At 40.9% G+C, this 144,179-nt stretch overlaps 1 protein-coding gene across 1 annotated transcript; it reads right to left on the minus strand.

Annotated features, from left to right (window-relative positions):
* Window positions 1-36,367: 36,367 nt before the first annotated feature.
* LCLAT1 (lysocardiolipin acyltransferase 1) lies at window positions 36,368-111,957 on the minus strand. Its single transcript, XM_009958001.2, has 5 exons — window positions 111,789-111,957; window positions 108,260-108,458; window positions 95,633-95,779; window positions 86,864-86,980; window positions 36,368-36,876 (listed from the first exon to the last, which is right to left on the minus strand). The coding sequence occupies exons 1-5, from the start codon at window positions 111,951-111,953 to the stop codon at window positions 36,368-36,370; spliced, it is 1,137 nt and encodes a 378-aa protein (XP_009956303.1). The 5' UTR covers window positions 111,954-111,957.
* Between the last annotated feature and the right edge of the window lie 32,222 nt (window positions 111,958-144,179).

Raw genomic sequence — 144,179 nt, forward strand, 5'->3', positions numbered from 1 at the left:
GTATTGTATCCACCCCTCCCTCACCTCTGCTTATTTGTTTTGTCTGGCTGATGCTGAGGGATTGGTCTGTAATGATTGCTCCCAGCTCAGCGCAGGGAGAAATGCAGTGACAAGCTGGGAAGCACAGCTGTGGAGTGAGCCTTCTCCACCAGCCTCAGATTTCACAGCCTAAAACCACTTCCCTTTATTTCTGAGGGACACAAACTACACCTCCATCCAAGAAGCAGGAAGGTGCTTTGTTTACTAGCAGTGTGTGTGATCTGCAAGACCTAAACACAGTCATTAATCTATAGAGCTGCTAATGTGTCTTGGATTTCTTGGGCTTTTTTCCCTCCAAACTAGATCCCTCATAGTCTAGATCTAAGAGGTGACAGGAGATGTGGAAAGAAATTGAAGTTGTCAAGTTGTCTCATTTTTACTGAAGGGCAAGAAGAACAGGTAAAAGAAAATAACATCTGTGAGTGCCAGATTTTTCCTTTTCAGATACCTTATTTTTCTCTTAGGCACTGGCACAAAATCTTCTCTTTTCATTATTGTATAGAAAAAAAACAAGGGAATTTTTTTTTTCCTCCATTGGAAAAAAATAAACAGTTTCAAGATTCTAAGGCAAAAAAGTAATCAGTAATGGCCAGCACAATGTTGCACTGCTGTGCTCCTCAGAAATCAAAGTTAGAAGATGAATCAGACACCTGACCCTAAGGCCACAGATGTCTTTGGTTTCCACTGAGGTACCTTGGGCAAAGCCTTCCACACCAGGCTGAAGGTGTTAGGAAGCCAGAGGGAGAGCAATGTGCTGTGGTGAACTTGGATGTGCTCTTCTGGGCTCTGCCCACAGACACAGGGTGCATGACCTCAGGAAAACCATGCTGAGATCCTGGTCTGTCAGAAACCCTGAGCCTTAGCGATACCAGCTGAAGCCAACAGCAGTGGTCAGGCTTTGCATCAGACTGTTCATTGCAGCTTCCTCTCTGCACCAGGTACAGCATGAATACCTGGGTTTCTGCAAGCAGTGAAGGAAGGGGCTTGAAAGTTAAATTAGGTCTGCTTATACAACACTGTGAGCCTCCAGGGAAAGGGCAGACAAAATTTCGTACTAAGCATTATGGCTTCTGTATCATCTACTATTTGAGTTCTCATTAAGGGCAGCACAGGGAAATTTTGGACTTTTAAATGGCCTTTGTAACACTCGGCATTTCAAACTGCTCATTCGGGTGTTGGCTCTGGCCTGTGGAGGAGTAGACATAATGTCTTCGTCCCAAAAGGAGGCATCAAAAACTCACTCTGAACTTTGATGGGGCAAGAGGACATCCCATGGTGTGGCTGGAATAAAGAAAGAGGACCCAAAGAGTATGAAGTTGGGCATGTACGGGCTAGGAATGAGCCTGTGTACAGAGAAGCAAAGGCAGCACTTTCTGTGCCACCACCAGAGATTGCCCAGTGCAAGCACTGACCCCTCCAGCAAGCGCCTGCACCAAAGGTGCCCTCAGAGATGCTCTGGGGAAGTTTCTGTGTCTTGCTGCCCTGAAACAAAACCATGGAGACCTGGGAAGGTCTGTATTGCACTTCACACCAAACAAGCAGAAGGGAGCTAAGAGATCTCTGTGTACTCCCACATGCTGACCTGGGTCACCTTATCCATGGGAAAGTGTGTTTCCTGCAGGCTCTGACTCTGCTCCCGGTGCTGGCAGGGCTAACCTTATGGTGGACTTACAAACTCCATCTCCCTCCAGGCACTAACAGACAACTTACCTGACAACTTTATGCTAACAAATGCTGGGAAACAGCATTTTTGGCTCAGCTCTTTAAGCAGGCAACAGATCCAACTATCCTATTTAATGTTCACTTAATGTGAACAAGTTCTAGGAAAGGCAGACATCTGCAATCACTCATCTCTGCTGCTGAGATGTGACAGCATGACATTGCAGGCATCTCCTCATAGACGACAGACTGTGTTTATAGTCAAACTCAGTGTATGGGATAGAGGAATCCTGTTTCTATTAAACTGCATTTGTAAAAATAATTTCTGGGGTTTTACCCTGGTGTAATTTCACTTTGAGGTCCTATTACCTCCTCCCTGAGGCTGGGGGAGCGTTGTGCTGTTGGGCACTAGTCATGTCAAAGAGGCAATGGGCTGAGCAAATAGCTTTGCTTTGCTGAGCTGGAAGTGCCAAACTGAGGAAGGCAATGGCCAGAAGCTGTTTGCAAAGCTGCTGAAAGGTTCTGGAAACTATGTGGCATCTGTGCAGAGCCATCAAGGCTGCACTCCCGGGATGTGCCCTCCGTGCTGCCGGGCCGGCTGTGGACTGGCACACATTCCCGCTGACCTACATTAGAGGGATTCATGAGTCACACATTAGAAAAAAATAATTTCTCTAATGAACAGACTGCTATAACTGAGATGGAGATTTTGTGTGAGATGCTAAGCAAGAGCCTTTCAATATAATAATGTACTTCTAACATAGCATTAACAAAAAATGACTGACATTAGGCTTTTAGTCAAATATTTGTGTCTTTCAAGGTACTTTATGGATGAATTCATTCTGTTTCTCAGGTGGGAAAAGAGGCACAAGAAGAGTTAGTTCCTGCTCTAGTCACACAGTAAGTTAATAGCAGAGCAAGCAAGATAAAAATGCAGGCCGGATTTCCAAAACTCGCTTTTACTTTTGACTGAACGAAGGGAGAGCTTTTAGAAGGGCCTGAGGCTCAAGTGTAACTGGTGGCAGAAAGTCAGGGGTAGAAATTTTTAGGTCAGGAACAGATTGTTTCTCTTTTTTGACAAGGTATGCTCTGATTAGGTGAAGACTTCATTAATCCAGGGATGTGCCATGTCATGTATAATACAGGAGTTTCAGACAGATGGAGCACTATGTTCTCTGATGTGCAGATCTGAAGTGGTGAGGTCTGGATGGGGATAATGATAGCTACCTGGGTTATGGTGGGATGCATTCTGGGGTGGTTCAGAGGGGCACACAGGCAGAAGAATTGGTTTGGCGACATGTAGGGTCAGAGAAGTCATCGTGGTATCCTCTTACCAAGCTGTTGGAATGCTGCTCAATGTCAGGGTTTTATGAATTCAAACAAATGTTTACCAGCTACTTTTGGTGATCTTCCTGCACCTATCCTTTGGAGAAACAGGCAGGCTCCAAACTGTCTTCCTGCAAAAATAATGAAGGCATGCAAAGCTTTGAGAAGTTGGAGTTTGCTGGGCTGAAGTATTCGAACAAACTTTTTTTCCTCTGTAAAACTGACAGATCAGATAAGAACTTCTGAGAGACAGCTCAGCTATAAGCCCCCCATGCTGCTGATATGGAGATACTTCCCTGAGACTAAGCTCTTCTTAATTTGTCATTTAAGATGTGTTTTTTAACTGCTTAATTATTAGGGAAAGACTTTATCTCATTTACAATATATTTATGCCTCTCAAAACTGTTTGTCCTGTTCTCACCTCTCGAAATTTTAAACACAGAAACTTCACCGGAGAAGTTTATTTAAATAAGGGATTGTTTGCCCATCTCCAGGTCGGGGCTGGCATGTGGAGCAGAAGAGCCTCCCGCAGTTTCAGACGTGAGCTGCAGATGGCAGAATTGAACTGCAGACTCGTTTCGAGACCAGCGCTCATTTGCTTTCCAAACCAGCGAACCAAATACTCTCAACCAAGAGACCAAGGTACAGGCAGCATCTTGCAGGTGAGACTTGTGATGAAACGCGAGCACATGCTTTGGAGATGTTAAACTCCTATTGCAAAATAGATTCTTTTTCTCTACAAACACAGAGGCTCGCAGCTGATGTCAGTAGTGCTGGGGTTGCTCTGAGGGTGCTGTGCCCACCTTCTTCCACCCACAGAATAGAAAAACGTACAGAGAAAAGCGCTGAAGATGATCAACGTTTTGGGGCAGCTTCTGGCTGAGGAATCATTAAATAGATTAGGATATCTTAGCCTGGAAAAGGGATGCCTACATTGACAGTAGAGATCAGGTGCATAAGAAAGTGTGTTCATTGCCTCTGTAATACAAGACCCAGGAGCAGCAAATAAACCATTTGCTGGTGTGATCAAACAGGCAGAATGAGGTATTGCTTTACACAGGTTGGAAATGTTAGGGCTCCTCTCTGTGGGGCACTGGGGCTGCCAAACCCTTGTGGCACTTTGAAAAGCAATCGGACAACTTCATGGGAAAGGAATCAATAGAAGGGTACCATGCTCAAAGGCATCCACTCCCATTCATAAGGAATTCAGTCCCTATCATTATACTCTTGCCAAAGTGTGTGCTGTTGGAGGCAGGAGACTATGCTAATGGCCCTTGCAGCTGGCCTGATATAGCACTTTCTGTGTCCTTGACCCGAGGACCCAGGTCAGGGGATGCCATGGAGTGCTCAGCTTTCACTTCCAAAAGACCTTTTCCAGGAAAAAACTTGAGAATGTGGCCCAGCTACATTCCACGAGCTCTGAGGCGAGCAGATCCAAAAACATATTAAAAAAAAAAAATCTTTTGACTGTTCAGTCAGTTTTGAAGGGGAGAAGGTGAAACTGAGTCCTGGGTCTGGGTTTCCAGAGGCATGGGATGGCAGCGTTGCCCTGTCTCCTCAAGCCTCTCCATTTGCAGTTAACTAGAGCCAGTGGGGAAAGGCAAGGTGAGCCCCTGGCGTCAGGACTGCCGTTCTTTAGAGCATCACTGCTTGGTAGGCAGAGTTTGGGCCTGTTTCTCACCTACAGCTCATGCATAGGCCAAGGCCAGGCCCTTGCTATTTGGAGTGTCACCTCTCTTCCACAGTCTGTGAGGGAGCAGGCTGCTCTTCTCTCTGCTGTGAGCAATGCATTTTTGGTGGGAGGATGTTGTGTGTGCCTGTGCCCTACCCTTGGCCCTCTGAGTGCAGAGCAAGGCTGGAGCAAGCAAACCCTTGGTTCAGTGTGGCTTTTCTACCAAGAGGTCTGGTTATAGGATCTGGATCTATGTGATGATGAGGGGGAACAGGAGCAGGAGGAAAAGAGGAATCAGACCAACCTGGTGACCTGCACCACCACACAGGTGCCTCTGGAGTTACAACATCTGAGTTAGCGCTTTTCTCAAAACCAATTTTCCCCTTGAGGAAAACCAACTCTTTTCCTATTTTAATTAGGCTTAATTGGCAACATGGGAACAGCCCTAATTTGTAGGCATTTCCTGGCAGTGCTAGGTTTAGCGCTGCTTAAATAGCAGTCAGTGCTCTGCTGTCAGCGTGGTGGGGGTGATGGCAGCAGCAGCTGTTAAAGCTGATAGAGAAGGAATAGCAGGATCTCGGTGCTACATTCTGTCTGGGAATGCTGATGCCCTGGTGTTAACAAATGGGTAATATGAAATGCTGATCAGAGATTGCTCAGCTCCATTGGCACCTCGGCATCAGTCAAACAACATTTTATGCTGTTTCTGTTGACTTGATATTTGTGGGTTTTATCATGCTGGCTGATCAGGTTTGACAAGGGGTCTCGGTGTTCCTGCCTGCAGACAAATTCCCAGTGTTATAAGGTTACCAGCTCTGATATCCCTTAATACTGGCCAGGCACAAATAGGAGTAAAAAATTGTTCAAAGTTTCAGCTAAAACACATAGAGAGATGACACCTGATCACCATGTGCCTACACAATGCTGCTGGTAGCAGCAGGGCATGGCTCAGCACCTGAAACACCTGGAGGATGTACTTTAGATTTGTGAGGACATTCAGTGATGGGGACCCCTCTGGGCAGAGGCAAGGTGGTATCCACTCATTGGAAATTAACTCAAATGCATCAACTTGAGCTAAGGATGAGTCTGAAGATCTGAGAGAGGGGAAGATAGACCCAGCCTCTACATCCTTTATTGGTGTATCCATAGCACCCTGTGAGGTAATTGAGATGCAGTAAAAATGCTGTGATGTCCAGTGGCAAGAGTGCCATTACAAGGGAAATGGAGCATGTGCTAATGTGAGATCATTTGCAAGATCATTTGGATGCCTTTTTTTTTTTTTTTTTGACTGGCCAATGAAAGGGACTATTAAGGTGGAAACCACTTCTGTTTTCTAGTTAATAACTATAGGAAAAAGAATAGCCATGCATGTTTCTGATCTCTTGCACTTGGTAAAGTTATGCTGGCAAATAAGCTATTCCTCACGTTTTGTAGCTAAACAAAGAAAAATCACCTAGTTACTGACCAGCCAGAAAGCAGAACAGGCCTGAGCTTCGTTTATGCTGTGCCCTGGCTTGCTGCTGTGGCAGGCAACAGAGCAGAAGGGACCCACCTGAACACTGGCCTTGGCTTTCCACACTGGAAAAGGGTCAGCCTGGCCCAGTGCGGCATCCGTGCAAACGCTGATCAATGCAGGCAAAGATGCTGGGATTTTTCCTTCAGCAGCATGCACTGGCCTGTCTCCAGATCTGCGGTAATCTCCGTGTTCAGTGCCTGATTTCCGCTTATCCTAAATTTGCTCAAATCCTGGGTGTAATCCTTTGTTGGGGTGGGGGAGTGTAATTCTATTTATTGAACTACTTTTCCATAATTGCATTTGCCTACAGCTAGCTCTCTAATCTGCCTTTTCCCAAATCTCACACAATCATGCTGGAATCCGTTTACAGCCACATATGCAGGGAGGGGGCCTGAGGAGGCAGCTGGGCACACGTGTGTCTGTACGTGTGTGTGCACAAGCAATTATATGGAGCTACCACGGGCCAGAGTTGTCTGTTCTGATTCAAAAGAGGCCGAGCAAATGGCTTTCTCTGCTATTTGTTCATACCTACCTCCCAGGGTGATGTTAACTGGCAGGGTAAGAGGTAAAGCAAGGGCAGGAGATGGTTGTGACCTGGGCTGTCCTGTCCTGATCCATCACAGCACCGGCAGGACCCACTTGCAGGAGCTTGCTGCACCTCCAGGCAAGGCTGCAGCTGTTTTGCTTCATCGCTTTCAGCAGGGAGGTCTCGTGGCCATGAGGTCCAGCTGTAGCTTGGGAGTCACTCTCCCTTGCTCTGCCTGCATATCTGACAGCCTTCTGCCTCTGCCCCGCATGTGGGGCCCAGAGGTGCTCTGCTGCAGGAGCCAGCTGGGTGCTGCAGGCTGGTGAGCATCCCACTCCCAGTTTAGCAGTGCTGCAGGCAGGGAAGCCAACCCAGGAAAGCTCCCCAGGGTTTCTTTTCCCTGGGAGGTCTCTCATCTATTCCTGGAGCAACCCCAAAGATATTTTGCATAGGAGCACACAGCCCTTGACCGTGCAGTTTCCTTTGGATTATGATGTTGATCAAAGATCACTGCAGAGCTCTGCTGGTCCCCCTCTCTGTGCCTCCCACAGTGACTGTTTCTTCCATCCTGAAGAGATCCGCCCCTGCTCTTCCCCTCTATCTGCAGCCCCATCAGTCCAAGAGCAAACACACCAGAAAGCTTCATATGAACTTGCTTGCAAGAACAATATCCTGCAGGGATGGGGCTTTGGCTAGGTGCTAGTATATGTTTGGCTTCACAGTTATTTTTTAATTAGGAGCATTACAATGAGCAGCCTGCCAACACCAAAGAATTGGATCGCAAACTTCATTTAGGAGAAAAAAAAAAAAAAAAACAGAAAAAAAAATCCAGCATTTTTGGAAATAAATATTTCCTCTTGTGATTTTGAAGTGCTTCCTTAAATTGCATTTTTAACTGCATTAGAAAACAAAGTCAGAATCAATGCAAAGTAAGCTGGATGATGCTGCAAAGTTTTCAGAGTTTCTCTAGATGGTGAATTTGGAATGGAATTTACATGGAAAATTCAGGAACAGACAAATTTTGGATACCTGCAATATTCTCTGGGGACTCATCTTCCCATGCTTTGCTCAACTCTTCTTCAAGGCTGAGAGACACAGAGTGCAGAGTGAGCAGCTGCCATAAGGAGCTGGAGAAGTGCTCTGTTTTGAAGGGGTTTGGGGGTGTCAGAAATTTTACTAGCTCACAGGCATCCAAACCATGAAATTATCATCATAATAGAGCAAAGCATGGCTGTGAGAGGCTGAAGGCTTTGAGGGCCAGGTGGGCGCTGGGGAAAGATCCCCTGGTCCTGCTTTGCGGAGTCACTCTTTCTGGCTGTCAGAAGGGAGAAGCTCACCTTCACAGCCTGGCTCTCCCGCATCACCTGAGCCCGTTCACCTTAAACTCCCTCCTGGCCTGCAAGTACAGAGGCAAAAAGGATGGGCAAGGTTTTCAGCAGGCATGCTCTCAACCCCACATGACTGTCATGAGTTGTATTGCATGGCTTCATACCTACTACATGCTAAGCTACACATTACCCCTTTTTCAGCAAAGGGAGCTGAACTACACACCCATACATTGCAAAAACTCCTACTCCTCCCTGTCATGATTTGGTTGCTAATGCAATCTAAATAGTAAATAGTATTTTATGCAGCTTTCACTTGATGAAGAGGCTCTAACAACCTTTGCCCTGAAACATGCTGGAGTGTTTTTGAACAGCATAGTGAAAACACTCTGAAGAACAAGGCAGTGGAAGAGCTGGTATTACAAATGCCCTGAGAGTCAGCTAGCTTAACTTCTTTATTGATCTTCCCTGAAAACAAAGCGTTATAACAGAGAGGTTAAGGGAAACATAATAACCGCGCGAGACTTTCAACATGTCAAAGCTGAGATTACAGTTTTAGGGAAGACATCTCAATGGAAGCACAGTGCCAAACTCCCCAGGGTTTCCCAGAGGGTTAGCTGCCAGGTGTTTGTTACCATACACTAAACCCGTTCTTTTTGGCATTGAATCAGAGGGAGGCCAAAGTCCTGCTCCCGCTTGTCTCTGCAGGATGGGGCACATCAGGCAGCAATTAAAGCAGGATTGGGGAGGTGCATGTGGGTGCCAGACAGGGTAGTCAGGGCTAGACTTCAGCTCTGGGCAGCTCTTGGGAGTTTTGGTCCTTTGGCAAGACAGGTTAGCATCACCCCTTCACATTAACTTCGGTCTATGCTGGACAAGGACTAGTTTCCTATTTGGCATCTGTTTCCAAATCTAAACCTTAAAATTCTTAAGAAAATTGCCCGTTGTGCTTTGCTGAGATACCAAACTGTGTCAGTCCTAGGTCAGAGGTGCGTGCCACTGCCCAGGGAAAGCAGGCAAGCGTGGAACCCAGCGGACATGCTTTTCTGCTGCTGCTTGTCCTCTGCCGCTGGATCCTCAAGGCTTTGCCAAGGGAAGACGTGGCATCTCTTTGTTCCAGAGAAGCTAGAGGGAGTGATGGGAAACACTTGGTCTGAATCAAATCGGTACTGACTCAGACCTGCCCCTACCATCAAACTGAGCCTTTCATTACGCATGTTGTGCTCTTCTGGCCTCCAGCCAGGACTGGAACAGCGTTTCTGAAACACCATAAACACGTGCAATGAGATTTCTAATGCATGGCTGTATGAAGCTATGTGGGTGATTTGGATAAGGGTTTTAGCTGCTTGTTTGACTCCACTCAGCGAATGTGTGAAAAACAGGTGATGAGTCACCTGTGCAAGCAAGCTGGCCTCCCCTCTCCGGTGCAGAAGATCACAGGAACCCCATTCTCCCACTTCTTTCGTGCTGCCGTTTCTAAATGCAGGAACCAAACAGCAGCATTTGTAGGCTGTCGGTACTACTTACTTGGTTTCAAACACAGCTTAAAGGCGCTTTTTTTTTTCCTCATGGAGGCTTTACCTTTTCTCTTATGATGATCTTCATTCCCAACAGCCATGACCTGAGCTAACAGTGGCAGGAGAACATGCTGCATCCCTTTTGGAATTGCACAGCTGCAGCTATGCATGTTTGAATGTTTAGTACCTAGGGAATGAGAAATGTCAATATTACCATATAGTTTTCCTTGGGTAATATCAAAATCCTCCAGCTGTCAGGTTAATTTAAAGCCAAAAAAGAAATCAAGTTTAATCACAATTTTGTGATCTTTTTTGCCTCTCACAGGAAAAGATCCCCTGGCTACACTAAAGATATTAGATATTTCAAAGACATTGATTTGTTAGAGAAAAACTTGCATTCCTTGATCTGAACATCTCCTTGAGCAAGGGAGGAGGGGTTGTCCCAGGCTCAGGAGCCAGGATCTGCTTGAAATATATAAATTTTAAGTTTCTAATTTAGACCAGTTTCTGTTTCGGTGCCATCCTTTCACTCTGGTGTGAGCCAAACAAAAAACTGCTTTGGTTTACTGGTGGTCTTCAGACAAGCTAATGAGCACCCTTGGGAAACGCACCTTCTGAAATCACATCCGAGCCATCCCAGCTCCTGTAGGCGGTGACCCAGCATAGAGCAGCACCTGCCTTGGGGTGCTGGAGCCCCTCCAGAGGCACCATCACCCATCATTCCCATCACGGCTTCTCCTTTGCAACTGGTCTGGAGCCCTTGGGAACGAGCCCCAGGAAAGGGCTTTCCATTCCCCATTCCCATTTGAAGGAGAGGGAGGGTAGAGGAATGAGGGGGTCTGAAACAGGGAAGGGGGAGAAGATGCTTGCCAGGAGAACAGCCAGAAGAAATTACAAGGAGCTAAGAGATTTAGAGGTCCAAAGACCCCAACCATCATTAGCAAGAGGAATCCAGCACATCACTGCTCAGCAGAGGCAGGACTATGAGTCTGCAGCGTGGAGGGCGAGGGAATGGAAAGGACTGGAGAGGACATTGATTTTCTTAAAGGAAAAAGTGAGCAAGAATGACCTCAATGGAAAAATATTTGTGCTCTCTCTCTTTCTGTCTCACGGACAAATATAGCCCTACACGTTATGCAAAGGCAGTGTTCAAGCATGCTTGGAATGAACAACTTGGGAGGCAAATTGCTGCCACTTGTCCTCACCCTTGTTTTTGGCTTTTATTTCCTCTTTTCCCTTTGTCTTCTCCCCTGCAGCATCGCCCATCCGCTACAGCTGCCACAAAGCCACCTCAGAGGGAGGCCCTGCCTCTAGAGGAGGGGGATGGTGGTCGGGGGGCAGCTGCCAGCAACTGCAATGAGACTAAGCACTGGTCTTCACAAAATTACCTGAGAGGAAAGATGGATTGAACCAGGGTTGTGCAGGTTAAAGAAGCGAGAAATGTTTGGGTTGAATATTAGAAAAATCTTTCCAGCAGTAAGGAAATGCTGGACTAGTCTGCCTGGAGATCTTGCCAACACCTATACTGGGGTGTCTTTAGGAACCAGTTCAGCAATATCTGTCCAGAAAGGCACAGACACCAGACCCCCTGACAGACTCGTTGCTCAGCAGCACACTAGATGAATTTCTTGCTGCCCTTTTTCTGTGAAATTTCTTTCTCTTTCACTATGAACATTACAGCACATTTTTGTTTGGAGTCAAAAGGCTGCCAAGTGCCTTTAGCTGTTTTGATTGTCTCCTGTTACCCCAGCCCCAGCTGCATTTCCTGGAGGCTGCGGCTCCAGTGGACCTGCTTTGCTTCAGTGGCTTCACAGCTACTTGTCCTCAGTTTGCTCCTCTGCAGGAGCCAGCTCGGAGGGGCTGGAGGGGCCCTGCGACCCCGCTGCCCCGCAGCTGGTGTCAACCCCAGCTCGCACCAACGTGCCATGGGGAGAGCAGCAGAGGAAACGCCCGGGGGACATTTCTGAGCAAGGCTCCCATCCTGTGGTTATCCCTGCTTGTGTTTCACTTGCAGTGTTGAAAATTTCAGCCTCCCGGTGAAACATGGAATTGCTCAGAAAAAATCCAAATGCAGAGCTGAGTGTCTGCACCCCCATGGTTGCTCCAGGGGAAGGGGAAGACCAGGCTCGGGTACAAAGAAGAAATCCTGCCTTGCATGGCCAGCAGTAATCAAAACCTTCCCTGTCATCCTCCTCTAGGACTGATAGAAACAGTTCCCAAGCCTTGGAGCCAGCTCTGCAACCAGACCTGGGGCTAAGCGAAACAGGGCAGGACTCTTCCTCACCCTCCCAGCACGGGCCCTGGGTGGAAATAATTTTTGCAGCCCAAGGTCTCCCAGGACAGGGTGGCAGGGCTGGGAAGATCCAGAAACAAGTTACCTGCAGAAGAAACCATTGGGCCAGTCTTTGTCACCCAAAATGGCTGCATCCATGTTTTACATTTCTGTATCACTTGCCTTGGCCAGGAGGCCACAGCTGCTGCCTGTGCTCGTTTCTGGCAGCTCCCCTCTAGCACTCGCCATACCTCTCAAGGCAATTTGGCTCCACTCCCTGGCACTCCTACAGGCTGTGACCATTGGGGCAGGGCCCGTCCTTGGGCTGCATGGACACCCAACACCTATCGTGCCAGGGGCATCGTTGCCTCATCCTCTTACCCAACAAGAAATAAGTAATAGTAGCAACATCAATAGCAATAGCAATAGCCATAGCAATAGTAATGCTTCCCTTCTAGATGCCAGAATAATCCCCATGTTGTATTTATGAGAAAAAAATTAAGAATTCAAATGTCTTCCTCAAACCCAAGTGGTGAGACAGCTGGAAACTGGCACAGATACCCTCCTTCCTACCCCTCAACTAAGCCACTATGTAGTCAGACAACACCCGCAGAGCTGTCTCTAGGATGTGTTGCCCCCCTCTCAAGAGGAAAACAGGAAGAAGCAGAGCAAAAGGAGCTGTAGACACCCCCGTGGGCAACACTGTGTCCAGCAAGGATGGTGAGGGCTCATGGTCTGGGCAGTGCAAAGGCAAGAACAGCCTCATTTCCCACAGTCAAGGTTGCTGCCTGCCATTACCCCAGGGTTGCTTTTCCCTCTTTTCTTAGACAAGTGTGACACTGACAGCGTGGAAGAGGTCTTTCCTCCACAAAGCTAGCTGTGTCTGATTTCCAGGAAATCAATCAAATGGGATGAAACTAAAGCAAACAAATCGATCTGTAAACAGAGAGACTTTTCTCAGTCTTTCATAATCAAAAAAATAAAAGTAACAATTGCCTTCCCTAAAAAATAACAACAAATGTCATCTGCCAGCACTGTTATTTTCGCTCCCAGTGGGGAGGCAGTCTGGTGCTGCTCCCAGATTTTCTGTGAATGGGCTGGGAAGCAAAGCAATTAGGCAGAAAAGAATAAACCATTCATCCAAACACAACAGCCAGAGAAGAGCGGTTGTAAACAAGTCCAGCTTTCTTACCTCCTTGCTGCCGTTTGGAATTGAGTGGTTTTGTAAGAGGTGGCAAAGCTGTGAGTGGTGGGATGTGCGGTTCGCACAATCCTCCTCCTCTTGCCGGGGCAGAACCCCCAGGGCAAGTTTAGTGCCTGTTAAGAAGTGTGAGGATAAGCCGGTATTTGCCCACCTAAGGGGTCATTTGTGCTTGCAAAATACTAAAAATTAAAACAAAAATTATAAAATTCCCCAAGGTTCATACAGAGTTTTTGTACTTGTGGTCTGCAAGAAGAGTCAGTCTGGTACTGGTGGCTGGGGTCAAGCCAGTTTGTAAACCACCCTAGGTTTCCTGTCCTTGCTGGTGCAATGCCTGTGCTACCTTAGCACTGTTAAGGCAGAGGCTAAGCTCTTCCTTGTGATGACTCTGGGATTGGTAAAATACACCTTCACCCTGGCTTTGATCACAAATGTGCCCCAAACACAGTAGTTGCAGTGGGACCATGGTGGGAGGCAGAGGAGAAGTGAAGGGGGCCCTAGCCAAGAGCCAAACCCTTCCTGGTGGCTTCATGTCAGGGACCTGCCCAAGCACTGGTGGCCAGGGCTGCATCCTTCCTTGCTCCCACTGCTTGGCAGGAGGAGGGAGAGACCTGCTGCTGCCGGGCGCACGCAGGTTTGGGCAGAGCAGTGCTGTTCGGGCACCAGGGCTGCACCTCCAAAGGGTTCATACGCACCAGTACGACTTCCCAAGGGACAACAAATCTGTTCTCTACCACATAGTTTCCAGTCATTTGAGGCTTTTGATGGAAAAGCTGCATTTTTCTCAGAAATGGAAAAAAGAAAAAAAAAAAAAAAGATGTTTCTTGAGAAGTCAGGTTTCAGCCAAAAATATTACACCAGGGAGAAAATGCCAAGCAGCCCAACTACCCCTACTTGAGCCATACAGCCTTGAGCCTGGGGCACATGTGTAAGGTGGAGGGGAGATACCGCTGCAGATGCATCCCCTCAAAAAAATAACTTGACCAAATAGTATAAGACAGGATGAGAAGGAAATCATAAATGCAATTTGTTGATGTTCTAAAGGAGAGAGAATGAATTTAAAGCAAAAGAAGAGAAAGGGAGAGGATCTCCACCCATGAGCTATTGGGAGGAGAGGTGACGGGCATGGGACAAGAGGAGGAAGAGTCGTGCGATCCAAATGGCCACCTGTATGATACTGAAGAGGCTTTTTAAAAGCCTGCCACAGCCTCTTCTAGGCACGTGCCTTAGGAGACAGCAATAATTTTGTTCAGTTTGGCACATTCACAGCACCTGACAAGCAGGCATCTAGAAAGGTTCTTTTGATTATTGCTACATAAACTGTGAACACAGGCTTCACAAGAGGAAATTTCTGTGATGATAATCCTCGAAAAATATCAGAAAAGGATATGCCAGAAGGGTCTGCTTCAGAGCAGAGTTAACCGTTTGATCACTGGGGCTGACTGCCCCTCTGACATCAGGTCTCAGGAACTGGCACCCAAGTGGCTTGGGAAAAAGCACCACCAGTTTGATGTGCTCATTTTCCAGGTTCTATGCAATTTATTGGCAAATAAATAAGGACTTCGTTGAAGCTTTTTTTTTTTTTTTCTTTGAGCAAAACCAATATAAAACATGGCTTTGTGTGGAAAGCATGAAGCCAAACAGTGATGGATACCTTTTTGCTACCATGGATCATGTGGAAGAGCTGTTTGGAGACTGCTGTCTCTAAATAACACCCCATGTGTTTGAGAAGTGATGTATACAGCCATTCAATCTGTCTCTGGGATGACAAAAACCTTCAGATAAATCTCCTTACAGATTTCTTCATCTGCATCTCCTGGACCTGATGACGTGAAAGCTGGAATACAAATCTCTTCTGGCACTTTTAAAACACTTTGTTGCAGAGTTGGCAGTGCCATATTGATGAAATCTAACAGCAACATTTTTATTTATTATTTATTATTTAATTTATTTATCATGATCAGCACCTCTTAGATTTTGGAGTTACCGGGACATGCATGGATTTCCTTGCTGAGCCAGGGGACTTCTTCCCCTTTATACTTCGCAACTCTCCCAAACCACTCAAGGCAGTGTCTGTTCATGAATGGTTGCACAATTCACCGAGTTCCCAGTCTTCCCATCCCATATAGCTCAAAAAGATTCAGGCACAAATCTATGTGCAGGAGGCCCTTATCTCCAGCTCCATCCTTCTCTGAGCAAGGGCAACTGACTGACTAAGGTGGTCCTGGCCTCACCCAGGATGCCATATCCCTCTGTGCTACCCTGGTAATGCAGATTCTGGTCCATTAAGGGCTTGCTGCCCCTTCCTTCTTCCAGGCTGTCTCGGAGACAGTTGCTTCTCTCCTTGGGCCATGCATACCATCACCAGAAGCGTTTCACCATCTTCCATTGATGTACATGGAACAAGCAAAGGGCCAAGCAGGAGGAAATGGATAGTCCAGTAGAACTGGAAGGGCTTGCTGAACAATTTTAATTCTCCAGCTCTAATTCAGCATCCCCTGCTTTGAATTGTTGTTCTATATTCCCAAATGATACTCTAGCTGATGTACACCACAGGGGTGCAGATCATTGGAGTCCCATCATGAATTCAGAAAAGAGGCCAGAGAAAAGTTCCCCATGTCAGTCTGAGATTGTCTTTCCTACCTTTACTGGGACAAGCTAATGAACTGGAGTAGGGCCCTAGGCCACTATCCTCCAAGCACGTGTGCTGATGTGGCTGCTTTGCACTCTGTGGCTTGCAGGAGCTGCCTCCATGCATCCTGCAGAAGAGCAGGCTGAACAGAGCTGTTCGGAAGGCCAAGAATTTTGCACTAATTGAATTAATGTCTCCCATTAAGGTCATTAGCTATTAAAGTGCTAATTTTCTTCCTGAGCCTGAGGGACAGATTTTCCAAAGCAAGATACCAAGGAGAAGATTGATGCAAAGTAGGGCTTCTTATGAGCTACCTCTAGCATGTTACCTGGGTCCTCACTGCTAGTTCATTGAGACATGTGCTCTGAGATCTGTAGATCCTGACCATCTGGCCATCAGCCACAACCATCACTGTAAGATCTTCTTCTGCTTCAATACAAAGAAACACACCCTTAAGCAAGAAGAATGTTGCAGACTTTCACCGTTTCACATTGTGTGCAGAGATTCAATGCGATTGTGAACAAGGATTTGATCTTGCCATACTGCAGATGACCCATGAAACAGCTAATGGGTCAGTCAGCTCTGCAGATAGCTGATCTGCAAATAAATCAGGCCTGCAGCTTTCCCTATAGCACTGAGTGATATGTGATGCTGTGAAAAAATCAGACCTGTTTACAGCTGCCCCGTGCACAAAAATATTGTACCTTTGACAAGATTAATGCAAAAATCACGAGGGATAGCTTGAGACAAAAATCACTTAAAGGCATCTTGTCTCCTCGAGTCTATATTACTCAAAGTAGTTACAATAAATACAAGATTAAGTACTATCAAACCTCTAAAAATGAGCTGTATCTCTTAGTGCCCCTAAGCAAGACAGTGCCTCGGATCAGAGCTCTTGGAAGAGATAATCTCTGCCTCTTCCCCTCTGTGCACACACAAAACAACATTCTCATCATTCTGATGTCACAGCATGTCCAACAGATGAAAAAAACCAACTAAAACAACCCCAAATCTCGCAGACACATCAAAGGAGCGCAGCCAGTGGAGGAAACAAGCACACATCTTACATCAGCCTGCATCAGGTTGCTATGCAACCAGGAAAACCACACGTGTTGCCATGACGATGTCACTTCATCATCATTCAGTGCACAGCTCAAACGAGTGCAGCAAGTCCTCGGTGTGCACATGCCTGGAGAGAAAAACGTGGGATTAAGCAAGAGCGTCACAGCAGTCATGGACAGGGGTTTCTGCTATCACAGCTTATCACTGGGGCCAAGCACACAGGGCTGCTGGGAAGCCCTTAACCTTTTCCTCTTAACACTTTGTGGTTCAGTGTTTTCCCCTGGTGTTTCCCAAATGATCCTCTGTCTGATATCTATGACCACAGCCACAGACAGCATACAGATGGGCAACCTGTTCTGTGGCAGCATCCTCCTCCCCTCACTGCTCCTGGGGAACAGGAGCAGCCAGAAGAAGCTTGCAAGGGAGAGTAAATACTTGGGAAGAGAGGGAGCTGCTTGTGTGTTGCTGGCAGCACACGCTGCTTCACAAGCTCTCGCAGCAGTAGTATGACTACTACTATGTTTGATGCTCGTGATGAGTAGCACCAAAACCAATAAGGTGACAATACTAAAGACCAATAACAGCCAACTGGAATGCTACATAATGCCGCGTTAACCCAGGAAGGATGAGCAAGCTGGAGCTTCTGTAGGTAACCTTAACTTGTCATCACTGCCTAGATCCTGCAGTGCTGAGCTTTTCAGAAATGGGAAGAGTAGAAAAGGCTTTGACTGGAAAGGGGGCATGTTATTAACCAGGCCTCAATATCGAGCCCAGTGGGCCGTGAAACCCCGAATCAGCAACTATATTGCAGCACTTGGGCAGGGATGCTAGTGGATACAATCTCTGCCCCTCTATGGAAAATAACCACTGTGACAAGCAACCACCTTTACTACCCTCCTCCACGCTCAGCTTTCGCCACATGAATTACTGCTCATTTGCAAAAAAAGAGAGCCAGCTGCCAGTGCCTCAAGCACTCCAACTTATGGAAAGGTTTTAGAGAAGAAAATCCTGCCAGGCAGGTGCAGTAGCTAGTTCTGACTCTAAACACACTGGAGGGATCACAACTGGTTTGTGACCATGATGCAGATGAAATGGCATATGATCTCAAGTCATCAGATGAGTTATTCACAGTTGATGTTGGACCATCCCTGAGAGATGAAAAATAACGGGGCAGAGGGAGAAGTCCTAGATGAAGACACAGCTGGAGAGGAGGATCTGAAACAAGTCACTCTGAGGAGCTGATCAAAAACAGTTTTCCGGGCTAATGTGACAGAAGAAAGGGCAGGTGGTGTTGAACACTACAGGAAGGATACCTGCACCCTGGGATGCGAGCGAGAAGGTCAGCCCTGCGGCTGCGGTGGTCGGGCTGGCACAGTCTGACGGTTCCTCTCTCTGCAATGTCCGTCACCCCACTAGGGTTGGTGGATTGATCTCAAGGCTGACTTTTCTGGTTTGAGCAACAAGAAGCCACTTTCTTCCCTCTTCTTGGATGAAAACTACACCACCTCAGTGAGACAGGACAAGGTCTAGGACAAGGTCTAGGCACTGCTGCAAGACCAATAACCAGAAACCAGACATGAAGGAGCTTCCTGTGAACTCAGGTGTGAAGTCTGCCTGAGTTTCTCCAGAAACCTTGCCAGTCTCCTGACTGCCCACTCCAGCTGCCTCTAGGCCTGCTGCCTGTGCCTGGGACCAACTTGTCAAATTCAGTGGGAATCATTACAGGGGCTTTTGGGCCAAGTTGGGACAACAGCAGCCACATTTCATTCTCTGAATACTCAGTATCTGCTCCTGGGCTGTATTCAGGGTTGAAAAGCTGAAGCGCTGAAAGCTGGACCAGTACATGGGATGCTCTGAATGCTGGTGCTGCTCATTGCTGCTCTTATCCTGGAGCAAGCTGTACTGGCAATGAAATATCAATTCCAGCTGTTGCTCTCTTGGGATGTATTTTGCCTGTGTACCCAGCAAAACACTTGTTCTTCTTTTGCCTTTCTGTTTGGTTTCATTTTTTTTTTTTTAATTTAAGGTTGCAACGCCTGCCTATGTGGTAAACACATCCATAGGAACAATATTAAGGAAATGGAAAAATTCAGATCATTTGCCAGTCTGTTCATGCTTGGAGCAGCACCCAGGGTTTGGATTTAAAAATAACCTTTACATTTCATTTAACAACTGCTATCAAAATCCTATCTGAATCCTAATGCATTTTTTTTTCTTCCTGCTTTCCACATCCATCTAGTCTGAGGGAGGGATGACAAAATATTGTCATTACGTGTCCTTCACATCTCCATACGGCTCTTTGTAATTTAGCTGGTATTTGATTCAGCCTTTTGAAAGAGTAAATCGTAACACCGCACATTCATGCAGCTCCTTTCTTAGCGAAGGAAAGGAAAATTGCTGGCATCACACAAAAGCTTCTGTGTTTTGCTTTGCATGTATATTTTCCCCTTTGTGCTCTGTGGCTTTTCAAAACTACGAGACTCGCCCAACTAACACAAATCTATTTTCTTTCTGTTTTCTTCTTCTTCTTCCCTTTTTCTGGAGTGATGCTGGTTTTTGTATTTCCATCAGACATCCCCTGGGCCAATTGCAAGGGGAGGCAGGTGTTTGTGCCTCATCCGTGCTCCAAATATCAAGCCCTACTTTTGACCCAAGTGCACTTATTCTATGGAGCCATGGCTGTGGTACCCCTGCCTTTTTCCATAGGAAAAGGTGATGCGAGGAAAGATGTGGGGAAAAGCCCCTCTTCTTTCAAGTCTAGCACTTAGATCATGGTTACATTAGGGCAACACAGGCTTTAACTGGCAAAAGCCTGCAGGATGGTCCTTACAGCAATTTTATCTCATTTCTTGTTTCATAGTCACGATAGATGGAAAAATAGTTAATGGACCTAAGGAAGGATTGCTAGGTTTCTACATCAGGCAGGGTAAAAGCTGGTCAGAGCAAAGGTCTGTGCATCCCATTACCTGCAAAGTGGCTAATTAAGAGGAGAATAAAATTAGGGCAGAACCACGAGGGTTCTTGCTCAAAGAACCCTACGCATCTCCAGCAATGTGTTGCTAAGGATCTCAGTGCCAGAGTTGTTTTCTGTGCATTAACCAGCGAGCCAAAGAGGTTTCTTCTGCCAGCGTGCACACTCTTCCCTTGGACCTGTATGAGTCTTTTGGTGTCCTCAGCATGCTGGGGCAAGGCACTCCCCTGCTTTTTTGCTCACCATACAAAGAGCCAGCTTCTTCTTGCTGCAGCCCCACCACTGCAAGTGATGCACGGAGCAGACCTCACATTGGAGGGATATGGAGCGAGCCTTTCCGCACACAGCTGCTCACACTGCTCCCCGTCCCCATCTCCTGGCCAGCCCCCACCTGCACAGGACACCTTCCTGGCCCCAAAGCAATGTTAGACCAGAGTGGTGGATTTCTATTTCTTTGCCATTCAGCTCCCAGGTGCTCAAGCGGGCAATGAAACGGTAGCTGCAGGATAGCGGGTGAAGGCTTGGAGAGGGAGCCACAGAAATGGCTTTCAACAGCTGGCAGGGAGAAAAAATAGCTCTGCTGGCACATGGCTATAAAAAGGTTTATATGCTGCACTTTGAAGGAGAAAATTGACTCCATTACAGTCAAGTGGCTCAGTGCCTTCAGCTGTGTCTGGACACTTCTGATTCACAAGGAAATTGTTTTGATGCCTTTTGTTGTGCTCCTTTAGGAGAGCTATGCAACCAATGTGCTCAGCCACCTGCTCTCCACACTGCTGCCTTCCCTGTGCCCTCCAGAACCCAGGGGATGCAGGAAAAACTTCTCTGAAACTCTCCAATCTTCCCTTGGTCCTGCTGATGTTTTCCCAGATATTTTTGAGCCCACAGTCCCTCCTGTCTGGTGGTACCCCTTTTTTCCATTGCTGTCCACTGGCTGCTGCTCTCGTCCTGGGGCTTCAACTTCCAAGGACATGGAGCTGAAGCAAGCAGAGCTACATGTGTTAATAGCAGCAGAAAATTTGGCCAGATGTTCAACTCTCACATGAAACTCCAGAGTTTAAAGTGATTTTTGGCTTTGAAATATTCTGTGTGTTGGCTGATTCTGTCTCTGTAAATTACTTCTTTTGTTACGGTCACATATGTTTTATACACATGTGTCTTTCTGGCATACAGTCATTCCCTATAGGAAACCCATATGCTAATTTATCCCGGTATGGGCACAGCCTATCAAGCTGCTAATAGAGTACAATGGGTGATGGAGAATGAAGTTTTCATTTTCATTTCAGAGCAGCAACCCCAGCAAGCAGATGTAGCCAAGTGAGGCTGACATTTAGAGCAACTACTGAGATTACATTACTGAGATTATATTTAATATGGATGGCCAAATCTTTCAAACAAAATCAATGTTCTTTTACTTAATAATACCCTTGCCACATCTTAATGAAGGATCCTCCAGCTCAAGGCCCTGTTTTTCTGCAGTCATTTTGTTGCATGACATCTCTGACTGCATCAGATGGTACATAATGCTATTTTCATCTGTTTTTATTGAATTTTATGCATTCCCATCCTTGATTTGTCAATTGCCAGATCAATTAATCAAGGGACTCTTAGGGGAGAAATGTTTTTATTACTGAGAGGGAAGGGGAATTCATTTAAATTCTGCATCTTCCAGCAGCATCCAACATTTTTTATTACCTCCTCCCACCAGGCATGGACAGGAGGATGTCGAGAGACCTACAGAGCAGTCTGTGGCCACCTGAGTTATTTGCAGAAATAAAACCCAGTATGGGCTGATCCCTCATCTGCCCCTCGGTTCTCACATGAGGAGGGGGACCCTAGGGAAGCCTGAGGGTCCGGCAGCACATCTCTGCACAAGGCTGAGCCTGTCACGGGCAGAACACAAGGACTGAACAGGAGGCACTGGAGCCCAAGCAGCAGTGACAACAGCTGTGGGTGAGATGAGAAAGGCACTTGTCATCCTAGTAAATGCAATTTCATCAGTGATGCCTGAAGAAATTTAGTTGAGGCAGGAGCTCTACTAAACTTTGTGCAATTACAGAGCCCAGCGCAAGCCTCTCCTGAAAGCTGAGGGAAAAAAGTTAATTTATGTATCAATTGGTGCCTGTCTCAGGGTGAATTGTACCCCAGCAGGGACTCCTGAGCATCCTGGTCAAGCTGTAATTTTGCTGCAGGCCCAGCTCTAGTATATTCCAGAAAGCAGGCTCCTGGCCCCAAAATGAGCATTAGCAACTGTGTTTTCTCCCATCACCACAGCACAGGCATGATTCCTGCCTACAAACATGCTCCCTTCACTGGGGTCACCGTAACGTTTCCATTCACGATTCCCTCGTTGCATGTGCTGGGCTTTGCACGCTCTCTTCGAAAATGCAACATGGCCTTTCCATTGGGAGACTCTGTGGCAAGTTTGGTGGCTGGAGAAACTAGCTGGGAGCTAGTCCCAACCAAAACACAAGCTCAACACAGCAAGTCCAAACACTTCTGAACACCTGGGCATTTACAGCTGAATCAAAGTGGGGTTTGCTCTGGACAGGGGGGCTTCATCAATATCCCTGCATGATCCATCCCTCTCTCCAAATCTTCTTTAGAAGCAGCCCTAGTCTGGCAGTGAGGCTGCCACCCAAATTGATTGCCTGTGGACAAGTCCTCACACCCAGTTGACGAAAGGCTGCTGGTCCCCTTGCTCTGAAGACATCCTCCCTTAGGGTGTGGGCTACAGAGATTAAAAATTAATAAATAAAAGCATTATTTAAATAGCATCTCCAAAGAGGAAGATAAAATTGCACGGCAAATAATCCAGTTTGCCATTTTTCCATCCCATTAACCCCCTTTAAAGAATTATTATTGTTGTTTGTCAGTAGAAAATCTGGCGGGGCTGGGGTGAACTCAGTCCTTGCAGCCGCTGGCCCCCGCCTTGCCGTGGGAAGGCAGAAGCTCACCTTTCCTCTGGGGTCCCAAAAGCCCTTCTCCCCACCCCACAGGGAGAAGCTCCCCCATGTTTTGCAGCTGCAGGGAGCCGGGACCAGCTGCGGGCACGCCGGGGGGCCGCATCTCCCCTGCCTTTTGCGCCTGTCAGGTTTGTTTGATGATCAGCGGTTGCTTAATGAGGATACATGGAGCTGCAGGGACTGCAGGCAAATGATAAAGGTAGGGCTTTTGTGTCCCAGGGTTTAAAAATAAAAAGCAATTTTGGCAGCCGTTGCAGAAGAGGGATGTGCCTCGTGAGCCCATCCAGGGGACGTGGGGTCAGGGAAGGAGGAGTCACTGTGGCAGCTGAGTTATCTGCAGGGAAAACCTAGGGGAGCAGAAAAATATGCCAGAAGATCTCTGACAGGACCAGCTCTTCCAAATAATTACCTCGCTGAGGAAACAAGCAGTGGGCAGACCAGCCCTGCAGTTCTATTTGAATCAGTCCTTTCCCTCGGTTGCTGTGGGCCAGAGTCTCATCCCAGAAAGGCCAGGGCTGACCTGTACACCCATGTGGTGGTGCTGGGTTTGGTCTCTGATCCTCAGTCGGTGACATCACCGGGAGCAGAGGGGACCTGGCACCCAGGTGCATGGACAATGAGAGCCCAGACTGATTCAGTGGCATGGGGGGACTTTGCAGGGACCACAGAGACCCCACAGACAAGCAGAAGTAAGACCGTGATGGGAGGAACAGTGTCCCATATTTTATGTTAAAACCTCCAAGGTTTATACTGAAGGTGGGACTGAGACTACATGTGACTGCAACACAGACAAGTGCCTTACCCAGTGGCCTGGGCCCACAGCACAGACGTGGCTGCTGGTGTTGACCTTCTGGTCCTTCTCCAGGGGTCTGTTCTCCCCATCAGGGCTGCCAGCAGAAGTGGTGAGGTGGAGAGCAGGATTCCTGCTTGTCCCTGATACCTGCAGAGCTCCATGTGGAGCACCAACACACTGCCTGTATCTGCCTGCATTCCTCTGTCCTGGGGCAGTCCCTGAATTGCTGGATGCCCCTCCTATCTCTGCCCTCTGCCTGCACGACCCCCAAGATGTTGCTGCTCCTCAGTTCACAGCTCAGTAGGAGCCTCCTTTCAAGACTTGATTAATACTAGCTGTAGGAGTCAGGAAGATCTACTGCTCCTATAGGTAACCTCCACACTGACATTCATGGGAGAGAGCTGTTCTTCAGAAACACACAAAAATAGCAACAAGAAAGCACTTTCTGACCAAGCTTTTCCAAACCATACCAAAGCATGGCTGCTCCAGGTGGGTCAGAACAAGCCCCTGGGATCACATTACTTGAATCAGTACCACTGCTCTGCAAATCCCACCAAGATGGACATCAACCTTGGCTGTGATGGATCACCAACTCAATGCCACCATGCAATTTACCCCTCTGTAGTTTTATTGTATTTCAAGTGGAGGGCAGGTCTTAAAGCCGCATGTGCCCATCTGGGCCACCTTTAGCATAGTGGCTTGCCCTCACGTGCGGCAGGCTGCTGAACCCCATGAAGCCAAGGACCAAAGACATCCTGGCGGGTATGACAGGGATGCACAGCCATGGGGGCAATCACCAGCCTTGTAGGACAGGCTGCATGGCCAGGCTCTGCTCTCTGCCTTTGGCAGGCAGGCCCTCCATCACGTCTACAGGAAGGCAGAATTTGGTGCGGGGCACAGTATTTAAGATCTTAAAATGGTAAATGGCACATATGGACAATGCACAAACACAGCACAGAGCCTATGGTTAAGGACCACTCTTTGCCTGCACTGCTCTGGGTCAACCAAGGTACTGAGCAGTGCTTTTGGGCACTGCAGGCAAAAAAATTCACTTATAATAGTACAAACCAAGAAAACAGAGATTATCTATTATTTCCTTCCACCTGTTCCAGTTTTCTAAAAAAAGCTCTCATTAACCATCTTTATTCATGCATAACAGCAGAAACACCCTTCCAGCTGGCTGCTCACCTCGATGTTTCCAGCCTAATGTGGGGTGGCCATGGGACACCACTAGTGTGCTGAAGCTTCCCCACTCCAATGGCAGCTGGGGGAGCATGGGGCAGCTCTGCTGCTCGGGCAGACTGGTCATCGAGCATGACAGAGACAAGCCTTCCTCCAGTTTTGGGGAGGGCTTCTTTTGCCTGTGGGTGGGCAAGACCTTCCAGGAGCCCTTCTCACGTCTCACAGTTTGCAGGAGAGTGACAAGGTCTCAATCCTTTGGCTGTAGGATACAGCGGGATCTGAGTGAAAGGGAGAGCTGGATACGTGTTGGCTTCCAGCTCCAAGGTGAACTAGACATAGTTGTTCTTGTAACCTCCTCAGCAACACCCCCCATAACAAATCTGTCCTCAGGCAGCTCCAGCAAGCTGTCTTCTGCCTGGCATAAGCAAGCCCCAGCTGGCTGCAGGTGTTTGGGCAGCTGAGCGTGCCAACAGACAGACATCCACAAAGCACTGAGGCAACCCCAGGCCAAGGCAGAGGCAAAAAGCACGTGTCCTACCAGCACCCACAGCAGAGCTCAGCACAGGTGGTGCAGACCAGCCTCCATGCCTGGTACCAGCCAAGGAATGCCCTGAGCCGTGACCAAAATCGATCATTTTTAGTGGTACTACACCCTATTAAGGAGGATACATCCCACTTGTGTTCAGGATTCACCCCCTCCACATAGCAGAAACGCCACCCAGGGGCTCTGCCAGTGCAGACCAGCATGGCATTGGGATGCAGCAGGCACAGTCGGACTGAAAGAGGACGAGGTCATGAAAGACCTGCTGCCTACCAAGCCACTGGCTGCTGAGGTGGCTTTGCCTAAGCACCACCTGGATGCCATCCCACACGCTGGAGGTGGATTTTCCCACCCTGTGTGGAGCAATGGGTTGGTTCTGTCCAGGCCTACCCTCTCCAGCCCTACCCATCCAGAAAGGAGGATGGGAAGTGCCTGGTGCTCTGATAAGACCTACACAGGCTTAGATGGTCATCACTTGACTTCTGTATGGCTAATGCCCTCACATGGGAAGCGAGAAACCTGCAGCTCAGGCCATCCCGAGCCTTTATGCTCCTTCCATGCAGGATGCCCTATCACAAAGCTGAAACCCAGAGCAGGCAGGTAAGCCCAGCACCCTGCCTGCAGGAGCTGGACCAGTGTAAGTCCAGAATTGCCAGGCTCAGAGGGATAACAGACCAAAAAAGGAAGTTGACTTTACAATACAGTGGTTATGGCATGGATCAAGGTTCTTTCTCCTCCTTTAGGTACTGGTTCATCATCCAACACCTTAGCAGAAGTTTGGAAGGAGGCTTAGCGCAGCATGGATCCTGACTTTTCAGAGGTGATAAGGATCTGAGCACAGCATCACAACCCCAGCCAGAGCTGGAAAAGCATGTTGAGGCCTCCTGACCTTGGCTCCCTGAACAACTTGATGATGCCCTTCTGCAGCCGAGTCATATTTTTAGGTCCTTCTCCCTGCTGATTCATAAGAGAGCAAATGTTCTCCAAACTGCCGGGATTCTGACCCTCGAGGTGTGTACGCCACATACTCCTGATAAATATAGACCACTTAAATTACATAACCTCACTAATAAGCAGTGGCTGTCCTCCCAGCGGGCACACGGAGGACCGGGAACCAAAACGCCTCTGCCAAGGGTGTGAATGGATGCCTTGCTATTTATTTTATTTCCACTGTCTTCTATTTTCGATGACTTCCTGCTGTATTGACTTAGTGAGTGACTCAGTGAGGCTTGGTGGCCCTGGAAGTACTCCAGGTTCAGCACGACCTCTCTGCTTTGCCCACCGCTGCCCGCCAGCGTGCGGGGTAAGGTCCTCCTTTCTAATCCTCCCCTCTGCTGGGGGAGATGTGGTAGAGCAGGACAGAAGGGGAGGATTAGGATTTGGAGAGACCTAGCTAAACGCTGGGTTCATTTCCTAACTGGATGTGTAAGAGCATTTGGCAGAGTAGGGGTAACTGAAGGACATTATATGTAGGGGTGCCATGGTCTGTCACTGGAAAAGGCACCTGGTTTGGTTAATAGAGCAATAAAAGCACATAACTGCATGCTGTGTCAATACAGAAGGCTTAAAAAATACATGTGCTTGGTAATAAAGCCATCTTGGTATCAAATAGCAAGACACCAGTAGAGTCAGGCTGTGATCTTACAAAGTGAATGTGTGATAACTTTAGGACCTAGATGTGACTGCAATGGCTGAGTGGCAAAATGCAGAGTAATCATTAAATAAAGCATTCAAATTACAGTATGAAGCACATTATTAATAGACTTGACAAATGCATGCATAAGTGGGTTTTTTGCGCAGTGATTTTTAACCCCTGGTCTCTTGTTCCTTGTGACGCTTGCAGCAAGAGCCCCATGGAGAGGACCCAGAGAAATCAAATCTGCCCCACAACAGATTTCTCTCCTTGAGAACTCTTCAGTGATCTGCTAATCATAAACCAATGCAAATCTCATATTATGTAGAAACAGAAGTACCCATTTCCATCAAATGCACCCACTGCTCACCATCAGTTTGGTACAGCTCAGCCAGGCTGGCTGCAAGCAGCATCATGATGGCAAAGAGGGCTGTTGAGACGGCTTGAGTGTTATTTATGACAAGCACCATTCTACCTATATTTGTTGTTCCTGCTGTGCAAGCATCCAGCATGTCCTGTAATAACTTTAATAGCTTTTATGCAATGGCTGGGAATGATGAAGCTAATTCAAGATTAGGTATTTAACCTCCTTGGTTTTATTCCTGTCTTTATCTAACAGAGAACAATCTGATCTCTTCCAGTGTCCCTTGCTATCAGATTCAGGCCAGAGCAGGGCAGAGGGAGAGGGACTCTGCTCTGGCCTTCACAGAAGCAAATAGCTGTGCTTTTGCTCCCAGACAGCCCCTCTCCTGATGTGCTGTGGCCTGGCACCAGGCTGAGGAAAAGGGACAGCTGTGACCAAATAGACTCTCATGTTTGAGAGCCCCTTTTCACCTACAATAAGGGTCTGTGGCACAGTGTGGTGTGTGTCCCCAGCAGCAGCACCTCCCCAGGAGACATCCCCAGTACTGCTGAATCACCTGGGAAGCAGGACACACGCTGCTGGTTGGTGGCAGACCCAACAGTAGACCCCAAGGTCTTTGCCCCCAAGGTCTGCAGTCCACTCATGGAGCCACAGGTCTGGGGTCTGTCCCGGCCTGCAGCAGAGGACACCAAGCCTCCCCACTGCTCCTTGTTCGCAGTGCCCTCCTCTACCTCCCAGCCTTAAATGATGCAGAAAGTCTGCTAAGGACTTTCCTGCTGGAAGGACTCAGCAGGAAGCAGCTAATGCAACCTCTCTTGCTCATCCACGGTACTTGTGTCCAACGGATAATAAAACCACAGGTTCCTTTCTCATTAAGCCCTAATTAGGCTCTCTCTCACTTACACAGCACTTTCTGTCATTAGTGGCGGAAAGCTGAGAGCCTGCCTTTAACCTTCATATGTTGGGGGGAGGCAGACCCGAACACCTTGCTGTGATCTTGCATAGAACATCTCCTTGCGCTCGGTCTCAGGACTCATGGAAAAGACACACACACACACACACACACCCCCACACATACACACATGCTTTTCTCCAGCAAGGCTAGAAAAGCAAAACCTCTAAAGGAGCACAGCATCTGCACTGAGGAGGCTGGAGATGTCATACACCCAGTTGACACTTGACCACTGAGTGACTGCAAGGTCAGGTTTGCCCTTGCACATCTGGAAGAGCCCAAGCGGTGGACCACAGAGGCCTGAGCCAGCTACCCTGCTCCTGACAGCTCATCCTCGCGTGGGAACGGAGAAGGCAGCAGAGGCCATATGTTTCCAGCTGGACTCCTGCCTCCATCACTGCTCTTTACCAGTGGCTGGGAAGGGAAGCTCCATCAGCCCTCCTGCTGCAGAAGAGTCTTGCCAAGATCCCCCAGTGGGCTTTTAAGATGCTGTATGGGACAGCGATCTGGCTGTGGCAGTGGGGGACTCGAGGCAAGCTCATCTACCTGTTGAGAGTGAGGCAGAGTAGCCCACAATGAGTTCTGTGCAGCCAGACTACTCCTACAGCTTCAACATCTTAATTTAAAGCCAGTCTGGGCATGTGACATGTAGGCTGAGGCACTCCAGGCTCTGGGAACATGCAGGCATCCCTGCACAAGGTACAGGAGCAGGATCAGAGAGAGGAGAGCAGAGATCACAGCTGAACATCAGCCTGGCTCCCACGTGCGTCAGGCAAAACCCCATCGAATTATTGGGATGAATGCTCTGAGGGGTGTGTGTGTGCTGGGCACATGCCAGGGATGGGAATGCACAGGCAGTTAAGTTTGTGTATCTGGAATAAAACACCCAGTCCTTGCTGCTGCTGGCAATGTGACATTTTCTGCCCGTTATCCCTGCGTCCTGCGCTGTCCTGCCCACAACAGTGGGACTCGCTCCCTGCTGAAGCCTCAGGGACCAGGAATAATACCTGTCCCAGTTGGACGTGCAGCCTCCAACCTGTACATGAATGTTAGTGCCTGGTGCTGGACACATCTCTGGCTTTCAGTAAGTGATGTCTGTGCACTGTGCCTGTCCCCAGCCCACATTACCCACAGCATCTTTGAGAAGACCACCAAGGACACCTGAGGGCTGTTGGTCATCAGGTTTGCGCACAGCCACACCTTTCCCAAGCGATCCTCTCCAGCCTCCCAGCTGGTGGCTGAAGCACGGGGGTCCTGCAGGATAATGCTCCATGTCCCACTGTCCTTGTGTTGGCCACCAGGATCTCACATTGTTCATGCCCAGCAAGATGAATCAGCTGGCACGTGCTGACACAGGAGACCAGCAGTGGGTGAGGAACTGCATTCAGCCCCTCTCCTTGTGGGTCTCTTCAAGGGGCAGACAAACGTGATGTCAAGCAGTCCCCAACTCCTGCCTTGTGAGCCTGGCTAGCACAGCTTGATCCGCATAGGACAGCGGCTCCAGGATCACATCCTCCTGCTTGAAGCATACAGGGTGTCCCAAAATCTTCTCCTCTCTTGCACCTGGGAGGGAGAGAGGAGAAGGAAGGCATAGAGCAAGAAAGGAATCAGAAAAGTATCATTTGCTGCAGAAAGAGGTTGTTTTGAGGATTTCCTTTAAATGGTGGTTCTGCTCCTCCATGGCTTGGTGTTAAGGCCTCTTAGAAGCAGCACGAGTTCAGCTCCTGATCTCCCCATGGCCAGGACTGCGCACGGTAGTCTGATCTAACTGGACTTGGAGTGCTGGGAGGGGACCCCCTCCCATTCTCACAGCAGAGAAAAGGTTCCCCCACATGACCCTGAGGCTGAACCACTAGCTCTGATGTTTTGTACCCATCACAAAGCACTGAGGAAAGACCATGGGAAGTGGGGACCTTCGCTTAAGTAGCTATAAAAAGGGCACTTCTCAAGCAAAACAAGTTCAGAACTGAGCTTCAGAGAGCTTTTTGAGCAGCACTAGGCAGGCAGTGCAAAGCTGTAGGAAGCAAACCTGTGCACCTACCAGCACGAACAAAACGCCTCCACTCGAACCATTTCAGTGGCTAATCTGGAAGGAAATCTAACTGTGGCGGCAGGGAGGGGGGTGATGAGGCAGCTCTTTGCCAGGCAGGTGAGGGAGAACCTGGATGCCAGGTGATGCGCAGATTGCATGAGACAGCGCTGCGTTACAAGCAATTTTGCAAGCTTGGCTGGAAAGCCCGACAGCTTCCCAGCCTGCTGGTGGGAATCTTACTGACAGCAAGGGATTACTCCATACTTAAAGAACTCAGGGTCTTGCACGGCTGCCAGGCAAGAAACAGGAGGAGCCGTTTGCATGTCTTGAAACACTGGACATCAAGTGAGAAACCTGAGTATAGAAAGAGAGGAGATATCACCCCGACTAGTTACAGGCACACATGGGCAATGCCAGCATTGGTGGGCAGCCTGTTAGGTAAGAACATAAAGAGGCTCCTCCTGGGGCAATCCATGGGTCCTGCTGTGAACCAGCCCATAGAGAATGTTCTTTCTGTCTCCACTTTCTCCAAAGATGTCCAAGTAAACAAGTCTCTTAATGTAGACCTTTTTCTTCAGCCTCTGAAGCAAGATGACACGCTCCCAACCAGCTGTACCCAGCACTGGCAGAAGCCAACACCTTTCTCCAGTGCCTCTATCCCATTATCCCTAACTTTTCCTTTCCCTTTGGGTTCAGTGTTAATCAACACCCATGCCTCTCGCTCACTAGACACCCAGCAGCTGAAGCAGTAGGGCAAGCCTCAAAGGCAGGCAAAGAAATAGTGCAGGGGGGCAGAGGCCAAAACCAGGCGGTGTTGTCAGTGCCAGGTTACAGCTCTGCAGAAAGCAGTGCTCAGCGTTGCTTCCCACTCCTCTTGCAGCATCTTCTCATGCTCTTGCACCCTGCAACACTTTATCCTTTCTCGCTGGGTGGTGTCTTGTGGCCTCAGCTCCTTCAGCTCTTCCCTGCTCCCTGCAGATGAGGGTGACGAGGCTCTGGCCTCCTCCCTCTGACAAGCAAGATGGAGAGAGCCATTTGGGGAAGAAGGTGCTGACCACCAAAACCATTACACTCTTGTGCAGCCCAGCACAAAGTATCTCAGAAAGGAGCAAATGCCCTTCTTCTCCTCAGAGCAGCAATGTGCATCTGAGAAAATGCAGGCCGAGTTTTGATGAAACTCCTCCTGTTGGTCTCCTGCATATCCCACCACCAGAGAAAACAGTCACCCCCATGAAGAACTCCAGCTGAACAGATGACAAGCCATACGGATGCCAGACTGCAATAAAACAAAACCAGGCAACTGCTTAAAAATTCAGAGCCTATCTCCACTCCTGCTAAAGATGCTGGGACTTTTGAGAGGCCCAGCAAGGAGAGAGGTGAGCTCTGTCTGCCTCTCATGTGTCTCAGCACAAAGCCTCTCTAGGATAAGAGTAATTTGAGCACGTTACAAGCACAGACCGTGCTCCCCGCTCCCGGGAATAATTTCTGGTTGAGATAGATAGCTTGCAGTCTGATTCAAAGTCCTCAGGAAATAAGACAACCTTTTACCCACTGCATGGAACAGCAAAGGAGGTGTTTGGGGCAGCTGGAGGGTGAAAGCTTTGGCCTCTGTTACTATTATTTTCTGTAATGGCAGATAAGACAGAGAAATCAATACTTCCATTGCATATTCGAGCTCTGAGGAAACAAAGAGGAAGAGACAACCACCTTTTCAGAGAGAGAAGCTGCTCAATACAGAGCATGGCTCATTTTGACTTTTGGGGACCGATGTGAATGCTCTGAGCATACGCAGCCATTGCAAATATCATCTCCAGCTGTACAAACTGCTACCAGGGTCTCTGTTTCTTGTGGTCTTTCTGACACATGCTACCTGTTGGAGACGCGGGTGTTTTGCTAGGACTGCTGTGGGGTGCGGCGGTCACGGCAAGGCTGCTCCCCATTAGGTAACAAGGAGCACAACAGCTCCTGAGAAACACAGCCCTTGCCCTTCCATACTCAGACAATGGAGAGAGAAGTCAAGGAGCCTGTGACCTGAAGTTACATTAAAGACAGGTCCTCTAAGAACATGAACCATGCCATAGATAATTTCTTGTGTCAGTAATTACAAGGGTGGTAACAGGATATAGCTAAAAAGGAGGACTTAACTATGTATTGCTACCTAACATGCTCTTTTGAGCCACAGCTTATTCTTAAGCAACACTGGTTAAGCAGCAAAGCAAGGCTAAAATTGAGCTGTACCTCTTGCACACTCAAAGGCTTCTGCGTCCCTTTACATGAAGACACTAGAACAGCGGGTACAGCCAGCCACCCCTTTCCAACCTCCCACGGTGAGAAGGGAGACATACCACCCCAACAGCCACAAACCATGGGTCAAGCACCCAAACAGACACTCGTCTGCCCAAAAGTCATACGATTGAAGACAAGGTTTGTTCCATATGGGTGCATAGAGAGCATCTCGCGCAGTAAAAAGAAAACAGCAAAGTTAAACACATGCAATGCTTCAGGTCTTTATTGTTGCTGTAGAGTAACTGGTACATGGTTAAAACATTCTAAGAGAATCAGTGAACTCTGAAAACTAAGGCTTTCTGTAGGTTTGTAGTATCCTGGTGTTTCCTTTCACACAGTGTACATATAAAATCAAGTTATAAAAACACAGATTTTTTTAAACAACACAGATCGATGCAATGCACAAAACTAGGAACTACATTTCATATGATCAAGACGACACCTTACAGACCAGCTTTGGGCCTTGCAGCTTTGAAGCCAAGAAAGAAATGCCTTGATCTGACGTCCTGCTACCCAGATGAACTTGATGACAAACACAGATGGCAGGACTTCAACCTTCTGTTCTGAGCAGAGAGAAAGAAACCCCTGATGCTGATGAGGAAACATTTGATTGGGCAAACGAGAGCAGTATCCTCAAAGCACGTCATTGATCTCAAATAACGTAGGCAAGACCTAGCAAGACCTGTAGGTCCCGTGGACAGAGCAGCTGCTGCTGAGCAGTGCGGCTGCTGGGACCACGAGAGCAGGTGAGCCATGACAAACATGCTGATGAGTGAGATGAGTCTCGGTGCCAACATGCGCCCCATGAAAGAGGGGTGTGTGTTATTCCTGGAGTACTAGCACCTTTAATCTAACAGCATTGAAAACATTTCAAAGTGATTTATCCGGCATAGAATCATTGGTTGGAAAAGACCTTTAAGATCATCAAGTCCAACTGTAAACCTAACACTGCCAAGTCCAACACTGAATCGTGTCCCTAAGTGCCATCTTAGTGTACTCTGAATAAAGGAACAGGGTAAGAACAAAATAGTCTCCAAAAAATCTGTATATTAGAACCTTTTGAGTAAAAAGCTACATTTTGACCAAAGAGGAAAAAAAGCATTCACAGAAAGATCTTCCCCCAGTTCTTTAATAGTTTTTTAAACAAAGAAGCTTTGATATTCACAAAGCCTGTTCTTTTTATTAAATTTTTTCTCCCCTTTCTTGCATTTCCGGTTGAGTTGGAAAATGATGCACATAATCTGAAAACTTACGTCAGTCACCCTTCCCTGTGAGAGGAGGATTCCTCACTCACCTTGTGCCACCCCGCATCATGGAGGCAGGCACTGCAAATGTGACATTAGCAGCTGACAAGAAGATTATTCTTTCTCTTCGATTGGAATACATGAGAGAGGAGGATGAACTGCAGAATTGCAGCTTGTTTACCTCATTACAGCAGGTTATGCATTTGGCTCTGGCTGGGAGAAAAACCCTTGGAAAGGTGAAAGGTAGATTGCATATGATTTTATTTTCAGAGCCCAACTCTTAATCACACACAGACGTAATCCTTTCACTGCTCCATGACCAAGACTCACACTGACATTTTTGATACATCTGATGACAGCACAAACGTCTCTGAACAACTGAGAAAAGCGTAGCTGGTATTAATGTCACTAACGTACATAACCTGTCCTCCGAAGTCATTCCTGAAGACTATGTTAAGGCTATTGGAGTAGGCTGGCCATGGTTACTCCTGGTATGAAAGCACAGCCGTGGCTCAGGACAGACTAGAAGAAGCCTTTTAGGTCTCCTCTGTATCAACCATAAATGAGGTTTTTGTTTTCCCTTGCAGTGAGTTACCTGGATGTGCAGGGAACTGCACCAAAGCAGAGTATTAGGCAAAGAAAAACCAGGCTATGTAGATTTAAGCTGCAACCATGCCTTTCATATCACAGAATTACATTTTAAAAAGTCCTCATAGTGCAGAAAAGACCTCTTTCCACTCGTGACAATAAAACATCAGTTGTCAGGTACTCAAATATAAATATGAAAAAAATCATTAAGAAACATAACCCTAAATATAAACCTAGTTTTATTTATTTTTAAGAAAAAAGGGATTAAAAAATTAGAGTAAAACGGATGGCTTCAAGTACTTTCAGCATAATAAACAATTAGTTATTATAAGCATAGATTAAAAAATACTTGTCACCTTGCAAGGGACAGTTGAATAGAGGCTGGTGATTCATTCAGAAAACGGCCTTTGATACAAACACATTAGACAACATGTTTAGTGTTGTAATTTAGAAGAAAACAGATGCGTCTACCGTGCTGACCCAATGCTTGAGATATCACCATAGTACAGGATACATTTTGCACTTTTTGTACTTTCACATTCCACGGCAATGCCACTCAAAATATGGAGCCAGGCATCTCGGTTCAGCTCAAACAAGCCTTCATGCAATGAACAACAAATATTCAGTAAGTCAGGAAGGTTTTGCAGCAATACATGTGGTCTAACATTTCTGAGGTTGAAAAACAAATCTAACCTGAAGTGTCTCCTGAGTGCTGGCAATGTTTATGTCTCTTACTATGTAAGCATGAACATTACTTTTATTATATATGACAAGGAATACACTTTAAAGTGCCTTGTCTGAGTTTAAGCCTTCAGATTTTCTGAATGTCATGAAAATAAGCGAAACCATTCTAGTGGGAGCCCCAAAAGAACCCTCCAAAAATTGCATAGGAGGTTGGAAAAGCAATGATGTCATCAGGCAATCAAAGAGAATGCTGCAAGGGAAGATGTAGCTCAATTTCCCTGTGCTGTGATTAAGTCTGAAACCCATCTCTTGTACCCATAAGGAAACAACCGTTGCATCAGATGCATTCCAACAGCTCTGGCTGACACACACGGAACAAGCGGTCCTCCTGCTTGTCTATATGGACACTTGAAATGCCAAAGGAAGCAATGTGAAAACCAAAATAAATGCTTCCCCCCCCAAAAAAAAAAGTACCTTGCCTACTCTGAAAAATAACTAAAATGTTTTCAATCAAATAATGTTTTTTGAAAAACATTTGCCAGATAATCAGAGACAGACACTTATTTTTGCCTCTGAAAGAAAAAAAAACACCAATAAAACAACAAAAAAACCAGCTCCCCTATCCTGCAGCTCTGCATACTACAGCAGGAACACGTCTCCCACAGCTAACAGGGAGATTGGAACAGTATGAAACAGTGAGAAATCAAAACTTAGCTGCATAGGTCTGTTAAATAATCAGTTAAGACTTACATGGAGGCAGAGCCAGCACTGTTTTCTGTACTACAACACAAGACTGCAGGGCTTAAAAATCCTTCTGGGTGACCAAGCTGGCTGAATAGTGGTAGGTTCAGCAGTGTTTGGAAAAGCTTACGTGAAAATATTATTTTAAAATAAGTTTGAATACTTGAAACAGAAAAAAGAAACAGAACAACCTCTCCTCCAACTTCCACCTACCATCAAACATCATTAAACTTACCAGCTTTCCAAGTCTGGTGCACGCTTTATGACAATGTGATTATACAGAAATCATACATCTGTCTCTCTTAGCTGGACAGTTTGGGTTTCTACATGAAAATTCAGTGCATGTCACATTTATTAACGACCTTACGATTGTTCAATAATCCAGCAATTTGTTTCTTAATTACAGCAGAACGCAGTTGCTAGCTGCTTGCAAGAGCGATGTTGAAATTACATTCAGAGATAAAAACTACCATTTTCACGTGTAGCAATAACTAACATGTTTCTTTCTCTTCACAGAATCAAGTGCAAATGTCTAACAACGGCGATAGTAAAAGACAATTCTCATGCAAAAATTCTCCCCTGTGCGTAAAATTTGCAGGACATCTCAAACTCACCCATTTTTACATCTTTCTCTACCCCAGAACTAATTGGTTTTTATTTTTGTGTCGTGAAATTTCTGTTGCTTTTTAAAATACCGATGACAAGCGAGTTCAATTAGTTCCAGCCCACCAAATATCTTTTGCTGCACAACAAAAAAGATGATCATGGCTGCAAAATACCATCGCGCAGAGCTGTACAGGTACAGCAGTGCAAGCATACCCAGTGGGAACGCTGTCCAATACAGGAGCGAGATGCACTTAACCGCAAGGACCCTGAGCTCAGATTTACACGGCGGAATAAAGCTTTGCCTGGTTGCACTGAAGCATTTTCCACCTTCATAGAAGCATCGGAGTCTCTCCTCTTTCTCTTCCCAACGCTTCCGGCACCAAAGCTGCAGCTCCTCCTTAGAAGTGGGCACTGTCTCTATGGGATACCTCTGGACGTGGAAGTGAATCTCCTTTGGGAAGTTTCCATTCAAAAGGTGCTTCTCTGTCTGAGGAATGTTTTGGGGGTATGCCACAGTTATGTCATGGATAGCATCCAGATTGTCACCTAGAAGAAAGGTTTTGGGGAAGAAAGATCAATACAGATCATGCAATGGTCAGAACGCTAATTCGCTTCAAGGCGTAACTGAAAACCAGCCAAATTGTGCCAGAAATCCCAAATATACGTCAGCTATGCAGAGTATGTTTCATCTGCTAGAATCACTAAAGACTCAAAGGTCAAACTTTTCCCAATCATTACCTGTTTTCTGAATCTGAGCAAAAATCTTTGGGAACAAAATTATACACAGCACAAACTAATGTAGAATTACAACAGTGAGGAAGAGGATAAAATCAAATTTAATGAAGAAAAGATGCACACCCAGTTTTGGATAGAAAGCACAGTATGTGAGACTAATCTTCATACCTGTGCTGCAACCTGAAATTGCTTTCAGCTAATGAAATACAACTTAGTGTATGTTCCTGTGAACACTGAAAAAGATGGTTTGATCTGGGGCAAGCAGCATACACAATCCTAATTCGCTGAAGATTAAGAAAACATATGTGAAACATATACCAGCTAAATATCAGGAGCCCGTTAAGTCTAAGATATCTCACAAAGGATGAGGGTATCTCTGTAGCTCAGCTAACTTTGCAGACTACTCCAGTTAACACAATTTCTTTAAATCTGACCACCCAGAACTGTAGAGGTGAGCTGCTGCTTACTGAATTCCAGATCTGGTAAAGACAAAGTACAGCATAAATGGTGGAGAAGCCCAGCTGTAAGCAAACCACACATAGTTAGCTATTTGGGTAAAGCGAGTATAGTTAACCATTGAGAAAGCAATTGCAGATTAGAAATTCAAGGGAATACTGATGAAAAAAACCTCCTCTACTCTTTATTATCATGCCTGATCGAGCCAACGCTCTTGAAAGGATATCAGTACTGCTGGAGTGGGGTTTGCTAGCGCGTCTTTGCATTAAGTGTTTTTACATTTTGCACTTTCTAAATACCCTCTTTATCCCTCCGCCTCTGACCAGACATTCTTTTTAGATTTCATAAAGTAAATTCTGCTGGTGTAAAACTGATCTAAAAATAGGCGCATGGCACACTGGATGTTGCATAACTGTTAAGTTCTGCCAGCAGTGATTTATCCCACTGTTTTTGTTTGGCTGGCTGGCTCAGGGCAAAACAGAATTGGAGACTAAAAGCTGTCTCCAGTTGTAGCGACTGAAGACTTTTGTTCTCACAGATGATGTCACTTCTTGCAAAGATGATCAAAACCTACTCTTTAACCCTGCTCCCCCTTTTCATTTGCATCCTTTCCCTAGCATTTTGGCTTTCCTTTACAGCTCTAAAAATGACAGGGACAGAATAGAAAGTTACTTTAAAAGGCCATGTTCAAAATGATGTATCTGAAGTTCAACTCCAAACATCACAAGAGAGGGAAAAAAACCCTATTGAGCCTTTCAGAGTATTTTATAACTGTGCTGTCTTATAACGGTCTCTCTTGGACAGTTTTGTCGCAGGTTACTTGGGTTTTTAAGGAGCTATATATGGCTCCTAGGAGGTCCATCAAAGCAAAACTCAATACTCCAGCTTTTGTCTAGCTACTCGATCACATCCTATCTAAGCAGAGGATCACTGTATTCTGCACAGGTAAAACCTTTTGGATCCAAGAGATGCCAAAATTCAATGTGTCTTAGAAACTCTGTCCTTACAAAGGGAAACAATGGCCAGCCTGCTGCACCTTAGCAGAAAACGTTTTCACTTTGAGAACAGCTTGCATTTTTCCCTCCCCCTACTCCAAATATTTCTGCCATCAGAAGGAATTACAGTCATCCTATAGGACAGATATCCCCTAGTTCCTGGCCCAGCTAGGGGAAGGGCGGCTACACAAGCCTCTAAGGCATATCCATCTCTTACAATCTGTCTTCCTGCTGATCCTCCATAGCTCCACAGGTCCTAGTGGCACCTACACACTTTATCTCAAGAGGGGGGCCAGAAAAGTTCAGCCTTCCTGAGATCCTTGTACAAAAAAAGCCTATGAAAAGTTTTTTGGCTATGTGAGTTTCTCACCCATCTTGCAGCCATTTGTGTCTTTGTAGCTAAACAGTCAGTCTGCCATTAGATGCAAATGTTCTTGAAAAATCAAGGTGTTACACATAAGGATCACTGGCATACAGACCACATGGAAGAAATCATCAGATTTGCGTAAGACACAGATTTTCTGACTCTGTGCAAGTGTTGGACTGGCAGGACTGGGCAGGACTCCCTGCAACCACACAACTGGTTTGACCCCTTCAGCATGCAGATATATTTGTGCCCGTGAATTCCTAATCAGAAACAGGGAAACCTCTACTCTTTACCTATGGATTTGTAGCATCCTCAGACAAGATACCTTCCAGCAGGGCTTCATGCCAGACTGTAGAAGGTCTATGCTACATCATGGCTTCTAAATGAGAAGAACAAAGCTCAAAGAGCTGCGTACAGGGGGGTGGACATGACACTTTCTGCTTTACAAACGGGGAAACCAAGGCAAAGGATGATTACATGACCTGCTCAGTATGTCCAACTATCTCCTAATTCCCAGCTGCAAGATTCCCCTATTAAAGTGTATTTTACACAAGAGGAAACGAACTTCAAAGGTAGATTTAACATATCTGAGAGCACAGAAACATCACAAAGAGTGAAGATCAGAATACCAGGTTTCATATGCAAGAGGATTAGAGGCTTTCTCAACAGGCACCTTGTTTGGGTCATACATATTTAAAAACTCCACACAAATGGCAGCCCGAAGCTTTAATTCCCTGGCAAGGCAAGCATGTGGAAAGGACTAGCTTCAATCAGTTTTCTACAGCTGCTGAAAGAAGCATGCCCTGCTAGTGGTATGTGCAGTAAAGCTGCGGGATCCACATTTGGACAAAAAGGTTCTGCATATTCTCTGCTGATTTATGAATGGCATCTTTTAACATGGACAGGGTCAATGCATCACTGCCAACCACACTACCAGTGAATCTGCTAAAAAGAAGAAAAGTTACCGCAACAGATGAGGACAAGGAGTAACCGTTTTAAACTAAAAGAGGGCAGATTTAGACTAGAGATAAGGAAGAAATTTTTTACAATGAGGGTGGTGAAACACCAGAACAGGCTGCCCACAGAGGTGGTAGAAGCCCAATCCCTGGGAACATTCAAGGTCAAGTTGGACAGGGCTCTGAGCAACCTGATCCAGGTAAAGATGTCCCTGCTCACTGCAGGGCGGGTGGACTGGATGGCCTTTAAAGGTTCCTTCCAACCCAAACTATGCTATGATTTGTGAGCAGGGACAAAATTCCTTGGCTAGAGCAACTTTGCTGTCTCTGTTTCCCTCTGAAGTTACGCTCCTTGTCTCTGCAGTCTGAAGATACCTAACGGCACATGTTTCCGATCCAAAGCAAGGTGTCTGTTAACCAGCAAAAGAAAGTGATCCAAAGTGAAGACACAGGGCAGCCACTGATTTTACAGATCTTTTTTCCACCTGAATTTAAAGATCTGCTAAAAAAGCCTCCTTCTGCACATTTAAAGAAAAAATTGCCCTAAGGGAAACCACATCATTCAACTTCTTTAGTGGGTCAAAAATGAAGTAAGCAAGCATATTTGTTCATAGTTCAGAGAAGAGTTGTGCATGGACAAACCACTTTTTGCAATACTTTCAGTGACATCTGAGGGATCTTTATCCTGTGTGTATCCACATCCCATTGGGGAAGGAATGAAGGACAGAGGAAACAAAATAATGTTCACAGTTTTGCATCTGAAACTTAATTAAGCTAAGAAACTGCCATTAAAGCTAAAACGTCAGGCAGGTAGCCTAAATCTTCAGGACAGAGACACCAGTTTCAGTAGCTTTATAGCCTGTTCTGGTTTGGCTGGAATAGAATCACAGCCCAGCCATGCTCAGCAGGCTGTTAGCAGTTTGGAGTCAGCCAGGGCAGCTGACCTGAGTCAGCTACAGGTGTAGCCCATACCATGCTGCCATGGTCACTATAAAGGAGGAAGGTTTGCTGAGGAAGGAGAGGTCTTGTGGGGTTCCTGCTGGTGCTTCTTCCTCCTCTGCCTTCTCCCTGCTCTCCTGTTGATTGTGGTTGCTGCATATTCATTTGTCTGAGTATAACTCTGTATACCTTTGTTGGTACTCGTGCTGTTTCATTAAATCTGTTTTTACTTCAACCCACTGGGTCTCTTCTCCTTTTCCCAGTTCCCCTTCCTGGCTGGTGAGGGGTGGTCTGTGATAGAGCAACTGTTACAGTTTAGCCCCAGATATAGGCTAAACATAGGCAAGTCTCATGACTTTCCTTCTGCAGCAGTAGAACTATGTGTCCTTCATACCCATGAACAATATTCTGTTCTATGCTTTATAAAAGCACCTCAGAAAAGGAAAGCTTACTACAGTGCTCAGGAGTGAATACAAAGTTTATTTCTAATTATTAAGCAGCTATAAACTGCATAACATGCAGATGATGATTAATCCATGTGGTGGTCTCCATTTTGGGATGACAAAATGCCTCAAAACCACTTTTTTTTTGTTTTTTAAACTTTCTGTGCACCAATCAAAGTTATTTACATTTCAGGCTCTGTTGATATGCAACATGACTTCAAGCAATCACAATGCACAGCTGATTGATTTGCACATTGCACTCAGAGGTGGCAGAGCAAGAACTTACCAGGCTCATGACCAAAGTAACAGCATCAGAGAAACATGCCTTTTTTTAAAAAAACAAAACAAAACAACCTTTCCAAGGAAAAATTAGGATGTTTTCTTTCACTACACCAGCTGTTCCATTAGAATTTTTATTCTACGTTAGAAGTTGCAGCATCTTGTAGCCCAGCAGAGGTGACATTGCCACAGCTCCCTGCAGCAGCTAGGAGCACATATTCCCAATATGCACACACAAGACACAGACCGTTGGATGGCCACGGATCAACATGGACGGAAAACACAGCACTCAGGCAAACAAAATGGCCTCATCATGTTCCCTTCTCTGGTTGATTAGCATAAAGGTCTGTCAGTGGGAATTAAATACATATATACAGGCTATGGATCCCTCCAGCAACTGGCCATAGATAGTCTATGCTGCTTGGTCTTCTGAGGTGCTGGCACCTGGACACGAGCCCCTGGGGAAACAGCCCCCCTCCAGTGGCTGTCACAGACCCCTTGCATGGACACACATGTACTGTCAACCCCTCCAGTAGCTGGTCTTAGACAGTCAGGGCCTCCCAGTAGCTGGTCTTCACATCCTCTCTTCTCCAGCTGCCTCATGCAGAGACCAATAAACATACAAACTGGTCTCAGCTGACCCCAGACCCCACAGTCTCCTCAGCCACCAGCCTGGACCTTGCAGTCCCTCTAATACCCAAATTGTTACCATCTGACCTCTTCAGTATCTGACCAAGACTTATAGCCACTCTGATACCTTGGTCTCAAGCCTCTCAACCCTACTTGCCCGCTGGTCCTGCTTGACAGTTGCTAGTGATCACACACTGACATACGCACCCACACGATAGACACGGACCCTGGTGTTTCTGGTTGCTGGCACTTGGACCTCCATACACTCACCCACAGAGTCCCCTCACCCAGGAAAATAGTTAGAAACAGGGTTTAATGAGAAGATCGGGCAGATTGGGCTGATCAGGCTCAAGTCACAGCCAAGCAAGTGTACTGTCCAGCCCCATTTATGTGCAACGAGCCCTTCTTTTATCCCTTATTCCTCAATTTTCCCAAACCACCTTGAACCATCTCTTTCCTTACTTCTGGTTCCTCCCCTAAATATCCCATAATAAATCTTGTACAATCTTCAAACGCTCCTCTCAGGCACCCCATAATGAGTCCCAGAGCCTTGCAAGAAGTAACACCCCTCAGTCTGTAAGGTGACGGACAGAAGCCTCTCCCATTGACTCACTGTGATGGGCATCACCCATGGGCTGATGGTTCCCCCATGACAGCCCTCAGAGGTGCCAGGCAGGGGATCTGTTTCTCTCCCTTGTGCCTCTGTGCTCCTTTGCATGTGTGCAGATAAATGTTTTATCTCACCACCTATTATAAAACCTTACAACCAAAAGCCTCTCTATGTTCAAATTAAAGATGTCACAGGTAAACTGAAATTTACTTTTAATTGTGTGTGTTCAATAATACCATGTCAGCACAGTATTTTAATTCTAGGGGGAGGAAACACAACCTGAATGTAAAAGGCAGGTTTAAACTATTTCAGCTTCTTTCAAACACATTTGCAAAGAGAATGTTGCAAGGCAGCTGTAATTGGTGCTAACTGCCAGAAGGGATGCTCAGCCCCACAGCACGGTCCCAAATAAGTGGGCTGGTTGGACAGACCCATCCTCTCTGCTATGAGCATCACTTGGGAGCTCAAGCACTGCTCATTCCTCAGTTCTGATTCATGTCAATGACAAGGACACTTTCTTGCTCATACCTGGGATAGAACAATGCTGAGCAAGCTCACTGAGAGACAAAAGGATCCAGATAAACAGTGACTTGAGGGCCAAAATGATGATTCAGAACAGAAGCTCTTAAAGCCAAAATGACCATCAGTGAGACAAAAATGAGGATGGACCCCATGCAAATCCGTGCAATAAACTGCTCAGACTCTCAGCAGCCTGGGAGGTGAACAGGCAGCTGAGTCTCCTTGGCATTGACAGTGATAGCTATTACCTATTTCCATCCCTAGCAAGGATCTCGGCAGCAGTAATTTGTCCTACTTTAGTTATCATTGACATAACTTTAAATCATACAAGGATTATAGTCTTTTCCCCTGCACTGATCCATCAAAGAAGATGCTATTCTTAACCACAGTACACCACAGAACAGCGCTCCGATGAGTTGTTGAGCCAGAATGGGGAGAGGCATACTGAGATGCTCTCACAACAAAATATTCATGATCACCTTAAAATAAGCTGTTCTGTGAAAAGTGGGACCAGTATGTGAGGTCCTTGTCCATTCCATCTCCCACCTCAATATAACTATAACTGCTTCTTCCTGCAAAGCAGCATACTTGTCCCTTCATCATACAGCTCCACATGCTTCATACATTTCCAGACTTCCATAAAACACTGGCTGTAGCTCCCTCCTTGCACCCTTAATATCCTCAACCTTATATACATTTCCTTAGGAAACCCAACAGAAGGAGGTTTGGTATTTCTATAAATAAACTGATCAGCAACAATCAAAGCAGAGAAGGAAGCATATAGAACAAAAGTAGTTATGTTTCACAATATCTGAGTATTGTACATTAGCTTTGAAACAAAGATACATTTTTGGACATTAAAACAAAAGCCATCTAAAACTGCTTACTGGGAAATATTACTGTCTTGGCTCCTGAGGTTTGAATCATTTTTCTTTGAGAACACAGTATCAGGAGGGAGCAGCTTCAAGGATTTACAGCCCCTCCTGGGAAGTATCATCCTTGTGAAGATTTAAAACTTCAGGCAGCCCTCTTTAAAGCAGCAGTGTCAGCCAGGGTTAATCTAAATCACTTTCAACTCAGTAGTTATTGGAAATCTTTTTTGGGTAAGTGTAGCAATCAAATAAGCAAACAAAAAAAGACAGAACGATAATGCTGGCCTTGATTAACAGAGAAGAGCGATCCTGCATACCAATTCTTTCTCCAGCTATGTGATTTACCACTGGCACTGTGATACAAGGAGAGAGGAAGGCCTTCCACCCGCTGACATGAAGGAGTTAAGGAAACTGCACCTCTCGTCCTTGAGGGTGGGAGCCTGAGGAAGGGACAGCCCTGGCTGCTTTCTGCTCCCCAGCAGGAAGAAAATGTGCTCTGGGTGCTGCATACAGGAATGGAGGACTACTGGGATCCCCTACGAGGTACCTCCAGCCTGGCTGGTACAAAGATCAAGAGATATAAGGACATCCTCATAGCTATCAGCAATCATTACATGTGCTTAGTTCTTTTGTTAAATACATTTAAATCACACAGTTTTGCAGCCTGGTGCCGCATCTCATTAATGTGTAAAACAATATCCCTAACTGAAGTTGTTGGGGGCAGGAATCCGCTTTGACTTTGAAATCTCTGTAAATACCTCATTTAATTATTTTAATACCAGACGGGATTGTTATCATCATCTAATCTGATCTCCTGAATAACACAGGCCACAGGAGCTTATGCAGAATGCTTTTGGATTTGCCATGGGATGTTGTAAGACAGACATCCTACATTGCCTTAAAGCTTTTAACATGAGACAGGCAATTTCTCTAATTAATGGGGGTGTGTGGGGTGTGTGTGGGTGTGTTGTGTACAGTATTTCTATACTTTTACTTCCTGACCATATAACCATATAACTTGGCTAAATTAAAGAGCTGTCTGCTCGTGTAGTTGAGTGTTGGCCTGATCTGCCAACCTCATAAGCTCCTCCTGATCAAACTAAACTTCCAAAATCTCAATACGAAGCATGTTTTTAAAAGCTCAAATCCCTCTTGTAGCTCTCTCAATCTCTTCTAATATTTCAACATACTTTTCAAAGTGTGGGTGCTGGAATCAGGTAGAGCTTTCCAAAATGGCCTCATCAAGTCCATACACAGATATCTAGTACTAACATTCCTACTTGGTTTTTTGGTTTTATGCCTCCAAAGACTACATCCTTTCTTGTAGCTACAGCACTGCTGTGAGAGCTGATATTTAGCCCTGTTTATTAAGCATTATAAAGCCCTTTGCTATATCCTGGAAGGCAATGGAGCCAGCAAGCTACACTGAGCGTGCCCGGTCAACACTTGGGCAGGATTCGAAGCGACACACAACAGGGCTGAGACACAAAACCCACCATTCTCCAATGGAAAACCCATTGAGCCTCCATAGCTGAACCAGGCAGCCACCTCCCATGGAGATGAGACACCGCTGAAAGGGTGAAAGGGAGCTGGCAGGTACTGCTCCCCGGTTTCAGGGAAATTTCTTCTGGGTGAGGAGAATACAGCCTACCACACCATCCATAAAAGGCTGTTGATCCCCAGTTGAATCAGTGCACACAAACAAGCTATGGGAGAGTTTTTCCACCTCTCACCTGTGACAGAGCCCGAGATCCTCCCACCCCAGGCTGGTGTCTGCTAATCAGCTTCACTTTCGTTGCTTTAACAGGTCTCTCCCCTCACCCTCTCTGTAACTCAAAAAATAGGGAGGACTACAGTTAAGTAAACAAAAATTTACCCAAATTTTTTTTTTTTTAATCAGCATCACTACACTGAGCTTGTAATGCCAATAAAAACTAGTAGACTTAAATGCCTCTTACAGACTGAGCAATTCTTTGCAAGACTATAAACCAATGTTACTACGGCAGCAGGAGCAGATCTCCACTCTTCTATCTGAATGCGAGAGATGCTCTTTTCATCAGCAGACACACCTGCCATCTCCTTTCCTCCTCTCCAAACCAAACCAGAGCTAATACAAGAAGGAAGACACAGTGTAGTTCAGTTATGGTATGAGAAGTCAGTACTGTGGGAAAGCTAAGAGCAGATCAAGAAGTATATTATCCTTGCAAGCTAAGATACGCAGTGCTGAACTGATTCTTAGTTCGTGGATTAAACTACAAAAATACTTAAGCATGTGTCGAGCTGAAGTGAAATACAGAACATTTAGCTCATAATTACTTCAGGCATCGTTTGCACAGCTACATTTTATAGGAAAAATAAAAGAATGGTTTGTGGTGCCAGATTTCATGCATTTCACAACACTTCACAACCTCCATTAAGGCTTTCCAGACACAACTCTATATTGCCACCTCTCTAGACGTAGGCCCTCTGACTCGGCTGCTATCAAAGTCACAGCCAGCTTGTCTGTAACACCGCACGTGGCTTCTGGGTACTGCTGTCAACACAAACCGATTAATGACTTCACGAACCGAGTTTGCTTGTTTAAAAGAGGAATCTCTGAGCAGACAAGGGAAGTGTGTGCAGGGGAGAGGGGAGGACCCAGCCATCATGATGGGAAACATGTTGACCCAGCGGCTCCATCTACAAGACTGCCTGGGGGCTGTTGCCCTTTGGTCTTCCCTCCCTGGTTCTGATGGGTTGTTTTACAAATTGCAAAGCAAAAGCTGGTTGAGCTATAAACAAAATATGCGGAGAGAAGGGATAAAAGGGTTGGAATAACAAGTTATTTTCAGTCATTAGGGATGACCAGGCACAACTGACTCACCACTCTACTCTGTCATTCCCAAACTGTATTTATCAAATCCAGGTAACAAAAATGACATTTATTCCTCCACCTGCCTACTGGCTCTCCCCATACTACACATCTGCTCTACATACACATATGGGATTTGGTTTTCATAAGTATGTTACATGTTAGGAAGAAGAAAACATATTGTTTCTAGGCTTATAGTACACCACTACTTTTTCATACCGAAAAAAGGTATTTCATGTAACAGACAGACACTGACACACTGGTATGCAACTCTCCAACTCCACTAAGCTTTAACTCGAATTTTGTGGCAAACATCCAACGAACTCAGACGAGAATCACAATTATGCTTGCAATGAAGATAATTTACTATAATGCAGCGAAATCCTTTCAAAATGCATCAGATGTCCTCTACCTTGTCATGAAAAGATGACTTGCCAGACAGGCAAATGCACATAAACTAGGAAATGGCTGATTTAATTTTATTTTTAAAAAGAAAGCAAAACTAGTAATCCCAGTATTTCTGGAAAGCTAAGTATCATGACAATTAAGCAAAAATAACACACCAAATACACTTAAAATACTGTTACTTGTGCATTTGAAATACTGGGAATCTGAGAAAGAAGTAAACCACCCCTGTACATTTCTTTGCTCTCTGTTTGGATGAACAACCTCTCTCCAGTGCAGATGGAATTAAGCATCAATCTCTACAGCAGAAAACACATCCCTGTTCGAGGTAATCCAGTTCTGCCAGAGTTCAGCTGTTGCATCTGCAATTTCCACTGTCATTTCTGAACTGGCCTCACTGAGTCAAGAGTAAAGCAAAACACTCCGGAACAGTTTACATACACAACTGCCATACCAGTGATGCTCAACATGTTACTGCTAGGTAAACAACTCAGCTGGTTTAAAACCTGGCATTTTTGGAAAAGTGCTACATTTTTAAAGATCTAAGGAGTAACAGTGTGTATGAACTGCCATGTTGAGGCACAAAAGCATACGTTAGCTTTCAGGATCCCAATTCAAATACAAGCATTAAAGGTGTTACCGTTCCCAATCCCCCTGTTCATTCTATTAGATGTTATTTCCTCCAGTTGTTACACAGCCACTGCTTACACTCTTTTCAAATACATCTATGGGTTTTTTTTAATAGTTTAGGGTTTGCCAGGATGTAGGGTAGGAGTTTTCACAGTCTTACATAGACAAACATTAGGGCCCAGTCAATCTCCAGTCTGACCATGCAACTTATTTTGAGTCTCGTCTTTTGTAAAGTCACTACAAAACTAGAGACACTGTGAGGAGATATTCACCACAGATACTCAGAAGGAAGCAGCTGTGGCAGCTCCCACTTGGTAATCAACAGGTCAAAATGCATCCTATATCCTCAGAAACACCATGGCCTTCTCTTTCCGTCAGCTCTTATTTCATGCCAATGGAAGGACAGCATAACATCATCCAGCACTGTATTGTAACAGTAGCAACAACTAAAAAAAATGATGACTATTAGAGAAAAGATATTTTATTCTTGGCTTCTAGTGCATTACATTTATTCTTTTCTATAATTCAGATACGAAGTTCAGCTTCCTTTCCTCACCTTACCCTATTTTTCTTCCTTTTTTTAATGGCTGCAGATCAGTAATTGTGTTAATTCAGTGCACTTTGCTATTTGTTCTTATCACTACCCGAAGTCAACCGCTAGAGAGTACTCTTTAGCTGCTTAGTGACCTGACACTGTTTTACGACCCTGCTCTCTTCAAACTGTCCCAGGCATGGCTCATGGTTAGAGCAGCCTTCAGCAGCCCCAGGAAGAGCAACCTCTGAATTAGGGGTCAACTTGGATTCCTCACAATACAAAAGATGGGCTAGATGACCTACCCACTACCATTATATTTGGGATACATGAGAAGAAATGCATTCAAACTTTTGAGACATTGAGTATTACAAATATGGCCGATACCAACCCAAAACACTAGATCAAAATGTACCCTGCACTAAAAATAGAGTATGAACTAGACATTGAAAAAAGCACCTGCTAGCAGCCACCTCAAATATTTGGATGGAGTACTTCCACAGGCGTCCTGAGCCGATCTCTTGCATTTCATGCCTTGCTGATTTGCACTATTGCCATTCTTGGTCACAGTGGTTTGTTTTCATTTCTGTTTACCAAGCAAGAGGAATACAGAACAGCACCAGCAGCCTGACAAGAAGGCATAATTTCAGCACACAGGAAATTGTGAGGCTTGTAACTTCTCTCTGATGGATATATATACTAAAGCCACATCATGCTTTTGCTCCACCTTGTTTTAAATCCAGGAACAAGGATTTTGCTCTGAAAACATTTCATACTCTGCCATTAGAAGAACTTCTGTCAGGAACATCTGTTTTATTATCTGAATTCATAGCTGAGGCATATTTACAGAGGAATGAGTTGATCTATACATCTCACTGAGCAAAATCAGTTTGGGGCAGAAAAGCACTCGGGTTTCAATCAAGCAGCAAAGCCCCAGTCATTAAATAGTCAACAAAACAGAGCCTCTAACATACTCTAATCTTCCATTCTTTACTGTAACCCTCTAGATGTAACTTAACCCTTTGATATTCAGCTCCAACACTACTAATTCAATTTCCATGGTTTTTTTATCTCTGCTGACCAAACACACAAACCACAGAGCCCCTTGGCACAAGAGCATACAGCACTATGCATAACAGTCATTTAGATCCATAACTGTCTGCACTGAGATACGAACTTATTGTTCCCAAACCCCTGGTGCTAAAACAGTTTCCACCAGACCATGATACACACAAGTGGGCAAATCTTATTAAATTTAATCAGCTCAGTACTTGGGGGAGCCACCTTAATCAGAAAGGGATTTAATGAAAAGCTGCAACTCCAGTGAATACTCTTTAATTACGACTGACTAATATTTATCCACAAAGAGGAATTTGTTTCAGGATTAGTCTGAGACCTGGAAGAAGCCAAAGACATCAATTTAATAATGGAATGCCTAATTAAAGCATAATGGAAGCCTAATTGTGATATACTGCTTTGTAGCGCACATGATTTATTTAGAACAATTGCTTTTCACTGGGCTCATTAGGGAAAGTTAAACAAAACACAATAGTAAAAAGAAGAGGGTAAAACAGGCACACTGGAACTTCCAAGATGATTATAATCAGCTGATGAAAGACAGTGACATATTTGTCAGATAAAGCACTGCCATCCTTCCACAGGCTGTGGTTAAAATTTCTAAAAAGGATAATGATTATATAGTTCCTTTCCTTCTGAACAATATGGGATCAGACCCAAACCCTACCTACCTACAGGTACCCATGGCACATAACTGAGTGTCTCCTGGTTTTCTTCCTAAATAAAAAGCAAAAAGCCGCTCAAGCCATTCTTATTATGAAACCAAACATTCTCCTGATGACACTGGGGTGGTGGTCCTTCCAGTAAAATGGGCTAGCTGCTACCCTCCTCATTCACTCAAGCCAAGGTGAAGGACATACACTGTTTATCCTGCATCACATTTCTACAGTGTCAATGCAAACAGTATTTCTTCCCTTTACTATGAAAAACGAAGCATGGAAGGGAGCTGCTCCTCCACCCTTCACTGCCCTACAGAAAATCCACACAAGGAGGTCCAAGAGCAGATAAGCTTCCTCAAGGAAGGATCCACGCCCTCAGCTCCAGCTCAGTTATGTTTTATTGGTGATGTGAGACTGGCTGTACCAACAGAAGCTGTCATGACAGTGCCATGGAAAAGAAAAAGGGATGCTACGTACCATAGGATCTGTGAAAGCACAGCACCATGGCCTTGCAGATGAAAGAGGGATCACAGTGATCTCAAATGCACAGCAGCAAAAAGATCTTTCTCTAGAAATAAAATGATTTGCTAATGGTTTTGTTGCAACTATTGGTGTTCATAGGAATGCTTAGAAAAATTACACTGAAGTCAATCCTTTGAATGAAAATGAGCACAGACTGCTGAGGGTGCCTGAACAGCCATTCCCGTGTCCAGATAGAAGCTGAATTCTGGGCATCCACCTTGTACTTCCGCATGTGTGATGCTGTCAGTCTGCCAGCCTGAGAGGTAAAAACTGAATATCTACCTCAAGGACAGCAAAAGTGTTAGATACGGGCCCGTGGTTCATCTTCAGATCTGGTCTCAGTATTGCAAGAACAAGGCTGAGAAAGACCACTTATCCCAGTACCCAATGGCTGAACACTAATCCAAATGCATCGCTCTGCTCAAGGCAAGTAAGACCACGTTTAGGCACATAATCTATGCATTGTACCTTCATGTTAAAGATGTGGGCTGCAGTGGTCTGCTGGTTTTTTATAAGGTCAGAAGGCAATCCCATACTGGCAGCTGGAGTCACAAATGAGAAAATGTTGTAAATTCTTGTTGTACAGGCCTTGAACAGAAGTCTAAAATTAGTTTCCTGAAAATATCTGCTATAAACTTCCCTCTCTAAACTTCGGTGGAACATTTAACTCTGTTGGCACTGCATGCTAGAAAGCTCTGAGAGCAGTCATTACTAATGTTTTAACATGGCTTTTTGACACAAAAATGAATATGTACACAAATAAACCACAATGAATAAAATCAACTTAGGCAGTTCAATTTATTTCATAGGAATTAGAGAAACAAATGGCCTGCAACTTAAAAAAGCCCATTGTTGTCAGCACACAATTGTTTTCCTTAAATATTTTAACTTGGGAAAAATGAAGCCCCCTAAATTTCACACAGTGCATTGAGAGGACAATGCTTAATTAAGGGGAGAAACTATCTGTCATAGAAGCAAATCCTTTTGAGATGTTTTCCATAAATACACTTTGCTATATCTAACACATTTGAGTTCAGACACACCTTCCCTCAAGACCGCCTGAACAATGTCTCTGCACATTGCTCCCCCCAGGCTTACCACTGAAAGCACAAAAGACATCATGTAGTCCTCAATCCACAGCGTCCTCCACTTCGGGATCCCGAGGTGTACAAGAACAGCAAACAGAGATTGGAAACACACTCATGAGTAGCACATCCCAGAAAACTCTATGCTCCTCAGTAGTACCTTGATATTTTCCCTTAAGTGCTTGTGTACGTAACATGGTTCACTACACTCAACATCCAGTCTTGCTAGTCTCAACCTTTTTCTCAATGGCCATGAACAATCTAGATACCATCTGCATAGACTTTAGGTGAAGACTGCTACTCTCACTCATATTTGGTCTATGGACACAAACAACTGTGGAGAGCTTCAGACAGGAAGGAAAGGACAAGAGCCCTCTTGATCACCAGTAAACACACCAACACCTCTGCTCTGGAGGAATGAGAGTCAGGGAAGAGATCTGACCCAGGGTGGTGGAAAACTCTGAACAGCAGGCAGGAAGGCACAATATCTTCATCAGCCAGGAGCAACCGGATACCTCTCATTTTACATGCCAGGTGGAAAGAAAAAGGCTGTCCTTACAAGTGGGAACAAAGAAGTTGCCACTGGTTCACGCAGCAGGCCAACAAAGGTGGCGAGAGAGGTCAAGTTTATCCGAAGAGCATAATCTCTCACCTGAGGAACGGTTAAAGTTAGACTTTTTGAGAGCTGCAGAATGATGAACTGCCAGTTGGTCTTTCACAAATAAACAACAGGGTGATGAAAAAACCCGAGTATCTTGGCTGAGTTCAAAGGTAGTATAGCTCCAAGAGGTAGTTCTGGTAAAAACCTTTCTGTGCGCAAACACGAGCAAAGGAGAACTTCAGTAGCTTTGCTATACTTTTTGAAACATGGAAAGCATGACAAACGCTGAAACCCAAAGTCCACCACTCATCTCAGTATATTTTCTGCCTAAGCAATGGTGACATAAACTAATTCCCACCAACTCTTCCATCTGCCCTGCTTCTGAGAGCATTAAAAACAAGTAAACAAACCAAACAATAAGCAATTACAGCATGACTATCTCTGGAACTACAGATAATTAGTGACTGAGGCAAAAGAAATGCAAAACAAAAGTCAGACCTCTCCTTTTTATTCTCCCAAAGCCATGTCAACCTACAGTCATAAGTTCCTTAAACGATGACAGCAACTTTAACTATGTTGCTCTATCATAGAAACAGCCTTTCAAATGTCATTGAATAAAATTAATTCGGCAAACTGACAACTTCTGTTCAGACGCCTGTAGTAACTCATATTTAAGTGGACTGCACACCAAAGTGACAAATTCTTTGATTAGTTTATAAGATATATTGTATGTCAAATCTAAACACAGTGTTAGAAGAGTGAATGTGCTGTTGCAATAACAGCTAACATCTCAGAGAGGTTACAAAATGGAATATTTTTCTACATCTATCTGTGATCTGAAAAGTTGTCATAGTATCACTCCACTCTCACCAACTGTAGACATGAATGAATAATTCTATCCATAGAGTAAAACCCTGGCATGCTTTGGCATTTTAACTTGACTAGTACATTCAGTTATGGTGCTGGCTGTGATGAAGTAGCATTGTAAGCAAGAGCCCCAAGATGGAAATGAATTGGCTACTGCCCATCTGTTTTCATTGACTTTCAAAAAACTTCTCTCTTGACACTAAGAGTGACAAAATAGGTACCAACGTGTTCTTAGACTCATTGGCAAATTATCTTACCTAATCTGAAATAGGAAACTTGATGGAGGTCTGGAAGGCTCTTAACTTTACTGTATTCACATCTTTAAAGCTATTTTGGCTACTTCTCAGTTACAATTACAGAGCACATTTCTATTTCACTCCCTGAGCTACACACCTTCAAGAAAACTAGCAGAGATGTACATGGTAGTAGACTGATATGGCTGCATCTACACTGCTCTCCTGGCAGTCCCAAGGCAGGCATAGAGGGCCAAATGAAGCACTTGTTCCTAGTTACTTACCGGAAGCATCCTCCTGGGCCTAGCTGGGATTCCCAGAGTGAAAACTTCAGATGGGTCTAGTGCTTAGGAAAAATAACTCCTTTATTTGCTGGATTGGGATTTGGTGGTCTTTGTCACCTCCAGCCAGATTAACATGAGGCAGCATACATGCATTATCCAGGGTCTTTCACAGAAAGGCCTTGGTACCACCTGCCAGTGGGGGCTCAGTAGGATTTGTACAGAGTCTAAAGTGACAGTATCCACCAGGGAAGAGCGGGAGGACCTATTGCTGAGTCTTGTCACCAGCTCAGACCCAAGTATGTCATCAGAGCCACCCAGGTGAGCATGGTACTCATGAGCCAGGCAGCTCAATCAGCAATGGGTCCTGAGAAGTCCAGACCCTGTACTTTGGTCTTACCATCTGCAATAGAAATATACATTACTCTAGCTATAGAAAGCATAGACATACTAAAACATAATTAGAGTTTATATAGCACTTTAAAAAATATACAATAATACTCAGACTGTGAAAAAAGAATTGTATACAGTAAAAGGGGAAAAAAAGACTAGATGAACAATTACCTTCTCTTACTTTCCTGTACTGAAGACATACTTCTACTACCGATGGCTGAACTCATTCTATGATGTACAATTATGAAGTATGCTATAAAACCAGAAATGTACCCCTTAAAGCAAGATGAAAATGACTAAATGCTGAGGAAGTACATATTATCAAGGAAGGATTCTAAAACTGATGAAAAGTCTGTCATTTTGTCTTGACATCAGCAGTACCTCAACTAAAAATGTTGATGCTACAGCTGATCTATGTAGCTTCTGTAATTTACTACATGTGATGCTTTCCCTTCATGAGCTACTGCCTGAAAATGTTAGCCAGTAACAATACCTGTCTCATTTTTGAATACTGAAAAAGGGAACAGCAGAGCAAAATACCACTAAATGCATGATGCCCTGAATTCCTGATTCTTAAGTATACATTCTCAGAGGGTTGTTTTAAGAAAATATTTACTTTTTGGTTGTTAGGGTGATCATCTTTTCACAGCAGTTTATAAAAACAGGAATGGCCAAAAATAAAAATCCAAAGGAACCTAAGGCACTAAAAAAGGAATACGGCATGGATATCTGTCTGCTTCAGAATAAATCTGCATATAGTGTCCTGCAGCAGCACGTTTTACAAAGGGAATTAAAGCCATGAAATTAACATTTTAATGAAGTAGAGAGACCATTGACGTCAGGACTACTCACTGATTGTTGCTTCCAGGTGGCCTAATGAGATGAAAATGAAGTTTATGTCTTCAGCTAGTCTAAGCCAGGCTTGTTTTGTGACTGTGATTGAATTTAAATGAGAAGATACTGCTGTGTGCAAACATGTCTAGGCTGGTAAGTAGCCTTATCAAATCTCGGCATAATAAATGCTTGATTTTAAATATTTTATATTAAGAAAGGGGATTTCAGTCTTCCTTTCATGATTCAACATAAATGCAAAGCTGAAGTTTTATCATTAATTGTATAGCATGCCACAGCTTTTGTACTGGTTGCTCTAGGAATTCCCATATAAAATTTTTACTGCAAGATGTGCTCATTTATCTATCAAGACACAGAAAACATTCTGGATTACAAAGGTGAAGTAGGAAATCGTAAATCCAATGTAGCCTGTGGATAACCCACAGTGTGATGTTTTGGCACCTGAAGTATGTCAGACATTAAGGTATATGATGGAAATGAGAGACAACCATACATTGTGAAACACAATAAACAAGGAACTGCAGCACATCATAAATTCCGTGTTCCTAAATGCCACTGAGAGAGCTGCATTTCATTTTCTGCCTTCACCATACATAGCGAATAGACATGTATAAATACTCTTCATTACTTCTTATTAGAGGAATGAATCAATATTGGTTTTGCTTTAAATACCATATTTCTACCTAGAGAACAAGATAACCATGGTGCTGGGGACATACCTTCAGAACTCCTGTTAAATCCTATGAATATGTTTAATACTGTTTCACTTTCTGCTCCTTATTACAGTATCAAAAAATAAATTAAAAGAAACCCCAAACCCAAAGCCAGGTTCAGTTCATAACACTTACATATTATTTAAGTCTAATTCTCACTTTGTTCCTGGGTTCACACATCTGTGAAGTAGTCTTCAAACAGTCCTAATTTCTCACTTCATAAGATGTCCTGACATGCAATCTGCTGCTGCTGTTATAATTGATCAGCACCAGAGGCTGGATCAGGGCTGGAGAAATACAGAAAATAAATTGACTGACCCTCCAATTCAGCTGTTCTCCTGAGTCTGTAATCTAGAGCTAAAGAACAGCCATGAGGGGAATTTGTTTCAGATATTCTCCATTTTGTCCATTGTAACATAGGTAGTTTCAGGTTCATAACAAGAAAAAAGTTAGCACATCAACAGCTCTTTGCTCTTTTTAAAATCTGAAAGCTTCACAGAAAACCACTGCTATGGAAAACCCCTTGTTTCTTTGCAAGATGGGGCTACTAATGTTTGCTACTTTTGGCAGACTTTTACAGATATTAGCTTTCCAGGCAAGATGCATCTCCGGATACAATATCTATATTTGCATTCCATTATTTTTTCTTTTTTTCTTGCCCCCTTGGAACAAGGGCTGTTGCACATGGATTACATCTGAGGATTCAGTAACTAGGTTTAAAGAACGTGCCTGCTGGTAATTTAACAGTAATACTATGCTTGAAGCTACCCGTGACTCCTCCACGGCACGGCCAAGTGATCTTCCTGGCTGTTGAGGTGGAGACTAACAGAAATCTCTTTCTGTTTGCGATCTTACTAGGTATGAGGGACAGAGAGATTGCTTGGAAGGACTTCATGAAACATGCACTATGCCCTGCCATGGGAACTCAGATGCAGGGAAAGTGACTGCTCAAAGCAGGAGGAAGAGCTGGCAGACTCGTATTTGAGATACTCTCATATTATCAGCAGAAAGACCCGTGTTTTCACGGGCAAATAAACACATCTGAGCTCAGGACTGCTCTCTGCCCCCCTGGGATTACCTTGAATATGGAGCCTCCTGATCCAGTGTCTGCACTACTTTAATTGCTGAGACAACTGTCCTGGGCAGAGGGCTAGATATGAATGTGACTGTTCAGCATGCTACCAAAACACAAATGTAGCCTGTTCATTGTGATAGCAAACACCTTTCTCTCTGAAAGGAGGGTTTAAGACACTTTTATTCCTAGGATGCAGGTGATAGAGCTAAACCAATTCAGTAACAACCCACCTCCAAAAGGGGTGAGCTTGCAGACTCCTGCCCTGCACTGGATGCTCCCTTTGCTCCCCCTGATCCTGCAGTGAGCCCTTGCAGCACATGGAGCCTGCAGAAGCTAACCCTGCCAAAGAGCTGTGCTGGGGCTGCTGGGGAATGCTGCTGACTGCTGATGGAAGCGGAACACGGGTATTCCCACTGCTAGCTCACGCAGTCAGGAGAGTGGACTGGATGCTATATGCACAGTATGTTTCTGTATTAGAAACCCCTTCCTTCATCCACCGAAGAGGATAAGCACTCTCTGTTTCCCACACCCATCCACGACATGGGTGCAGGCTTGTCTCCTCAGGGCAGAAGACCCAACCTGCAGCTCACATCTGTTGTGTTGGTAAGATGCAAAAACAAGATTACACAGAACACAGCGTCTTCCTATAATTCATATGAATTCTGGGCCAAGGGTTGGAACATTTTTTCTTCATTATTCTACCATTGCCTAGAGTAGCATTTTCCTCTATTACTTGCTATTGCCTAGAACAGCATCTGGAACAAGTTAGGTAGCCAGAGGAGAGTAACAGACATGAGCTCAGTGTGTTCCCAAGACCTGATTTTCAGAGATACAACACACCTGCAGCTTTCAGCAAATTCATTACAGAGTTAAAAGGCTCAAAGCTATCTCAGAAAATCAAGCCCATGCTGATTAAACCCACTCAGGAAGGATGCCACTGCTTTCTACACACCAGCTAAACTGCTCTGGAGGCTTATGAACATTTGCGCCAAGCATGGATTGCAGTATTTCAGGCTGGGAGGTGACAAAGACATGAATAACCTCAGCAAGATCCACATCCGAGAAGGATGTTCACAAATTCCTGGCTAGCAACAGATGGAAAAAACAAAGGCATGGAACCACAGCTGTTCCTTTTCTGAAATGGTGAAGGACCCAAGAGGACCTCCTAGCTACAAACTCCAACAGAAGAGTGCAGCACACCCTCCCACCTCCTTCCGGAGGTGTAATCACTTACTCCATTCCTGCACACAAATGCCCTCTGCCCATCAGCTAGACACTGTCACTGCCAGTCAGACCCAAATCTCTTCACCACTGACAAAACACAAAAGTGTTTTGATTGCAAAATAGGTACATGCCTCACATGCTTTATCACAAACATCTCCAAGCTAGGTGAGAAGACAATAGCAATGTTGTACCCAAGTTGTAATAAAACTGGGTTTTCACACTTTTTAATCCCTCCCCCATAACTTTATGCATTCATTGATCTAGAGCAGCAGCAGCTTCAGCAGATTCCTGAAATTAAAAACTTCCATGGAGAAAAAAAAAAACATATTAAATGTCACCTTCTGCCACCAGTGAGAGGTCAGCTCTGACACCTTCACACACACAAAACGCCTCCTGTTGTCAACAGGAGATATTCAAGCAAAGGTGCATGCAGTGCCTCAAAAGAACAGAACGAAGACTGGGCTATGCCACTGCCTCCAGATGTGCATAGCCCCAAACTCCTGGATATCTGAATTCTGCAGAGTCCATATTTTTAAAAAAAAAATTAAAATAATGATAATAAAAAAAGAAACCCAAGTAGAATAGTTCCTTAGGCTTTTCATTCCTCTCAACTAGCAGAAAAAAGCCAGAACTGACTTCAAGTCATAATTCTGGGTTAGGGCATGTGTGTTTGTTTCTTTTTTTTCAAAACTGAGGGTCTATGTTTCAGTACAGCAATTTCTACAAGGGGTTTCCTTGCCTCCCATCAGTCACCCAGCTCTTTCATGATCATCTTAACTGATGGGGAATTGACAAAACATGTATCTTATTATCAGTGTAAGATGTTTAAAGCTACTTCTATGATGTATTAAGCTGATATTGTCCTTAGTAAACAGAACATTTCAGGCTTTCAGTGCTTTTCAGTTTCAAAATAAGAATTTCTACTGAATGCTTAATATATACACTTGCAAACTGACAGATCAAACAGTGCTAACGCCTGATGCAATATAATTACTTCTGTTACAGAAAACACTGTTGAAAATGAGTAAACACATTTTTTGGGGAAAAAAAACCAACCAAACAAACACCGACAGTACATCAAATATTGCACCCACGACAAAAGCCTGCTTTGCCTAGTCCTTCAGTCTTGCTTCGTTGACTTTATGCTGCTTTACAAATGGCAAAGTGTTTGACCAAAGAATTAATCGCAAAGACAGAAACAGTAACTCTGAATCCCACCTAGGGTTGTTTATAAGAATGTGCCACATGTACCTATTCAGTTACAGAACTCTGAGAAAACATCCCTGCAAAGAACCTGGTTCAGACAAAGAAAAAGAGATTCGCAATCAAAGGGGCAAGAAAATTACAGCCCTGAACTAGACGCAGGCACACTCTTCTATGACTTCTGTTACAGCTACAAAAACGTATTTATAAATGATGGTTAATGCATTTTCTCAAAACGAGGTTGTGGTTTGTGCGCTTAATATTTGGAATCTACTTTTTTTTTGTTAGGAGACAGGAGGACTATTTTTTCCATACACAATGTATACAAAAAACAGGCATGCTTAAGCCTGTCTAATTATCTTTTCTGCCTTTATGAAACACATCTAGAATTTCCATCCTAAATTACGCATAGGATTCTTTATTATAAATGATGTGACTCACCCCTGTAAACGTAATCTGCCAAGAACTGCTTACTGTAGTCAACTACATGGCAGGCACATTACTGGCAACACTGCGCATGAATTACCTCAATCCCTCCTCTCCCACCCTCCAGCCTAATCTCCAAAGTGTTAAAGCTCAAAGATGTTTCATGCTGCATTTTGGGAATACTTCCACCATATGCAAAATGAGCAAAATCCTATATGAAAACAAGTTTCTTTTAGCAAGGATTCATACTTTTTTGCGTGTTTATTGTGCATTGACTATTTTTGGCAGACATGAATCAAACATGGTTGGGACCTGCAGAAGGTTATTATAATGCAATTCATTAAACAACTTTCAGTTTTATGGATGAATCTCAAAACAACCCAGTGGGTTCCAGGGAGGCTCTTACCATGACAAAGGAGATGATTAATCTTTAAAAATACCCAGGCTGGCTGCTGAAAAGCTTGGTTCAGATTTTTAAATAGTTTCTGTGGCATTTCACTGCCTGTTTTTGAAAATTAGCTTCTAAGTGTCATAGATCCCCTTTTTTTCTGTTACTTAACTAAAGTAATCAACAGTTTAAGGATGCCTTATTCAAACAGAACTTGAGCTTGTACTTTCCAGTTTAAGCGGAAACATAATCACAACTAAATGAGTTGTATTTGGTTAGGTCAAAGTCTGCATTCCTTAACCACATTATAGCACTGAATGTCCTGTGTGTGAAAAAGACCCTAACCCACTACTACAGAAAAAGATGGTGGATTTTGGTTTATAGAGAAAAGCAATGACAAACATAATCTACTTGGCATTCTGGAAGTATTTTTTCCATATACCAAAACCTACTAAATTAGCCTAAAAGAGAATGCAACTTGAGTTTTTAAAATTTGCTATTAAAAATATCAACTCCTGATCTGGAAAACTAGATAACTATATTTAGATATATCTCTTTATCTACATGTCTTAAAAAAGCAAGTTGAAGCTTTTTATTCCTGTAGTTCTAGAGTAAAAAAAAAGGATTCAAATCAGACAGAAAGTGACTACTGACAGCATTCTATTAAGTGTGCAAAATACATTTTGGGGAAAAATACAATAAAACAAAAATCAAGCATGTTTTTTTAGCTGACAGTAACTAATAAAATATATTGTGTTTCAACATGTTTGAAAGAAAGAAGATGCCTGCAGAAGATGAATTACATAAAGCCAGCTGTTTGGGTTTCATATAAATTGCTTTATTTCTATTTTCAGAAACCTAACGCACTAACAGTCCTGAAATCAAAGATGCATAGCCTGCCCTGTGTATTTGTGCAGTCCCTTGACCACAAATGAAATTGCTAGATCAGGATCTAAAATTTAAAGAACCTCTTTTAACCCCTCGTACCTGTTTATTCACATGCACAGTCACCAGTGCCTTAAACAGTTCACAATCCCTCTGTGTATCCTTATTAATTTTCCCTGTGCCAGACAGCTACACCTTTCTCCTTATTTCTTGCTATCCACAAACCGTATTCTGTGGAAGCAGAGGAAGCCATGAAGTGGCCAAATCCGATTGCTGAGATTGTAAGTGAATAAGAGAAGCACCGCATTATATGGCGGAGCATTATATAACATGTTATTCTCTCCTCACATATGTTATTTGATTTTCTCGGACACACGATTATTGAATGAGGAATACAGATCTGATGTCACATTTTGTTTGCACATGCTGTCACTGTAACAAGACACAGCTCAGGTCAGTGCATACATATAAAGCCATTTTGGGAACTACATCTGTGTGCACTGACCTAAAAAAAGATTCCTAAATCTTTGTTTTTAAAAATTTCCCAATGATGCTAGGAAAACCTTAGCTTTTTTACAGTTCTGAAATGAAAAGATTTTTTTTTTAAAAAAAAAACCCTTTTAAAGTTGCATCTCACAGACTCTTAGGCCTCACTAAGAAGTATTTATATAACATTTCCAAGCTATTCTATGTTGATATACAGACCCTGAATTTTATTAACAGAATTTAGCGTGATCAAAATCCCACTAGGGTAGGCTGACATTGCTCTCCCTCCAGCTGGTCTTCTCCATCTGAAACATTCTCCAGGCCATAAACAGGAAAAACTACTAAAAAGCTGACAGCTTCATATGCTGCAGACACATGCATCCCTGCAAACATGCAGTTTACAATACCAACAGCTGTATGTGAAAAAAAAAAACAAACCACAAAACAAAAAGGAACTTTTCATAACAAGATTTCAAAGAAGCCCTTAACAATTAAACAGTTTTTGGTTAAGGAGCTGAAGCTTGTTACAAACTTCCATATAGAAAATATCAGATTGTCCAGATGTAGAAACAAAGATGATATAGAAAGACAAATGTCACTTTGAAGATGGTGCTGCATGCAAAAATGTCCATTTTTACATCTACAAAAACAAATCAGAGGGTGCGCAGGAGGTGGAATCCTTCTGCCAAATGGACAGAGGAGAAAAAGAATTTCAATATGGGATGTGTCCAGAGATAGAGGTCAGAGAGAAGAGAAAGGAGAAAAGGTCATATTCAAGCTTTTAATAGGCAATAACATTTTCTGGAGAATATAATTCCAAAACTATTTGGCAAAACTTCAGCATATCCATCAGCGCAAGCGAAATGAGGGTCAGTTGGCTATTCTGTGAAATATTGAGCATTTTATGAGTCATAAATTTAATAAAATGTGGATGTGCTAAATTTACTCCACTCCCAAGTCACACCCTTTTTTGGTAACCTCTGCCCATGATATTCTTCAATGCATCAATAATGGGAACCCTCCAAAAAAACTAAACTCAAAGGAATTAAGACTGACTAAAACCAGACAATACATGAATACTGAAGTCCCATTTAAGGTAACAAAAGAATAGGGTAAAAACTCCAGACACACAAAAAAAAGTAGATATGTTGGGTTTGCTACAGGGTTGTAATTAGTGATGGGGGAACCAACATTTCACAAGGCTCCCACAGTTAAAGGACCGGGATCTCATTAATAGTTTTGCTAGCCCCCGATAGATGTTCTACAGCTATTTTACTGAAAATCTCAACTGTTAAGCTGAGCTATTTCCCCACACACTCGGTACACGACGCTACAGGGCTGTAGAATGCATCCCTCCAGTCTGTCTGCCCACGACCTCACTGCCACTGCTCAGAAAAGCAAATTTTGCTAGGCACAGTTTTGTAACATGTACAAATCTATGTCCCTTCCTGTAGCAAAGCAGTAATGATCTAGGCAGCAGACTCAGAGCATTTACTTCTTTAGGTGATTCCTAGTTGGGCTGGTTATTCCATGATTTCTTTGTTTCTGGCATCTCTCCCTGAAGCAGCTGCTAAGGGAGTTCAGATGCTAGATATTTGCCTTAAGAAGACCCTTGTTGCTGCTCTGCAATACCTTCTCAAATCCCATCCTTTGCTTGAATTTCCATATAAACTCTCAACCACAATTGTAGCAGACAGTGCTCTGTTTCCTGAAGTCTTCAAAGGGAACACAGGAGACTTGCTGTTACCCCATCCCTCTGCAGTATTCTGCCTGATGCCCCTTGTCTATCTTGACTGTAAGCTCTTTGGTTCAGCATTTAAAGTTACAGTGGAATGACAGAAGAGGTATTGCCCTAAAAAAAAAAAAAAAAGCCAGAACAATCCCCTCAAAACAAGCCAGACTTTACATAAGTTACTAAGAGGTGGAGACCCAGCCACAATTTTCAGAGGGCCTCACATATATGCTTCACTACAGTTTTAAATCACTCCCGGAAGAACGTCAGTAGGGACAAAGGGAGAATCTGTAGATCCCAATGCTTCTACTGCCTCCAAATTAGTGTTTAGTCATGAAGAAGCAGCTGGGTGGAGTGGGAGAGCAGGGGGAACCAAGGCCTAATTCAAGAAACCACCAAATAGAAGCTTTAACTCAACTAAACACTTATGTGTTTCCTTTTCAGGAAAACAAGAAAGAGAAAAGAGGATGGAAAGCTAAACAGAATCGAAACTGGCAAAAAGTCAGGTTCCCAAACAAATCTCCATGTAATAAAGTGTATCAAAACCTCTGATGGATTAATGGACCTTTAAAGACATTGTTTTAAGGAAACCCTTCCCTGGCTGAGGCTTTGAATTTCAAGCTCCAGCCAAGAAAGAAAAACAAAAAAGTGGCTCTTTTTTTATTTTGGAAATTCAGAGAAGAAAGGTTATCACTGTTTTACAAGGATGAGTTAGCCTGTCTTTTGTTGTCTTTGAAAAAAACACATTTGTTTTTATATTCACTTATTACAACTGACTGCCTATGTCCTCAGGAGTTTGAGCTCATCAGATGTTCTTGGAGAAGCTATAGTGGTCAGCACAGAATGAACTGATTTCTTAAATTTCCAGAACAACAGTCACCACAGGTGAAAGATTTTATATTACAGATATAAATAATTACTCCTCAAATCTTAAAACCAATCTTCCAAAAATACTTCTGCTTAGTTAAAGTCTTGGGATGGTCAAGAAGGCACTTGCTCCTAAGATCATGCCTGCAGACAGGTGGGCTTCCACTGTGTCTCTGAAGTTGGCTGCACCCAGAGGTTTAGCTTTTACAGCTCCTTTCATAGTATTCATGTGTTAAATTGCCATTATGCAATCTCTTGTATAAACATCACTAAAATTGCAACTGCTGGTAAGGCTACCAAACAATCTCATTAAAGTAAAAAAAGTTATTTTGTTTCTGTCTAAGGGTTTTTGTTTGTTTGGCTGGGGTGAGGAGGATATTTGATCATTTTAGAATGGTCCTGTCTCGCATGAAGTACAGCAGGCCATAAACCATGTCATGATTTTATCAAAACCATTTCTTTATTATGGTCATTACAACACACAAGCCACTGCTGGCTTATTAGTTTCAAGTTAAGTAGTTTTAAATACAGGATAACAGCCACATTTGTGGAGCATTTAGGGTTTTTTTATTCTGACTCCTGTTGTTTAAAAAGCTAAACAGGAATTAAATCATACAATATCTGTAATATTTGTATATGAAAGAGCATATGTAACACAAAAACAAGTGATGAAGCTCTAGAAATGCTGGTAAACATCTTTTCTTTTTTAGTATTACTAACACATCTGTTTTCAACGAAAGACTATTCTGGAAATGGAAACTACCAATATCTTACTGAATTTATTTTATACTATGTATGGCTTCGGTTAAGCTTTAAAAAAACACCCCCCCAAAAAAAAACGCCTAAAAGATAGTTTACAAAAGAAAAATATTTAACTATTCCTTCTTAAATATTTATAATGAATTGTATCAACAAGATGCAAGCAATTTAAAAATAGCAATGTCTGACATCCAATATTCAGGCTGACTTCCGATGAATTCATGTTTTTTCTCGATCAGTACAATAAACCATTAAACCCTCAGCAGCCTCTGCCCATACACAGGAGGGGACAGTAAATACCACATTTCAGGAGACGTTGGCCAACTGGAGAAAGAACGAACGGTACCCTAGGAAATGGCCAATGTGCCAGATTCACCAATTGATTTTGCAGCCCAATGAATGCATGAGTGCAAGGAGGCGGTTTTGTGGAGACTTGGACTCATCAGGTGCCCACCTCCCACAAAAGTCAAAAAGTTCAATACCTCGTGGTCTTTTCAGATCCATCAAAATGAGTCAGGTGCCTATTTGTAACTGTAAGAATCAATTATTTTCTTTTGCCAACTGGCCGGATTGTCCTGCTGCTTTAGGTTAAGCTGCAGCACTTGAGCTGGCATTGTCCATTGCCATCAAAATAAAACAGCTTCACCCACCTCCCTCTCTGTCTGGCTTTGGCATCGCAGGCTTGCTGCTTCACCCCACGACCACTGCTATGACACAAGGATTTACAGGCCAGATGGTGAATCATACAAGAAGAATTCTCCCGCTGAAAAACAATCCTTTTCCTGTATTTTTCCCTGGTGGCAGTTGCTGGTTTACACACACATAAAACTACGCGGTTGGTTACAAAGCTTTTGGGCAGACTAATAATCCCCCTGTCCCTTCCACCCCAGTTGTGCAACTTTTTGAGAAGCAAAGCAACTTAAGAACCGCTTCCTGGTTTATTTTTTGCTAAAGTTCAGGCAGGAAATAAAAACCTGAACTTCCAAGTGCAAACCCAAACATTCTAGTTAAAAGAAGTGCAAATACTTGGATGTACAGCAGCAAAGCTGTACGTATTTCAACAGAGCTAAACTAACTGACCCCAGCTAAGGATCCAGCCTTGCAAGAGCAGGCAGACAGAAAAGCAGCAGATCCTCACTGAAGTCGGTGAGGGCTGCATTCATCTTGGAAGGGAGCAAAATAACTTTACCCATAAAGGGCAAGACATTATTAGTAGCAAAATTCTTCACATTCTTTTCACGAAAAAATGTTTCATATTGCAAGATGATATCCTAACAAACTAGCCTTAGATGGTTGGATTGAGTCTGCACAGTGCAATGCCAATATATCGCGCGTTCTCCTGACCAAGCAAAAATCAAAGAAGAACAAGTTGTCCAGTCCAGATTGGTTTATTTGATCTAAAAATAAAGTTCCTGAACACCAATTTTATGCAAGTATGAAAGAACTCAGATGACAACAGCCAATTTCTTTTACTATAAAGCAGGCTTAGTACCTTCACATTACAATTTCCCAGCTCTTTCATTACAAGAACCTACTGTAATTGCTATGTACAACATCAAGTTTAAACCACTTGGACTGAAGTGGTTTAAATTTCCAGGCTCTTTCAGCCTCAGATTCATTTTTTGAAGGGAAGAAGGGGTACCACAATCTCAGCTAAAGCAATTCAGTTATATCAAAGGCTGAGGCTATGGAAAAAATGTTTTTGTTACTTAAAAAGTCACCAAAAAAATTGCAGATGGTTTCTTCTTTGGAAAAGACTAACATCCCAAGCCTTAGAACTGGGACTTGAAGTTTGGCAGAAGATGGTATTTGTGTCAGTAACATGTCCTTTGCCAACTTCCAAGAAAACATCCCAAATTTGGCCAACAACTACAAGCCTTTGAAGAATCTTAATTCTGCACATGCTCAGCAAACATTTTATAGAGTTTACAGCTGAAATTCAAGAATCTGTCCTTACTGAGTGTTCCCAACTTCTAGCCTCCAGTTCATGCACCATTCCCTGTGAGCAAAAGACCATGCTACATCCCCTCACTGCTTCTGCATGTGACCACCCATGAAGCATGGGGAAGGAGGCCATTCAATTCAAACGCAAAGGGGACAACTATTTAACAGCTCTGGAAAGGAATTTGGCAACCAAAGCAGAAACCCAGCCTGGGGAGGGATGGCGGCAGTATCTGTTGCGTGATCGGCTGCTGATTTAGCATTTAAAAACATTTAGAATTACATAAAATACATCAGTAGTAAAGAACATTAGGTTGTAAAGTTCAATACTCAGATGTAGGAGAATGCCAGATCTAAGGTTGCCTCTGCCTATATAATGGATATTATCTTTAGTTTCATGATGATATACTACTTTGCCCCAGGATCTGAACTTGCAGTGAATCAGGGTTCTGTAACAACAAAGTGCAGGAGCTTTGCTTCATTTGCTCAGGACCAGAAAGGTCTGCAATGAACAAAACAGAGTGAGGGGGAGAGGAAACAGGACAAATTCAACTTTAGGCAGTTGAGTCTCAAACCAATCTTCATGCTAAATAAAACCCAGGAGAACTGTATACTCTTTCTGCCTATTTCATAAATAGATTTTAATTTCTCATCTGGTTTGGCTGACTGGAAGTTTCTAAGGTCAGTTTTACAGTGCTGCTGAGCATTCCCAGCTGAAAGCACGACAAGTGAAAAGTAAGCCCGTACGTGTCCAACACCAGGCAGTAGACATGCACTTGCTGCACTTCAATTTCCCACATGCATGAAATACATACATATATAGTGAAAATAAATTCCATCAAGATCAGGAAGCACTCTAGTTCTAGAGGAGCAAGAAGCAGTGATGCTTATATAGAAATTCTGTTTTCAGAGAAGAGCTTGAATAGTGCAGCAGTGCAGCATATAAGCCCTTGGGCCACACACCGAAGATGAGGAGAAAACAAAATATTTAGAAGTTGCTCCTTCAGTGAGTGCTCAATGAGGCGGAGGACGTAGGGAGAATGGCATGCAATCATTTAGCTAAAGATCAGATAATCTCATATATACATGTAAGAATGCCAAATTAAGATTCCATAAACAGCTTTTTGATGTTCACTGACTTCTGAATGTCAACTTTTCCAAGCATTATAATGTTTTTTCTCTCTTTAATTTTGCTTCCATGGTTGGTGTTGTCCAAACAAAACTACCAGTTCCCCAACAAATAGCATAAAACAGTCCTTTAAGATTTAATGATATTGGATGTTGAAAGGTGATAAAGAAATCTGGGCTCACCCTTAAAGAAGATATTAGGCCTTCAAATATTCAGTTTTGCATCAGCTTTTAAATTCAAAGCCCAAACCTGACCTGTGAAGGAAGACTCATATTTTGTAATGCCAATGACCAAGTCTTACACATTTCCATTTATAAAAGCAGTGCTCATTAGCAACTATGAAGCTAATTCACTATGCTTTTTCTGATTCTGTTTCTCAGACATTTATAAAATATTAATTAATTTTGGACTTTCACTCCATGTGAAAGTTGTAGATTTGGAAACAAGCTAAGGAAAAAAAATCAGGATTTTGTCATTTTGACTTGCAGCTCAAGTGTTAAAGCCTCATCGACAAACTTTGCTCATGTAAACTGCTTGCAATAACAGCATTTTCTTATTTTGGGCATTATAACATGAACTCAGTTGATGCTTCTAATTTTTTTAATTATCCCTAATATAAACACTTGTCCTCAGCCATTCCAAAGATATTCAAACACCGCACTGTGTAACACAGAGGTAAAAGATTGTGCCCTGCATGCCTCTCGTGGTACATTTACTGCAGATTAAGGACGCCTATCTTACAGGAAGCTGAGTGGTGGCTCAACTAATCAAATTCAACAGTAGATTAGAAAAAAGGAATAGGACTGAATTAGTAGCTTCAAGCTGAACCCTCTGTCAGGACAAACTATTTGACAGGCACTGATCTAAATGTTTTGGGATTTGTATTTAAAAAACGAATAGCCATATGCTTACCATTGAAACGTGACAAAGGCATCTGTTCTTTAACAGTTTTTGAATTTTGTTTACCAGTGCATATTAATATACATTTAATAATTGCTTTAATACCCTCTTCCTTCACCCTCAAAGACTAACAGCTCCACGAGAATTTGAAAAGCTGTATACATAAATCTATGTCTGAACTTTTTACATATATCCACGGACAATTCTGAAGTAAAGTAATATGAGCAGCATAAATAAACCATGCATAAAGAGTCAGGATAAGCACTGCCATCTATCAAGCAATCTGCAGCAGAAGGCTAAAGATAAATGCACCTTCTTTTTGAACTTTTTCCGTCTCCTCAGTTTTTCTTCTCCACTCAGTCACCACAAGTGAGCTTCCTATCTTCCAGATAACAGGCTACCTCTTGGCTGAATTCGCCCTGGAGCTGTTCCCCCGAGGAAGCAGCGTGGTGCAGCTAAGCGTGCACTTAGAGCATCCCCACCTCCAACAGGCCAGTCCACAGTTGACATTCTTAGCCGCCTGGTAGGGTGCTCCTTACTTCACTTCCATGAAGTTTTGGAAATAAGCGAGTCCTTACACAAACCTGGCACTAACTATGCGTGCTTATCACACTGATTCAACACTAGTCCCTTTAATCATTAAAAGTGATAATGTAGACAGGACACTTACCAAAGAATTAAATTAGCTTTTAGAAGGCTAACTTGTCTGATTGTTTCTAGACAAGACGATACCTACGAAGACCATGTTTTTACTGTGAATGAAGCATACATTAAAATACACACCCAGGAAAAGACAATTTAAGAAGAAAGGCTCTGTTTCAAGTGTGAATTTGCTGCTTTGTTCTATTCAAATGCAAAACAGCGTTGTTTCTTGTTATAGTGTCACTTTCAATGTCGCTTAATTTACATAAAAATTAACTGGACTCTTCTTTTGCATGATCAAGTATTCATCATTAGCTATCTATGTATATTTAATATATTTCCATGTCATCATCCATTGCTAGATAATTAGTTCCTGGAACTCTTACTGTGTTTCAAACAGTGAAACATAAGATGATCTTATTTAACATCAAGTTTCCATTCAACAGATGAGTAGCAATTTCCCACTCATCTTTACCTCTTCTGTGTTTTGGTAGTTTTTTCTGATGTTTTACACTTCAAGGAGATGCACATTTCAGTTACTGAAGAGGCACCTCATCGGCATCCAGTCTAACCAAGTTAAATGAGCATTCAAACAGGGACAGCTAAACGCTGACTTTCTCTCACTTCCTTTATATTACCTTTTCTCAAGGTCATACTACCTACCCCAACAGACTGACATACAAGACAGTTACACAGAGGAAGCCTCACTGAGATTTAGAATAAACACATCAATATCTATTTGAAACACCAGGATTTTTAAACACTCCTTGATATAAACATTATACAATTTTCTTTTGTCTTGTGCAGCACCACATTCAACCACCTTCCCAGTACAGTCCATATGAAATTTTCTACCAACTTAACAAGTGAGGGATTCTGCCAGAGATCTGAAGGCCAAACTTAAAAGTTATCTTAACCTAACCTTGCTCTAAAGGCCACCGAAATCCTGCAAAGGAACTTCTACCTTGTGAAGAAATACGAAAAAAACCTGTAAGATGTTTCTGTTCTCACAGTACACTAAGACTGAGCAATACTGAGGCCTTGCAATAGCTGGAGCACAGGTTTGATAAAAACAGCTTTGCTATTTCCCTCCCTGATAAGATACTTCAAGCAGTTTGCAGTTTTGGGATTAAGTTCCACTCACATCTGCTACTCCTGGGCTAGACACTCCAGACCAAATTTCTTCTTTGGTTAACAAGATGACTACCTGCTGTTTGTTTGCTAGTGGAGGCTTAATCACTCTTCCCTTCCAGACCTGGTGTTAAAAGTCAGTTATTTTCAAGCCCAGACAAAAACTCACAGAAAAGCTACAGCGGCACACCTTACCCCAGGTCTCTGCACGCTGCCCAGCATGCCATTCAAGGCTCTGGTACAGACCTTCCTGTCCCTCACTGAGTTGTACTTGCACATCCTATGGGAGCTTTACTCAACATGGATCAGCCTTCAAATCTGATAAGATATGATCATTCAAGCACATAACCCACTCGAAGCAAATCCCTTTGAGAGCGACCAGCTGGCCGGCTGTCATCCAGAATGCAAGTTTGGCAGGGGGGACCTTATTATTCATGACTGTTTATAAAACAGAGAGCAGCAACCCAAAGCTGCCTCTACTGTGTAACCTCCACCAGCCTCTGTCAGTAAACAATGGGAAACTACTGAACTCAACCAACCTTACTCGTATTTCTGCTATATGACATTTTGAGTGAAATTCAATTATGGGGTGCATTATTTATACTGAACAAAAAAAAAAAAAGGAACCAAATATCTCTCAGTAATGTTGAGTTGGAAATGTTACTATCACAAGTGTCTGCCATGCGGCAAGAAACTCAATCCATCGTACACTGGATACAAACATTATTGTATTGGGCAACTGCCAGGTGGCAGCACAACTAGGGCTGCTTTGGGTGGAGGCAGACAGAGCTCAAGTCTCACAGAGGCTGCAGAAGGGTCCTTCTGACAAGTACCTGATGTGGATCAACTTTGTTGAGGGAAATTAGCAAAGCATTATGTTTTTCGTACGTGACAGGACCCATCCAAATTATGGCTTCTTTCAAGAGGAGAACAAGCTGAGCGTAATACACAGAAATTACTAGTAAGTAATTGCATCATAGTCAGTGCCGGAGCATGAATGTAGTGGCAAGTGCACAGAGAGTAGAAAGAAGTGTCCAAAAGACAAATCGGGAAGGCTTGAATTTTCTCAATTCTCTTGAACTTCAGAGCTAACAGAGCTTCATCCCTCTACTCTCAGATGAAGAGAGAAACAAGGACATAGTGGCATAGGAAAGAAGGAACATTGAAGAATTAGCAGTCTTCTGCAGAACTGGTGAGGTCACTTACGATACTCTTCCAGGTCCACCTGAGGCACAGGTATCGGGACATGCAGAGGACAAAACCACAATAATTTAGTGAAGGAGGACTACATGAAAGTGTACTTGGAGTCTTTACTGCAGGAAGGTGCAGGAAGAGATCCTTCAAAAAAATCCTGATAATGTTCTAACCAAGTATGTGGAAAAGACTAGGAATTTGGATGATATTGAGCTGTTGTGTAACAGTATGCATAGTAATTAATATAAAAGATATTATTGGCTGATAAAGATGTAGCTGGGCATCAGGCTAAAATCAAGTTGCTGTAGGCTGCCAGATGGTCATCTCCATTTTAGCAGAATTGCATACTCTGTTTTGAAGGCTGGACTAATTTGATCATTCCGACAAAAAGTGCCCTGTGGTCTGTGGTGACAACAATTATAAAAAGGCATACTGCTTCCCCATCTATCCATTCATCATCATCAACTTGCATCTGATGGCTTCCAGTTAAGCTCTCTCAGCTCCAAGGTTCTGCTGATAAGCATCAGCTCCTCTAGACTGGATTGCTTCAATCTCATTTTACCTTGGTTGATAAGTCACAACACTTGTGATCTTCATTTGAATTTGCCCACAAATATGCAAATATATTAGTTACTGCTCTTTGGTTTTGACCAAAATAGACTATTATGGAAAAACAACAGAAAGAATAATTTATCTCATCTATGTCAGCATTTTGTTTCTTTTGTAACTTTAAGTAACTCCTCTGGTTTATTCCTACTTAACCAGGCTCCCTAGTGTATTTATCTGGTTCTGAACATTCTTTTGTATAATAAACACTGCTGAAAATAACATCTCACGAATTATAATAACAGCCTGAGAAAGATATTTTATCCCTACACTGTACTAAAAACAGTTTCTGATAAAGGCATATTTAGATACTCTCCAAAATTCACCAAACATTTCAAACATGAGATTTGTTTCCTCAAACCTTTTTTCCAATAAGTAAGAATACCTAGTTCTCAGAGTTCATTGTAATGCTAATGAAAACTTCTTTTTCATCCTGACTTAGTTGAAGGATATCCTGTCCTTCTGCTGCATTATTAATACTGCCAAACCACTGGAAAACTAATTGCAAATGCCAATTCACTTAGTGCTATCATTCAGCTGTACAGAATTTTCCATTTTAGCTGCAGCATGTGCTAAGTAGCAGACAAAATATATTTTACATGCAGTTCCCAATAGTCTTTGTTTATTTAGCAACAAAAGCTTGACCAGCATATTGTTCATGTTCTTATTTGTTTATAATTGGTTTCTTAGTGTGGGGTTTTTTTTCAGAGAAAGATTTTTGTGAAGTGTCATACTTCCAGGATTAAAACTATGTTGGTGCACCTTTTCAAGATAACTCTTGATTTTTGTCCACACCAGATATACATAGCAAATTCCAGTGAGGAAAAAGAAACATGACATTTCTGCTCCATACAGCAGAAGTACAATTTAGTAATGAAATTCGATAAAGAAATGTATCACTTGAAAATTAGAAAAAGAGCCAGAAGATGCTTATTACATAACCGTGTTCAAATATCCCATTTGATATACCAACTCACTGTTTCCTAAAGTGTACTCTGGATTACTCATAAAACACATTCTTGTATTTATGAGATTTGGATTAGAGATTCTGCTGCCAGAGTACGCATCTTCAAGTCTCATTTCTTTCAGCTACCTCCACTACTTCCAACCTTTCACATTTGCCACAACTCTTCTACTAAAATAATGAAAATATTTTAGGAATGTGTTTCTGCATAGCAAAATATTTTGAGAAAACAATGTGGAGATAACAGCTGTAAAACAGTTACTATAGAATTTTTGAAAATTAAGGCAACAGTTCTGGATTTTGTAACCAGATACTCCCAAGTTCCACCTTTCTTTTAGGAAGTTTATTTCCTCAGGTTCATCCCTCTTGGGCTCTTCCTGAGAATAATGCAGACTATGGAACTTGCTTTATTCCTTCATAGCTTCTTGCATAGCAGATCCACCTCAAAGTCCTCCTGGTAAAAACTCTCCATTGTCCATGGTTTTCTTTCTTTTGTTTGAAATGAAAAAGCATGAAATCCATTGTTAAAAGTTTGTCATTTATTCTAAGCAAAGGAAATGCCAGATGGCAAAACACATTTGTTCTCTCCTCAAAAGCACACCACAAGAGGGCTGCATTCAATCTCACTTTTTGAAATTCCTATTTCTCAGCATTTAGTTATGCAATCTGAACGTTTCCTCCTGTTTTACTTTGAAAAGATGCAGTGCCTTATCAGGCCATTTGACTTGTAGATCAAGGCAGTGCATCCCGACAGTGGATCCTGGAATGTTTTCAAAGTGACATGTACCACTCAATTGAGTTCCTCCTCTCAACCAGCTAAGAGGCAGCAAAGGGCCTCTAGCAAGAAGCCAGTGAAACTCATTCTGAACAACACTCCTACACTGGCTTGGGGATGCCCCAGAATATTTTGCAGACTGAAGGAGCTCACTTTGCTCATAGCCTTGACTACTTGAAACCCATATTGGCTTCATTACCACAATCTCTCCAGTTTGGGTGTAAAGCAGCCCTTCTCTGGCCACAGCACTTTCAGTCAGCTCAGAGGGAGCGACAGAGTTAAATCACTTTGCTTGTAAAAAATCACGGGGAATATATCCTCACTGCATACATTCACAACAGCTAAGATATTTGTTTTCTCTAACTGTATTAATGACATTTTAGAATACAATTCTCATCCTAGACAGTTTGCCAAGACAGACAGAAATCAGCCACCAAAACTCCTCTACACACACACAGTTCTGTATGTACACAATATACCACACCTTATAGGAAAAAAAAACCCACCATTTGAGTCACAAGCTCATTATATTCTACTAGCATTTGGCTGATCAGTTTTAATGAATTCTATGCTGTTCACTGCTATCCAAACAAGAAGACATGAAAAAGAATACGCTGATGGTTGATTACAACATGTGCCAGAATAGAGAAAGGCATAAGACTGAAAGTCAAGAGAATTTCTCCCTTCAAGGAGGAGAACAATCCTTTGAAAATGTTCTGTCGTAAGGTACAACATTGCTATTCTAAATCAGAAATTATGTATGTATTTTAACATTGAGTGCATGCTTACGCGCGTGCCTCATTGTGTAAAGTCAACTGAATTTGTTAGCACCACAGGTAGCATAAATCCTGATGAATCTCCACAGCCTCTCAGTATGGTTTGGAATGTATTATTAACAGGTTTATTAAATATTTGCAATGCTGTGGACATGAAGGTTGCACTACTTGAGGCAGCTGAAGCTTAACAGCTACCTGCTTCAACAATGCTAATATACCATTAAGACGGCTGTTTCAGGCATACAAAAAAGAAATACTGGCCTCAAAAAGAAACAGTCCTAGCAGATCGTATACGAAGAATGGGAAAGAAAGAAGGAGCCACATAGTTGCTGAGTATACATTTCATTTAATTGTATGACCCATGCTAAAAGAGCAGCAAAGGGCTGACAGAGGAAGCCAGGGAGTTTTCATTCCTTTTGGAAGGAATGCTTTTTTGGATTAGTCGTGGCAGAAGAAGAACTGGTTAAATCACAGTGGTGCAGCTGACAGGATGAACCTGGAGAGCACTTAGGCAAAGAATCCTTTTGAGGGACGATTTTTCAAAAGCATCCGAGCAGATTTACAGAACACTAATTCTTACAGGATTTTAAATGGGACTTATGTCCCTAAGGTCTGCCCTCTGTGTGTTTGGCTTTTCAACATCAGTACCCATAGCAACTTCCAGGCAACACAAACGTGCCACTGCTCACAAATTCCAAAGTCTCTGAAGCATTTTTGAAAATGTCTCTCTCTATTGTGCATGTTACGCTTTTCTCCAAATAGATACCCTTACTGTCTGTGTGAAACCATCAGGAGGGGCTGGATCCTTTCAGGGTAGCACGGTGAAGGACTGTGATCCAAACAAGCCAGGCAGAAGGCTGCTCGGGTCCCTGCTTCTGGAACTGTAATCTTGATCTTTTGTAATCACCAATAGCACTCACTTTTATTGTTATACTGCAAGGTCAACAATGACTACCAACACACACACACACAAAAATCAGTTTTGCACAAGTCTAAATATAGATGATATGCATTTCGCATTTCAGAGATGCTTATTCTAAGATATTACTAGCTTTTAACAGTATGAAATAGGATTAGGGAGAGACACTACCATATGGGATGTATACTAAAAATAGTTCTCCAATTCTTAACTGATAGCCATTCCACAGAAAAATGAATTTATGGGAAAATACATTCAAACCTTCTATCTGTAATATACTTCATTAATACAGTTAATTCCCATTGCACAACACTTCAAACAACTGACATGGCACATAGGCAGTAAAGGGAAACCCTTCCTATATCTACCTATGTTTAGTGAGAACACTGAGAGCCAAGACCTTATTTCCTGCCTTCCAGAATCTCCCAGTTCAGGAAAAGGTTGACAAAATAAGTCCCAAAGACAGCAATATTTCAGATTACATATAAGGTGATGAATGAGGTGAAGTGTTGAATTTATGCTGAAGTTTATGTTTTGATAAAAATCTATTTTAAAAAGCATTTATGCTCTACTACAATTTTTCCCAAGCTCCTCTGCCCTCTCATGTTTTTCGTTTTTCAGTATCAGTACCATAGCAACATCCAGGACTCATGAATGTGGCACTGCTCTCAACATCTCTGGAGCAGAGCCTTGCAAATGATTGCCAAACTCGGGGATCTGAGTCAGCTCACAAAAGTATGATGCTGGCCTAATTTTTGTATACCCTGAAAATAATGGCAGGGAATTGGGAGGAGGGCAAAGAGAAGAAGAGCTGGAGCTGCAACAGCGGAAAGAAATGAAAGAAACAAACTAATTAAGGTTTAATGATATATAAGCAGCAAATTTTTCAAGTAGAGCAGATTGAAAGTTTTATTACTACCTTACAGATTTAGGGGCTATATCTGAACAGCTCGAGGATTCCAACATTTACAGTAACTGAAATAATACTCCATGGACCTCCTCCCCTGCCAGCAATTACTCATATAGAAAAGTGGTATCAGGAATCCACAAAATACATTTGAAGCATCTTTAATACAGCTGGAAATGAAAACAGCTAGCATCTGCAAAAAGTGGAGAAGTGGGGAATCCATCAAATATGATTGAGACTCTCCTCTACAATGGGACTCTGACTTGGGGATTAGTTTGTTCAGCCTGTAGATGCTGCTATTTTTCTAATAAAAAACATCAGAAAACATCATCTAACTGAAACTAAAGCAGTACTTTCTGCTGGAAAAAGGATGTTTAGGCTCCTCTCTACTCAAGACTGCTTGAAGCAATTATCTGCCTTACTAATAAACAGAGCTAAGAAATGGGTATGCTGTGCAGAGCATCTGGTAATGCCATGTGAAATAAATAGATATCAATACTATACCTCTGTTTATAGGAATTATTCTCAACTTCAGCAATAATTAAATACCTAACCAACATCACCTGCAAAATCATGGATTGTTGGCTGACAAGATCTGACCAAGTCTAGACCAGCAGATACACCTTGTTACACACACTCTTAGTCTATTGCCTAGCCAAAGCATGTAAACAACCAGAAAAATGTTTTGGTTTGTTTTTTTTTTTTTTTTTTAAAATATCTTGAAGGGGAAATAAACATTAAATTTAAAAAAAAAAAAAAAAAGAGCAGGAACTTCTTTTCAATTCTGAAGAAAATAATTCTAGTTTTTACTGAGCAATCATTTTTCCTGAACTCATCTATGGCCAAGCTTCATTTCTACGTATGCAATCTGATGAGTTAACATCGTTACAGGCCTCCAGTTGAAGCAATTAAAAAAGTCCACATTTGCCAAACATTACCACATCGTTACCACAGATACTGTGTATTCTGAGTTAAAGGAAAACAGTGGAAACCTCTAATACCACTGTAGGGTAACTGCTGGCAAATAATAACTTTTTAATATGGTTACTACAGCGACTATTAATAACCTGTGAGGAGGTAAATGGAAAATGATCCACCGCATGGCATATCTGCTTGTCACAAGCCATGACTCACACGTAGGAGAGTGTAAGGAGATTATTTCAGTAGATAGATCTTGAGAGGCTCAAGAACATAAAACCTGAAATATTTCCCACGAGTACCATAGATGTGTGGGTGACAGGAACAACATGTCAACCTGCAAACACTACAGGTGGTAGCAATTCTGGCACAGATCCACCACAAACCCTCCAGTGAAAGGCTGTGCTCCCTTCTCAAAAGCAGTGGAGGATGGAAAGAGGAAAGGATGGGGGCTGAGAAAAAAAAAAAAAAAAAGTGAGTTGGAAAACCCAAATCCTTCTCAGTAGGACTGAAACGATGGACAGTTTGCCACAGAGGTGGGGCAAGTAGTGCAGAATACTGCTCCAGTAAGACAGGAAAGAAGATAGTAACAGAAACTTCAACATGTACCAAAAGCCAGAAAATATCTAACAGAAAGCTGATGCTCATTCTGAGAAGCACGTCAAAGCCAACACATGCAGATGTTTGCAAGATATGGTAATCATCAACGGTTAACATGATTCTGGAAAAAGTCAAGCTGCCCTTTACCATGTTCCAGATTACAGAGACAACTGTCAGTGTTCGCAATAAAGCGCAACAGCCTGTACCCGATTTTCTGCATTGCTGAATTTCACAGACATGCCTACAGATAAAAGTGCAGTTTTGAACAAGGTCTTTGGGTTTTTTTTAAATAAACTAATTTGTTATGAAATTTCTACCAACACACAAAAGGCATAAAAGACACACAAGCTTCAATTTACATACCGATATTTCTGTATCAAAGGCTATGCTATTTAATGCACAGAATTCAATTCTCATAACAGCACATGTTCAATTATAATGGCAACCAGTGAAGCTCTAATATGGCATTTTCAGCTAAAAAAATTGCTCAAAGCTCTTTCACAATAGCGCTGTAATTTCTGAGTATCAGTCTACCTAGTAACATGACTCTGGGAGGCACACATGCACAGGGTGGGGGGGGGAAATCGGCTAGAAAGAATCTCCTTGCATTGAGGAACGATGGTTTAGAGTTGCTGCTTAATCTCTGCAAATCTGACGGACACATGGGTGAAATTACTTGACTGAGGACCTAAAGTTAATGCTCACGTGGCCACTTATATTTTCCTATTTCCAAAACAGACTGTTTTTGGTTTACACGAGCACTGAGCAACCAGCAAAACAGGCGAGAGCTGCTCTGAGAGATGGCAGTGCTGGTCAGCGGGCAAGCTCTGACCTTGCCAAAAACCACAGAAATTCTGGCGGTGGCCCAGCATATCATTCTGGGAGTCAGAAATCTGTTCAGTCACAAAAGGGAAGCTAGCTTTTGTTAAAACAATAGATGTAACTGCTACTGTCATTTGATGTGGGCCTTTCTACGTCCTGTACCTCTGTTACACAGGAGACAAATTATGCATGAACCTGAAAACTGCTGAAGTCCTGCTTACGCAGTTCAGTTTGAGCACATAAAACCTCTGAAGGTAATTCAGCAGACACTTCTGTGATCAAGACCCGCATGCCTCACCCAATATTTATGTGAGGAGGAAAGAAACTTCGTGTATCAAAACAGAAAGCAGAATATTTTACAGGTAGATCCATTCATACACCCTGCTCACCATAGTCTGAGCATTTCAGTCATTGAACAGAGCTATTACAGACCTGAATTTTTAACCTGCATCAATTTTCTCTTTAAAAACCCACAAATATAACACGCTTAGAAACTGGTATTACTTTTGATTTACATTTGAAAGAATGAATGGCATCTGTCTTGTAAGCTGTAGGGGTGTGTGTGTGCAGGACATAACTGTGCAGAGAGTAGAAGCGTCACCTGCACCAGAAGACAAGTCTTTGGCAGTATCATGATCGCATTCCTCATTGACATTTCATCCACTCATAAAAGCAGTCTCCTCCCTCTCTCTCTTTCAAAGTCAGAGAAAGAGAAAAACTCTAGGAGCTAATATACTCTGGCTACTTCAAGTTGAAGGGTCTCCTTAATGAATTACTAAACAGAGGGTCTCAACTTCAAACACCGTTTACACAAATACATCAAATTTGAGCACCTTGGCTCATGTGACAATTGCAGGGCTCAAGACAGAATCATCTCCTAAAGATGGTCTATAAGCTATTTAGGGCTTTATATGGGAGCTTACTATATTCTCCGTGCATAGTGAGGACATCCAGATGCCACATACAAGGATCTGCTGCGTAACTCTTTGGCTACTTCACACCCCAGCCGAAGTGAACTAAACCGTGTGCGTCAGCTTTCAAGAACTGCTGATCATCATCTCCTATTAACTGTCTTAAGATATATCTATAAAAATCTGCAGGTAGTGAACACTCTCTCTAGATTATTAGCTCAAAAGTGCCATATAAGCACATTTTACCATAACCCAAATAAATGGCATTAAGAATTAAATACATAAATACATGGATACTACAGCTCCCAGAAAAGCATACAGAGTCTACATAGTAGTCAATAACTGTCACAGGATTAAAATATTTACATAGATATATATAGATATCCTGGATTGAACACCTAAATACAATTTTCCTGCCCTAGCAATGAAACAGATCGGGATACTTGCATCCAATTACTGAAATGCTGTACAACTGTAAAACTCAGGTATAAACAGTAGAAGATACAGACTGGTTTCTGACTGTGTGTATACAGACATTTATTTGGGTACAAAACTACCAATTTTGAAATAGTGATAGAAACAGGATGAGAGTCACAGTTTCTTTCCATCGGTAAGGATATGCAATGAAGGCAAGCATGTTAAATTTGTATCTGTTTTTATTTTAGGATGCTGCAGTTGGCAGCTGTTATCTGCAATATTTTTTTCAGTTGCTAATTACGAACCAGGAATAAATTTGAAGCTGAAATACTAGAATAAGGCGAATACTTCTGACCCTTCATCATACTGTAAAACCAGTAAAAAATAAACTCCATAATAGGAACATTCAGTCCAATGTAACCAGATCTTGGAGACTGTTGATGGATATGGAGGAAGTGTCAAAAAGAGGTCAGTTAAAATTTAATGTTGGCAGAAATTGTTGTCCGCAAAAGTATGAATAATCTTCTAATGATGCTTTAAAAATCTTAGCTCTGTCGTAACACTTAATGTTTGTTATACTGAGAAAATACTTAAAAGCCATGAAGCAATTTTAAGAAAACATTTGTAAACAACTATTTTCTCTTGACAGACTATTTGGGTACAATTACAGATACTATGCCAAGATAATATATGTAATTCAATGAATCCAGACAACATTGAATCAAATCAACTAGTATTATTTTCTGTCTCTTTGAAACTGAACATTCAAGTCATTTGAACTTTCAATGTCATTTGGCACTTCAGAAAAAGCTTTATAAAATACAACCCAGCCTGAAAACCTATACTTAATTTCTGAGTAACCTCCTGACCTTTCATAGAAGGATCTCACAAACTAGATCTTCAAGAGCATTATATACACCATAAATGTTTTTAATTAACATTGTTAAAGGCATGTTTATATAGAAGTCTTATTTAAATTCCTGCACATTTCTGGCATTTTCAAAGTCCCACATTTTGTAAAAAGGAGATGATTTGCCTTAACCCAAGTTCTGCCAAAAATGACTCCATACATAAGGTCTATTCAAAGTTTCAGGCTTAAAAAAAGATGAAATATGATTTTAGGAGATGGTTAAAGAGAGATATATGATGACGAGTAAAAAAAAAAAAAGTCATGACCAATCTTCTTTTTGGTGTCTGGGGTTCATTTTCTCTTGCTCATTCACATGTTCTGACTCCATCTTTCAAAAAAATGCTCACCTTTGTTCCCCAAAGAAATACAGCATAAAGCTCTAGTAATTTTTCACCAGGTGCTGATTGAAACCAGGATTTATAACAGCTGAGGCAAGACAAATTATATACTTGATCAACTAAACAGAATTAAAAAGAAGCAAATCAACTATTTTATTTCTCTTTGCTTTCCATTGATAGCCAGCTAACCAGATGTGATAGTACTTGGGATTGCAGTGGTCACTTTGGTCACAAAGATTCGGTTTTCTGCAGGGTAATTACTCTGGCTGTCACAATAAGTGATCAAAGTGAGCAAATGGGCTTCAGCACTGAGAAAATGTACAATTAATTGAGCTCATACAATGTTTTTTGAAGTATTTTGATAGCATAAGGCCAAAGTGTTTGCAGAAGCAAACTTTAAAGCATGCTAGGAAAAAAGGCTAGCACTATTATAAGTAACATGCATCAGCAAAGACTAATGAAGAATCTCACAAAACTGCTTTGTCTGTTGTACTGACTGTCACAATCGACTAGAAATTCAACAATCATTCCCAAGAAGGATAATCTTCTTGCAGGGGTGAAAAATGCATATATTTTGTTAATCTACATTAGCCTAAGTATATTTAATACTTTTCTATCTTCATTAGTCCTTACTGAAATTTTTGTTCCTCTCTTACTCACTTCCACATCTTCAGGTAACAGTCTATATTGTGGATCATGTAGAAAGCTGATCTTATCCAGCTACCATGCAGTCTTTCCCTCCTTGTGCTCTCAATCTATACTGTATTTTCTCTTACCATACACAAACGATGACATTATATTAAGCCATCCTACTTAAAATTATTATTGAGCCAAAAGGTACACTCTTCTCCAAAAATCAATGCTCAATCAAATTTATGTCTTTCTCCTGCTTAAAAAACAGCAACAACTGCAGTCCTTACTCTGAGTATATTATGAATTATACATCTAAACCATGTTGATAGTCTGTGTTTATTCTTGGGTGATTCTAAGGTTTATATGAATGAGAAAAACAGTACTGTGATCGTTTACAAATAAAATAATATTTTCACTGTTTTGGCACCTGACCATAATGAAAGGAAAAACCAGTCAGCTTTTACCTGGGTTTCTGTTTAGAAGGGTCAGCTCAGGGGGTAAGAGCTATCCCTCATGAAGAGCTAGAATGTGGAAAAAAAGGTAAGAGACTCAAAAGACAAGGAGATGTATTGCCTAAACAATTTTTATTGCTTTTTTGGTGGAGGTTATATAGATTTTATTTTTTTTTCTTAGCTCCCATAATCTCAGCAATGGCTTAGAAACCATCATAGCAGCATCTATGGGCAAAAAAGATCAAATAGTTGAAATAATGAACATGTAAGAGCGAGAAAGCATCCAGAAGAATCAGTGTTGGTCATCATAGGCAGAAATCCATTAACATGGTTCAGAAATTTTTGCCACCTATGAAATACATAGGGCTGATAACTGCTTGAATTACGCAGTCAGGGTGGAGATAGTGCTTCCTCTAGGAAGAAACTCTCCTGCAGAGAATCAAGCAACATTTTACTGAAGGTTATTTTTTCCTGATTCTTCATTTCCTATTCAGAAGGGTCGCTAATAGTTATTTTTATGTAATAACAGGTAATTCTTTCATGCTACAGCTTGGAATGCATATTAATCGGGGTTCTTGCCAAATTAAATTAGTATTTTCAACATTTGAAAAGCAGTTAAACTTCTAATGACATTTTCCCTCTCTCTTCAACAACCTATTTTTGGAGCAAAATAATGTACTCAGGCCTGAAGTAAAGACACTTGAGCCTCAGGAATGGAAAACAGCCACGAGCCAAAATGTATTCACAGGAGAGCTATAGGGCAATAAGGTTGTCATCTATGCACAAAAATACTTTCAAAGACGTAAACATGATGTTAAAACCTCCACCACTCCCTCCTGAACATTAAAGTCACACACACTGCTTTATGCCTGTAGTCACGAACAGGAAGTCTATTTTTATGATTATTGCTACTATTGTAGCATTAGGACAGTCCAGGAACAGGGACTCATGTTACAGAACCACAGAATGGTAGGGGTTGGAAGGGACCTCTGGAGATCATCTAGTCCAACACCCGTGCTAAAGCAGGTTCACCTACAGCAGGTCGCACAGGACTACGTCCAGGTGAGTTTTGAATATCTCCAAGGAAGGAGACTCTACAACCTCCCTGGGCAGCCTGTTCAGGTGCTCTGCCACCCTCAATGTAAAGAAACTTTTCCTCATGTTGAGATGCAACTTCCTGTGCTCCAGTTTGTGCCCATTGCCTCTTGTCCTGTCACTGGGCACCACTGAGAAGAGCCTGGCCCCATCCTGTTGACTCGCACCCTTTAGATATTTATAAGCATTGATAAGCTCCCCTCTCAGTCTTCTCTTCTCCAGGCTAAACAGCCCCAGGTCTTTCAGCCCTTCCTTGTAAGAGAGATGCTTCAGTCCTCTCATCATCTTCATAGCACCCCCACTGGACTCTCTCCAGTAGTTTCCTGTCCCTCTTGAACTGGGGGGCCCAGAACTGGACACAGGACTCCAGATGTGGCCTCACCAGGGCAGAGTAGAGGGGAAGAATAACCTCCCTCGACCTGCGGGCCACACTTTTCTTAATACATCCCAGGACACCATTAGCCTTTTTGGCCACAAGGCCACATTGCTGGCTCATGGTTAACTTGCTGTCCACCAGGACACCCAGGTCCTTCTCCACAGAGCTGCTCTCCAGCAGATCGACCCTCAGCCTGTACTGGTGTATGGGGTTATTCCTCCCCAAGTGCAGGACCTTGCACTTGCCTTTGCTGAACCTCATTAGGTTCCTCTCTGACCAATTCTCCAGCCTATCCAGGTCTCGCTGAATGGCAGCACAGCCTTCTGGTGTGTCAGCCACTCCTCCCAGTTTAGTATCATCAGCAAACTTGCTGAGGGTGCACTCTGTCCCTTCATCCAGGTCGTTGATGAATATATTGAGTAAGACTGGACCCAATACTGACCCCTGGGGAACACTACTAGTTACAGGCCTCCAACTAGACTCAGCACCACTGATCAAAACACTCTGAGCTCTGTCCTATGTTAACACCATATAGTTAAACCCCCTGATTTTCTTTATTACCGCTAGTATCAGAAATTAGAATTGTAGAAAAGGCATTCTAATACTAAAAAAGCCAGACCAGAGCTGCACAGTAACACTAGGTACCAACTATGCCGTCCGTATCTGAAAATCTACATGGAGGACTGTACTGCAGACAAAAAAAATACATATGCAGGTATATAATATATCGAAGTGTTTTAAAGTCAATCAACTACAGTTAGATTGTCCATAAACCCAAAATATTTCAACACAAATGGTCCATATTTGGCACATTTGCAAACAACTGAAAATCAATTCTTAAATTTGTAATTAAGTATTTTTAAATGGTAGTTGAACTACCATTTCACATATAATTTAATACATAATTGCACACAGTCATAATATATATAGCTTATAATGCCATTCAAGGTACCTAACACCTAGTAAATTCAATGCTAAAGGGACATTAATATTTCACACAATATTTACCTGCCTTAAAAGCATTTGAAAGACTGGACAAAAAAATAATCTAGGAATGCTTCTGGGTTTTCCCCAGCTTTGTACTGCATAATATCAGTTAATCAGCCTCAAATATTTTCCTTTTTATAATCCAATAGCCTAATTTGCATAGATCTCATACAACAATAGAAAAGTATTTTTATAAAATTAGAAAATGACTGTATAACCAAAAGTTCACTTCTGCAGCAAATACAGAAGTTGGGGTTTTTTTAAGCTGATAATATTTTTAACAAAAAACATTCCTTTAACTGAAAATTTATTCCAGGCTAGAAATACTACTATGCACTAGGTTAACCCGAAAAGTCTTAAGTAAAACAAGCTTTTGAAACTGCATATGCGGCAAATTATTTTTACTACAGCAAACTGAGTAACAGAATTTAATCTACTTTGAAAGTTTAACATGTCTACTGCTGAATGTCCAATAAAAATAGGGTCAAATAGATACATGGTCCAGCTAGGACTGCCCAGCTGGACAAAATGTTGATGTGTTTACAGTGATTCTAGGATATCTGCTTAGTAGGAATCAAGCAAAATGCAAGCCAGCTCTGCTCCTAAAATCCAAGCAAGGATTCCAGCAAGAGAAAAAAAGAAATCTACCAGCAGGCCCTCAGTCTTTTTAATAATCTAAAACTTCCTTTGGCAACCAGAATAACCAGCATGTGTTAAACATCTAGAATTGCTTTTTCCTAAAGAACTAGCCTATAAATAAGTCACTTCATATCTACTGTGCATGTTTATTTTCCTCAACCATAATTCATACATCCTACAAACATTCACTCATCTGTATTTGAATCACCACCAATCAGTATCATTTAACGGTTACACCATGATGGCCTCAAACCTCATTGAAACGCCCATTCCCAAAACAACCCACAGACATCTCGATCTAACAAGCAATCACATGTTTATACTCCATTCTCTGACAATAGGCACTCAATCTCAACTCCTAAATTAATACAGGGATGGAAGACCATTTCTAGGTAAAGAGCAAGGATCACACATTCTCTTACCCATCACTCTGACAAGCAGCACAACTCCTATTTTACATAGCTTCTCCAAGTCACCACCATCTGAAAAAGCTGGCAGCACTGGGCAGCTGACTTGCTGCAACTACATGCTGCTGTGCATTCCCCTTGTCCGTTTAACATAGCAACTTGTCTCAGCTCTCAGGCTTAAAACCAGAAGCTTTTCAGAGAGGTCAGTGTTATACACGTCTGTGTGTTCGGTGTCAACCACTCAGTCAGGGTTAAGGACTAGTACAGATAGTCAGGGTGAACTTCCTTGGGATCTTTTCCACTGTTTTTCTGAGGTTTCTGCTAAACAAGCTACACTATTTAAAAAAAAAAAAAAAAAGAGAGAAAATGTTGTTTTCATCCACTGTGTATTTCCTGATGATATTGGTATCTGTTATCAACTCTCTCATATCTCTTCATGTTACAATCATTTTAAGTAGGGTTGCAAACACAGGCGTTTTTGTAATCAAGATCCATACATTTTTTCTGAAATTACTTTTTTGTGAACATCAGCTTCTATAGCTTGAGTGAGATTCATTATCTTAAAGTAAAAAGAGAATAAATACAGAGCAGGATTACCTTCCCTTAGACGTTCAACCACAAAAGTGAATCCAGTAGTTCGTGGATGTAAGACATATTCATATTTTTGAAGTCCATTCTTGTCAGCGAATTCATTACTGCGGGCTTTGGTATTGGCTGAAGGAGAGAATAAAAAGCACCATTTTCTATTAGTGTGCATGCAGATGAAAAATTAAATATTATTATTATACGACAGGAACAGTACAACAGCAGTTCACACAGTACAAATGTGCAACAGCTTTTCGGGTGGAGGCAGGCTGCAAGTGTGCTTTCCGTTGGCTATGGTATGGTATGAGGAAGAGCAATGTGGATTGCAAGAAAACCCTTTTTACCCTCTCATTTCATTTTAGAAAATAATCAGCAACTCTTTCATATTTATTAAATGGAATCTGAAATCTATAAAGTCTGTTACTAGTTCTCTGTAAACTTCAATACCTATTTTACAGTAAAATGTGTTAATTGGTTCAATTTTTTTATAAAACTCAAAAGGCACAATGTATAGTAACGTAGGTTTGATACTATGCACAGAAATATCCTGAGGTCAATGTCTGAACATGTTAAACTTATTTCGGAAAGAAAACATTAAATGGAGGTAAACATTAAAATGGTATTTTACATCTTCATTCTGAACTTAACACTTTTTATTCATCAACCTGTGCTGCACATACATACCCTGTTTTAACTCTTTGACAAACTACCTCAGTGTCGCAACACACGCTTGGTACTGTACACAGAGTATACACAAGGCAGCTGGAAAGCAGCATGGGTAAACTCCATGACAAATATGTTTCGAACCTCTGGCAAAAAGTCATCTCTCACGAGAAAACCGAACAAAGGCTTTTCAGAGTCAACTGCTAACAGAACCCACTAAGCAAGGAAGATGTGGACAATAAAGCGAAAACTTCTGAAGACAGGTGGAAAGGAAGCAATTTGTTCTCCAGTGATGTGCAGGAGGCTCTTCCAGGCAGCCTCAGTTAGCAGCCAAACGGACTTCGCTGGCTACGCTTACTCCTTCATTGTGGGTACTGCTGTTCCTCCCCGGGGCCAAAAGGAAATGGACACACGCAATGTTCCTTTGGCAACGTGGGAAAAAAAAAACAAACAAAAACCAAAAAACACAACAATCCAATCAACTAACTTCTTTAATAACTCATATTTATATAGTTTCACAGGTGTTTAAAAAGACAAAATCCCAGCAACAGATCTATGGAACAAAATCTTTGCCTAAGCAATACATCTTCTTTTTCAAGCAGAAACAGCTCTTTTTTTAAGTGTCCAGAGCTAACCTTAACAGAGATGGGAGAGAGAGTAATGAAAAACAGACTGCTGCTTAGTAATTTAACAGAATTGATACTTATGGATAAGTCCTTTCCCTTATAATCATCATAATTTTTCCTGTAAAGGAACAATAGCACAAGTGGACAAACCAGCAGTAGTGTGAGGTGTCCTTTTTGCAGTAAGGCAACTTTCCGGCACCTTTCTTTTTTCCTAAATTACATAAGATCTTTGTTTATAAAAGAATGTGTATGTCCCTCCTAAAGGACTATCTACCTATTAATAAATGCTATAGCATATCAGTATATCGAGTATTTTTTCCCTGTGAAGCGCTGTTTCTGTGCATAAGAGTACTACTTTTTATACACGCAACCCTTAAGATTTAGTGCACAGATTTCCTGACCACGTGATCTGGAGGAAAGGAAAATTGTTGCATGGTAGCCAAGTGAGTGATTCAGCAAAGAGAATCCAAAGATTTAATTCTTGCCAAATTGCCAGAACGTACAAATACTTGAAAATATTACATCTTCAAAAAGTGTTGCTAAAATTACAGAATGTGTGAAACATTAAAATTACACTTGCTATGTAACTTAAATTTATCTTTCCTTGGACATATGCATTATGCCTTTAACCACACGATTAGAGTTATCTATTTTTGTTTGCTCAACTACTACTCCATTCAATGTGAAAACTGACTATTCTGAATCAGCGAAGGGAACTTGCCTTTAGAGCTCCTACCTCTGCAATGGCAAAACTTGCAAAGTGAGTCATGAGCAAGACTTGGAATGGCAGAAAAGGCAATAGTAATCCAGTAATTGTTAATGTTCCTCTGAAAAGCTATATTCTACCTCTTACATATAACTGTATTGTACTATTAGCTCAAAAACGTAAAACTTTTTATTGTCCAAGAAATTACATTGATTACCAAGAGTGTTCCTACAAAAAGTATACAAGCTCAGAGTTCTTTTCCAGATTCTGTGGTGATTCAAATGAATTTTAAATGTTTTAAATGAATTTATCACCAAGTTTTTAAGCTAATGTATTATTTCTTCCAAAGGACAGAAGTATCTTCTCCATTTTCTGCATATCCAAGTTTGGGTTTCATTTTGGAACATTTGCAACCTGCAAATCAAGTCAATCAAAGCTTTGAGATACAAATGCCAGATAGCTAAGCAGTCTAAAAAAAAATTAAGTCTTAAGCATCTCAAACCACACAGTTAATGAACATTTAGAAAAACCCTCTCCATATGTCTGCTCACTAGCACTTTGTTTCAGAGGAAGCATGAAAATTAACTCCTCGGAGTTTGTAAAACACTTCTACTTGCACCGCAGGAAAACCAAAGAGTGAAATGGCAGTTTCCTTTTCTAAGCAAGACTTAACTGATGCTGCAAAAAAGGTTTGGGACCTCCACTGCCCATTGCCTTGAAGTAATCATCTTCCTCTTAGTGCACCTCCCTGCACTTGGAAAGAACTCGCTGTAAACATCTGCAAAACATCTTCCAAATCTCCCTTTACTGTAATGCCTTTCTAAAAACGTGTGAACAGCTGGACATTGGCACATCCGCCAACACTATTCAGCTATTTCCTGGTATTTGTATCACTGTCTTGCCTCTGGACTGTAAGTTTTATATAACAGAGATTGTTCCCTTCCCCTTTTGCATGACCTTAGTGTAATGGGATTTTAGAACTAGAATAACGCTTCCAGCTAATACAATGATCGTCATCTGGAAAAATCATCTCCCTCTTCCCGATCTAACAACTATCAAGCCACAGGTGCATTAAACAATATTTATTACAGCAAGTCAGGAAGGTCAAAGGGTTTTGATGCTATCCTGAATGCAAGGGTAGGATATACTTTCACTCTACCAAAAAGTAAGAATAATGCCCTTCCTCCCCTCCTGCTACTCCCAGCATCTGAAGAAAACAGTTTCTTACTCTGCTATTACTTATGAACAAATGCACTGACTGCCATCTTATCCGACGTAAGCACTTTGGTGCCTACTGCTGTTTGGGATCCCTGTGCCTAAACCTTCTGGGGGAAATTCAGAGCAAGTGTCCTGCTCAGATCTGGATTCAACAAAAGGCAGAAAATGGGATGTTCCTCACTGTATGAAACCTAGAGGTTAGAAAACTGATGCAGGAAGTTAGAAATCCATTTTTACATCCTCTTCAACCTACGGGAATTGGCGCAACAAACCCCTCTTTAAAATCCCTTAATCAACAGACCAGGCTACACTGTCAGTGCTGCAAAACTTAGGCAGATGCCTCATCATTCTGCAGTCCAGACTGTAACATTCTTAGGTAAAAGAATAAAAAAAAGTGGAAGATGCCTTTGTAAGCCTGATAGTGAAAACACTTCCTTAAAAAGAAGAAACATATGTTCTCCTCTTTACTTCCAACCAATTAACATAAATTGCATAAAGCAGCTCTTGAAGCAGGGACTGGAAATGAACTGAGTCTGGGTCTCCTCAATTCCAAAAGGTGGCTCATCATTTGGCTAAGGATAATGCCCCCTCTTGCTTACTCCTCCTGAAAAGTATGAGTAAACATTGCTTTCTAGAAACAAGTACTTTCTTACTTACATCGTATTTAAGCCAAAGTAAATCTACCCCCAGAGTTTTTGTTCATCATTCCTATTAGATGTATTTTGCATTTTAACTCCTTGGTTCTACTTGCTCCTATGATAAAAAAGAATATGTAGAATAAAATTTTTAGGGAAAGCAGCCAGTTTATTAATAGAGGGTGATGTGGGACCTTTCCTGATCCAGAACTGCTTCATGCTCTGTCTTCTCTGGTCTTACATCGACTTGCCTTTCATCTCCTGTCTCCTTCAGTTAGTTCAGGCTGCCTCTCAAAGGGTATGTTCTTTGGGGTGGTGACAAGTACAAGAAGTCCAATTTATTTGAGTCTGTAGAAACTACTGCAGAGCAATTGTCAAACCATACAAAAGAACAAGAATTTAAGGGTTCTGACCATAACCTCTTACATTTTTTTCCCCTAATCATTGGATTACATTTTCCCCCCATTTACCTCAAAATTATACGGGCAAATCCCATTTATCACATTTTTAAATAACTGGAAAAGCTCAGAAAGTCAGCATTTTCTAGAAGCATCACACTTCAGAATTTTTGAGTTACAGATTTTTAAGAAGTTAAATTGCTTTTGCTCCTGAAAACCAGAGGATAAAGTGAACAAACTCCTCTTTTTTTAAAAAAAAGTCAAAGTATATTTTTGTGAGCTAGTTTTGAATTAAAACAAAAAACACTACAATTTGACTCTGATGAAAGCCATAATTCAGTAACAACCTGCAGTCATGTGAGTCTGAAGAGTATTTGGAACTAAAGCTCCAAGACCTGTACCCAAGGACAAGCTAAGTCTGTGCTCTCCATGAAATATGTATGCAGTATTAGCTCCTCTCAAACAAACAAGCTCACATGCTTTTACAGATTAAACATTGTCCAGGCTGATGTGTTTTGCTGGGTGTCAACCAAAAGAATTATAAACTTCCCTCATTATCCTACTGGAAAGCTGATTCTGACAACTTTAATACAACTATTTCTGATCAACTCTCAACTACTTTTTTTTTCTTCACTGAAATTTGAGTATTAAGTACTACCTTTTCCTTTAATCTGACTTGTGATAAAAGCAGGCATATACTTCTACAACTTCAAGTGCTCTCAAAGTGAAAGAATGAGTACTCCAAAAATCTCTTTAAAATAAATAAATTTCTCATTTATCTATTAAAAGTTTGCATAGAAAGCATAAATCTATATTGACTCAGCTAATGTTTTAAGAAAAATTGTTCTTATTTGTGCTACTTTCAAACTATTACATGTTAAATCAACCTCTACCAGTGCTTTTGAACAATTTTTTTTTTTTTGCATTACCACATTTACTAGAAAAGGGAAAAAAATAAAAAAATTCAACTACAGTTCATTGTTACCTTCTAGACAGAATATTGTATGTGATCCACATCACAACATTCCTGCCAAAATCTCGGCTCTACAAGCTCTCCTACTTGTTTTTTAGCTGTTCCTCAAGGAAAAAAAGGTCTGTGCAATCACACTCCATCCACCTGTTCCCCTTAACTTTTGAAGCTATTGCCACCTGCAAACAAAGTTTGACAGAGACAAGAGATTCAAAGATAATTAAGCCCCACAGGAGTTTTAGAAAAACTAGTGGCTCAGTAAAGGGGAGCCTCCGAGGTAAGAGAACTTAGTAACAGGAAAAGCCTGGGCAGGTTCCACTAGTATTTAGTCTGCCAGGGCTTTCAGCACAGCATGCAGCGGTCCGTCAGTTAACACAAGTATTGGAGGATGAGCCACAGGACACGATGCCTCTTGCTGAGACAGGAGGAAATGCCACATGGAAGGAAACACAAGGAAAAAGGAGAAGTTGGAGTGAAAAAGAGACGATGTATAGGGATGCGGACACAAATCCATAGGAAATGAGGCTTTAACAGGTGCAGAGCAATACAGCAACTTTTTTGTTGTTGTTGCTTTCTGAAGAATTACTACAAAGAGTCTTGTAAGAAACACCAAGAAAAACAAAAGAACAAGCAAAATGGTGGATTGTATTCCAGCTTTCCAGAAGCACTAGACTTATGGTTGCTTTGTTTTCTTCAGGGCTTCAGAAAGTCTGGCTATATGTTTATCTGCTCAGGGCTGCTTCTTAAGCAATTATAATAAAATACCTTTGATGCACTTAGCTTTAACCTTGAAGTACTCCAGAGTGAAAAGATGACCAACCTATCAGAAATAAGTATATCATTATTACCTCAGACCCTGCACATCCAGTCTGCAAACACATTGCTCAGGGTTCATGACATTGCTATTTCTAAAATTTATTTACATAGCATCTTCTACTGCAAAGTGTACTCCAACAACCTGAAGTCAGGCAGTGGCCCATGTATAAATACAGTCATACTTGACACTTCTTTGAAATCTTTCATTCTCGAATACCTGAAAACATTATAGATTTCCTCTTTATAAGAAATGGTATCATTGTCATGCAGCCACTGAGAGGATAAAAAAATGACAGTAGCACAGAGCTGCACAGCAATTCTGCTTTTCAGGGAAGTACATGTACCATGTTATTTTCCATTCTATGCACCAGGACAATCTTATTTTCAGAAATAATTAAAAGGTTTGGAATTTGGTCAGAAAACAAGAGTCATTGTCTCTATTTTTGCAAAATGTTCCCTGGGATATTGAGTGACCAATCAGAACAAAACTGCAGTTTATTTCTTATTCTAGAAGATGGAACATGAGGTTGTAATAGGTCCAATAACAACAGTTTTCCAAAACACATTTTTTCAAAATGTTACACAAAATATTATGTTCTATCATTCTCATATGGCATAAACTTACTGCTTGGTCAGGATCAGCTTGTCAAGAGATTTTGCCCTGTCTCCTGCAATATTTTAAAATACATGAGCTAATGTTTCCTGTGAAGACAATTACATAGGAAGAGCTACTTACATTCACAGAAAAAGCCCCTGGGTTTTACCTGTCTCTGTACATCTTATTATGCACAAATATAATATCAAGGTGGCATTCATTACTGATGGCAAGTTAGAGTGCCAAACACCAGACAGTTTAGCATGTCAGAAGCCAGCACAGCTGCCCAAGGAAGCAGTGCCCTGTTGTCTTCCCTGCCCGCCACTCCGTCCTTCCCACCGCATCGCCTCCTGCCCTGGGCTGCTCAACAAACCAGGGGGAAATGATCACCACCCATCTGCGGTGGCTTCAGAAGAACAGTGCAGTTAGCGCAGATGTCCATTTGACACTGCAAAGTTAAAGAGTATGTGTCACACATGTATGAGGAAGGAAAACCAGAACAACAGAAATCCCTTAAAAAAAAAAAAACCTGTCAAAAATCTGTGTTCAGAACTCCAATTAGAGAATTTTTTAACATTAAGTGAAGAATCTCGTCCACATCAATTTCTCAGTGGATGGTATCAACAGCATACACTTAAATTTAGTCCAAGTCATTTATACCCATTACAACAGTGGAGAGAAAACCCTGTATTTCCTTAAGCAACTCCACATTCAGGTGGGAGCATCCCCACCACTGCCCCTGGGACTCCGCAACACAAGGGTTAACACACTGTGGCTGTAAGTCCTCAGCTAACTCTTCCTTTTTAAAACTGCAGTACAAAACATCCTCAGTTCTTTAAAATCTGTTGTCTCTGAGGAATACCAGGAGGGATTAGAAGAAATACATAATTTGTGAAATAAATCACAAACAATCCAATTTTTCAATCATCTTGAGATAGAAACCTCTGTTCAGAGAGTGTGAGCGACTCAAGGAGGAGTCTCCTGACTCCATGGATAAGATTAAGATTTCATCTCATAATTCAGAGCTAGGAGGGGACAGTTGTTCCTGAATTGAAAGAAAAAAAAATTAAAGTGAGGTAATTTTCACCTTTCTTCCTAATTTTACATACAAAAAACCTAACTTAACAAGAGATATCTTGTGAAGCAGTTCAAGAATGTACAATGAATTTATCCTTTTTTAGGAAGGCTGATCAAGGGATGACAATTCCCTACAGTGTGATAGCATCTGAATACTATACATATCCATTTTTAAGGCTATCAGGAATACAGGAGAAAAAAATAGCAATATATGTTAATAGTTATTTTCTACTATGTCTAGTAGTTACTGATCTGACATTGCAATAAAGTATGGTTTGAGAATATCTGCAATGGAAAATATAGGTATCTTTCAAACAAACTAAAAGGTAGACGTTTAATTGTAATTTATTTTCTGTTTAAAGATGCTGCTTATCAAATCACGCTGCAGGCATGAAGAACCACAGAACACTCATAAATTTTTTTTTTTTTTTTAAATCGGCAATTGAGTCATCTTCAACACTGCTTAGCAGGTTACTACTGATGCCATAAGATAGCTATATTAAGGTAGATACTTTATTAAGAATTAATGTTACAGGATCTAGCTCATTAAATTTACTCTTACGATAGTGTCAACATTTGTTTTAGGGAGATATTTTTCTTATAGATGCAGATACAGACCGCTTACATGGCCTAAGGGACAAGTATCTCCATTTTCTCTTCTTAAACATTAGGCAAGAAATCTAATAGAATCATTAGTCCCCCTCTTCAATCACTCTTCCATAGGTCTGGAATGATTTTCAGTAATACGGAGAATGGGAACGTGCAAGTGATTTATTCCAGGTCTTGAAACCTACTTTTGCTAATGCAGTGTACATACAGCACTGACCAATACAAAGCTATTTCAATCATCAGATGCTTTGAAATGTAACAGTTATTTCAGGAAGACTGGCAAAGCCTCTCAGTGGAACTACGTTTTTGCCTCTCAAATGAATCAGCACATATGATTATTAACTATAAGTTCTACTGCCCATGAGAACCCAGTCTTGCTCCTACTTTGAACTTTTTTTAACTATTTCCATAAACAACGAAGAATTTCCACGTTAAACACTCCACGAGAAGACGACAAATGCAGCCTACCTGTGAGATCAGTTCCTTCTGGAAAGATGAGGAGTTGTAGTGGTTCACGAATGTCACAGAAATAATCCAGCATTTTTTCAAAGTGACTCTTATCATCTTCCCACTTTCTCTGAATGAAAACAAAGGCAGCAACCTGCATCGCCCAGCCTAAAGTTTAAAAAATACATATTTAGTAACATTTCATTCTGATACTTCCACAGTGTCTGTTATTCCAAAATATTTTATGAATTATCTTAGGCAACATTTTATTTGCTGCCCACCTGTCCTCACCTCCGATTAAGAGCACATAGTTACCTGGAAAAGGAGTTTTGGGTAGGAAAGCAAAAGAATACAAAATCTAAATAAGTAAATATAAATAAATTTGGAATGGCTACAGTTTTGCAAAACTCAAGTTACCAGAGTTAGAAAAGCTTTCCAGAGAGCAAGAATACAATCAATGCTGTCATGAAAAGAGGTTGTAGCGAGGTGGGTGTCAGTCTCTTCTCCCAAGTAACAAGCGACAGGATGAGAGGAAATGGCCTCAGTTGCGCCAGGGGAGGTTTAGATTGGACATTAGGGAAAACTTTTTCACCGAAAGGTCTATTAAGCACTGGAACAGGCTGCCCAGGGAAGTGGTGGAGTCACCATCCCTGGAAGTATTTAATAAGGACATGGTTCAGTGGTGGACTTGGCAGTGCTAGGTTAACGGTTGGACTCTATGATCTTAAAGGTCTTTTCCAACCTAAACGATTCCATGATCCTATGAGGTGGCCCTCACTATAACGTCCTTAATCACTGCAACACTGATCCGCTCAAGGGAAGGTGCTACCCCTACGGACAAACAGCTCAGCAATGCACTGCAGGATAAAAGAAAGCTGCATGATATAGAGATAGTTAGCTGCCCTTAGTAGTGCGTGTTAACAATGTGCATTGTGCAGAAAACATCTATTGCTTCAAGGGCTTTGTTACATACACCTTCTTACAACTTTCATTACTAACAGTAGAAAATATAAAGTTGTTCTTTACACTTGATTATAGAAAAAAAAAATTACGTATATCCATTTGTTTGTATTAATACACAAGGCAACTGTGAAGATTTACAGGCTGACATCAAACTGACAATGTAATGCAGTTAAATAAATGAAACTGCTGCTGAGCCTGCAGCTCGGGGTTCACACACCGTTATCTTCAATAAATGTTCTTGGCTTTTTTGGCACAATTTAGTACAGCATATCACATAATACTAGAAGTTCTGCCCACTAGTTCAGACAGCAGGACGAAAAATCAGGGCTCCAGTCCCACCACATGCCCATGATGCTCCCTTCTTAAACAGGGCTCAGAGGAGCATGACATTGCCTTACCACTGTACTTTGTCAGCTTGTATCTCATCAGAAAACCTGCAGGCAGATATTCCACATCAAAGAGAAAACATCACAGCTTCACATTCTCCTCTTCATGCTCCACAGTTCTCAAAGTTTTTTTCCTTTGCTGCTGACTTACAGCATGTTCTTGCACTTTATTTCAGCTCCTGTTTACAGGGATTCCTTTCTATTGTGCTCATGGCAATATCTTACAAGTATATACTAGAAAATTACTTAAAGTCACCAATTTTTAAATCAACTTCATAAGTCAGTCAGCCTGGATAATGCATTAACCAAGCTGCATAATGTCTTCTGTATTGGTTATGAATGTTAATCACACTGTTAAAGATTTTTAACCTGTATCATGGAGTAGATACGTTTCATTTTTAAATCAACTAAACAGATGGAGCATGCATAACTAACAGGCCTTCTGCAATGTCAACCTAATGAATCTCAGGTATTCAGATAATGAATGATATCCAGATAACTGAATACTGGAAGTGGTTATATGCCCAGAATGCAGTCTCAGCAAATCTTTCCAAATTTGCACGCTGTACTTGTTAAAAAACCTCTGTAAACAAAACTAAACTTTGACCACAACATTTTATGTGCATCTATGCACATATCACTTTACCACATCTGCAGTGTCAAGAAGTATCAGTACAGCTTTAGTAACAGAGGCTATCCATGTTTAAACAAATTATTTACAAGAAAAAATAGAGGTCAATTTTAAAGTAACTGAAAAATAACTTACATAAATTAATTATGCTTTCTTCTGGCATTTAATCATCTCCTACTTCTACAATACATTTCACTACAATGGTGCAAACCCATTATTTTAAACTGAACTAATCAGGGCTTCACTTTCACACTAGTCACTGTGTTATATAAAGAGGACATATTTTCTTACCAAATACCAAATAGTGCCAAAGCACTTGGTTCCTCTAGAAAATACACAGAAATAGTATGAAGCTGCATCAGGGGAAGTTCAGACTGGACAACAGAAAAGGCTCTTCACCCAGAGGGTGGTCAGTCACTGGAACAGGCTCCCCAGGGAAGCGGTCATGACCCTGAGCCTGTCAGAGTTCAAGGAGTGTATGGACACCACTCTTAGTCATATGGTTTAGTTTTAGGTAGTCCTGAGAGGAGCAGGAAGTTTCACTTGATGATACCTGCAGGTGTCTCCCAACTTGAGATATTCTATGAGACCTCATCTGAAATCAAATTCATAAAAATGGGCCCAGCAAAAGGAAAAAAGCCCTCTAAGCAGAAACAGATGCTTTATACCATACTATTTACAACTCTAAGGATGTAGATGTTCCATGGGACAGAGTGAAAATACATAGAGATTAGGAGTTGTGCTGTGGTTTTGGTGTTTTCCGATCATTCCTACCTCTCAGTCCAGACCTTTTGTATGTTTTATGTACCCTAGACACTAGGCCAAATTAGTTTATGCAAAAGCTGTACTGTGCTAAACCATTTGTCTTGGTTCTTCGCCCTTCAGGTGAGGGAGAGGGGTTAATAGAGAGCATCTGTCATTCATTAGTGGCAGGCCCAGCCCTAACCCATGACACCATTTTATTGTGTGGTATCACACATCAGGCCTAAATTATTCAGTCACTGTTTCCCTTCTTTCCACCTATGGACTCTGCTGCAATGAGAACACGAGAAGCAAAATAAATGCTCGCTTGAGAAGCCTGTGATACTTTCGCAGGTCAGCAGCTCCTTAGGAAGAGTGATTTTGGTTCATAACAGAGGGAGAACGGAAAAAACCTCACTGCCAGATCCCACCCTCTCCCCTCTACCTTTCTTCATGCAGCACGAGGCTTTACATATGGAAACTTGCATATAAACTCTTTCTAGCAATCATTCTTTAACAGCACTGTGAACATCAGATTACAAACACCTTTAGCCACAAAGAAAGCTGCTGCTTGGGTGACTCATATTTTACCTGCCTAAACTGCCTTAAAGCAGAGGATATAGTGCAGTAGTTTCCTGATTCTGTCTTAAGTGGTGGTGGTGTTATATACGAGCTATGAAAAATTAAACAGAGGCAGTAATGTAATGACAGTAGGGTGTCAGGGATGAAGAAGAAAGAAAGAGGGAAGGGAGTTGGGAGGCATCCAGGTTTTAAAATAAACAACAGGTTTGATTTTCTAACCTTTCCAACAGATAATATCCCATGTTCTGGAAGAATTTTTTGATCTTTAAGTGTATATGTAACTATATAAAACAGTCCTGACCACTCAAATAAGAGCATATTATCTAACAGTCAGATGAGTAACAGTAAAGGACTCAAGTTTTCCTTCCCACTTACCCCAGCACAGCACATTGTGCCAAACTATTCTACCATCTGTGAAAGTGGAAGAATCTTCCACATTTGCTCAAGCTTCAAGCCTCCAGAGAAAGGCATCAAAAACATGAATTACTGCCTTCAACCAAAACCCTGGTCCGTGCACTGATGAGGGACAACGCCTGCTGTTTACATGTCTCACCATCCCACCAGATTCAAGTGGGAGACCAAACCCAGCACAGGCTTGCAGACACACACCTTTGAACAATGCAAAAGCAGCTCTCCCTTTGATTTCCATCCCACAGTGCATCTGCACTGTGCTGCTAGAAAAACAACACGTAACAAGTCTGAGGCACGACATGGGATCCCAACGGGAATGCACAGAGAAACAGGAGGAATTCAGTAAAGCAATGGGCAAAATGAAAGGTTTGCTAATCAGCAAGATTTATGAATAAGCAGCAGCAGAAAGTACCTTCTTATGTGCAGCCTGCAGTGATACACGCTGTTCAGTTAATTACTGTTAAGTTTAGGTCAACATATTATTCAACAAAAGTAATTATATTTTGCTCTTTTTGCACAGGGTTTTTGGTTGTCTGAAGGCTTCTGGGCAACAGGAATTTTCCTACCAAAGGCAGCATTTACTCGACTGGGGAAAAACTGTTGCCTTTTCAGTTGCAGATTCTTGAGAAATAGTAAGTTACAAAAACACAGTGATAAACAGATAAACAGTGAAGCTAAAGAACTCATAGCAATGCAAATCTTTTTTTTTTTTTTGCTAAAATAGTCCTCTTGTAGGAGCCACCATTTCAGATAACTAACATTGCTTGGAAAGGTATACAAAAAGCATTACACTGCACAGCTCTTGCTCAAAATTGCAAAACAGCAGTGAAAAAACCTACCAGGTAGAGTAGCTATCCACATGGACCCTTAAATCAACTTTAGGCTGAAAAAATAAAAAAGGTAGCTTCAAATCTCAAGTAACACATACACACTAATGATATGTGTTCTATCAGGACATAACTCTACACAGAAAAAAATTACAAAAAAAAGTACTGAACTAGAGAAATGTGCTGTACATAAGAATTTCCTCACTGCCTTGAGGATAAAGCAAATTACAGCTTATGTAGGTTGAGAATTTGCAGCATTGTATTAAAAATGCTAGCTGCAAGTATAAAGCTTTTTAAATTCTATGACCCTGCACTTCTATCTTCCCCACCCCAAAATCCTTTAAAAGAAAATAAATCTTGAAACTGAAATTTCTTCAGTGTGTTTTTATTGCAAAAGTAATTTGGCAGTAAGTAGATACTAGGGATGGAAGTGGCAATGAACAAAAGAGAGAAAGAGGAGAGTTGTGCAAAAAAAGTCTTTTCTTGGTTTTGAATCACAATTTTACGCACTTTTCCTTAAGTATCTCCAACAATTAGATATCCCCAAAAATGTCATATCTCGGTAAGAGGAATATTATGGGTACACGTTACTCCTGGGGAGATTCTGATTAGACACAAGAGGAAAATTTTTCACAAGAAGAACAATCAGCCATTGGAATTATCTCCCCAGGGAGGTGGTGGATTCCCCAGTATTGGACACTTTCAAGATTCAGCTGGACAGGGTGCTGGGCCATCTCATCTAGATTGTGCTTTTCCCAAGAAAGGTTGGACCAGATGACCTCTGAGGTCCCTTCTAACCTGGTATTCTGTGATTATGGCTGATACTGAAAGCAAACATACAGGCATGAAAATGGTATCTATGTATTTCCTATAGCAATGTAATGGAACAGCTAATGATATTAACCCCACACACACCACCCCCAACCAAAGGAAAGTCGAAGGTCTAACTATGGAATTTTGTTACTATATTCATTCACCCTCCTTCTTTTCTTCCACTGCATTATGCACTGTTTTTTTCATAGCATTATCTTGGTCAAAAATAAAAGCATTATTCAGTACGCCTGTATTCAACAGGGGTCTGGTCCTGATCAGGGCTTTGGAGGCAACAGGGAACCAGACGCCTAGGCTCAATAAGAGAAATCGCTCAGAAGCACGTGATCCCACCATATTGATTCAATCTATTTTTAGGTGTATGCTTTTGCTATTGTCTTGCCCTATCAGACTGAACATTACTTCAATATACATCTGTTTTTAAATTGTTCTTATGGTCATGTTCAGTTTATGTTCAGACTACATATTTCATGCACGTATATACCACATAGTCTGGTTTTTACTTGGACAGAATATTACCTCTTCCAATGTATGTGAAGCCTAAAACTTTTTTCTTACTAAAACAACTTAAGTGAACAAACAGCAATGTTAGAAACACAGAATTTTAAGGTAATTGAAAAGAGAAAAACATTCTGATCTTGCTCTGATCAGTTTTACCTCCGCTTTCCTCATAGTTTTCATGCATTTGTTTCAGTACCAAAATATTCTATATTTTATATTTAAGTTGCATTCAAAGACTTTCTATATTGCTTTGCCCTGCTTCATTCTCTTGTGGGAGAATACAGTATGTGCCAGTAGTAACCTATGCTTTAGCTTATTGTTTATTTATAATACAGTTAGAAGCTTCTTCAAACAATGTTTACAGTATGAGATTTACTTGTCAGGGCAATAACAACATTGTCAAAAAGCTAGCCAGATACAGTGGCACATGTCTTAGCTGTGAAACTTAACTGTGAAATCTTCTAGAAAGGATATACCATTGAAGAACTGGTCTCTCTCAGCCAATACAAAAAAATGCGTGAAAGCACATAGGAAGAAGTCATGACAGTAGTAGGTTTTTTTCCTGTGTAACCTACTCTGGGTAGTCCTGCTGTGGCAGGGAGATTGGACTAGATGATCTTTCGAGGTCCCTTCCAACCCATAACATTCTGTGATTCTGTAGCAGGATATATCCAGCCAGAGGTATACCATACTCTTGGAAAGTACTCTTTCAATATTCAATCACTTAATCATAGATAGGGAAGATGCTATTTGGACACTTCATACCTATATATTCATTCTATATCCTAAATTAAGCCATTTTTTTAGAACATGGACAATCAGATGATTAACTCTACCACTGCATTAGTGCTACTTACACAAAGTCTTTGTGCTAAAATGCTGTAAATGCCGTTAAGGAACATTAAACCTATTCAATTACAACATCCATCTTAGACTAACACTTCAAATTTGATGTACTGTGTAAAATTAGAATAACATAACAGTTCTCAAAACTAGCACAAACTAAAGCAAAGGCTTAAACCTCTATGATGGCTGGAAAGTTCTTTTTCTAATGCATTTTAAAAATACATCAATACAGTGAAACAGTGCATGGAAACCTAAGTATTAAAAAAGATGAGTCTTGCCCAACACATTCCTGGAGAAAATCCCCATGTCACTTCAGAATCTCCAAAGATGGTAAAGAAACAACCTCTGGCTATTAGATTGCAAAGAAGTGAAAAGACCTAAAGAAATGCATCTGAAAATGGCGAGTCTCTCCTGTGGATGTGTCATCTTTACTGCAAGTCAGAGATGGTGAGAGATTTTACAGTTCCTTTTCACTAGGCCTGCATCCTCTTCAGATCCTCCATTTTCTTACAGAAGGACTGTGAAAGAGCAGAAAAAGGACTGGAGACTAGCTGCCTAACAAGGCGGCAGAAGAGGACCTAATTAATGTCTCTGGCTGCACCTCTGCACTGTGGTCCCACAAAGGCATGAGTTTCTTGCCTTGCACTCTCAGCCTTTTTTGATGTGTGTTTTGGAGAGGCAAAGGGAGCAGAGAAAGGCTGGAGTCTATATTATGCAGAAAATATAAGGGAAGATTAAACAGAATGCAGGCTAATATTTTTTTTTTCCCCTGACAGAGTTTGGAGAATTTCTGTGGTATTCATCCAAAAATATTCTTTCCTGCATTATCGAACAAAGACAAGAGCCAGCTGGGAAACAGGGACCTAAATCTTTTCTTCCCCACCAAAAAAATGCATGTAGAGTTATAGGCAAACTAAGTTGCGTTTTTGCTTTGAAGTATAAGCCTTCCCTCACACTTACAACTTCAAGAGAGTCTTGCGTATCTGTCTTTACCATGAACAGCTGTTAGAATAACAATTGTGCTTTCCATTAAAGAGCATACTTTTCAATTTCTACTTTAAAAATCATGTAGGATAACAACTCTAAGGTAATTAAGCCTGGCAGCTCATAATTGAATTGCTAGAAGACAAAATGTCACAGCTCCTCAAAACTCTCATTTCAGCCTATTTTAACAGAACAAAGATACTTAAGACATGAGCTAAACTAGAAAGTTCAGTAGGTTACACTTTTGATTTTTTTAAAACAATATGCTCTATCGATAAGAATTTGAATGCAGAACCAGCTATAACCTGAACAAAGACGCTTTATGCCGAAGTATTTATATCCCTACCTACGGAAGTAGCTGTGGCAGCACAAACACTTCCATGCCAATATAAATGGGTACAGATTCCCTGCAGCATGCTGCTTTAATGATACGTCAATTGAGTTAAGTGCTAAAATTTTCTAGGCTTAGCAACACCAATATTTTACTTCATGGTAGCTGATCCATCATAGCTGTCGGTGTGCATGCTTTTAGCCCATGGCAAAGGCAGGATAATTTGAGTTGTTTTGCCCTGCTTCATTGAAAACTAAGATGACTCAAATTACTTTGATTTTGCTTCAGGCGAAGCTCGCACACATGGACAGCTATAATGGATCAACTGACGTGCAGTAAAAGATTGGTGGGGCTAAGCCCAGTGCTGAAATACAGCACGAGTCCTTTTTTTCTTTGCCCCTGGCACTTAACCCAAGGGCCAAACCTAACTTGAGCCTTTGAGAGCTACAACACGAGTGACCTGGCGAGTGAAAAGACAACTAGAAAGCTCTTACATCTTGCAGCCTCTTCAAGAGCAATGTTAGCCACAGAAAAACTTGAATACAGAGATTGAAGATCTGGACAGAGTTACTCAGTTATCTCTGTTCCTAACTGCTCCAGGTTTCCCTCCTTTGCTTATTCTCCTTTTTCCTTTATCACCTTGTCCTTTCCTAACCTGTTCCTGCCCCAATCCACTTGAGCTATAATTCCCTGCTTTAACAGTCTCAGTAAGCCTTCTTAAAAACAGTAAGTCTTCAAGATACATCCAGCAGTGGTGCCTGCAGTACCTGCGTACTTTACATTTGTACGCTGAATTATGCTATTATTTATCTTTTCTATCTCCATTAAGCAAAACCAGAGTGACTATCATCTCACACAGCAGACATGCACTCACACTAACCCCTTTGGTTACCCCTTCTCATTTTTCCAGCACTTTGAGAGTCCTCAAATTAAACCCAAACTTTAATTTATTTTTCATGTAGATGTCAAGGTACTTTTAACCACCAAAATCCAAATATTACTGCAAGCCCACCAATAATTAAAGTCCTATTTAAAACAACAAACATATGCAAATCATCCATCATTAAAATACATCTCTATTTCCAGTGAAGTCTTACTGGTTCATATCACAACAAGCCTTTTTACAAATGAAACTATTAAAACAAAATAAAGGATGCAACTAACTTCTAGCAACAATCTGGTCACCTGACACTACTGTGTATGTTCCTTGGTACCTACTCAAATAGTACATATTCCACAGCGTGTGCTGAACACAACTGCATCATAATCTGTATCACTTCCGATGCTATTCCTTACTAATTGTACGTATCTACTACAAGTACGGTAGAGAAGTCCTATCTTGTCAGACTACACAGGAAACTGTCAATGCCATTAGAAAATCTCCTCAAAAACTGACACTGCAGAATGTGTCAGTAGTTTCTGATGATGTCAGATGAGAAAGCACAGCAACAGCTAAGAACAGAGTAGTGTTCCCTTGAGATGCCAACTTTGGCAAGTTTTACTGAAACACTGCAAGAATGTTTCTGAAATTGAGATTACTGAAATGTAATAACCTCTTTTTGAAAACTTTACTGCACACAATTTATCAAGCTAAAGCTACGGTTCCAGGAAGAAAGGACCATCTGTTTTTCTTTGGGCTTTTTTTTTCTTTTTTTTAAGGCTCACCTTTAATCAATTTAAAAGTTTTTTCATACACTGGAATGCAAAGAATTAATAATTTAAGAACTAGATAAGTGACTCAATGCCTCTCCTTGAAACACTGACTCCTCTGATTTAATTATCATTAACTCAAAAATAACTACCTGCTTGTAATACAGACCCATTAAATCCCATACCTTTACATTTTCAAAGTCCAGTGGGGGCAACAAGGACTCTGGATCTACTTTCATTCCCCACTTTGCACTTCACCTACCATATATACCATTCAGATCAGTATAATCTCTCATAGACCTATTTTTACATTCAAACTGGGATAGTACTTGTAACAACAAATGTGCAATGCTTAAAACTCGCAAGGTTTCCAGCTATATGGAAATTAAAGGGCTGCATTATAAACTCTATCTTGCACGTAACTTTAAATTAAATACTTGTAAAAAATCCTTTGAAAGATCATAAAAAATTTGTGCTGAAAGCAATACATTATTTTCATTTAAATATTTCTCAAACTCAAAGGAAAAGTACCATTAGGTAAAGATCTATTAGAAGTTACACTGAGCCAATATATCAATACTTCCATAATCCTATGCTTCTATGTATAACTAATTCATATAAATATATGCAAAGTTGAAACTGAAAGACATGATGAAAGTAGCTGGTTTGTTTTCCACAAATATTACATCTTAAATGATCAACATCTAAAGTATCAACTACAGCTGCAGTGCACTGAAACTGTCCAGTTGATTTCCAAGTTATCTTCTTGCCTTTACATGCTCTTAAAACAAGCAAAATTTTTACGTGAAACCACCAGACACAATTTCATGAAAACAAAAACTGGCAAACACCCATTAAAAGTCTATCACATAACACATCAGAGTCAATAGAGATAAGCAGGAGAAATTCTGCTCTTACTGATGATATTCAGGGTTGCCCACTTTGCACACCATTTTCTGCTATATCACTGCACCACCAAACTTCATACAGATTCATGATGAAAACTTTTCTGACAATCTTAATTTCATCCACGAGTCTCACTTTACAACTCTGCCCTAATTATGTGGCTATACAGAATGCTTTATTTTTGCAAGAATCTGCCACCCAAAACACAGGCTGAATGAACATAGAGACACGTATTTCTAAGGCCTCATTTCAGATATACTGTGGTAGAATAGAAGCTGAACATTTATGATTTTTGACTATCAAATTATGGCTTGAGTGAAGGACGTAGTTTAGCTGGATTCCTCTACTGTGACTAATAACAGCCTACTAAAAATAAGCTAAAATTCACAGCATTGCAATCAAAGATATTGTGGAGGGTTCTTAGGGATCTGACATATAAATAGTGGTTTACAACACTACAGATCGAGGCACTCAGCCTACTGCCAGAATTTGTCATCCTGTAATGCAAACAACAGGAGTCTGCCTGTGCCACCTCTACCATCACAGCCCACAAAGTGGAATATGAGCCCAGAATTTCACTAGTGGCTTAAGCTACTATGTCAGACTATGAACAAAGATGGCATTGTGGTCTGTTAACATTGACCTGCCACAGCTCCATCTGCCCAAGCAATCTATTAGATGTGCTCAGTTTATGCACAGAACTGAGAACTGGAGGTAAAAAAAATAAAGTTTAAAAAAAAACACCCAAAAACCAACCTCTAAACAACTCCTGACACCCCTTCAGGAAGCAAATTTTGCCAAGCATAACATAGCATCCAAGCTCCTGCAGCTGACCTCCCAATTTTATTAAAGGCATGAATAAGCATACATATAAATGTTTCGGTACAATAAAAAAAAAATTGCTACTTTTAAAGAAATAAACATATGAATCTTCCAGACTATACTCCTGATTTCATCTTCCATCATTGCTTTAAAAAGTTGCATATGCAGTTGATTCCAAGATTTCAAAATATTTCTGCTGTATTATGAGGATAAAACATTTATCTAAATACATATTTTCTCATTTCCTGTAACATTAAAAGAGATGTCTTTTGTCAAGTAAAAATTACCTTAATGTTTGACTGTTAGGGGAAAAAAGTGCGTTACCTAGTTGCAGCTCTTACTTAGGAGGACTAAAGGCCCAGTGAGTGAATGTAGTAACAGTTCAATAGTATGAGAATTCCTCCATATGGAACCTCCATATGGAACCCTGCCAAAATTATCTATTCAGATAAATGGCCTGACAAAAGGGAACCACAGATAAGGTTACTCTTTCAACATCATAAAGTTGACGCATATCCTGCCCAAGCTAGTTTTGTACAAAACAGCAAATAAATCTACGAGATAAATAAAATGCAAAGAGATGTTTTTATTTCAGATAAGTCTAAGTATTTATTCAGAAACCATTTGTGCAACAATTTTTTGGCCTATCTGAAACGATTCCTCTGAGTATATGCAACTCAGTTCCATTTCCAGCCTATATCACTATAAATACTGACTATTTCATCTCCTGTAGAGCATATTTTGTATAACCAAGTTCAATTTAAAACTAGTTATTAAAATGAACCATCGACTTTGCAATTGCCTACAGGGCTTTTTTTTTTTTTTTAATCTTCTCAATAGTATAAATTGGATAATGAAGAAAGAAGCTTGATGAGAGCATTTGCAATGTGGGGTGAAACAGCATAAAAAACCCAAAGCATTCAAAAAGACTTTGAAAAGACTCAAAATCTTTTTTCATAATCTTGAAAAATGCTTGCAGTACTTAAAGCAGAAATATTTTTACCTATAAGCAACAGCAGCACATGTAGTACCTTCAAAAAGAAATGCTTAAGTATGTAGTCCAAGCGTCCTCCAGAAGATTTACGGTTTCATTGCTGAATATGCCACATATTTTACACAAGTCTTTTTGAAAATACCAAACCAGAATTTAAACCTAGGTCATTTAACAGGGCATGAACAGTTCTGGGCAATATATAAACATATTTTCCTTTCAAATCAAAGGGTTTAGGGACCTACCAAATCCTGGAATGCTCTTGAGACTGGATTTGAGACAGATTTTTTCAAGTCTGAGGTAGCTGTATCGCAGCAGGCAGTTCCACAGGAACATCCAGTCCATTCGTGTGCGATGGTTCATAATAATGACACTCCTTTCTCCAGGAATAAAACCATCACCGGTGACAACCACCTTGGCACCAAACACCACTTCCAGCAAGGCCTAGAAATAATATCTTAATATTATAGCTCTACTCCCAGAAGAAAAGAAAAAACCCATTAGCAATAAAAATTAATTTGAATTACATAATTTCACTTATTCAGTCACATTATCACTGGTAAACAAACTTCTGACTGTTTTATAATAAAGCAGTCAGCTTTGCCAAAGTAACAGTCACTGTTTAATGGAAGAGGAAGCAGCAATTAAATAGCACTTCTCAAAAAGCACTCTTTTACAATCAATGTCCAACGTTAAACTTACCTTTCCCTGTTTCTCCCAGAATACTATCATGTAGGAATAAAAGTGAGGGAATCAGTCTGTATTATAACTTGGCAGGTAACCTAAGGAGAGACTGGCTGCACAAATAATCTATTGCTCAACGTTGCCAGGGCTGAGAAGGCATCAGAAGCTGCCTTGCTTTCCGCTTGGGTCCAAATGGTCAATGTCTTTGTGCTTGACTTTCACCTGCAAAAATGGCTAGAACCTAACGGCAGAAAGAGCAGCTGAGAGAGAAAAATCCCAAACAAGCTTCACAGTACAGTTTGTAGCCTGGGCCTCCACCTCACAATTAGCAAAAAGCATCAACCACCAAATGCTGGTACACAGTCATCTGCAAAGTGCTGTCCTGAAGCATGGAATAAGCCTCACACTTGGAAGGACACAAACGAGAGGCTGGGCAAACAGCTTTCTCCATTCTGCCTAAAACCAGCCAGCGATGCTACAAGTTCACATAGAAAACATGTTTCTTGCTTTACCTGCTATATGTGGAAGGGTCAAGTCATAAATCATAAGTCGGTGGTTTATCAAAAAGAAGAAGCAGGCAAGAGCTACACAGTAACTTTTAAGAGGGCCTGGTTTCATAACCTGGACAGTCGGACCATAAACATTTACCTAGACTAGTTGTATATAACAGAGCCCAACAGCATGCTCCGGCCATGTTCACACCACACCCAAATTGCCTGTTGAAAATGGTTTCTGATCCATGACCATTCCCAAATCATGCAGAGAAGTGTATAGAGGAGTGCTGACTCTGACTGGTCACAGCAAAAGACCAGGACCTGGCAAATAATTCAAAAATGGATGACTGAATGAGAGTGCCTTGAAACCTTTCAATGCCTAGTGGCAACAGTGGAAATGTACAAAATCCAAAGAAACAGAGTCAGACAACAGATAGTACCTAGAGATACGACTTGAGGCCACTGGCCAAGACACTGTCCAAGCTAGTTAGTACAGAAAAAGTAAACCACCAAAACACGATTGGACATCTACAGGAATAAACTTAACATTTGGCCTTAAAATAAAAAAATGGAAGCACTTCAAATTACCTCCTTACCTTCTCTTCCCCATTCTTTCTCCAGAAAAATATAGAAAAAAGAAAAAAAAGTATGGGGACTTAAACAGAGGTCTAGGAAGTAAAATAACTTTTTGTTTGTTCATATTTCTGTCATCTCTGTGGCACAGAACCTCAAAGAACACAAATTTCTCTGTTTAAGTCATCTATAAAACTGGGATGACATACTGACGATCGCAAATGGCTTGAGATCTCAGAATGCAAGGCATTATATGTGCCAGGTATTAATACTATTAATAACTCAGCTCACTGTATTTCTGGCAAAGGTGTTGCTATCAAGAGTAACTATGGACCACTGCAAAAGCAGATCAGGTCATACGGCTCAAAATGGTAAACAGTTATCTTCTTTTTAAAAGAGAGAAGCAGCCTTTTTTTTTATAGTTTATTAAGAATCTCATTACATATGTAACATCTAGTTAAACATAATAATGAACAGATGTACTGTTCTAAATACCCTAACACTAGTATAAGCCAAACTAAACTGAAACAGTTAGGACCCACCTCACTGACCTATCCTGCTAATTCTGCTAGAAAGGAAATAATACGTGGCAGAGGAGTTAGGAAGGTGGAAGCTTCTTACATCACAGAGGTCAGGGTCAGAGTTTCCCTCTTGGAGTCTAACTGGTCCAACACTAGACTATTGTTTGGAGACACAAACCCAAGTACCTGCTTCTCCTGACTAAGAATGGAGTAAAGACGGAAAACTAATGCAGACAAGGTCTGAGCCTCAAAAAGTTTGGATGCAAATATTTGAGAACCTTTTCCTCAACCTAAATCCCCAAAATTCTTACAAGACATAATCCTTTTCACAAAAATACTCAAATTATTTTGCTTTAGGCCCAGTGTGGGCTGAAATCAAACTTCTACACTGCAGAAGTTACCACAAACAAGTTGTAATAATCCAGAATTATAAGGCCCAGGCAGTTAATCAAATAAAAGAGCTGTATTTGATTTTGGGGAGTTTGCAATTTTAGAAAAATTGGGAGTCAAACAGAGAAGGGGTCAATTTTGTGATACTATCAGTACCCAGCTAAACTTCATCAAAACAAGAAACAACAATCCCTTTATTTCCTTTACTGCTAATTATTTCTTCCCTCCTAATTTCATCGCATTTAGTAATGATGAAAAGGACAAAAGTTTTAGGACACGAATCAGCTCACATCCCTTTAAAACACACAAGACGGAAGCAAAGAAAACAGAAATCACTTGATATGTAATAATTTCTGTACATCAATACAGCATTTTACTTCAGAAAAAGTTAAACAAATCTTTAAAGGCCTAGAGGAATGAAGTTCCTTGGTTATTAGAGAATGGATGAAGACACAGATCCCATTCATACTGCCTTTCCTCAGGAACAATTCAGGGAAGAGCTTTGTTATTGATTTTTGATTTCGAGACTCCTATAGCTATAAAGTTGATGCATTCTAAGTGAGGAAGACTTCATTTCTAGGGGAAGTTCTTTTTCACCTGAAATCATTTCTCTCTAATTCAACTACAAGGACTAAACTTAAAGAGGATTAAGTAAGAGAACAGTGAAGGTCAGCAGCAATGTACCAGACAGTGAATAATTTTCCTAATCAGGTATCTGGCGCAGAGTCAAAAGGAAGAGTCTATAAGACAACTCATTTAGGAAGTTTGTAATTTAAAAAAATCCTCCTGCTCACTAGCATTTCACCTACTCTTCTCTGATCAGCATCTAACTGACACTGGATGGAGACGTCATGAAAAGGCCTTTTCAAGAGTACAATTAAGACAGTGCATTAGCTTACATATAAACTGTGCAAGGTGACTGTAGGGAGGCACACAATCTGTAACACTGAGCTAAAACTAAGTCTCCACAGACACTAAATGTGTTAAGGCCTCTTTTGATAAAAGCATAAAAAAACTTTAAAAAATTAAAATAAAATCGAAAGCATTAGTCAGCAAACTAAATCACAGCATTACGAACAGTTGCCCAGAACTTAGCTCAAACTGCAACTTACCACTGGGAGTGTGAGCCAAGTGGCCACAATGCAATCAGTGATCCAGCGGTACCAGGCCGGTGAGATAAACATCAAAGGTAGAAAAGGACCGAGCATGAATATACTTCCAAAAAAACTTCCCAAGAATAGTGCAAGTACAAAGTATATCCCTTTCCATGACACCATGGCTCTGAAAAAGAAAGTTGGCATTATGTTAGAGAGATAAACTGAAAGTCATTGCATAACTCTTCAAGTTCATAAATCCAGTTCAAGATAATATTCCTCCTTTTTTTTACCCATGGCTAATAACACATGATGGCAGTAAATGCAACCAAAATGTTCTACCTCAAGCAGCAGTAAGAGAACGCCTTTATAAACACAATGACTTGTAAGGAGCATTGGGATATTAAAGGGGTCATAAAAGTATCAGCTACATCATAATTTCCTCCACTTACTGCAATATGTAGTTCCACTCTAAAATCATCAGCAAGCCATTTTTATTATCCAAAGGTACAAAAGAGCTATATAAGCTCTTATACATAAGAACACCTGTTATATTAACCTTTTCATCCATTACCTTTGTCATGGGCAAAGTACTAATGTTAGCATTTTCTGAGGACAGGGAACTTTGCTTTTCTGTTTCTCCATATTGTTTCTTCTTGCTAAACACAGTGTTGCAGAACCTCACCTTCCCTGCGTAACAACAGTGCAACCTCCTCCAGAAACCACTCAAACCTTGCGAGACTGATTAGCCATTTCAAACACGAGTTCCCTGTTCATCAAGACAGGGCAGGCAAACAGCAGCTGAAACCTCCTGACTCACCCTGGCTTACAGAATTTGTGACTTTTTGAAGTCTGCTCCACTTCAACTGTCCTTATCAGCTACTTTCCAACTTATTCCACCAAAAAGCCAACAGCCTTTCGTTTTTAAGACAGTAGTCTAGACTTGAAATATTTCAGTGTCTGTGCTATCAGCTAGACTCTCTTATTATAAATTGAAATGTACAGTGCGCGGAACTTCTTAACGCATTAAGGCAGAACACTCAGCAATCCTCCAAGCATTTGTAATAGCTACAAGCTTTCACAACTTAGTGACTACTTCCAGCTATGACAAAGCAAATGTGGAAATATCAATTCTCTAAATTAGGGCCTAAATATAGGCTGGTTTAATCTATTTAGGACTCAACCAATTGTTTATAAAATCAAAGGTTAAGAAGAAGTCGCTTTTCAGTCACTTCACTGAATTCCTTTTTTGACAGGCTATTTTAGAAGTTATAACAGCTCAGACAGACAGGACTTCAGGACAAGAAAAACAGGAAGCTGGTGGTTTTAATGTTAAAATGAGCAATGGAAAAGTAATCCATTAAACCTTGTGTACTGTAACATACACGATTTATCTCAAGCAGGTTTTGTGCAATGTCCATAGCAAAAACATTTGCATAGCAAAGTATTCAATAGTCAATAAATCGCAACACTAGTGTTGCTAGCGCATGAATTTGCTTCTGCTACTTCATGTTGACAATTAACAAGAAAGTAGCTCTATTTCGGGATACTTTTAGGTTTAAACAATTTCCTAAACTGTACATATTTGGAGGAAGGCCAAGAGAAAAGGGCATGCAAATTTGTTAATGGAAGAAGGATACAGGAAGCTGTATTTAGCCCAACTTCTGCAGCAAAGCAAAAAAAGTAACAGTAAATACAAATGTGTGCTGATAGCTGTATCAGAAAGATTTTAACACAATGAAATCTGAATTCAAACAAATACACATTATTTACAACCTGGAGTACAGAGCCCTCTCTTTCCTGCCAAAAGCAGTAACTAAATAACCAGCTGCCACATATGCATGTACTAAGTAGGATCCATTTTGACATATCAAGGGATCCTTGAAGAGCGTCGCACTGAAGAAACAATGCTCCAACTGCTGGCCTATATTTGTTACTGTAAACCTGTCTGGGGAAATCTGAAATAAAGATAGCAGAGGACAAAAGAAAAAACCCAGAGGACAGAAACTACAGAAAGGGCAAAGAAAAGCATCAATTCTAGCACGACTAGAAGAAAAGGCTTTCTCCTGACATATCAAGGTTTGAGACCTACTCCAAAAAGCAGCAGAGAGGATTAAAATTCAATGTGTTTGATCTGACCAAGCATTTTCTGAGGAACACACACAGCAAAACAACTGGAAACATCTAGGGACAGCTTTCAGGCAGGTAAAACCCACTAGCAGGCACAGAAAGCGAGTTTGTTTAGCTTCAGCCAGCTGCTCTGGTCCTCTGCAAGGCTGCTCAGAGCCACCAGTCATCAAGTCAGACGCAATGACGTCCACCAGACAGACACCCTGGCTCCAAGCAGCTGCAGGACAACACAACACAGAGGTACACATTCCAGTCCCAAATATTAGACTACTACACAGGTAACCACAGAGTTAATGAAAGAAGACATTGCTCTGTCATTCTCCTAAACTTTTAGGAAAGAAATGTAGGTCACTTACTCACAGGCTGAGCTTTTCACAGTTTACACTGTTCCTTCCCTCAAATTCTAGCAGGCATATAAATATTTAAGAAAAAAAATCTTTTCTATATTTTATGTGAAAGACTGTCATGTAAACTTCTTTTTTTTTCAGATGAAGGCATCCAAGCTATGGAAAAGACCTGAGGAACTTCTGAAGTTTCTCCTCTTCAGCCTGCACCCCAGCAGTATTTTCTTTAACTTTATAGTACATACATATACGTTATACTGCATTCCAATGGGTTAAACACTGTGGTATTTATTTCTAGACACAAAGGACACCATATGTGGTTTTAATCGGTGACATTTATCTCTCTTGCAGCCACATTTTTAAAATATGATACATACCATATTCTGGTCATTGCTTATATAGAATACATTATATATCTTTACATATGTACACATGCATTTATCTAGAACAATGGATAAGACTTTGTCTCTGAATCACCTCCACCACAATAAAGCACATACCATGCAAACAGGTATGAGAACAGAAAAACAGCTCCCTCTTAATGAATTTGAGCAAAACTGCAAAATGAGAAGCCTGTGATAATGTGAAGAACTTATAGCAGAGAGTAACCATCCAGCTGGCCTTCCAAAAACAGTGCTCAGCAAGCTCATTTCAGCAACAGGGTGAAACTGTTAACACGCTCAAACCATTTGCTTTAATTTGTGTGTTCCCGTGGTGGAACTATGGACAATAGGTTACATGATTTAAAATGCATCTGCCTACACGTGTCAGTTGAGAAACATTTACACATATGCTCATTTTAGCCAACAGTCAAGGGTATCCATCACACAAGCTGCCAGGCATCTTGGCTACCCTGGGCTAGCACATGCCCTGGGCTAGTCAGCAGAAGTGCTGCTCTGTGCAAGTTTTTAGAGCAGGGAGGGCAGAAAGGAGGCCAAAGCCCTAGGCTGGATTTGACACACTGGCCAGACCAGGCACACCACTGAAGTGATGTGCCCTCTCTAACTCAAGCAGTGCCACAAGAAGCCAGCTCCAGTGCCTCCTCAGCTAGGAGCACAGTGCACCAGTTTGTAAATTGCGCAGAGCCATCTCTGGTCAGACCAAATAATCAGTCACAACTTTTTGTCCTTCAGTACAGTTTGGGAACTGCCCTGTCTCTGAAGCAGTACAGTCATGTTCACATGGTGCTGCAGCTTGCCTAACAACCCCTCTTTTGCCTGCCTTCACTCAGCTCTGTGCCCTCGCCTTTTCCCTTCCCAATGGCAACCCCTCTCCCAGCCCCACATCTCCTACCCCAACACAGCAATACCCCTCTCATACACACTCCATTCTCCCCCACCCTTGCAATACCAGCTGGTTTGGGCAGGTGAAGAGCAGCACACTCAAGTGGCCACGACCGTGCTGAAAAGGAAAGCCGTAATGCTGTGGACTGCACGGTTGGCACGCAGGCTCCGCTATCGAGTCCTGCCAGGCCAGGCTCTGCACACTGGTGTCAACTTGGGTTGGCACGACATGGGCTGTTGTACCTGGTTTACCATTGTGTCAGTCACCCAAGGAATTCCCAGACACCTGCTACCAAAGATAACACAGAATTGACTCTATTATCATCCTTTTGCCCCTCTCAGCCCCTTAAACATCTAGCTTAGGAACAAAGTATCTTTATAGATACATGCCAGCCATCCCAAATCTAACATATGCGCTCAACAAGAGAAGTAATAGCTACAAATCAATGCAAAACACATGCCTGCAACTTCAAAACATGATTAAAAACAACCAATCTCAAAGGGAAAGGAGTACTTAATGAGGGCTTGCAAAGTGATGTAAAACAAATGTGAAAAATCTCAAAACAAAGAAAATCAGAGCTGATTCATGTCAGAGATGAGACACCCAAGAAACAAATTAAGGGATTCAACAGGAAGTCTGAATAACAGCATCAAGCATTTTCGAAGCACAGAAGTACTCCTTTACTGCTGCTGACAACTATCTCTTCCTAATGCAGCAATCACTCTCAACACTGGATTTAGCATGTTACTACAGCATTTATGCATCTTAAAGCCACTTTCCATCTGCCGTGTGGGTCAGAGCTGTGGGGAGACAGTCAAAATTGTTTTAAGATTCAGGCTGAAAGCCACCAACAGTGAGGAGGACAGCACCCTCATACTGGGCTTGTAGTTCTTCATCTATTTTGTGGCAGAACTCCAAGTTATTGGGGTACTGTACTTCACATGTTCTCGTTGCCATAGCAGAAGGAAAACATGCTCTGTCTCCAGGTAACGGGAAACAGTAATTCTTAAAATACAATTTTTCTTTTACATTTAAGTTAATTTTAATAATTCTTGGCTACAATGGGACAAATTACTTTCCAAAACAGTTGCACTTCTGTACACTTCGTCTTTATTAGAATATTTTGTTAAAATTATTTCAATATTCTACGCAAACAAAGTGTTTGCATAGTAACAGAAAGCAGAGGCACCTTCCTGGGATCAGATTTTGGCTTGTTTTGCTTATCATCTCCATGCTTTTATTCAAGGTACAGCTGGAATGACAGAAAACCACAGCTTGTTATGACGATGACTTCAAAAGGTTTTAAACTGCCTGCTCTCTACATCAAAACCAGTTTTTCTTCATAACTGCAACTATGGCTTATAAATGGGCAAAGGATGCAAAATAAGTTTATCTGGTGAGAAACAAAAAAAGTTCTAAAATTAAAGGTCTAGAAGTTTCACAGTAGTCATGACTCACCACACACTTCATGTTTCCTTAGCAGTTCCTGGCTAATTCAAAATTCTTGTACAAACAGGTTAATTCATCTTCCAGGTTCAATGTAAAACAAGATTTAACCTACAGTATGGAATTAAGCAATACTACTTGGCAAACAGAGCCAGCTGCCTGATAACTGGAGAGATTTTTAAGCACTTAGTATTATGCAGTCAGCAAATCAGGTTTTACTACACTACTGAAAAAATAAAGAAATGCGCTTCAGTGTCAATAAAACAACATTGTATTATCACCGGTCAGTATGTTTCCATTCAATCAGCACAGGCAATAAAACTGTTCATTAGTCTTCACGAACTGAATGGGGAACACTAAGCATTGGGTTTAACTCTTCTTTCAGTCAATTACCAGCAGAAATGGTATATGTTATCCTCAATTAAAACCAAGCAGACACTCGCACAGGCAATGATGCCTTTTCTCGAACAGTTATACAAAGAAAGCCAGCAGTTAACTATGAACTGACTTAATTTAGTTCTGCATTTCCTCTAAGCATGGCAAATGAAAGAAGTAAGCTGGAAATTCCAGAGCTCCCATATTCAATTTTGCATTCCGAAACATAATTTCCAAGTCAGAAGATACGATTTCCACAACAATTTTTAAAACCTTTCACTGGGTGAAATGAATCGGACTTCAAGGAGGTAGGCAAGATGGGAACAAAGATTGCCAGCTTCCCAGGTGTCCATTAAACAAGCCATCAAACAAATGACCCAAACTTTCACTGGGTTTTAAGGTTACTAAACAAAATCATCTAGACAGGAGAGCAAGCAGCTGGACAATCCTTCCCAGCTTGCGAGGCAAATAACACAAGGGTTTCGGCGACCACCAAGCAGGCGGCCAAGTGACAAACCATCAGCCAGGCAAAGTTTCAGTGGAAATTACACATCCTAGCAGAATGTTTCAAGTCCACAGATGACCAGCTTTTCTGTTTGAGCATTTTATGGGTTTTTTTCTGTAACAGCATTTCAGAGGAAATTTTTAGCAATTCTTGCACTCAGAGCAAGAAACTAGTTTCTACAAAGTACCGTATTTTAAAAAAGAAAATTGCTTACAACAAGCTTTTGTAGACTGACTCAATCATATTTCCAGATCTACAACTTACCCCATCTCTTTGATCACGTAACTTCTTACTTGTGCCTCAGCTAAAAGAGCTGCAGAAATAGCAGAGGTTATATAGGAAGCAATGACAGGAAGAAGCTCAATTTTTAATTCCACAGACATCCACTGTAATCAGTGGCCCACATGATACAGGGAAGAAGCTCCATCAGTCTCCACAGACCTCTTTATGTACTACATTTTATTTCTGATCCTTCTCTTGGGCACTTCAGTATTTTAAGGAACATATGAGTACAGCACAGATCACTACCACAAAAAATGTGAAGAAACAGGCACTTGACCATTAAAACTACTTCTCTTTTATTTAGTTCTTGCATTTAAAACCCTTAAAAAGGTTTAACATGTGTACTGTAAAACAATATAGGATAGGCAATAAAAGATAATTATCATCACAAATCACATCCCTGACCCTCTCTATGAGTATAGCAGATAGTAGCTTACACATGCACAAAATAAGTACAATACTTAATGAGTAATTTTTGCAAATATTACCAATAAAATACGATTATTGCTGCATCTTGCAATTTATTATCTCTTACTTGCCAAGACTTAATCTGATTTATAATCCAATAAAAAATTCAATGGAATATTTAATTTGCTCTTCCAAGTAATTGTGTCTTTCCAAGTGCAAATGAACTGTCTGAGATTCTTTGCAGTACAGCTTTTAGATACTGTAAGTAGATAATTCGGTCAGGGTACAGACATCAAATTAGTCTCATGCTTTTTCACTCTTGTTTACCTGTACTCTTTACACTGTTGCTCCAGACAACCATTAGATCAATAAAGCCCGAATGAGAGCATGAGCTAAGGTATTTAAAATAATTTGTAAGAGTGTATCAAGCAACAGCTACAGCTGCTTCCTGAAAAAAAGAGAATGATTTATGGAAAAGTAGCTTGTTTTTATTCCTTACTATATTTAGAAAATCTAGATGAATTGACAAATTTGAGTTGCTGTACGCAGAACTGCACAAGAGCTTTTTCTACCAAAGCTACCTCATTTTTTATTATGCACATTGCACAGACATAGGTAATTTTGAATTACTTCTTCATGACTTTCCATGCACATAGCTGTTCTCTGTACTATCTTTCAAGTTACTGTGGCCCCACAAGCCTGTATTAAATAGCAACCAATATAAAGAGAGTGCCCTGGCTAACAAGTCATCAAAAATAGGTTTGGCAGATGAAGAACAGCTGTTGCATTCCCCTCATCCCCTGCCTTTAAATAAAACAAAACAAATCAAAAAACCCCATAACCTTACAACAAATATGGAGTAGTGGTCAGTTCTGGAGTTTTATTAGGTATACAATGTAAAACCTGCAGGTCAGCTCTAGGCCCATTCTACTTTAAAAATAAAAAGCCACTGGTGTTTGACAGCTGGCAAATCTAAGCCCTCTGGTTTTAAAAGAACAAAAAGCTAACCAACTTTGATAGATAACCAATGCAAGTGAAAATTGTGACAAACAGATAAAGCATTCCACTTTGTAAATGGAGATGTTACGAACAAATTAATAAATCAATTTTTTTTTCCCCCCTGCATAACAGCACCCCAACACTTTAGTTCACAGCTATTCTTGGCAGGGAGGGGTGGCATTTATAATTTCAGAGGTACCTATTTCACAATAAAATCCTCAGCTGGGGAACAGAAATCAAGGATTCCGTTCTGAAGAACAGTTACTCAAAGACAAAACTACTAGAGTGTTCAATTGAGTATCTTAAAATCTCCGCCACTAGCGCTGAACCAAAATCACTCCCCAAGAACAGTGAAAGCTCTTCAAGTTACTGATATGCACTGCAACAGGTCCTTAACATACAACTTAAAAAAAATGTTGAATTTCCAAGGTTCTAAAAACTTTGCAGTGTTCACCATTTGCAAGATAGACTTTTTTCTCAGTCTGCTTACAGAACAGTAATCCACAGCTCCCTTCTGTGTAAGGATGCACCATGGAACTTCTAATGGCTTTTCAAGACAGAATTTTCTCATCGGGTTAACAACTCAAAAGAAATATAGAAGACGTGTATGAACAAAATTCAAACAGCCTGTTCGACAAGCTATAAAAAAACCCACTGAACATCACTAGGATAGTAACAGCATGACAGCAAACTTATGTTAACTTACAGTATTCTGAAGACTGCAATTATGAAAATAAAAAGGGGGGATGTAAAAGTAGACTTTCAGAGGCCTTAAGCAAGGTACCCAACTTGGAGAAAATTTCAGCGAGAACTTTGTATTTGTGACCATCTTTTACAAAAACTTCTCTCAGTTTTAGAACCAAATATATTAGCTCCAAAAATTCCTCCTTTTCCAGTTAGAATGTATGCTACAAACATTGATTCTGGATGGGTAACACTATAGTGTGGTTTCGGTTTCTTTAATCAAAGCAGCGTTTTTTTGTTTTAATATCTTTTATACTTTGACAGCCATCACCTGTAAAACAATTGCAATTGCTAAACTATTTTCTTCCTTTTCTTAGTAGCACATTACATGCTATAAAACTTCAGCAGGCCCCATGCTAAAAATCCCAAGAGCAACCTTACTGAAGCCAGTGAGGTTCACCTAGAATCAATTGCACGATCAGCTTATGGATTTTATCTACTCTCAGAATCACCAAAGGGCTGAAAAAAAACCCAAAACAAAACAACAAATCAAACCAAAAAAACACAAACAAACCCCACACTAGAGACTTATCTTCATTTCCCTACCATGTAAGTCATTCTAGCTAAACAGTTCTCATACAAGAGATGGAGAGCAGTGCCTACAGACAAATTTATGTCAATATTTTATTTTTTTTTAATAATAATAAACAAATTGCTATTATCAGTTGCATATAACTCTGCCAAGCCTCTGAGTCTGTGCAACTGCTCAGGGTTTTAAAAATACATTTCCAAGACAAATATCAAAGATTAAAAACACATTTGCAAAAAATGTTAAAAATGTTCTAGCCGAATCAGAAAATTCCATACTTGAGAGATCTTTAAATTTTGCACAGCTGCCTTTGTATCAGGAATACACAGCACTTTGAAGCATACTTACACATAAGCAAATATCACATGTTTATAACAACTTTAAAAGCCACATAAATTGTAATTTTCTAATGAGTTATGCTTACAGGCTAGCTGCTTTCCAGGTAAGCATAGTAGAAGCAACAGATCGGTCACCTGCAGGCTTCAAAGCAAAAGAGGAAAAATGCAGTAGTTCTGCAGAAAATTCACGAACATTTCATTCTCACTAGAAGCAACAGAAACAGTTTGTTTGTATTTGTTCCATTTCTGCACATGAAATCCTGTTCTCAACCTATTATGTTTTGGTGAAGATGGAACACCCAAAGCGATATAGTCAAAAAACACACATTGCTAAACTCCTGTCCCACTACTGACTAGTAGCACTACTTCAAGACCTTACAGTAAAACACGAAGTTCTGCTGTGCTGTTTCTGCTTCTATAGAAGTCTTCAATATCGCTTGCATAGCTCACCAGCAGATCAGTCAACAGCCTATCTGGATATTTCTAAGATTACATTACAAACCAGTGTTAAGAACTGTAGCTTTAACCCCGTCTTCAGCTCTGTAATTCTTTCTTTCCACCAGCTACAGAGGAAAGCTTCTCTTCTGACCGAACTCCAAAGGGATGTCCTCAGGGCTTCAAGTCGAGCCAGGACTTCAAAGCCATAACAGAACATTTCCCAGAGTAAATGCTTCCTTCACACATCTGCGTGGTGCTGTGTGTATATGCAAGCATTGCCTGGGAAGACGCACAGCAGAGTTAGACGATCTGTACTTGAGCTAATAAAGCTGTGTCTCAGCAGGGATTCCCAGCCCGTGTACAGCAGCACACTGATGCAGATAGGTTGCTTCTGGTTCCAGGGCTACTGGATCTATTCTAGAAAACACACACCATTTTTCTTCAAACTTTAAGCGTTCTCAAAGCCAGAAAATGTTTTACCAATATAGTACAATAAAGCAACTTATGTTTCTTGTTAGAGCTGGATGGCTTTGGTCCCTCAAAGACATACGAAGATATGAGTGACATTGGATTCGCACTTGTAAAGTGCTTTGCATTTAGATGCAAAGGACCGACTACTATTGACAAATGAATAACAAAATGTTTTGCATGAACATTTAGCAAGGTCACTTTATCCTACAACAAATTACCAGTATAAGAAGCTAAACAGAGTAATTCAATGCTGAAGCAACTGGGGAATTTACCTGCCAGCACTTATGCAATACTTTACTAAGCTGCCAGAAGACAAACAGAAAAAAGCAACATCTAAGACTAAGATTTTTAGATTTTTAGCTTTGTATTACGTAAAATAGTAGCTTATTTGAAACAGAATCTCAGTTTCCAATAAAGTTTGCCAGAACTGAAAGTTTATAAAAAAGAATTAAAAGTGATTTAATAGGTGGTGTACTTCCCATCACAAAGACCAAATCAATGTTACAGTAAGAATGAGTTTCAAGTCAGCTGCAAATAACTTGGCAGATGCAGATTCATTAGACATGCTGTGGCAGACACATAGATGCTACGCAAGCCAAGAATAAAGTATCCATCAAATAATTACAGAACAGCAAGTGACCTAGTAAGGGAAATACCCCATTATAGCTATTCAGGGACCAGCAGATTTTACATGTGAGCAATGGTCTAGCTGAACAAGAGCTATTAGGAAAAAAAGAAAAAAGGATGAAAGAAGGAAAGCCTCACAAGAGCTATAGATAAAGAGCCTCCTAACGCACATTCGGTGCATTGTTAATAAACCAACTGACCGCTTCCAGTCTCTGACTCAGTACTGCTGATGTCGCTACAAAAGTGCCTTAAAAGGTGCAAAGCGATAGGGGAAAGGAACAAAGAGAACAACTTTTAAAAGACTGTGGTAGTTGAAGCAAAAAAATTGTTTGCAGTTAAGGAAACTACGTTACTCATATCTCAGGGATGAGAGGCCAGAAGATGAAGAATACTCTGACCTACACCAAAACTATCATGTGGAAGATAAGAGAGACAGGTGACAAGCTAGACATAGTCTACAGAAGGTTATTTATTGGTATCCCCTCTCCCCCTTAAAAGAAACAATAATAAAAAAGGAACTGAAGAGGAAATGCAATGACTTAATCTTTGCACTAGATAAATCCCCAAAAAAGGAAGATATTATCCAGATTTGGCTGTGCGGATCATAATCAGGAATCTTCTCATAACAGTTTCTATAGTCCCGGAATACGTTTAGTATCAGCTGTATCGAGGCTTTTCTTTAGGACCAGGCAGATTTAGAGTTAATGACCTAGCAACTCATTATAAGGATTTTTTTCTTCTTTCCCCCCCACCCCTTCCTACAAGAATTTCTCTTCCAAGAAGATTTAGCATTCTTTTAGCCATTTCCAAGTGGGAACACACTCTGGCATACATTTCCCCTTTTACCAAGTGCCTTGACCTTTCAGGACAAAAGGTTATACAAAACCACAGAATTCCTGGAAAGAATCTGCTCTTTCTGATTAGCATACTAATATCACAGAAACTAGATGAGCTTATCTTCAAGCTGTAAAATATGTTCATTAATAAGTGAAGTACCTGGGCAACTGGCTAAGGATATATATGAGAAAGTACATATATCTTTCTAGTTGCATTTGCAGAAGAATTCCCAAATGCAATCACAGCTCTTGAAATGCCTTTAATGAGTTCATTGCAGTGGGCATTGCGGAGGTGATATTTTTATTAGGGAAATTATAAATCACAGACTTGTAAAAAACCAGATGCTTATGACATTCTACTTCCTTCTCTTCCTCATCAAATCGGGGCTTGTCCTTGTGTCTTATGAAAGTAAACACACTGCTGAAACTCTCAGTATACTCACAAATAGCCAAAGGACAATATATCTTTACATACTGAGACACTTTGCATTCAAACAATACATCATCAAGAAAATCAGTCCAATTCTGGCATGACTGTAAGGCATGCTGAAGCTAAGAAAAAAACATCACAAGCACAACTACAAAGTTGAACACAGAAGCACCAGCATTAAAAATAACAGCACTGACTATGAAATATTCTTATGTCCCAGAGCCCAGCAATATCTTTCATCTGAGCATGGAATGGACAGTTATCTTATCCTGTACTGACACGTTCAGCTCTTGAAATATTTTTGTCACCAGCATGACCATCAAGCAAACAGCTTGATAAACAAGAGCAAGAGTAGTGATGGCAAATGATGCAACACAAGGATTGAAGATCTGATATTACACAGTATCACTTTGAGTCTATTTTAAAGCTATTCATTTATGCTAGCATTAATAATTGCCAACAAAAGCATGGAAACTACTTAGAGAAACTACAGTTACAAGACCTTCATCAAACAAGGGACAGTAAAATTGTTCCAACTCTTTACTAAAATGTTACGAATTAATTAGCTGGCAGTTGGGTCAACTTGCCATCCTTCCCAGAGGCGTAAACCCAAAACAACATTCAGGGAAGCTGCTTTCCAAGCTCATGGGCAGAATGAATAGTATGTGGATTTCTATTCTAGTGGAGGCACCTAACTGAGAAACACTCACTCCTATATATCTTAACTCATACTAAGCAGGGTCTTAAACCTAATTCTCCACAACGGCACTAAAATAAGAGCCCCAGTGACAAGCAAGGCAACGGTCCTGCCTTTCAGGGTTCTGACTTCTCCCCTCAGCAGGTCCACCTTGAGCAATGACTGAGGCAGTAACACCTCTGAAAAAAAGCTGTGATTGTTAAGTTAAAAACCCCTTATTCCGACATTCACAGGGGAACATATGCAGACACTTCTTTTGTGTACTTCTACTCTTAACACTAAACATGATTCCTCGTATGTACTTTGATCTGAATTTATGCAAGAGCACTGTCTTTCCGTGAGGGTAATTCTTAATACGTAGATGGCCTTAAAAGCTCTCCACAGAAATGTACAGAGAATTATATCGCTTTATTTAAAGATTAAGAATATATGTTTTTATAGTTTAAATAAAATATAAACGTTCACAACTTCTACTATGGCATCTACAAATGTGCTGTGAGAAAAACCCCAGGCTGTTATAGTATCAGTTATATACTTGGATTAACACAAATAACTTAGATTAAGCCCATAATTTCTCAAGGCTAAACGATACAATTTTTAATTTTACATAGAATTGCTTAACTCAAAACTTTGTTTCACAGATTCACAAATTAACAACCAGAGCGAAAGGACAGAAAGAACCAAAACAACACAGCAGTGGGAATAAAGGAACATACTATGTCAAAGGGAAAGCCTAGAGCTATTGGAAAGCCCTGTATTACAGCTAAGCGAGGCCAAACAACAAGCCTTCTAACAAAGACAATTTGAAGCCAATTACAACTCAGAAGATTAATGCACTGACTCAGGCGTATATGAGCCTGAGTTTTCCATCACCATCTTTCCCAAGAACCCTTGTCTATCTCACTGAAAGAGGAATAAAGCTGCTTGTAAAAAAAGTTTTCAAAAGTGCTGCAAGGAGAAAATTTGAAAACAACTTGAGGAAACATGGATTCCTGCTGAGCATAGAGTTTTCAACAGCAGCTAAAATTTATTATAATGAATTTTTTTTCCAACATAGATACAAGCTACAACAACGCGTGTTTCCTTTCCAATTCAGCCACAGCTGAACATTCTATTGAATCATTACAGTAAGAAAAGAAGCTTTCAAAACAGCTTTTTAAAAAGATCTCTTCTTTTGGGATCAAACAGACATACTATTAAAGTAATGCTCATAAGAGGAATCCGTCATGGGATTAAGTGATGCCAAAGATTGCTGAGCAATTAAATCTGATTACTAATTTTGATGTATTGATGAGCATGTCAGAACAGAATATTCATAAAAATATACTTAAGACAAATGTTCATGAAACTATTCTTTAAGTCTTCACTTTCCCTCTGTCCTGGATTTGAACATATCAAGAAATGTAAACAATCTTCTATATCAACACTTAGAAAAGTTTTATGGGCAATGCATACAATAATTCAGTTTTCAAGAAAGATATTACTACCCATACTTACTACTTAATCAAAGTTCTCTTCTAATTTGTTTGTTTGGGTTTTTTTTGCTATAAAGAATGAGGAATCGGGGGGGGGGGGGGGGGGGGCGGGGGAAGTGACAGCTTCATCAGCTTCTTCTGTAAAAGGTAAGCTAGCAATAGTCACCAAAGCCAGCATTTTTAGATCCTCCCCCATCTTCACCAGTTTAATTATATGACAAATTAACAGTCCTTGAAAAGAGTACACTGAAAAAACATAGCCATATAAACTCTGTTTGGAATCAGCTGGCTGGACAAATAACACATGCGTAGCCCTGCACTAGTCCCAGCATGAGCTGCTCTTTGATATATTCCCACTAGGCAAAGGATGCGGAGGTAAAGCTGCAGTTGGTGCTTTGAAAGGAATATCATTAGCGGGTAAAAAAAATTTCAAAGTATCAAGCTTTTATTATAGAACAACCAGTTTTCTAAATAAGTTTCTAAAAACACCAGACAAACCTTCCCATTGATTTCCTTGTAGAAGGAAAAACACTGTAGACATACTACCCTATTTACAATCAAATAATCTTTATCATTTACAGAAGCCATTTTTAAAGCTTCTCCATGTAAATCACATTTGATTCCAGTATTTGGTTTTATCTCTTTTTTTTTTAATTAAGCTTTACTCCATAGAAACATCAGCAATTATGCTTGGTGCAATGAGGTAAGAACTTCACACAATGCTCTCACTGCATAGACAGTGATGACAGGATTTGTTCAATACGCATTTTCTCACCTTAAAGGTATCTCACTGGAACAGTCTGAGCACAAAAAAAAAGTAATGGTCTCTTGGCAGCACATATAAGCTGTCAGTATTGTGATGTAACATTAAACCACAAGCAGCTTCCAGAGTGAGACGTGCTTATGTAAAGGAGCACATTTCTTCAAGTGTTTTAGCTGAAACAGATACTGAAGTCAGAAGAATTGAAGTAATTTTAAGAATCACCTTCTAAGTCAGCTTTCACCTCTTTTGTATGTACATTATAACAACATTACCATGTTTCTGGAGTAGTTGGGGTGGTTTTTTTTGGTTTTGTTGGGTTGTTTTGTTTATTTTCCTGAATCCTTGACAGAAAAGATTAAATTGAAAAGAAATTAGCTACTTTCTGCTTCATACCAGCAAAGTAGTACAGACTTTTTAAAATCCTGGATCAAAATCACCTTATGCAACGTTGAATTTTCCAAGCCTAGTACCAATCTGTCAAAGAAGGATTTCCTCCATTTCATTTTGGGCATTTACATAAATACCTTAAGTTGGGTCACTGGAATTATTCCCCCTCATTCCCTATCCCATCTCACTCCACTCAGTAGGCTGATCCTATAATTTCACAAAAGAAAACTCCACTTCCTCTTCCTATGAAGCAGCAAATATATATTCAGCTTATTTTCATGAAGGCTCTACCTACAGGTGGTTAGTATTTCAGAATGTGAGTAAAATTTGCAATTACAGTAGGAAAAGCTAAAGAGACACAACCTCAGGGATGCCTCACCTTCCTCACATCTTTGACATTAGAACCTTCCAAATGCAAACTACTAGGCAGGCAATTTTTCAAGTTTTTCTTCTGAGAAAAGGGAGGGAAGGAACAAGGTACAGGATGCTCTGGAAGAGTTTCCTGTTATGAATAAAGGTTTTCCTATAAGAACATGCAACGATTGCTGTACACCCACACAGCCTAGAGTTTTGAACAGTTTCAGCAAATAACGAAGTTTAGCCATTTCAAGCTGTTTTATAGATCAGTCCAAGACCCAGGTTATCAGATTCATTAACATTTACATATGAAAAGGATAAGAAGCGATGATGAAAACTGCCATTTTTCTCTTTACATACAAGAAGTGACCAAACATGTGCAGAGTCATAACAAAGTTCAGTGATGAAAAAAACTGTTCGAAAAAAGAAGGGCTTCTGCAAAATAGCTCCCTCTTCAGTTTTCTTTCCATTTCTTCCTGCTAACTTAAACATACAAAAGAATATTCTTCCATCAATGTCATCAGAAGATATTTGGAAAAACTGCATTAGATTCAGACTGTATTTTAGTTGTCATGGGCTTGTCCTCCTCAAAGCTTAAAGCCAGAAGATACCATCAGATCATTCAATGAAATGGAAATTTAATTTATGGAAGGTTATTCAGTTCACTGAGTCAACAATAGTTTGTCTACAACAACTTTCCAAAAAGTTGTTCTTTGAAGATACCAGCATGGGGATATCCAACATCTCTGACTGTTATGCTGTTGACCCATATTTCAATTTAATAATTTTGTTCCCATAAAGATAATTGCAAGCTAACCATGAAACTTCAGTCTTCATTTAGACAAACTGGTCAAACATAATAATATACCATGAACAGCTAAGTAAAACGCGTTACAAACACTACTGAATTTGATCAGCCAAACTTACTTTCAATCTAATCATATGTATTCAAAGGCCAGGTGCACACGGGGCAAGCATCCCCATGACCACTAGAATTTCCCCTCAGCGAGCTCTATTTTCAAAAGAAATTATAGATTAAAACCAAGTAACCTACACATGATAAAACACACATCAGACAGCAAGATTCCCTACTCACTATGCTATGAGGTTAACCCTTTAAAAAGTCCCAAGGATGTAATCTATTACTAATGCCATGAGTACCCCAACCTCCTGTCCCATACACACTCTTTACATACCTATAATACATTAGTAATAGGCTGCCCGTCCTTAATAATGGACTATTTAGTACAGTCATTAAAGTGGTAACACTTTCAGTGTCACTTTGATTCCAAAAATTTTCTTCCTTTTGTCATGACAACTCTATTCAATGGATAATTTTTCTCCCAACTCAGGAACAGCCACACTGTCTGCAGTCAAATCATTTGTAATTCAAAAAAGTAAACAGTGACCAAGCTGGGAAATTTAGTTTGCCTAGTTTATCAAGGGACTTTCTGAGCATGCATCTTATTTACAAGAACTTGGCCTTTCAACAGATACTTATAGCTATTTGTACATTCAGAGACAAGAACACAAAACTGGATCGTAAAAATCAAACACAGCAGCAAGTTTTTGCTCAGGGTTCCTATCTGGTTGAACAAACAGCTACATAGCACGGATGAGTACTTCGATGTACTGATACTTCAAAACAAGCTAAAAGTTTACACTTCACACATGGAAATGCATAAATACACCTAAATTGAAAGTGAGCTGCAATACATCCACCTATTCCTGGACTGAAAACTCCCTTCCTTTTAGAAAGGGGAACTGAGGCAGCATTGCCACAGTGGAGGAAATTGCCACTTTCAGTATTTGCAATCTCCTGTGACATAATAGCTGTAAGTTAATTCAGGGAAGATTTCTCTACTTATATTGGAGTGGGAGGGTGTGTGTGGGTAGGTTTATATTTTGTATGATTTTACTTCAATCTTATTTTGGATTTCAGTTTTCAGTTTGTTCTTATGACTTCTTTTCAGGTATCCCAAACTTGTTTCAGATTTAGTAAATTCAGCCAACTAGAAGAAATTATGCTATTAGTGATATGGAAAGAGCCTAGCTAAGAGGTCAGCCTAATTTCTCTATAAAATAAACTCCTTTTTCATAAGGATGAAGTATAACCATGAAATTTTCAAAATTAGGAGGACTGCATGAGCAGGACACGTAGGTACGTTTCTAATTAAAAAGTAAGCAACATTCTTTATTCAAAGCCCTCCATTTGTTTGCTTGCAAGTTTAGAAAAAGGAAACAGCTAGTTACAGAAAAAGTAGTATGTGTTCACATAAATCAAAGATATTACCAAAGCATAGATCAAAACCGAATGAACATCTGCAGGCAATTTTACTTCTGGTATTTAAGCTTTATTTTGTAACAATTTAATCATTTAGAATTTAAACCATTTCATTTTGTTTCACTAGGGAGATCACATGCTTTTTCAAAAGACTCAGGTCCTGTAAATAATACGGTTTATCTGAACCCACGAAGGGGGTAGGGAGAGAAGGGGAAGAGAGGACAGGCCTTAATTCACCGCGAGGGGCACTCAAGAGAGTTTGGTGATCAGATCATACAAACTGTTATGGAATAAGGTGTTCCAACAAATGCTGCCAGGATCTCCAAGGGTTTACAATGCTTCAGATGCATTGAATTGTTATACTAAACTTGAAATGCACTAGAAGAACGTATTAACGTGGATATTTCTACAATAGAATTAAGCCCTATCTTACAGGTAGTAGAAGAACCCTGAGAGTCTTGATTTTTTCCCTTGTAAGAAAAGTTATATCATAGAGCTTTAAGCATATTCAAGAGTTTGGTCAGACTAGATGTATTCAAAGTAAATAAAATATTTACGGACTCCATAGAACTTACTTTATGAGTGGCAATGACTATAGGTTGGTGAAGGACTCCAGCATTCTATCAACCTTTTACATCTCTTACACTGGACAGTATTTCTGTTTCTCCAATAAAAAGGAATTAGTCATGCCAGTTTTCAATCCACAAAAGAGCTGCCCTTACCACTGCAGAAGATGCCAAGTGGCATTTCAGGGAATGCGTTCCAGAGAAGTCTATATCCAGCAGAGAGAGTGTACATCAGCATGAACTGAAAACTGCAAGCAGTCAGAAGCTATGAAACTGTAACAAATTCCCTCACTGACCTGTCTATACAAGACCTTTGCAACCATCAACAGACACCTGCTAAAGTAAAACATCCTACTTCCCACCACCTCTTTCCTTACACAATACAGCTCTGATTAATATCTGTTTTCTTTGGAAGTGCATTTCTTGCTTCCCCTTTGCCCACAGGCTATAAAGAGAAGTTAGAGAAAAAAGGGTATCTGTCCCTATGGAGAATAGACTGCAATGTCTATTCTCAGAAGACACAGAATAACTTCAACACTGAACACATACCTTTGCAAAATCCACCTTTGCAAAATCCACACCACACTGGAAAGGAAAAAGCTACCTACTTGTCTTAAAAAAACAAAACAAAACAAAAAAAAACAACGCACAAAAAGAACCACCACCACAAAAAACCACAAACTACAGACTTAAAAAGGAATCAAGAAGGAAATGAGTCATGGGGAAAAATTCAGGGAAATTTCACATGAAAAGGAAACCCATGAGCAATTTCATAAAAATTTTCCATGCTCAGTTGCCCCCCAACCCGTCTTTTCTTTTTTATTTCCCAGAGGCTTCATAGAAGAGGACAGGCCTCAAAATACTTTTATTCATCTTGCTATTACAGGGAGAACAAAACAGAACATACCACAGTATGCTCTGATTCCCTGAAGATTTGTCTGCTGCATGCTCTTACTCATGGAATAAAAAAAAAAAAAAAAAAAAAGCATCAAGAACTGGCAATTACAAGCATTCAAAAACTATGAATCAGATTGCCAAAAAACACCAAACACATTAAATAACCATTCCACTTCCAGTTTTAAGACATGCTGTCAGGAAATGAATGGTTTCTTTCTTGTCCTACATCAAATGGGCAGGTAGAAAATTCCCAAGCACGTTCTTCGCATGGCTATGTTCTCCATGAGCCAGAAAGCAAATGTGTCAAAGTCTCAATAAGATCATTTGGATTTAGGTCTTAGTGCCCTCCCTGCCACTGAGCCAGCCTTCTGTCTTTGCTCTTGTGCTAGACGAACCAAGAACTTGGTATTGTTCAGATGCAGAAGAGGGAAAAAGATCCCTATAGACGAAGAAAGGTCCTCAACATCCCTACTATCAATTATCCTCTTTCCTCTGTAAATATCTTAAGTCACCATTTAATTAAGGAAAGAAAAGCAAGTTGCTTTGCTGTTCCAGATCAACATACTTTTTCATGGAGAGCACAATAGTTTGGAGAACAGATGAAAACACCAACTGGAAGCTCTAAAGGACACTGATTTTCCTAGAGTCTCAGAAGACTGAGATACATTTACCTGTTCACATGCTTACAATCTTTTCAGCTTCTAAAGAGCACTCAGACTCAGTCTGGATTCTGAACAGGGCTCAAGAAAAGGCCTTCTCAAGAAAAGTTTACCACAAATAGAGTCTGCAGGGTAATTTGTTTGAATGAATTCAGAACAAGAAAAATTGAGTCCTCATGCAAAACATTTGTTTCTAGGAGGCTCACAAAGGGATTCTGCTACTGAAATGACATTGTGTTTGTCTCTAGAACAAATGTGGTTTTCTAGGAGTCTTCCAATGAGACATTGCCTGGACTCTATGAATCAAATTTTCTAGGTTTTGCACTCTCCAAAATTAAAAACAAACAAACAAAAAAACCCAAAAACAAAAACCAAAAAAGCCAAAAAAAACCCGAAACCCACACACACCACACAACCAACCAGAAACTGTATTAGCAATCAAAATAGAAGCAGCAGCAGAGGAACTGAGAACCTCTTTTCTTACACAGACGTGGTCCTCAGATTCCAGACTATGTCTCAGCTTGGGTGGTTGTTCCCTCTGGTTTGGGAATTCCAGTCTGACAGTCATTGACCTGGAAATACTTCATAGATGCTTGCACTTTGGAGAATGGTCACAACTAGGATCCTCAAAAAACATCTTAGGGAGGTCACCAAGTCTCACCATGACTCACATGAGTAGAAATGTTTTCAAGGAATCAATTATTAGCTCTTTGAATGTGTCATGGCACAGTTCATACACAGTCACTGCACTATACAGATCAATTGTGTAGATGCGACAGATCAAAAGGCCGCAATCTCACAGAGTTTGAACGCATAAACCCAGACAGCAGAACTTCCTCTAGTAAATCCAGTGATACAGAAATTGTTCTTTCCTATCACACATATGAACACGATTAAGTTCAATGACTTGTTGATATAAAACACCTTAGGGAAAAAAATAATTTCTTTAAAGTCTCACAGTGGTGAATTCATTGTAACCTCAAGAATTTCCACCAAAGTAAGAACAACCTGTAGAAAACAGCAACACCCATGACTCAAGACAGACAAGCTGCAGCCAGCCACCAGCATGCAGCAAGTCAAAGATACACTAATGGTTGCCACACACATCTAGTATAGAAGAAACCCAAACAGCTATTCTGTAGCTGCAGAAAACATCCTGATTATTGCTCTAAAAACTTGCTTCCTGTCCCTCTCACTGTTGTTCAGTCTTAGTTTCTGATCCTGCTTCTCAGCACTGGTCTTTGGCCCTTCAGTTGTATTAACTCATTCTGCCAGCACAGCCTTGGTTTCTAATCCCACCTCTGGTCTGCTTAATGCCGATTCCTGGATCTCATCGCCTACTGTACCCCCTCACCCTACTTACTACTTCTGATCATGTCACTGAAGCTGGAGGAGGAACAAGCAGGCATGGATCAGAGAACCTCTAGCCCAGGATCACTCTCTGGAGCTTGTATCCCCTGGTTGTCCAGTTCTTCTTAACAGTGTTTCACTCCAATCTGTCCTAAACTACAGAATCTACTCACTCACGCCACAGTTAAGATTCCTCACTATCAAGTAAAAGAGCAGGAACTAGCATCAACCTAACCAATAATCTAGAAACCAGAATAACAGCTAAGCATCATCAAGGACCCAGCAGTTGCCCTAGAATTTCTTGCAACCTTAACAGATGAGAAATAAAACTTAATAATCAGATAAAAGGCATATACCCTTTACAGTACTTGTTCTCTAGCATTTTTGTCCTCTAGCATTTTTGTTATGGCATCTACTCTGAATTAGATCAGAGGCTGAAAAAGAGTCTGGTTTATTTTGTGGATTCTTTGGGAAGTTTTGTTATTATTCGTGGACAGGGAAGGAGAGGAACATTTACAAAAAAACTGACAAGAAGTGGCAACACCCACTTTTCCTTTGTTATGTTGGCCCCCATTGCTGATATTTTTGGATTTTCATTCTGGAAAAAAGGAGAAAGATGAGGAATTGTCTGAAGGAGTGTTTGCTGGGCTGCTTGCCCTCAGAAAATTGGAAAATTGCCCAGGCTGAAGAAAGACAGGATTCTATAAACTCAGATCTCGCTTGTGTTTAACAGAACAACATTTATGGAGAATGAATATTTACAGTGTCTTGACCTAAGAGACTTTGTTATCTTGTATGGTGTTCAAGAAAGAAACGACCAGTGGAAAAAACAGAAACCGCCAAACTGAATCAGCAGTAGTCCACCCAGTCATGCTGTCTGATAGTGTCTTGAACCATGCACTTCATAAGAAGGTGCAGGAAGAAAGCCTGCAGCAGGCAGTAATGGTAGTCTCTGTTAACATTTATCTTAAGCCATAAAATACATGGGCTTATATCCTTCTGAACATTACTCATTCATTAGCAGGCTGATCTTGTCCTCTATATAAACAGACCTAATCGCTTTGTCCTATCATCAGTCTTTAAGGTCTTCTTCATCACTGCTGAGTATCCAAATCCATAAAGGAAAAGGATGGACAGCAGCCAGACAACTTACCCACTTGAGCAACAAATGTACAAATCCCACACTCAGTTTCACTCAACTATTAGTAGCTGGTAGTCAGTCAGAAGTGAGGTGATTAAAAGCCTGTAACCTTCTTAAGAGCAAACAACCAGTGATTCTCATCACCACCCCCCACCCCCTCCTAGAATCTTTAAAACAAAATTTAAAAGTCTAAATTCTGTATCTTGTTCTAAGTAAAAGTTCCCATTTCACAGAATATCTTACTAGAAAGCATTGTCAGCTGTGAACAGCACCTCAGATTGTATAAAAAACTTAAAGGCTTCAGGGAACACAGTATTAAAGAGGAAAAAAGTAGTAAGGAGAAAATTAGACCTTATGTCTGGGATTTGTTCAGACACTTACTATAGAGCAAGGCATGATCTTGAGAAGGTGTCTCTCCAAGCCAGGAGGATCTTTGAGCTAGCCAGCTGTCCAAGCTGCCAACAACTAAGACGTAATCAGCCTTTAACTGTTGGAGGAAGTTCCCATTCTGCTGCAGCACCAGCAGGATAGGAACTGGGGAAAGGAAGGACACAGCCATATTAATAGGCACCGCTGGCATGACCTTTAAAAAACAGCTGGGAGCTACCAGCCTAGACAGTAGAACCAGTATAGAGAGTCATGTAAAAAGATCAAGTCTGCAATGACTCTTTGTAAAAAAATTATTTGTAATCGTATTCAGCCTAAACTCTAAATTCAGCCTATGTTGCTAACACCACAGGGGGTGTAAAGAAAAGGAAGGAAAGATGCCAACTGGAGAAGTCTAGTCTAACAAAACAAAAACATGTATTCCTGTTGCCTGCATTATTTATAGTATGCATTTATTCATCACCACCCCAGACTGAAATGTCTGAGCCACTTCCAGAGAACAGAGGATTTTTTCCCCTCCAAAATATGAGGAGCATAAGAAACACAAGTGACAATCACATTTTATACAATAACAATGCAATACTATGATTCACTTGTATTAAGTCTGACTAAGTATGTCATTACCTTTAAATAGAAAATGCAGCTAATAATTTCAAAGCCAAAAATAGAAAGTTGTGATGTGAATCCTATGTGATTTACTCCTAATTTGAATATATTATGCTGTCTTTCAAATGATTTTGTAAGTGCTTATCAGCTTCGCTGGTTTGGGTTTTTTTTTTTTTTCCATTTATGTTTGCTTTATTTTTCTTTTGCTTACCAAGACAGTGTCTACTTACAGAAATGCATTTCTGGAATTTTACATAAAAAGGACTACACCACTACAGTAACCACGCTGATATGAAATGTAGGTACTGTTGTAGCTGAAGAAAATCAAATGGCAGAGAAGATGACAAAGAAATATGTGGAGGCAAATACACCAATAAACCCTTTATAATGAAAGGAAGCAGCACTAAAAGTCTTCTAAAAATGTCAGCTAGGGGAATTCAATAAAGGTCAAGACACTTTGAAAAGGAGAAGTTAATCAAAGGTTTTCTGTATTTACAGTCTTTTGTTCCATAATTCAGTACAATGTACTCTAGGTTATTTTAAAGCTAAGAAGTGACCTTTCTTGCTAACATTCACTGTTCATTATCCCAGAAGTCCCAAGTTTTGCTTGAAGAAGCCAAACCTGTTGATGTGTGAATTGTCTAAACCTATCCCTTGCAGGACAGATACAGTGATCTTAGCCTTCAAAACCACTACTTAGATGACAGAACTTCACCAACATGATTACTTTTCATTGTTCTTGCATAAACCAAAACAAACAACAGGTGGGGAATGACCCCAGAACACACTTCATATATTTTAAGCAGCTTTTAATGTTACCATTCCCACCACTAGCAAATGAAAATAGGTGGGGCAAATATTTTTGTGCCAGTAAAAATGTTTCATTTAACAACAAAATGCGTGTCAAGAAGGCAAATTAAAATGTACAGGCACATTTTGAAGTCACTGAATTTACAGCCACTCTAAACTTGTGAAAATAAACAAGCATTTCAAAATGGGAGCATTTTCATTACAAAAACGGCAAGCAGATTTCCATCACCTAAAGGAAAGTTACTTTTTATCGTTTTCTTTAAACTGTCACTCAAAATGAAAGCAAAATCAAGAATGAGAGTAATTCTTTTTGATACTATGCATGCTCTTGAAACCTCTTAGTTTTTTTGTGGCTTAACAACCACACTTTCCTGTGTTTAAAACTGCTTCTCTCCCTTCTTGTAGTGCAAAACCATTACACAAGAGGAGAAACAGCCTATAGCAAAACACAGTACACAGCAAGTGCCTCTGTCCTTTCTCCCTCAGAACAGGAAATTATTTTTCTATAGTGGCTTAGTTACAACGTACATTAAAATTGCTTTAACCAACTAAAACTACCACTTCAGTTCTCAATTCACACACTTCCTAAGACTTAAGAGTAGAGGAACCTTGCTTCCCAAATAACACTCCTTATTCTGTAACTTACTTTAAGCTAAGTAGTTGTATCTCCTCTGAAGCTGATGAGAGCTTTAAAGGAATAAATAAGGTATCTTTTATTTTAAGGAGAATCATCTTCCCCTGAGAATCACCTATATGTGATCTCAGACCAATAAAGATTGTATGACATTTGCACAACAGAATCAGACAGAATGGCTGAGGTTGGAAGGGACCTCTGAGGTCATCTGATCCAACGCTCCTGCTCAAGAAAGACCACCTACAGCCAGTTCCCCAGGACTATGTCTATTCAGCTTATGAATATCTCAAAGGAAGACTCCATAACCCCCTTGGGCAACCTGTGCCAGTTCTCACTGACCCTCCCAGTAAAAAACATGTTTTCTGATGTGTTTCAGTTTATGCCCATTGCCTCTGGTCCTGTCACTGGGCACCACTGGGAAAAGCCTGGCCCCATCCTCTCTGCACCCTTCCGTCAGGTATTTATATCCCTTGGTAAGATGCCCCTCCCCAAGCCTTCTTTTCTCCAGGCTCAACAGTCCTAGTTCTCTCGTCCTGTCCTCACATGTCAGATAAACCAGTCTGTTCACTGAACTCTCTCCAATATGTCTAGTATGCGTTTGTGAAGGGTCTCAATCCTAAAAATGTCTGGAAGCATCCAGAGCATCCTTATTAGCTGGGAAGTTAAGCCCCTGAGTGTCCCTTTAGCTGCGCACAGAGTTTCTACAACAAGGAGAAAGAGAGCTTATGGCCCTCCAAGTGCAGCACGAAGGGGTTTCCATCCTTAACCACTAGAATAACTTCCTTGGTCCCAGTCCTAACTCAAACCAGAATAATTAAGGTCAACTTTTAGGAAACTCTGAATTCTGTCCACACTTCTGAAAATTCCTCCCTACTAGCTGCAAAATTTAAGAGACTATAAAGTCACTTAAAAATTCATCAGTCCTCACCTCCATTTCAAACACTTTAAACTTCACAAAGTAAATCAATAAGCTTATAATGTTGTTTTGCAATATTGCAAGGCTCAGAGAAAAACAAGAGCTTAAAAGACAAAACATGAAGCTCAAGAAAACAGAAAACATTTTCATACTAATCACTGCCAAAAATAAACGAGAGGAGGGAAACAGGTGAAACTGTTTCCAATTTCAAAGCTTTTTACAATGTATGTAAGGTCTCAGTAGTTCTGTGTCATAGTACGGCCTAACAAAATAGTTCAAATTACTTCAGGAAAAGGTAAATATATTCCAAAACAAAAAAGTTCACTGATCTTCCAACATTTCTCTCTCTCTCTCTCCACATTTTGATAAGAGGACCGAATACCAAACATCTAGGTAGACTAGAAGACACGAGCAACAACTGAAAGATCCTTTTCACATATTTATATTAAGCCATGACTTTTTCATAGTGCTTTCCAGAACAATTTACAGTAACCTGTAGTACGCAAAGAGGGTATCACAGACAAAGAAAATGGAAAGTTATTTGATAAACATTTCTTAGGGTGTCAGAGTTTTTAGTAACTAACATTGTGGTAAAGAAGAAAGAGATTAATGGTAACAGAGCAAGAAATAAAGTCAAAAAAGCCATTCTAGTAAACTTAGCATAAATGTCCTGGCATTGCTTCAGCCTTCAGCTTGGCAGCTGCTACAGTCACATCCTATCTTCAAACCATACAGCACAAAGCCACTCAGACCAATCACTTTCTGCATCTCAGAATGTTGATAAACTGGTAACTTTGAAGCGATTTGGGAATGGAAAAGCATCAACATAGGTGTGATGAACTGAACAAGAAAAACTTGCAAAACTAGCTTTGCACAATACTGCTTTTACAGGATTCTCTATCCCACAAATACAATTAAGGTATATAAATAAATAGCTTATGACTTATACTGATGGGCTTTTAGGCATTTTATGGGAAATAAGAAATTTAAAGTGATCTAAAACCTCTAACAGCATAATCGTAAGCGTTTTTTACTGGTAATAGATTCCAAGCTTCAAATCAGGTTTGACTGCATTAGTCACTAAGGAAAAAATGTAATAATTTCCTGATACTTCACTGAAATTCTTAACCAAACTACAACAAAAATAACGAATAATCCCTTTTACAAGGAATATCAGAAAATGATTCTATTCCAGCTGTTCAGGAACGCTAGGGATTTAAAATATTTCAAAATGGCTGGCTGCAGTTCAACACAACATGGCTAATGGGACTCATCTATCAATTGTCCCATGACACTTAATGTAGTCAAATAATTTCTCTTTATAACTTTCCATCTCTAGCTTCTATACCATCAAATAAAGACATGAAGCACATAGCTGGAAAATTACATCAAGATATATCATAACTGACCCTTTTAAACTGAAAGTAGTTTTTTCTATACATTAAGAACCAGCTCAACTTAGCTGTGAGATGTCTTATTCAAGAACATCTACATCCTGCAATTTTGGTAAAGCTGCTATACATTTTGATAATATAATTTAGTCACTTTCTATTATGCAGGACAGATAACAGAAATACACTTTGGAGTGGTAACAATTTTTTCTCAAAAAATCCTTACTTGAAAAGTGCAGAGTAGCATTTCTCACTGGCAGGGAATTCAGGATATTAACTGTAATTCATAATCAGATATATGCATAAGGGTGATTACTGTGTCTTCAGTCAACAGCTGAAAAAAAAAGATTTAACTGATCATCAAATAAGTTAAGCTAGGATAAAACTAAAACTCCAAGCTTCACACCTCATTCAAAATGCATCTCTCCAAGTTATCCACCCGTAAAGACGTCTGCCAGTTCATCAAGCTTTGTCTCATTCTAAATATCATAAAAGACTAACATATTTTAAGATCAAATAACTTAAAGTACATTTTTAGGCTTAACTTCACGGTGAAAGCCAACAAAGATTGGGCAAACCCATCTATCACCAATTAGACAGTAAAAGTCAATCAATGCATAGTGATTCAGTATTAATTTCCCAGAAGAAAGGCATGCCGATCAACGCCCTTTATCTTGATTGCAGAGGCATCAGACAAATTGAAAAAATGGTCCTAGACAGCTAATAGAATTCTCACAAGAGTTACTATAAAGAAAATTGTGAATGGACAGATTAGAAGAGGCTATTTTCCTCTTACTTCTCCTTGGAACAATAACCATACACTCAATCATGCATACATAAATACACAAAGAACCATTTCACTCCAGACAAAAGCAAGATTTAAGTGAGAGGCATAAAGTAGGATCTGTATAATTCAGTCAAACGGCAGAATCATTTACGATTGTTAACTGCTTTGTAGGAGTAACTTGGAATATTGACAATTTTTTTTTCTAGCCCTGTTATGATTACTGGTCTTGATGCTGTACTCAGAAACTCCATCTAGTTACTTTTCTTTGGAGTCAACACTGATCTCTGATATCTATCACTTTGCATATGATAAAACATGTTGCCAGTAAAGTACAGTCTCAAACGACAGATGAAGTGAGTCTGTGGAAGTCTAACATACAACAGCTAGTTTCAGCCTGAAAAGCATTAAGGTCAGATACAGCACCATCAGAATTTACATGAGGGAGAACACCTTTAGTAAGGAGTCATCTGCAGCATAATTACAGTTTGGTACATTCACAGATAAAAGATCAGGGACATTTAGCACCACCCACCACACTGTTGGTGAATTGTTACCTTCGTATTACACTCAAAAAAACATCTGGGATACTGAAGCTGCACAATCAAACAGAAGAAGTTATAAAACATCAGAATTAAGGCTGTTCCTTCCTGGCTGGTTCATTTGTTTTTTTCAAATGGGAACCCTGCCAATGCACATGCTTTGACAGCAGGGTTAACTGGGAGAAATCACTTTGTACTTCTTTTTCCCCTTCTCATAGCACAGTGCTAAAATTAGCCTAAGCTATTAAAATCCTAGGACAAAAACACCCTTTTTTTTTCCCCTTCCATATTATGCTCATCATACCACTATCTGAAAGTGTTATATGTCAGTCACTTATTCTCACAACAGATCCTATTTATATTTCTGCAAGTCAAGAACCACAGCACAAAGTATATGAATTGTCTCTGCCTAATCTGGAACATTTCCAGACTAATTTTTTTCAGAATTTTTGTCTCTGTGCAGTACATCCCAAGCACAATCCACAGTCACCATTAGCTTCAGCCACAGCTGTGAAAGCTTTGCATTCTTTATTTTATAGGTGTCCAACTTGAAACCTTACTATTCAGTACAAGGACGACAATTAGTTATTGTTAATAACATTGTGTCTTGCTTATCAAGTAAAAAGCAAAATCCAATTCTTCAGACTGGCATTTAACTAAAGAAAACTTCAGACAATCATCATCTTCAATCCTTTACTCAGTTATACCAGTATAAGACGTCAAGTATGTGCAACAAGTAAAATAGGTTCTACAGACCACATTCCTTAAATTTTTAAGGCATTCCAAAAATATAAGCCATCCTGAATAGTAAGGTTTAAGGGAAAAAAGGTAATGTGTTAATGGAATTACAGACTGTCAATTCAAATGTGGAGATGTGGGTGACACAAAAAATGTAGCCTCTATATCATTTGGTACTTATGTTTCTGTTGGTATTTTAATAAAGTCTAAGATCACAAGCCTAGTGTGAAGAGAATTTGGGGAAACAACAGCTGCTCATCTCTAATAGCATTCATGTAACATGAGAAATGTAATTTTAGTATTTTCAAGGAACAAAAGAAAACACTCTAATCTTCAAGGATTTCCAGAAAATAATTATAATGAAAAGGCAGGATATCTTAAACAGAGGAAGACCCAACGTTCCCATATAGAATATTTACGCTTTTCTAAAATCAAAAACTCAACATTTAAGTAGGTAACATAACCATAACATCCAAGCATCCCCTTCAACCTCCCTATCTAAATAAAAACAAAAATTGGAGCATTATCTAGAAAGGTAACAGACATAGCTGCTTCTGTATTTTCTACACTTCAGGGTAGATCTGAGAGCATCAACAGATTAATGGGAAAAAGAGCAAAGTGGCAATTAAACCAAAAGCTTATGTTTCAAACCATTACAGCAACTCCTTAAAGCCAACAGGGTAGACTGGATTAAAGAAAAAGTAAATCCTATCGCATTTAACATTTCACGTGCCTGATCCAGGTACCTTTTTATGCGCACTTTACTATTTTCCTCTACAGAAGAAAAATAATGTCTCCTTGTGCTATCAACTGCTCCTAAAAGAACCAATCTTCAAATGAAAATGTTAATATGAAAATCCTAAAATAGAACCTATTTTCTTTTTGACACAAATTCCGTTTATCAAGAAGATTCATGGAAGCAAGCTTATAGGATTTGAAGGTAATTATACTGACTCCAAGTCTTTATTTCTTACTATTTACACTGTAGTCAGAAAATTTCTTTATTCTACATTAAGGAACAACTTACCTAAGTCAACTCCCATCTGAAAAAATAATCAGTGGCTTTTAATAATGGTTGCATTCAGAAGAGGCTTATATAGAACTTCCCTAACCTTCTTCCAGAGCAAAAATAGTTAAAATGTTTTAATTAATCCACTTTTCCTTGACAAATATTTCCTTTACAATGTTTTTAATGTAACTTAACATTGGCTGCATCTTTCTTGACAGCTGGTATTTCCTTAACAGAGAATGTCTCAAATGGTTTATGTATAACATTCTTTCTAAAATTCATTTCCTTTCTGTGTAAGAAGTTAATACACCAGTAAAAAAAGCAGGAATGTTTCATGCCATGTGGGACATAACGGTTGCAGAGTTTTGCTTTAAATTAGCCCAGTAACGTCTTTGTAGAAATATTATTAACATGGCTGAGGCTTAACATTTGGAAAAAGGAAGAATACTTGCCCACAACTTTGCTTCTCTCCGGATCTCATTCCAACATGAACTTCACTTTTATGTTCTAGCTCTTCAGTACATGTCTGGTGGAAATCTGACAGCTCTTAGTAAGGTTCAGCTTAGGGGAGAGACGTTAAGAAGAAAACAACCATCTAGTTAAGAACAAGAGACTGACAGTTCTATATCAAACAGCTCCCAAACCACAAATGCAAGGTTTTGATTAATTCTTTCTAAACATTAAAATCATTCGAGACATTGAAATTGGCAGAAAAAGCACACCTTAACCTTTCTCAAGGGAAGGCCAGACATTGAGGTCTCACAGAAGAAGATGCAACTCCTAAGGGCAGGCCACTTCTCTATACTAACACCAAATCCCAAGTTCTTAAGAGCTGGGAGACTCGCACCAGTTGCATGCAGAAGAACTAAGGTCCCACATGCAAAAATCCTGGGAAATGGCTTCTTCACAGGATATCGAGGCCAAACAAAGGCACTTGCTCTACAGTCTGTAACATATACCCCCTGTAAAGGTTGTAAGCTTTAGCTAAATGGCTGAAGAGCTACAGCAGTAATAGCAGTCTTTAAGTGATGAAGAAACACCTGCTGATAACTTCTCTTTCCCCTTGTCATGCTATAAGCATTCATTAAAATACTACTCTTCCCAGATCAGATCATTTTCAGTACTGCTGGAAATTTTCATTCTAAAATATTCTGCAGCCTTTAGAACTGTATGTACAACAATATGTTACAACTACTATTTTCCATTTTTGAGTATCTCCTAGTCAATATGTCATTTTGTGCTATTTCTAGTAACCATTATCACCTGTGTTAATACTGTACATAGAGAATGTCTTGCACTGAAATCCAAAGCTACCAGACAGTTTCCCTAAATTTTAAGGTTTGCTTAATTAACGTTTATGAACAAACGATATGTTTCTAAACTTCAGCAAAAGCCTGTCCTAAATATGCCTTTTTCACCTAATTCTGTATTTCAAGATGCAGCGAGAGATGATGGAGACAGGAAATGAAATCTTTCTTTCTTGCTAACATGCAAACACATTTTAGCATTCTGCTCACAACAATGATATCTCTTGTTCTGAAGGCAAGCTTAATTTTGCATGCTCAGTGCTCATGATAACAAAGCTATAGACAATATGTGGAATGCTAGTTTGCTTAACAGATTTTTACAGATGCCTTACATAAAGTTAAAAAAAACCCCAAAACACAGCCATATTTACCACTCTATTTGCCATTGTGTACAAGTAAGATGAACAAGAATTCATATACACTTGGGGCCACAGGCAACATGGGAATAAACTTACAGCTTCCCTTCAAAAAAGGGAAGTGAGTCTTTGCTACAGCCACTTCAAGGGCATAGTGCTGTTGCGGA

The sequence above is a fragment of the Leptosomus discolor genome, chromosome 2, assembly GCF_034619465.1.
Source record: "Leptosomus discolor isolate bLepDis1 chromosome 2, bLepDis1.hap2, whole genome shotgun sequence".
NCBI classification, from domain to species: domain Eukaryota; kingdom Metazoa; phylum Chordata; class Aves; order Leptosomiformes; family Leptosomidae; genus Leptosomus; species Leptosomus discolor.

Excerpts from the sequence above, each read along its gene's own strand:
- LCLAT1 (XM_009958001.2), bottom strand. The coding sequence starts at position 111,953 with ATGGTGTCATGGAAAGGGATATACTTTGTACTTGCACTATTCTTGGGA. Across the intron at positions 108,459-111,788 it reads CTTGGCTCACACTCCCAGTG|GCCTTGCTGGAAGTGGTGTT; the intron begins GTAAGTTGCAGT and ends TATTATTTCTAG. Across the intron at positions 95,780-108,259 it reads CAAGAGCATTCCAGGATTTG|GCTGGGCGATGCAGGTTGCT; the intron begins GTAGGTCCCTAA and ends TTTAAACTTTAG.